This window comes from Peromyscus eremicus, chromosome 2 (assembly GCF_949786415.1).
Source record: "Peromyscus eremicus chromosome 2, PerEre_H2_v1, whole genome shotgun sequence".
NCBI classification, from domain to species: Eukaryota; Metazoa; Chordata; class Mammalia; order Rodentia; family Cricetidae; genus Peromyscus; species Peromyscus eremicus.
The window spans coordinates 89,901,229-90,045,407 of record NC_081417.1 but is presented as its reverse complement, the minus strand read 5'-3'; the positions used below and the strand labels follow the sequence as shown (position 1 = coordinate 90,045,407).

General features: G+C 38.3%; 2 protein-coding genes across 2 annotated transcripts in view; both read left to right on the top strand.

The window, feature by feature from the left end:
- LOC131904969 (FERM domain-containing protein 3-like) overlaps positions 1-4,056 on the top strand; it is a 13,061-nt gene extending 9,005 nt beyond the window's left edge. The window contains exon 2 of the mRNA XM_059255945.1: positions 3,448-4,056. Coding sequence (XP_059111928.1) covers positions 3,448-3,974 — 527 coding nt within the window. The 3' untranslated portion in view covers positions 3,975-4,056. The remainder of the gene's footprint in view (positions 1-3,447) is intronic.
- A 44,818-nt stretch (positions 4,057-48,874) lies between these two features.
- On the top strand, positions 48,875-116,933 carry Rasef (RAS and EF-hand domain containing). The gene is made up of 17 exons (XM_059254476.1): positions 48,875-49,215; positions 68,955-69,101; positions 70,040-70,130; positions 78,492-78,587; positions 82,518-82,595; positions 87,268-87,383; positions 88,865-88,933; positions 90,449-90,533; positions 91,395-91,483; positions 94,152-94,386; positions 94,687-94,824; positions 94,916-95,060; positions 100,956-101,037; positions 102,221-102,335; positions 105,637-105,756; positions 109,497-109,573; positions 116,300-116,933. Exons 1-17 carry the CDS (start codon positions 48,875-48,877, stop codon positions 116,403-116,405), a joined length of 2,130 nt encoding a protein of 709 aa, XP_059110459.1. The 3' UTR covers positions 116,406-116,933.
- The last annotated feature ends 27,246 nt before the right edge of the window (positions 116,934-144,179 follow it).

Below are 144,179 nucleotides of genomic sequence, written 5' to 3'. Positions count from 1 at the left end.
TGATAGATGATTCTATATTTGACTCATTGAGTTTATTATTTTTATTTAACAAAGTGTGAACTATTTTAAACCAACAATTCACTGGCATTTAGGACATAACCACTGGCAGGCAACTAATTCTTCTATCTAGTGCACACATTTTCATCACCTATAAGGAAAATTAAACTCTTAAGCAGTACTGTTACAGTTACTGTACATTTCTTTCCTCCCATAGTTTTTTGTGACACCATAATGTTTTCTGTTTCTGTGATTTTCCATACATTTGCTATTTCAATGAAAACACAGATTAGGTGAACTTTTGTGTCTGGCTTCCTTCACTGAGCATATAGTGCTGATGTGTTTCTATGCTGTATGGTTGATCAGCATGTTGCTGTTTTATATGGCGGATCTTTGTTGAATAGATAGACCACACTTTCTTTATACAGGCATCCACTGAAAAATATCAGGGGCATTTTTATTTTTTAACAATTTGCATTGAATTGCTATGAACATCTGTCAATAAAAATTTTCGAGTACTTATTTCAAGTTTTTTGTTTTTGTTTTGTTTTGTTTTTGAGAATGTACCTATGAGTGGAATTACTGGGTCATATGATAGATGATTCTAGATTTAACTCATTGAGAAACCACCAACATTTTGTTCATAGTGACTGAGCGTATTACATTCCTTCTTCCAATATATGAAGTTCAAATTTCTCCATATTCTCTCTAACACTTATTTTTTTAAGATTAATATACTAGTATCCCTGAAGTTCTGCATATTGTAGTTTTGATTTGTAGTTCCTTGGTGATTTATGATGCTGAACATATTTCCTGATGCTTAGTATATGAATTATTTTAATTTTTTGAGACTATATTTATGTCATTTCCCCTTTCCATTTCCTCCCTCCACAGACCTCCCACCTACCTCCTTGATCTCTTCAAAATTCATGATCACTTTTTCTTTATTTGTTGGTGTACGTGTGCGTGGTGTGTGTGTGTGTGTGTGTGTGTGTGTATACCTACTCAGTTTGTAATGTTATTTGAATGTTTTCAGGGATTATTTTTAATGGTCCTTTTCATTAAGACTGGGTGCTGCTCTTTCCTCAGATGTACCAAAAAAAAAAAAAAAACTGTTGATTTTTGAAAGGCAAAAGCAAAAAAAGCTCATTCCTACATATCTTGATGACAAAGAAATTGTGAAATATTTTCTGTTTCACATTTACCATTTTGTTTGGCTAGTTGGTGCTGGTTTATCCTAGAGAAAATACCTTTGATATTTTGTTTAGTTCTCATTAAGAACTTAAGGCTCAGTAAGGAGACCCAGCTTCTAAGGTTGAAGGGAGGTAGCTGCATTTTCCATGTGTTGAGAAACACATCTATCTTTCCCAATGAAAAATTTAAAGGATATACCCTTTGATCAAGCAGTTTGCCTTCTGGATATACATCTAAGGGAAATGGACTGAAACACGATGGAAATAAACTTTATGTGTAAAAGTAGCTCCTGGGACATTTTTTTTTCTCCTACAAACAGACTAAGAACTACTTATTTTCCATGTTAACAAAGCACAAGTTTCCAAATGAAAATGTCCAAACTTAAATGATAAATTAAAAGAGCAAATGGTGACTTTGTGAACACAGTGTGGCTACAATTACAGATTAAATATTCTTCACCCAAATATCTTGGTATACAAGTATTTCAGATTTCAGAGAGTTTCCCTAAATTTGGGAATATTTTTTAGAGTTTACTAATTGACTGTCTTTAAACTGGAAACTTGAGATTAAAAATTCTCCAAAATCCAAGACCTTCTACAGGACTCAAATTTCTGAACATTTTTATGGGAAACATTTTTGAATGTTAGAGCCTTTCAGATTTTGGGTTCATGCATCAGATGGTCAATTTGTATTTAGTATCTGTGTTTATGGCACTCATCCCAGATACAGACCCATGAAAAATTAATTTAAGGATGCTACCAAAATCTAACTTGGTTAACCAATGAGTTTAGTGCGGTTATTTACAGGAATAATGGTGAGGGGTTACTTATAGGAACAGAATTTACTCAAAGACAGCTGCATCATTAAAAATCCATCCCAGTATTGATGAAAGCTCACAAAAGCTGGAATGTGAGAGTCCACTGCATGTCTTTTAGGTAGCTTGACAGGGTTAGAGAATGTCTCTTCCAGGTATCTCAGTCAGTCTGAACCTTTCCCAGACAGTTTAACTGGTCCTTCTCTTCCAGTAAACTCAGTTGGTCTAAGACTTTTCTCAGCAATTCAACTTGTCGAGGAGCATCTTTTAGCCATCTTTACTGTTATATAAGCTTGGAGAAGGAGAGGTCTCACGTGTCTGGTCAGTTTCAGGGACTTTCTGAAGGTTTGGAGTTGTTTAGTTACTGAGTCTTACTGAATACCCCTTTGGACCAGCAGTTTTCAACTTACGGATTGTGACCCCCATAGGGGTCACATATCAGATATTTACAATACCATTCATGGCAGTAGCAAAATTACAGTTATGAAGTAGCAACAGAATAATTTTATGAATGGGGATCATCACAACAAGTGGAAATGTATTAAAGGATCAGAGCATTAGAAAGGTTGGGAACCACTGCCTTAGACCATCTTGGCAGTGGTCTAAGACCCTTAAAAAGCTTCTCTTCAAGGTGTAATGTTTTCACTTGGAGGAAATTTCATTCAATACAACAAACAGAAACTCCAAAATTGTGTCTAGGATGAAGACTAGAAAATATGTCTCAGAAGTATAATGTGATTATTCTTGGACAGTAGATTCTATAGTTTTACTCTAGTATTCTCTTAAAAATACTCTATTGGGCTATATAGTGTTGAATACTACAAGACTTCACTCAGAGTTATAATGTATGGCTGAATTATGTTCAGATTATTATTATTATTATTAGTATTTTACTTTATAAATTGATTTAATTTTACATATCAGCCACTGATTCCCCTGTTCTCCCTCCTCCCACCACCCCGCCCCTCCTCCAACCCCCACTCCCCCATCCCACCTTGCCCCCCCCCAGACCACCTTCCATTCCCATCTCCTCCAGGGCATGGACTCCCCTGGGGATTCAGCTCAACCTGGTAGATTCAGTCCAGGCAGGTCCAGTCTCCTCCTCCCAGGCTGAGCAGTGTCCCTGCCCAGGCCCCAGGTTCCAAACAGCCAGCTCATGCACTAAGGACAGATTATTTTTGAAAACCTGCCCATAGTCAGAGGTCTATAGACCAGAGTCACAAACCTAAATGTGTTTACAACCTTTGGTCACTGTTATTTTAGGTGTATCTTATTAAGCCAAAAACTTACAGTGTAAGGTCTATTACTAACCTGATTTTGTTTAAAGTCAACATTCCGCAGAACAGTTTCATGTATACCTTGAACTCCACATATTTCTACACCTAGATTTTTGTGAAACAAGAAAATATGAAATTTAAAATGTATAAAATGTTTTTTTCCAGGTACCCCACTGCCTAAAGCGAATGTTTCTGAGCCCCTGATTGCCAGTTCACCAGTGAAGGGAGCTCCGAGTGCAGATCCTCTGAGTGACAAGGAAGATAAAGTAAAAGAAGACTCCTTGAGCATCCCTGAACTACTATACAATCCCAGAGCCAGGCTGCTCCCTACCGCAGTGGATGAGGATGAAATTGACATGCTTTTTGATTGTCCATCTTGGCTCGAATTAGAAAGAGAAGACACAGATTCATTTGAGGAACTGGAAGCAGATGAAAATGCCTTTTTGATGGCTGAAGAGGAGGAGCCGAAGGAAGCTCGTCAAGCTTTGTCATGGAGCTATTCCATCCTGACCGGCCGTATCTGGGTCAACCCTATAGTCAAGCGTTGCTCCAGGCTCCTTGTGGTAGGCCTGGGACTGATGTTATTTGTATTTCCCCTGCTCCTCCTCCTTCTAGAGTCAGGTATTGATCTCTCCTTCTTATGCGAAAACCAGAATTTGAGCAGTTTCACTATGAATACTACTGTCCCGTGAAGAAGTGGGTATCTTAGAGGTCAACATTTTTGTGTAAATGTTGGGATTCCCTGATGAGAATAAAGGATGCATTCAATATTAATATTATTTGTTTTTCAGTAGTTACCATGTTCCAAATGGTCATGGGTTTGTATGCCAAATCCTTAAGTTGACTTTCTGTACTGCTATATACTTACTCTCAGTTTAAATCAGATAAGGTTATTTTATTTATATGTTAGAAAGGTAGCCTTTAAGAAACCAAAGTTATATTATTTTTATTGTTGTGTAGACATTTTCCTCTTCCTACATCAGAGTGAATTACCTTTTCCTGTTTCTTTGTCGTTGTCAGCATTATGAAATAGTTAATAGAGTTTTAGTCTAAGTCTAAGAGAATGATTTTTCAATATAATTCTTAGTGAAGACAGCATTCTCTAAGAAATGTTTATACAACTAAATTTACAGTGGGCTTTTCTTTCAGTTTTTAAAAAGTATTTTTATATTCAAAGAATTTTGGTAAACTTTTTTTTAATGAAAGAAGTCCTATTGAATCATTTAAAATATATATTATGAAACTAGTACACAAAGATATATCAGAAGTTTTTTTTTTTAATGAAATGGCATCAGTTTTATAAAACATATGTTTGGCTAAGCAATCCCATACTTTGTAACTGTCTATCTGCATATCATATAGAAAATTAGTAAAAACAAGTTGTAAGTTGTCCAAACAGATGCTTGAATTGGAGATGCAGACAGAGAACACTGAGTTGGTATGTGAAGAGCACCTTTCAACATTTAGACATGATAATCTAACAGTTTCATTTTTGTTATGCCCATGGATTTAGCCTGGATAAGCAACATGACATGTTCTGAAAAGAAAGTGAAATTTGAAATTTGAATTTTGAAAGGAAAGAAATACTACAAAGATTCACTAGTTAATTACATATTGTTTACTACTTGGAGTGAAGGAAGATGGGTTGGAAAGATGAAAGGCACCAAAGAAGAACTCTGATGACACTTGTGGACAGATGGTCTTTCGTGTGGAAGTGATAGTGGGGCAGGACATTCAACAATGTAAGGAGCTGCTCTCCTGCTCTCCAATTCCACAACAGCACATTTCAGTGATTCTAATGACAGCAGAAAAACTTCGAAGTAAAATACTTTTGATCCTTCACAACATTCATTGTGATTCTGTGAAAAAAAAAAAACAAAACCTCAAACTGTGTATGTATGTAAGTGTGTTGGTGGATATGTGCATGTGTGTGTGTGTGTGTGTGTGTGTGTGTGTGTGTGTATCCATGAATGTATATATTTGCATATATGTCAGTGTTTGTTTCTATGTGTATGTCTATTACTGCATGTGTTTGGATATATTTTAGTGTATATGTGTATGTGTATGTCTGTACATATGTGTATCTATGTGTGTCTGTGTGTCTGTGTATAATCTATGCATGCCTGTATGTTTATTTGTGTGTACACATAGGTATGTATATGGGTCTATACATATGTATATATGTGTGTCTGTGTATGTCTCTGGTGTATGTGTCTGTATATGTGTGTATGTAAGTCTCTGTATGGTTTTTTTTTTTGGTGATTATGTGTATATGTCTTTGAATGCCTCTGTGTACATGTGTGTTTGTGTATGTGTGTCTGTGCATATGAGTATGTGTTTATGTCTGTGTGGGTGGGGGAGGCAAAGACAGAAAAACAGAGGGGGAAAGAGACACAATAGGCGTCTTCTTGATTTTCATGATGGGCAATATATGCCTTTCTTTGCTGGGTTTACTTAAGATCTTATTTTATTCATAATTGGGTCATCCATTGAAAAGAGTGAAGGGACCATCAGATGACATACAAATTCAGCTTTGGTAAAGAAGATAAGTGAGGGGAGAAATCTTGCAGTACATTCCTTTGTGTCATTAAATTCGTGAAAGAAAGGGCCTTGTGTTTTCTGTTAAGAGTGCTTACCAACACTGATCAGAGAAAAGAAAGAAAATAGTCCTGAGTTTACAGCATAGCATGTAGGATTTCCAACTATATTAATACATTTAATTACCTTCAGTTATAAAAATACATCATTTCTCCCTAACTCTAATAAAATTTCAACACTATTACCAACTGACTTCAAAGTGGGCATTCCAATCTGCCTAGTTCAGTATAGCTCTGGATAATTTGTCAGCTTAGGAACCTTTGAGTTGTACCATGCACTTGCTACTCCATCTGCAGAGCTTTCTTCTTAAAGGCATTCAGTGATTTGTACTCATACAGAAATGCATTTACCTTTGGTAGAACCTGTGAAAATTTTACTTTGGAAGTTTGTAGCTAGAAAATTTTTCTAGTGAAGTTTTAATTTTTCCACTTTTCTCTCATATGCCTTTGGAGTTGTTTCACTGTTATTAACATAGGAGTTCTCAGTAGTTGACTCAAAATAGTCAAAATAGTCTTCCAATTACTTCCCACTTTCTTTAAAGTTTTATCCAAGGTAAATCATTTAGCCTTCATATTTCAAAAACATGTTAAAATTAATATTTTTAAATTCTAGAAGTAATATATTTCTCATTTTAAATAAAAACTGAATACTATTTTCAAAAATATCTGTTAATAGGTAAGGGAAGAATAGGTCCTGATGACTTTAAGCAACGGATATCAAAAGTGACATTGGTACCCTAAAATGTTATTTTATTTACATAGAATCAGAATCTTAAAAATATATTCATTATAGTGTTAGAAGGCTGTGATTGCTTGCCTGAATCAAATAAGGAGAAAACAATTGTTCCAGAAGATGGTCAATATATAATATAGTGAGGCTGGTGGTCAGTGTAGAACATAATAAAATTCTGATTCAGGTGAGAGTAGATTAGTATATTATGGATATATGGGTATTTAGGTAATAATACATGTATATGTGTCTTTAGATAAATCCTACACAACTTTCACATAAATTATTTATGCTTGTTTGTTGTTCCTTTCTCTCTTAAGTATTATGGTGGAAAAGCCTATAGCCTCAAAGATTTAAAATTTCTATGATGATACTATGTTTATATTTGTAGATTTGAACACACACACACACACACACACACACACACAACACTCATAATACACTGAAATAGTACATGTATACACAACCTGTATTTACTGATAGTATAAGCTATATAATTAGAAAGATGTAGGTAAAGTATTATATATTTCCATCTTAGCTTGAACCATAATGTGTAATGTTATATATTTGTAGTATATTTTGTAGTTTGTCTAATATTCTTACTTGGGGGAGGATTTGCAATGACTCAATGTCACTCAATTATAAAATATATGGAAGGCATATTACTGTGATGGTAATAACTTAGTACTTAATATGGTAGTATCTTAGTATAGTGAAATTTGCATTTCTATGTCAACATACAGTTGTTTAATATGTTAATATAACAGAATCCCTAATAATTATTCTGGGATAAAGAAAGTTTTTCAATACTTCAGTTATATTTAACATAAAGCTGTAGAGTCAATCTATTGGAAACTGAAGGAGGATGCATGTTAGGACCAGGAAATAAGTTCACTTCTAGTGATGAAAGTTTGAAAAGAATCACAGTTAATAAGGAGATTCACATTCTAATGAAGTTACTGAGGCCCAACCATTAGTATGAGCATTGAAAACGTATTTTGATATAAAAAGGTACGATCAAATTAATGATATCAAGAAATCTAGAGACCTAGAAAAACAGAATAAGCAGAAAAGTAGTATAATTTTTTCATAGTGCCAGAAATTGCCACCACACACACAAAAAAAACAAAAACAAAAATCCCCAAACAAACAAAAAACAAAACAAAACAAACAAACAAACAAAAAACACTGCTAGGCAAAATAAAGTCTTCCTATGTAAGAGCAGTCAAACTCTTAACTCTGTCATCCTTTCCATGATACTTCTCTTTCTATCTGCTGAGTCAAATCGAGAAAGGCTCTCCCACAATATTGCCAATAAAGAGCAAGTACTCAGAGATGCTTTCATGTCTGGAGTGATTCTTGGGATTGTTGTAGATAATGGGATTTGAGCATCTTTGGGCAAATTTTCTCTACTTTGGGAAGATAGTTGCTGAAGGTTGATGCTTACTTATCTTCCTGCTTCTTCTCTCTTTCCCTGTCTGTCTTGTACCTGCTTTTGGACTTCCAGTCTATATGCCATAAATGGAATCAGCAGTACCTGCACATGTTGGACCCATCCAAGATTTGTTTTCCACATTCCAGCCTCAGTCTCTGACTGGGTAGATAAGTTCATGAGTGAGCCCAGAGGAGCTCAGCAGTTATCACTTCAGAGAAGAAGAAAGAAACACCACTTGGGCCTCAGGCTTCAGCTGTGTGCATCCATCCTTTAGTAAAGCTGATTTGAACCCTCTTCTGGACTCTGTGTCTTTTATATATTAAAAAATAAAATGGCGGGTAATACTTAGGTCTTTTAACTTCCAATTTCATCACAAGGAAGTGATAGAGAAACTTATTTTTGCTGAGGCTTGTGCATCAAACGTTGTTTGTTACACGCAACGGTCCTCACAGCTTCCAGCAATGAGAGACGGAACTAGGAATCAGTTCATAACTAATAGAAGGTTGATTGGAATCATACAACCCTATTTGCACCATTGGTTACTGCAAATATCTCTTCGGAAAGGGCAGCGAGGCTATTGTCATGGTGACAAATGAATATTATTGATAGATTAAGAGGTATCTTCTGTGATTACTATGTATCAAAACATGTTTTAAGTTCAGCACATTCTGCAGCTAACATATATTACCTTGTTTCTTCTTAGCTACACAATGATTCTAACCATTGACTTTCTAAGAAATCTACCTTTCAGAGTAAAGAAATCAAGAAAAAAAAATCAAGAAAAACGCATAGTGTTTGACAACTACATTCTTCAACAAAAGTTAAAAATTCAGTGTCCTGGTACCAGTCTACTATAATTTTATTGACATGAATTAATTCTATCTTGTCTTGTCAGCTGGTTTTTCCTGTCATGGCTGTCCTTCTTCTGCAAATGGCAAATTGGATGAGACCAATGCTCACTGTCTAGCCATGCTTTGTTCCTTAGGCATAGGATTATCATATAATATTTCTATCTTGTTTAGGTTTCTACTGCTATGATAAAACACTAGGAAAAAAAACTTAGAGAGGAGAAAGTTTGTTTGACTTTTATTCCATAGTCACAAGAATCCAAGGCAGGAACTCAGGGCAGGTATTTGGAGACAGGAACTGGTGCTGAGGCCATAGAGGAGTACTTCTTATTGACTTGCTCTCCATGGCATTCTCAGTCTGCTTTTTTATACAACCCAGTACCACTTGCCTAGGCATAGCACCATTTATACTGGGATAGTCCCTCCATATCAATTATTAATCAAAAGAATGTCTGACAGCCTTATCAATGGGTCAGTTTAATGGACATATTTCCTTAAATGAAGCTTCATCTCAAATGGCTCTAGCTTACATCAAGTTGACAAAAAAAAAAAATCTAACCAGGGTAACTGGCCCTTGTCAGCTTGTTACATCAGCATGAAACATTCTCAGACCTTCTGGGATACAGCTCTGTGTGCTGACCCTGAGAAAACACTTCCCACCACAGTGATGGTAAATCACTATGACATCAACTGTCCCAGTTAAACAGAGATTCTGCTTTCACAGATTCTTAATCCAAAACATCACATAAATGATCTGATAAAGTCTTTGCCTTCTTCTGAAATGTTAGAAACCATGCCTCCATAATCTACAGTCCTCTAAGCATTATCTTCCAAGTTCCTCCAACATCTTATGAAGCTCTGAAAACTAGGTGACTTTTCAAGCCCCAAAATTCCAAACTTCTTTACAATCCTATAACAACATGATTAAGTATGTCACAGTAATATTCTGCTCTCTGGTACCAATTTCTGTCTTAGATAGGTTTCTATTGCTGTGATAAAACTTCATGGACAACAATCAACTTGGAGAGGAAAGGGTTTATTTTATCTTATAACTCTCGGGACACAGTATATTACTGAGAGTTGTAAGGGCAAGAATTGAAGGTATAAACCAGGATGCAAGAACTGAAGTTGAGGCCACGGCAGAATGCTATTTATTGACTTGCTCCTCGTGGTTTGCTCAACCTGCTTTCTTATACAGTACAGGATCCCCTTCCTAGTGGTTTCCCCATCCACAGTGAGCTGGGCTATCTTACAACAGTCATTAATCAAGACTTGACTATAAGCTCATATAAGGGAAACATTTCTTAAATGAAGTCCCTTCTTCTCAGATGGCACTAGCTTGTGTCAAGTTGACAATATATATACAGACCATACTCCAGTCCAATGGATCCATTGTCAATGATACAGGGAGTGTTTTGAATGACCATGTCATGGAAACAGAAAATGAGACTGTTTTAGGGACTCCATATCTTCTTTCAATAGCTCTTCTAAGGTCTTTCTCTGTTATAATGACAAGGTAAAATAGAGAAAAAACTATTTCCCACAGCTCTCTCTTTTGTAGTCAATAATCAGATTTATAGATCTGGGGTTTAATTCAATGGAAGAGGAGTTAATAGCATTATCAAGGCCTGATTCCTTAGTTTTATATTAAACACAATAACTTACATCATATGGTTTTTATCCAAGATTATAAATTACAGAGAAAACAATTTTAAATTAATTTTTGGACATTGAGTATTTAATGTTATACATTTGATTTTTTATTCTTGATTGTCTAATTTCTTGTTACTTTTTATAATTAATTTTACTTTGCTTATTTTTATGACTCATTAGCAAACACAGAAATCCAACAAAAAACACAAAATCAGGAACCTTAATATATAAGCAAAAGACCTATATGGTACCCAGACAGCAGAGCATTATGATATTACAAAAAACCTCCAAAAAATTACATTCTGTTCATTTTGTGCTGGTCATCTACTACTGAGCAAGAGGCATTCCAGGAAGAGTGTTTGTATACCCAGTGAGATTGTATTGGAGAAAAGTAATTTTTTGTTTGCAAGTGATTATAAATTAAAGATAGATTCTAGATAATGGATGGAGGCTTATGTCCATTTCCCTTTCAGCTTTAGGACCCCATCAGTCTTAAACTTGTGCAAACTCTGTGCATGCTACCACAGTCTTTGTTAATTTTATATTTGCATCAGTCCTGTTGTGTCTAGAAGGCCTTATTTTTCTTGGTGTCCTCAATCCCTGATGGCTCTTACACTCTTTCTGCCTCTTCTTCTATAAAGTTCCCTGAGCCATGAAGAGGGAGGCATCAACTTTAGAACGGAGTATTTCAAGGTTTCTCATTCTCTATTCATTGTCCTGCTGTGGGTCTCTGCATTTATTTCCATCAGCTGCAGGAAGAAGCATCTATTATGATCATGCAGCTAGGCAGAGAGAGGAGGTGAGATGCAGAACAGAAAGGCATACAGGTGTGGGTATACAGGAAGTAGGTTTCTTTGATTTCCCAGTGGTAAGAATGTGGCTGGATTCTTTCTGCTTTTCTGATCTCTCAGTTTTTACCCCAATATCTGGCTCCGGGTTTTTTATTAAGAAGATTGTTTAGCAATTTGTGTTACATTTGGCGACCCAATGTTTATGACAAGAATTCACTAAAAAGCCCCTTGTGTCCTTGCAGGCCTCTGGCTCAGGCTGGAGCTGCATGTGGCCAGATCTCTGCCCCACATGGGCCAGAGTCTCTTTGGCTTTTTCTCTCCTGGTGGGTGTTGGGCTCTCTCTGGATTCCCATCATGGACTGCTACCACACTAGGTAGCTGCTTTGAAATTCCCTTGGACTTCTATTGTTCTACACAGTCAGCACACTTGGTGAGTCAATTAAGATATCTGAAAAGGCCGGCGGTTGGTGGCGCATGCCTTTAATCCCAGCACTCGGGAGGCAGAGGCAGGTGGATCTCTGTGAGTTCCAGGCCAGCCTGGGCTACCGAGTGAGTTCCAGGAAAGGTGCAAAGCTACACAGAGAAACCCTGTTTCGAAAAACCAAAAAAAAAAAAAAAAAAAAAAAAAAAGATATCTTAAAGGGAGAAATTAGTTAAAAGAGAATTTTTGTCCCACATTAAAAAAATGAGAAACATTTTTACAATGTATGGAATTGGTCTCTGTTTGATAACACATTAGGCAGTCTGAAAATGGAACAATTAAATGAGAGGATAATTAATGTTGATGGGATTTATATAACATCAATTATGAATATTATTTGTTTGATCATTTGTATTAAAAAGGTTGGTCAATTTGAGTGCCAAAATTTGAGTGCCTTGTTGGGGATTACAAATTACTCCTGAAAACACACAAAGAAAAGATTCTATTAATTATTTAGGATATAAAATAGGTCTACAAAAATTAGACCCCAAAAGGTGTGAATTAGAAGAGATTGATTATGGATTTTTAATGACTTCCAAAAATTATTCAGAGATGTTTCCTATCTATGGACTGCTGTTGGGGTAAAAAAATGATGAACTGAGTAATTTGTTCAAAACCTTAGGAGGTGACAAGGACTTAAATAGTCCAAGAGAATTATCACCTGAAGCTGAGAGAGGATTGACTTTGGTGGAAAAGAAAATACAGGATGTACATGTGGATTGTGTGGATACAAAGCTTGATTGCATTTTGGTTATTTTAACCCTCTAGGCATTCTCCTACAGGAACTTTAATGCAGAGGGGAGATATTATACTGGAATGGATATTTCTATCAAATAAAATAAAAAATTAAAAACCTATGTGGAAAAATTCTCTGAGTTTATTTTAAAAGGAAAATTGAGACTTCACCAATTAACAGGAATAGACCCAGTAGAAATCGTAGTACTTTTAACTAAGGATGACATTGACAAATTATGGGTAGAAAGTGAACCTTGGCAAAGAGCTTGCAGTAATTTTTTGGGAGAAATTAAGAGCAAATATCTCAAAAGCAATAGAATTCAACTTACAATGAGAGCTGATTGGATCCTACCTCGCATTGTATGGGAAATACCAATATCTGGAGCCCCTATATTTTATACAGATGCAAGCAAACAAGAAAAGGCAGGTTACAAATCAGAAAACTTAAGTAAAGTGGTTCAAAGTTCTTATAATTCAGTTCAAAAATTGGAATTATATGCTATTCTGATGATATTAATGGATTTTTTGGAACCTCTTAACATAGTTACTGACTCTTAGCTCCTGGCAGTACCAATCTACTTCAGAGATGATGGGCATTGAAGAAACTCCATATGAAATTTACTTTCATTGTCATAAAAGTTAGCCACTGGGCAAGAAAATGCCCTGACATTGACTGCTGACAGTATGCTGTCCAAAATGGACAAGCAGGACACAAAACAAAGTACTACCAATCCTTGCCAAGACAAGGTAAGAAAGCTCTTTAGAAAATCCTGCTTCACAGAGGAGTCTGGCAGATGTGCTAAGCCTGTTGGCCGAAGATGATGCTCCAACATCAACCTCAGGTGATTGTCTATTTTCTAGGCAGCTGGCTGTTTCTGTCATAACTCACATTATTTGACTATTTTGGGCTTCTTTCTCAGAATTCAGGTGTTCATAGATGTGTGTAGACTTACATCTGAGTCTCCATTTCAATTCCATTGATCAATATGTCTATTTTTATGCCAATACCACTCTGTTTTTATTACCATGGCTCTGTAGTACAACAATAAAAGAGCAAAAGCCATTCTTTTATTACCCAGGATTGTTTTAGCAATCTTGTTTTTGTGTGTGTGTGTTTCCATATGAAGCTTAAAATTATGCTTCCAAGGTATGAGAAGGATTGTGATGGAATTTTGACGTGGATTGCATTGAATCTGTAAATTGCTTTTGGCAGTATGGGCATTTTCACTAAATTAGTTCTACCTACCATGAGCATGGGCGATCTTTCCATCTTCTGATATTTTCCTAAATTCCTTTTTTCAATATCCTAAAGTTTTTAATTATATAAGTCTTTCACTAGCTTGGTTAAGAGTTATCCCCAAATATTTTATCTTTTTTTTCAGACTATTGCAAAGATTACTGTTTCTCTGATTTCTTTCTCAGTCCATTTCTCACTTTCATTTCAGCTGTAGGAGATTTCCTGTGGAATTTTTAGAGTCACTTTGTATACTCTCACATCATCTGCAAATAAAGATACTTCTTTCTTTTCAATTTATATTCCCTTGATCTCCTTCAGTTGTCTAATTCACTAGCTAGAACTTCAAGCACTATATTGAATAAATATGGAGAGAATGAACAACCTTGTCTTAGTTCTGATTTTAGTGGAATTGCTTTGAATTTCTTCCCATTTAATTTGATGTTGGCTTTCAGCTTACTGTTTGTTGCTTTTATTATGTTTAGGTATGTCCCCAGTATCCCTAATCTCTCCAGGACTTTTATCATAAAGGGTGTTAGAATTTTTTCAAAGCCCTTTTCTGCATCTAATGAGATGGTCATGTGGGTTTATTTTTCCTTTGAGTTTGTTTATATGATGGATTACATTGACAGCTGAGCCATTCCTATGTGTCTAGGATGAAGCCTACTTGATCATGGTGGGTGATCCTTTTGATGATGTGTTCTTGTATTGGGTTTGCAAATATTTTATTGATAATTTTTGCCTTTATATTCATAGTAAATTGGTCTGTAATTCTTTTTGTTGAGTCTCTATGGGGCTCAGGTATCAGGTCTCATAAAAAGAATTAGGCAATGTTCCATCTCTTTCTATTGTGTGGAATAACTTGAGGAGTATTGGTGTAACTCTTTGCAAGTCTGGTAGAATTCTGCACTAAGACCAGCTGGCCCAGGGCTTTTTTGGTTGGGAGACTTTTCCTGGCTGCTTAAATTTCACTGTTGCTTATAGGTCTGTCTAAATTGCTTAACTGATCTTTTTAACTTTGGTAAGTGGTATATGAAGAAAAAATACAATTTTTTGTCAGATTTTCAAATTTGTTGAAATATACATGTAAAAACAATGTCCTTATGATTCTTTGTATTTTCTTGGTGTCTACTGACATGTCCCCCTTTTCATTTCTGATTTTGTTCTTTTCCTTCCACCTTTTATTTAACTTGACTAAGTGTTTGTCAGTCTTGTTGATTTTTTTTCAAAGAACTAACTGTTGTTTCATTGATTCTTTGTATTGTTTTTTGTTTGCTTGTTTCTATTTTATTGATTTTTGCCCTGCATTTGATTATTTTTTGCTATCTACTCCTTTTGGGTGTTACTTCTTGTTCTAGAGCTTTAGGGTGTACCATTAAGCTACTGATATGGGACTCCAATTTTTTTTTTAAATATAATCACTCAGTGCTATGAACATGTTTCTTAAAACCACCTTCATTGTGACCCATATGTTTGGACTCCTTGTGTTTTCATTTTCATTCAATTCTAAAAAGTTTTCATTTTGTTCTTAATTTCTTTCTTGACCTATTGTTCTTTCAATATTGATTTGCTCAGTCTCGATAAGTTTGTTAGCTTTCTGTTGTTGGAGACATACAGCTTTAATCTGTGGTGGTCAAAAAGAATGAAGAGTGTTATTTCAATTTTCTTGCGTCTGTTAACACTTGCTTTGTGTCCAAATACGTGTGGTCCATTTTGATGATAATTACTTGAGAAGTTGAAAGTAAAGCACGTTCATTTGTGTTTGGGTAAAATTTTCTGTAAATATCTGTTAGATCAATTTGGTTTATGATGTCACTTAGCTCCAGCTTTTTTGTTTAGTTATTGTTTGCATGACATGTCTATTGGCAAGCGTGGGGTATTGAAGTCATCCACTATTATTGTGTGATGGTCAGTATGTGATTTTATATGTAATACTGTTTCTTTTGTAAACTTGGGTACCCTTGTGTTTGGTGCATAAATGTTAAGAATTGCAATGTCCTCTTGGTGGCTTTTAAATTTAATGAGTATATAGTGTCTTTCCATATATCTTCTGATTAGTTTTGCTTTGAAGTCTGTTTTGTCAGATGTTAATATGGCTACACTGGCTATTTTCTTGGGTCCATTTGCTTGGAGTATTTTTTCCATATCTTTCCTCTCAGGCAATGTCTATCCTTGAAGTAAGGTGTGTTTATTGGATGCTACGAAGGGTGGATCTTGGTTTTGTACCCAATCTCTTAATCTGTGTCTTAGAATTTTACTGGGGAACTGAAATCACTGATCTTGAAAATTATCAATGAACAGTGTTTGCTACTTCCTATTTTTGTGAAGCTTGTTTTTTTTCCCTCTTTGGATTTGCTGGTTTGAAATGATTTATTACTTATCTTTTCTTGGGTGTGGTTAACCTCTTCATGTTGAAGTCTTTCTTCTAGTGCCTTTTGTAGAGATGAATTTGTAAATAGATACTGTTTAAATTCAGCTTAGGGTAGAATGTCTTTCTTTTTCTGTTGTTGTTTGTTTTTGCTCTTTTGAGGGGCCTGCCACCAAACTCCCAAATAAATACACATGGAGGCTTATTATTACTTATGAATGCCTGGCCTTAGCTTGGCATTTCCTTAACTTTAAATTAGCCTCATCTATCTTTTGCCTTGGGGCTTTTCCCGTTCTCTTACTTCTGTAAATCTTACTCTTACTCCATGTCTTGCTGTGTAGCTGGGTGGCTGGCTTCTAGAGTCCTCCTCCTTCTCTGGCTACTTATTCTTTCACTCCTCCATTTCTTTCTTCTTTTCTTCCCAGATTTCTCTTCTATATATTTTCTCTGTCTCCCAGCCCTGCCTTTCTCTCTCTCCTGCCTTGCTATTGGCCACTCAGTTCCTTATTAGACTAGTCAGATGTTTTAGATAGGCAAAGTAACACAGATTCACAGAGCAAAACAAATGCAACATAAACAAAAGTAACACATCTTAAAATAATAGTGTACAACATTTTTCCACCTTTTGTGATTCAAAGTTTTGCTGGATGTAATAGCCTTGGATGGCATCTGTGGCCTCTTAGAGTATATAGAACATCTGTTAAGACCCCTCTGTCTCTAACCGTCTCCATTGAAGTCAGGTGTTATTCTCTAAGGTCTGCCTTTACATGTTACTTGGTCTTTTTCCCTTGTAGCTTTTAATATTTCTTCTTTGTTCTGTATGTTTAGTGTTTTGATTATTATATATTATATGCTTTGGGGAATTTCATTTCTGGTCTAGTCTTTTGAGTGTTCTGTATCCTTTTGTGTCTTATTACACACTTCCTTATTTAGGTTAAGGAAATTTTCTGTTTTTCTTGAAAATATTCTCTGTGTCTTTCACCTGTTTTTTTTCTTCTTCCTCTATTCCTGTTTTTCTAAAATTTATTCTTTTCATAGTGTCCCAAATTACTTGGATTTTTTTGAGCCTGGTTCTTTTTTGGGGAGATGGCAATTAAAATTTTCTTTCCCCAAGGTATTCACTTATTTACTTTGTTTTCCATGCCTGAGATTCTCTTTTCCATGTCTTGTATTTGGTTGATGAAGCTTGTCTCTGAAGTTCCTGTTCAAGTTCTTATATTCTTCATTTACAGTTTAACACAGCTTGGGTTTTCTTTATTGATTCTTTTTCCATTTTCTTGTCTTGAACAATTTTCTTCATTTCCTTCCACTGTTTGTTTTTGTTTTTATAGACTTACTTTATACAGTCTGTCGGTGAAACTTTCATCTGAGTTTTGTATTCGACTTTCTGAAGTTTTTTTTTTTTTTTTTTGGTGGGGGGCACAGCATTTTGCTTTAGCGATTTTATCTTTCCATTAAATTCTATTTTTACATCTTGAATTGTTTTCATTATTTTGTTTAACTGTGTCTGCAGTTTTATTTTGTGATTCATTCAAATCCTCTTTGGGATTCTTGAACATGTTTACAATTACCATTTTGAAATCACCATCTTGTTTACTAGATAAGTTGCTTTTCTCAGGGAACATTACATTGTGGTTACTAATTTCGGGAGAAGATATGTTGTCTTGGTTATTCATGTTTGCTCTTTGCAATGGGACCTAGTATGGGTGTCTAACTTCACCTTTGTTGAATGCATGTTTAGATCATTGTTTATTGTTAGTCCAACTTGTCAGATTACAGACCATCAGAATGATGTGCTGGGTTTAGTCATAGGCTACTCTGTATTGATGCAAACATTGAGTATAAGTAATAGTCTCTGCTTAGTTAAGGGTAGGTGCAACTTCTGAACCTAGGAATAAAACTTTTGTAGGGATAGATGATTCTCACTACTGATGGTTCTGAGGTCTGTGAATGGCTCATTCCATTCTACAGATAGTCCTTCTGTGGCAGAGGAGTTGGCAATGCTCTGTGGCTATTGGACAAAGGAAGGAAGCCACGTAGCCCTCAGGCTAAGGTGGGTGAGGTGGATGCTAGGTTGGGAGTTCCTATCTGGTGTCAGGTCCCTAAAATGTAACACAAGTCTGGGCAGGGCAGTCTGTACAGTGTCATTATGGATGGGGTGGCTGGTAGTCTGGTAGGCATATGCAATGGCCCTGGTGGTTGCTTCCTTAGATGGTTATCACAGGATGTCCCATTGCCTTAGATGGTGTGTGGGGCATACATGGGCTGCAAAGAGGGTGCTGAGAGAAATTCAGATAAGCACAGCTTAAGCTTTAAGCTGTTTGTACAGAGAGTGGATACAAGTGGTACCAGAGGAAGTTAGTTTAAGCTGTTTGTGCAGAGAATAGATACAAAGGATGGCTAAAAGGAAGTTAGCTTGGGTTGTTTGTATGGAGATTAAAGACAAATGGTGAGAAAGGAAGTTAGCTCAAGTTATTTATGCTAAGATAAGATACTAAAAAACAGGAGATGATGTCAGGACATAAACAACTTGTAAATAGGGTAACATTTAAAATGATTGGTTGGTTCCTTTACCCCCTCCTAGGGTTCTGAGGTTTTCTGGTATAAAAGAGGCTTACTGCCTATCAGTAAATGAATTCTTGCTTGATTTGACTCTCCGCTGTGACTGATTGTCTCCGGGTAAGAGGGAGGCTGGGGAAGGGGCAGGTGTGTTAGGTGGGATGAATGGCAGGCCAGGGGGTGAGCGTACTGGTTCTGGGGGTCATTTTCTGGGGGTCACAGTCACAGGTTGCTACATGGTCCCAGGTAGCTTGGGTTCATGTGGTTGAATAATTGAGTTGCTAGTGGGTAGACTAGCTCTAGAGTCCTTATCTGGCATCATGTTTGCGAAGGGCCATGCAGTGTGTCTAGTGGCTGAGGTGCATGGCAGGTGAGTAGGGAAGACCTTCCATTCTGAAAGCATAGAGCCTAGCTCAATAATTGGTAAGGTTTTACCTGTTAATAAGCACTAAGAGAGTGGTTTTCAAATTCTTCCTGTTCCTTTAGTTATAGACAAGATGCCTCTCCACTAGATCATTGCCATCATGGCATGAGTCATGGGCAGCCCATGAAGCTAGCTAGGACAACTAATGTGCTGGGAAAGATCAGTTCTCAGGTACAATGCAAACAAGTGCTTGTGGAAATTATGGATGATACCACTTGCTCTATCATCTGAACATCAAAGGCCCAGTGTGAGAAGGTGATGTACTATTGGAGTCAGAAAGAGAATCTTGGAGGTTGTGTTGACCTTGTGGCTGGGTTGTGGATATCCACCACTTGGTCCATGGGATGACCTGTTAAAGTTAAATAAAGCATTTGGATTCTTAAAAATTAGACAAGGTAAGAACCCTAAAGCATATTTAAAGAAGAATCTATACAGGCTATAGGTTTTACTTCTTAATGTAATAGCTATAAGTTAAAATTTATCTTAGAAATGGGAGATGCTAGTTTGTATAATATTAAGACTTAATAATATAGCCATTTCTATTCTATAGAGAGTAAGCTTATGTAGATTTTGAGTAACTGTTGGTATTGTATTTTTGCATCAAAATGTTATATATAAGTGTACATGTTCCTGAATGCAAAATAGGAAAATATGATATAAGTATGTAATAAAAACATGCTAAAATTATTAAGTTGGAGAAAATGTTCAAAAGCTGTGAAATATATGTATCAAAAATTAATCCTGAAAAAAACATTGGTGGTTAACCTTACATTAAGATACAGGAAAGATCCTGTAGTAGTGGAGCATCATTTGCTAAACAGAAATCAGCGAACTGGAGAAAGTTGAGAAAAATATTAAGAATCAGAAGAAGCAAGGGAGTAGCAAATAGGTTCCTACTGGAAGTCAGCAAAGCCAAGTGATGGAGTTAGTTATTGGAAAGTGTGCTTATTGTCCTTAGAACCTGGATTAGCTTGGGCAGGGACTGGAAGTTGTTTTTGTCAGGATGTCATGAAAAGGTTGTTCAGGCACAGTGGGATGCCAGACACTTTGGAGGTTGGATAACAAGGAACAATCACACAGATTTTCACATATGAAATTAATGTAAATGAATATGTGGAAAGTAGTGAATTCTGAGCCAGGTGGCAAAGAGGAGGGTAGGAAGGAAGTGAGGGAAGGTTACAGGACAAACCCATAAATGCCAAGTTCATAACACTTCCTAGACATGTTCCTCTTTGACTTGTACCTATTGTGCAAATAATGCCAGCAATTTATCTTTCTTTATGTCTGCTTAAAATTTTTTTTTTGTGTGTGTGTGTGTGTGCATGCGCGCGTGCATGCACGTGCGCGCAACATATCCCCCTCTTCCCCCACACATGATGTGCATGTGGAGGTCAGAAGACAACCTATGGGAGTCAATCTTCTCTTTCTGTCGTATAGGTTCTGAGAATCAGACTCAGGTTCCCAGACTTTATATCAAGTGCCCCTGCCTCACAAACCTAGCCATTCTTTCTTTGATGTGAGATTTCAGTTTACTTTTTAGGTATTTCCAGCTAAATACTTTGTAACCCTAAGTTCAACATAACTTATAAACTGAAATTCTCAATAATGAAGACAATTTTGGAGGGTCAACATAATTGAGGTACTGGGCAAAGGTTAGAAAATAATTAGTATAAATAGGGATAATTGATGAAAAGCAGATGTATGAACTCTGATTAGATTTTGATCGTGTGGAAATGCTCAAATTAGCAATAAAAAACTACAAGGAAATCTCTTGCATTACTAATTCAGCCATTTCAGAATAGCGCCAATCTTTCATAAACAGGGTCATTCATTGTATTTTCCTGCTGTTCCAAGCACATACTTGACTATTTTTTAAAAATATTTTTTTATCTTTGAGATAATAATATAATTGAATCATCTCTCCCTTTCTCTTTCCTCTCTCAAAACCTTCCATCTATTCCTCCATGCTCTTTTTCAAATTCATGGCCTCTTTAGAATCATTTCTCACTTATTGTCCGTACACGGCTTGTGTTCTGAGACGAAAGTCTTACTGAAATGGATGAGAAGACACTTCTTTCCTCCCACCAGATCCCAAGCTTCTCAGCAGTTTCACTTCTTGTCTTCCTGAGGAGAAGAATTCATACCAGGACACAGGTAAAATAAGCAGGTTGCCAAGGTTCATTTTTTATTAGGAAGTAATCAAAAGCAAAGTACAGCCTCCAGAGTGGAGAGAGGATGGAACTGAGGAGCAGCAGCATGACTTGTATCTTCTAAGGCTGTCCAGAATGATCTACTTCCTGGAATAGAAATGGAGTTTCATGGTAAGTGTCCTTATTTACAGTATAGTCTGTTACAATTAAATACAAGCACATGTATAAATATGTAACTGTTCATAACAGTTGAGAAATTTACTACTGAAAAGGGCAATGATATATTATATACTGGTACCTACTAGAACCTGTTGAGAGCAGCTTTGGTTTTTTTTCCCCCACTGCTTTCTCTTTACCACTATCTGGTCAGGTTATTTATCTTGTACCCAGCTGGAAGCCTTCTTATTTATTTTCCCCAGTGTTCCTGATCTCCCTGTTTTGACCCTAACATTTGTTTTAACTGTGACATTATCATTATCTGTGGTTGCCACCTCCTTGCTCTAACAATACCCTCCTGGATAAAAAGACCATAAGTTTTTGAGTATGAAGTGACACTTAATTATTACCAGATGGGTCACCGTTTCTGTTTTGAGGGCAGAGCGCACAAAACACAAGGTTCTCAGTGAGCCTACCAACATCAGTGGTGTAACATGTTACCACTTTAAACACTTCCTGAATAGCAATCAAAATAAGAGCAAACTGAACTTCAACTTATCAAGCCAGCACACACCCTTCACACACATTCCTTCTAACAGCAGTGTCACCATCACTGGGGAACTTGTTAGAAATTCAGTACATGTATCTTAGAAAGCTCACTGGGATATCTGTTCATGTTTGAGAAGTGCTATATAAAAGCTATACACTCAAAATTGAGATCAGAGCTCTAGCACACACTCTTCCTGGGTATTTCTTTTTACACAAATCGGGGTAGAAAGTGGACTTTTCTGAAATTTATATGGAAACTATTGAGTCATTTCCACTCTCCCATTTTAAAGTCCTGAAGTGGTGGAGAAATCAAAACAGCAAGAGAAACTAAGACTAAACGTCAATTATATTAATGATTTTGATTCATTTTGCTTTAATATCTCTCTCTCTCTCTCTCTCTCTCTCTCTCTCTCTCTCGTGTGTGTGTGTGTGTGTGTGTGTGTGTGTGTGTGTGTGTGATGTATGTTGTGTAAGTGCAGTGTGCATGTGTATAGCATATGGAGTCAAGAAGACAACTTTTACAAGTTGGTTCTCTTCTTCTACCATTGTGTCCTAGGAATTGAATTGTGGTTAGCCGTCTTGAAGAGTGATTGCTTTAGCCCTCTTATTTTAGTCATTTGGAGGAATTTCTCTGACCACAATGTACTGTGTCATACTAAAAATAATTAGTAGTGACTAGGCTTGTAAGTGGAAGTCCCTCTCTCCCCCCAAAAGCTGCACTTTCTGCTGAAATTTTTTTCTTTTTTTACTTATAATGTTCAAATAATGTTACTATTTACTAAACATGTTCACAAATTTGCATTCACTTCTTATTTTTTCCTTTTTATTAAAAATAAATTATTTTCTTGTGATGATATTGTGTTTCCTAATATATTGTGCACCCTAATAAACTTATCTGGGATCAGAGAACAGAACAGCCACTAGACAGACATAGAGGCCAGAAAATGGTGGCACACACACCTTTAATCCTAGCACTGGAGGCAGAGATCCATCTGGATCCCTATGATTTCAAGGCCATACTGGAAACTGAGCCAGGCATAGTGGCACACATCTTTAATCTCAGGAAGTGATGGCAGGAAGCAGAAAGTTATATAAGGTGTGAAAACCAGCAACTAGAGGTCTGGTTAAGCTTTTAGGCTTTTAGCAGTAGTTCAGCTGAGATCCATTCGGACAGTGACTCAGAGGCTTCCTGTTTGAGGAAACAAGATCAGCTGAGAAGTTGGCAAGGTGAGGCTAGCCATGGCTTGTTCTGCTTCTTTGATCTTCCAGCATTCACCCCAATAATTGGCACTGGGTTTGTTTTTATTAATAAGACCCTTAAAGATTCATGCTACATTTTCTCATACAATACATCCTACTTATTAATTGATTAGAAAATTAATGATAGTGTAGAGGTTGGAATGTTGCAGATCTGGAACCTATTTTCAGTTTATCTTGGCATGTCTTCATCCCTCTTATTAACCATTCCTTGCCCACCTCTGTGTCTAACCTAACATTCATGTGACTGAAAGGTAAAACCCCTTGATATGTGTTAATTTTAACAGAACACCAGCTTCCATCATTCAAAAAGCTAAGAATATCATCTAAGTACAGCATCTGAGGCCTGTGGCAGAAGTTTCCCTTCTTTGCTTTAACCAATCTACCTAATGCTTCCACCAATGTATTTTAAAAATACATTAATTTATGAATTTTTTGTTCTGTCACTATAAAAACATCAAACTGTTACCATGTTGAAACATGGAATTTGGGTTGACCTGAATTTGTGTTTCTGGGCCATAATCATTCATATATGATGCCAGAAAAAACTCTCCTTTATCCCTCGTTTAGTAAGAGTTGTGTTTTTGCATCAACAGCTCATTTATAGGAGTCTAAGTGCCACACAACCACAAGAAGTTACCATGACATTAAACATTGCTCCTGGGGTAATCTTTTACCCCAAAAACTCTTCAGAGTTCACCAACACCTAATCTCTCATCTTGAGTGTGAGATCAAGGGCTCTACACTGCAATAGTGTCGGGTACCTGGTGATACCAAGTTACTATATGTGGAGAACAGGAACAGGAAACAATATACTTCAGAGTTTAAATACTCACATGCTCTATTTCTGTAGTTATATTGTTTTGATATTTTTCCAAATAATACATTAGCAAAATACTATCTCACCAGGCTAAGGCTCATCCCTGTCACACGTTTCACATCTCACATTGGGAGAGCTGTTTCCTGATTCAAAGCATGCACTCCTAAATACCGTAGCTCACAGTTAGAAAAGTAGTGTTTGTTTGTTTTTGTTGGTTTCATTTGATAAAGAAGTTTGAATTGGATAAATGTCTTTCAAATATTATAACCTAAATCTAGGAACTCACAATTTTTTTGTACTACTAGATTTTAGCTTGAACTCTGATACTGTCTTGGTGTACACTGAGAGAGTCCAACAAGAGTACATGGGTCCTAATAGTTAGCAAATGTCAGTTTTCCTTATTCAAAGTTAAAGATGCACAAATTTTATGTAAATGCAGTACTAGGAAGTCAAATGTTTACCATGCAAAGATGCAAACAAAATATAATTCTGAATACAATATTATCAGAAAAAAAAGCTGAGAGGCACTTCTATTTTCAAAAACTACAAGAACACCAAAAAATTAAGAAAAATATATTTTAAGTGCAGTTAATTGAAGTGCAAGGATATTAAAGGTAGCAATTTCCCAGGTCAAGTGAAAGGAATACCATAAAAATCAGTTGCATAAGCAATAAAAGGAGCCAGACTGAAGCCCTGTGACAGAGCACTAGCCTAGCATGTGGAGTTCGATGCATGATTTTCATTGCTTCCAAAACAAAAGGAAAAATTCAAAGAAGGGAGGCCTGTAGCAAAACTGAACAGAGTAAGTGAAATCTTAAGCCTTCTTGAAAACTTCTATGAAAATCATAGATGAGGACAATAAGACAAACAGAGAAAGTACAACGTTATAGGGCACAGAAGCCCGAGTAACTGGCCAAGGACATCCTTGGAAACATGCTGGAAGAATTAGAATTAAGGGAGAAAAATCCTAATATGTGTATATGTGAGACTTCTGACTATGCTGGAGAGGAAATCAGCAAAGCCTTTTTTTCGTGTGTGTGTGTGTGTGTGTGTGTGTGTGTGTATATTTGTATTGAAAATAATTTTCATACAGTATATTCAGATTATAGTTCCCTTCCCATTATTTTCCTTTAAATGGTGGTAGATTATATTCTGAAAACCATTTATGTTTTAAAACAACTGAATGCTAAAGAAGAAGAACAGGGGACCAAGACATCTCTGCCTGGACTGCTCCAACTGTCCAACACTTCCATTCTCTAGTTAATAGACACAAGGAGTTTTTAGAAGACAGGCTGTGAAAATGGGTTGCTACTGGATTTGACATGTTGACAACATCCACAGTCAGTGGCACTGTCTCAGGAATGATGACTATGGTTAACCTTAATGTTGCTCTTGATACCAGCTTCTGCCTCAGGAAAGCTGTAGCCAATGATGAAAACCACGGCAGATAAAGATTTCTAGAAGATAGACAATTTAAAGAAATGGAGCTTAAAATGGACACTTAATGTTTCTGTATTAAACAAAAATCATTCACTTCAAAATAAAGTGGTTTTTAATTCATAATTTGTGACTTATATTTTGTTTTATGCTGTAAAATTCTTAAAACTACATTTTTCATGGATCAAAAACTGTGAAAAAAAATCAAGATTATCTTTTAAATCCACCAGGGTTTGCTATGATTTCAATGGAATTTTGGATAAAGGTTGCAGAAAAAAATAATGGTTTATTATGCAGCCCATTGTTGTACTTAATTTTATGTCAGTGTAACTTACTAATTTATGCCAAACATTTATTACATGACCATTAAGAACCAGCTTTTGAGAATGAATCATTCATTCAATTATGTATTCTGAAATGGACATAGAGTTAGCCTGATACAGAATAAATGGAAAATCATAAGTATTAGATTACATAGAAGACATACACACATAGAGATTTTTACATAAATTTACTAGCATGGGTATGATTTTCATAAGCATTTCTTGTATTAATTCCTAACCTTCTAGGTTTAAAGCCTATTAAGTCATAAAAGCTCTTTAATCACCCAAAACAACTTTGAAACTACCTTTTAAAATAATCCTTGGTGTTATTACTCCAGCCTTCTTGAAAAAAAATCCTTAATTCTCACAAAGATTGGTTGGAACAAAGAATGGACTTTTGTTCATATCACAGACTGGATGGTACTGTGTTACACTATTCCAGCGAAGATATGGACAAAAATCTACTCCGTATCAAAAAGGGAACTGAGAAGAGACAAAAGTACAGATACCACCTTCGTCTTGGTAAACCAATGAGATTTACTGGGGTAACTAAAAGGAGCAGAAATGACTCAAAGACAACTGCATTACCAAAGCCAACCCAAAACATAGGCGATAGTTCACTAAAAATTTCTGCTAAATCAATGGGTTTGAGAGTGTCCTGCCCAGGCATTTCAGCTGTTTACTGCTTCTTCCAAGGTAGTTTGGTTGATTTCTTAGTTACTTTTCTATTGCTGTGAAGAGACACCATGGCCAAAGCAACTTATAAAAGAACTAGTTTATTGGGGCTTGCTTATTGTTTTAGAGTGGTAAGTCCATGACCATCATGGTGGGGATCATGGCAGTGGGCAGACAGACATGATGCTGGAGCAGTAGCTGAGAGCTTAAATGTTGAGACAAAACTATGAGACTGGAAAAGAAATAATTAGGAATGGCCTGGGCTTTTGAAGCCTCAAAACCCACCCTCAGTAACGTACCTCCTCCAACAAAGACACATCTCCTTATCCTTCCCTAACAGTTCCACACATTGTAGACTGAAGCATTAATCTAATTAATCTCATCAATAAAAAATCAGGAGTCAATTATTGAGGTATGAACCTGAAAGATCAGAGAACAAGGAGCATCTTTCAGTTACTTCCTACCTCTTCCATTCCTCCATCCAAAGTGGCTGAAATCCTCTTTCAGTCCCAACTTACCACTTCCTGTCTCTTCTCTGTCTACAGTCCTACAAACCTCTATGGTCAGCTAGTGGCTAGTTCTGTTCTCTCACTCCAAGTAAGCTTTTTTTTTTTTTTTTTTTTTTTTTTTTTGAGACAGGGTTTCTCTGTGTAGTTTTGGTGCCCATCCTGGATATCTCACTCTGTAGACCAGGCTGGCCTCAAACTCAAAGAGATCCGCCTGGCTATGCCTCCCAAGTGCTGAGATTAAAGGCATGCACCACCATCACCCGGCCCCAAGTAAGCTTTACTTGTCAGAACACAATCAAAATAGCATGCAACAGTGGACCAGGCATTCAAATATATGAGGCTATAAGGACCATTCTCATTCAAGCTACTACAGTTTTGATATCTGCTTGTTCCAAGCTGCTCAGCTTGTCTAAGAGGGTCTCTCACCAGTCCTTACCACTTATATATACTTCAGAAGGGATGGGACTAGTAAATCTGGTCAGTTTTAGGTAGTTCCTAAAAGAATTTTGTTTACCTCTTGGGATTAATGAGCAGGATGGGATACTGCACTTCCCCTTAGATCATCCTGTTGTTACATCTCACCTTTCACACACTGTATCCTTGTTTTTTTTTTTAAATTATTTTGAGACAGGGTTTTTCTGTATAGCCCTGGCTGTTCTGGAGCTCACTTTGTAGACCAGACAGGCACTGAACATAGAAATCCACCTGCTTCTGCCTCCCAAGTGCTGGGATTAAAGGCATGTACCACTACCACCAGGCTAAAATCCTGTACTTTAATGAGCTTACTTCCAAGGTAAACTGTTTTATTTCATAGTATATTGCTACACAAAAGCTATACCCAATGTCAGATCTGGCCCACTCCAAGTGTGTGTGTGTGTGTGTATTAGAGATTTTTTTTTAAAAAGTCAACTCATGTTTGATGTAGGGAACACCTAGAAGGCAAAATGAATGTATGTTTCTCCAGTAAAGGTTTGCTTTATTTTCTTGTCCTTTAAGCACTAGCAATAAATAACCATGTTCAAAGAAATTCCTGACTAAAGATTTTTTCAGACTAGATAGGTATTATATAAGACACAAAACCTAATGAGAACCAATATCTTTGTTAGTAATTGGTAAAGAGAAGACAAATAATACTGTGATGCTTTCCCATTGGGTTTTGAGCATACTTTATTGTTTTCCTGAAGGTGGATCATTGAACAAACCCTTCCCTTCTTTGAACAAACCCAAGGTTCTAGTCTCTGACACTCTCAAAATACAAAGTGAGAAATATTCCATCACTTTTAATCTAAATCAAGGTGCTAAACCATGCAAATAGGAATTTCAAAAGATTGTTGTGATAGTATGGGGCAGAATTGACAATCTCCTATTTTCAGCCTTATGTGATGGTAGATATTCAATAATTTGGACAGAGTATGATTTGAGATATGTTATTTGGTAGTCTGTTGGAGGAGTAAAATAAGTGCTTGACTTCAAATCAAGAGGCAAGGGGTGATAAGAACTATGAAAGGATGTTGTCCCACATTCCCTACTGATTATTAACCATGGGGAACTGTGTCTACTTTCAATTATTTTGATTGCTGTGAAATATAGTTTCTGTGATAGTCAATATCTTTCTACACTAGATGTCCTCTTTGCATAAGCTTATGTATGATGAGAATTTAATAATGTTAATTGCTAAAAACTAATGCCAACAGGAACTTGAATCATATAATCTTCTTTTAACATATAGTTATCCAAATAATGAAATTCTTCCAAGATGATTGGTGAGTTCAGTGTCAATAGGGATTTGTGGGTTCATAAAAAAATTGTTCATAATCCTACCATACAAAATGGGCAGGAATATGGTGCAGGGAATACCACAAGGCTGACTTTGGAAGTTGATTTCTTGGAACTAAAGAGATTTAGTCTATTGAAGAAGCACTAAACCTATTTTACCATGAAGCAGAAAAACATTAAATCTCATTTTATGGAGAATTTACAGTGTTCCATTTGGGAAGAAATGCCCAGAAATGTTATAAAGTGTTCTGAAGCCTTTATAGTGGGAGAAATGATCATTTTGGGTTAACAAATTACAGTCATGAGATATTTCCTTTAATTTTCAGAAATTTAAAATTTATCACTAATAAACTTTTTGTAGAATGCTATCTCTTGTGCATAACAATAAGTAAAGCAGAAATGAAGAATTGTACAATTAGTGTAAGTTAATTGTTTTTATTTTGTATGAAGTTTCATTTCTTAATTAAGAAAGTGATCAAAACTTTGAGTATCTTCATAAAATCTCTCCCACAGGTGCTTTCTTTCAGGACAATAAATGAAAAATCATAATCTGTCAGGAATACCACCAAACAGATCTGTAATATATCTCAAGTGTATGTAAGTTGGGGAGGAAAGACTTTGTTTGGTATATGCTTCCACATCACTGTTCATCATCCAAGGAAGTCAGAGCAGAAAGTCAAAAAGGACAGGAATCTGGAGGCAAGAGCTAAAGAAGAAGCCAATAAGGTGTTTTTATTACTATAGCTCTATAGTGGAGCTTGAGGTCAGGAATGGTGATGCCACCAGAAGTTGCTTTATTGTACGGGATTATTTTAGCTATCCTGGGTTTTTTGTTTTTCCATATGAAGTTGAATATTTTTCTTTCAAGGTATGTGAAGAATTGTGTTGGGATTTTGATGGGAATTGCATTGAATCTATAGATTGCTTTTGGTAAGATTGCCATTTTTATGCCATTTATCTACCATGAGCATGGGAGATCTTTCCATTTTCTGAAATCTTCTTCTTTTTCTTTCTTTAGATACTTAAAGTTCTTATCATACAGGTCTTTCGCTTGCTTAGTTAGAGTTACCTGGGCTACAGAGCTTAAACAGAGAATTCTCAACAGAAGAATCTCAAACGGCTGAAAGACATTCAAAGAATTCCTCAATATCTTTAGTCATCAGGGAAATATAAATCAAAAATGAGTCTGAGATACCATTTTACACTTGTCAGAATGGTTAAGATCAAAAACACTGATTACAGCTTATGTTGGAGAGGATGTGGAGCAAGGGGAACACTCCTCCACTGTTGGTGGGAGTGCAAACTTGTACAGCCACTTTGGAAATCAGTATGGTGGTTTCTCAGAAAACTGGGAATCAATCTACCTCAAGACTCAGTGATACCACTCTTGGGCATATACTCAAGGAATGCTCAATCATACCACAAGGAAACTTGACAACTATGTTCATAGCAGCATTATTTGTAACAGCCAGAACCTGGAAACAACCTAGATGCCCCTCAACTGAAGAATAGATAAAAAAAAATGTGGTACATATACACAATGGAGTACTACTCAGCAGTAAAAAACAATGACATCTTGAAATTTGCAGGCACATGGATAGAACTAGAAAAAAATCATCCAGAGTGAGGCAACTCAGACTCAGAAAGACAAGCATGGTTATGTATTCACTCATAAGTGGATACTAGATGTAAAGCAAAGAATAAGCAGACTACAACCCATGGCTCCAGAGAAGCTGGTTAACAAGGAGGACCCTAAGGGGGATGCATGGATTGCCTTGGGAAGGGGGAATAGATGAGATCTCCATGAGTAAACTGGGGATGTGGGGGGCAATAGAGAGTAGGGGATGGGGGATGAGAACATAAGGGAGTGGAATGGTCGAGCTGGAACAGGGACAGAGTGGGAGAGCAATGAAGGAGATACCTTGATAGCGGGAGACATCATGGGGATAGGGAGAAACCTGGTGCTAGCGAAGTTACCAGGAATCCAGAAGAATGACACCAGCCTCAACTACTAGCAATAGTGGGGAGGGTACCTTAGCTGGCTTACCCCGGTAATCATTTTGGTGACTACTCTAACTGTCATCATAGAGCCTTCATCCAGTAACTGACAGAAGCAGATTTAGAGATCCACAGCTACCTTTTCACTACCAGGCACAGTATCCCTCTTGTGGAGCAGGTCTTAAGTCCAATTATAGAGCAGCTGGCTACCATCAATGTATGTGTGCCACTACTGTACCCATAGGGTTATTGTGCTGTGCTTGTCATTGATGTAGTTCAAAGGCATCATAGCTGTGCAACACTGTTGGTGGCCTCCCTCCTTTGGAAGCTTGCACACCTCTGTCTTTTACTATAAAAGCCAGGTGGAGGTGGTGCATGTGTTTAATCCCAACACTCAGGAGGCAGAGCCAGGCAGATCTCTGTGAGTTTGAAGCCAGCCTAGGCTACAGAATGAGTTTCAGGAAAAGGCTCAAAGCTACACAGAGAAACCCTGCCTCAAAGGAAAAAAAAAAAAGCTAGCCCTCAGCTAAGAACTTTCAGCTGAAGGTCCTCTAGGTCCTTTTAGGTCCTTTTCTGAAGTGTATGGTGTGAAGCCAAATTTTTTTCTTTTTTCTTTTTCTTTTTCTTTCTTTCTTTTTTCTTTTCTTTTCTTTTCTTTCTTTCTTTTTTTTTTTTTGGTTTTTTGAGACAGGGTTTCTCTGTGAAGTTTTGTGCCTTTCCTGGAACTCACTTGGTAGCCCAGGCTGGCCTGGAATTCACAGAGCTTCGCCTGGCTCTGCCTCCAAAGTGCTGGGATTAAAGGCATGCACCACCACTGCCCGACGACAAGTTCTTCTTCTTCTTCTTCTTCTTCTTCTTCTTCTTCTTTAAATTGAAAATAGATTCTTCTCTCTCTCTCTCTCTTTTTTTTTGAGCTGAGGATTGAACCCAGGGCCTTGGGCTTGCTAGGCAAGCGCTCTACCACTGAGCTAAATCCCCAACCCAGATTCTTCTCTCATACAATACATCCTGATGAAAGTTTTCTCTCCCTCCACTCCTCCCATTCCCTCTACCTCCCCTCCCCTCTGGATCCACACTCTTCCATCTCCCTTCAGAAAACAGCAGGCCTCCAAGAGACAATAACCAAACAGGACAAAACAAAATACAAAAAGACAAGGCAAAAGCCCTCACACCAAGGCTAGACAAGGCAACTCAACAGGAGCAAAAGAGTCCCAAGAACAGGCTAATGAGTCAGACACACCTGTTCCCACAGTTAGGAGTCCCACAGAAAACACCAAGCTAACAGCCACAACACATATTCAGAGAACCTGGGGCAGACCCCTTCAGTCTCTGTGCTTGCTGCTTCAGTCTCTGTAAGCCAATATGTGCCCTGTTTAGTTGATTCTGCAGGCCATATTCTCTTGGTGTTCTCCATCCCCTCTGGTTCCTACAGACTTTCTTCCCACTCTCTCATGAGATTCCCTGAATATCTTATTTCTTAGGGATGTAGGAGTGTTCTTGGAGCTATTGCTGGGGTAAAAGGCAAAATTTATGTCAGTTTTGGAGAGAACATCCTTTCCTAGTAAGGGAATAGGACATAAGGGAAATAGCAGAAAGGAGTGGGAAAAGGAAAATCCTTGAAAGGAGCAGGTTAAGGGTGGAGTTTGGAGTGGTAGGGTCAAGGTTTGTGTAAGGCATCAGAGGAACTGAGAGGGATTTCTGGAGTAGTCTTTAATTGGTGTTTAGATTTACATACCTTAAATTACTTTCTTGGACCCACAAATTATTTTCTCTAACTCTTGTTACTTAATCTCTTATATTTTCAGATCTTTATATACTTTAAATTACTTTCTTAGAACTGCATAATTTGTATCATTTATTTTTCCTTGACCTATAGAACTTACTTATCTGTTTCTCATAACTTTTAGAAACTCAGATCTTTCTTAATGTGAAGCCTGCCATCGAGGTAAATGTTACATCTGAAATGGACTGACTGGGCAGCTGAGTGTTTGTTATTCTTAAAGCTACAGTTAGCCATCAACATCATCCTAGATCTGTGACGGATAAATTTGAGTAGGAAGTGCTGTGGGATGGTCTGTATGTCAAGTGTGTTGCTGATTGGTCAGTAAATAAATCACTGATTGGCCATTGGCTAGGCAGAAAGTATAGGCGGGACAAGGAGAAGAATTCTGGGAAGTGGAAGGCTGAGAGAGGGACACTGCCAGCCGCCATCAGGACAAGGAAGATGTAAGGTACCAGTAAGCCATGAGCCATGTGGCAAAGTAAAGATTAATAGAAATGGGCTAAATATAAGAGTAAGAGCTAGACAATAACAGGCCTGAGCTAATGGCCAAGCAGTTTAAATAATGTAAGAGTCTGTGTGTTTATTTTATAAGTGGGCTCTGAGACTGGCGGGACTTGGTGGTGGGAGCTGGAGAGAAATTCTCCAGCAACAAATGGCGTCCAACGTGGTGGCAAGAGTTTCCACCTAAAAACTTACAAAAAAGATTCTAAAACGGAACTAAAAACAGCTTCCTAATTGTCTCTCTCAAATAAGCGGCAGCTGCCGGTTTGAGCTACTGGCGGGTTCCTAGCGTGCGCTCTCGACCTGCAGTATGGCGGGAATCAGGCCTCTGCAAATAACACATTAAGCTATGTGGTGGATTTAGCCTTTGCTAGTACAAAACAAAAAAAAGAAGTTTCTGGGCTACATGCTACTTTGGTAAAAGTGTAGACCCACTATTTCTGAGAGTTACGGCTCCCAGAGCTGGCGGAAAGCGGACCGCCGCCATGTTGGGAAGCTGAGGTGGGTGGAGCCAGCAGCCACAGCTGCTGCAGTTTAAGGCAAGAGATTCACAATAAGACAGATTCAGATGTAATAGTTTACAATGTATGTAAAAGATACGTAGGCTTGAAAGAGACAAAAAAAGTGATATATAGAGTTATAGAAACAAATACATAGTTTTAAAAAATAAAGTCTTTAAAGAGACAGTAAAGGAAGTATAAAAAATAAGCCACGTAAAGATGACTACCACACAGAGAATCTGGATTATGTTCTCTTTGATATTCGTAACTGCAGAAAAACATTTGATTGTAAAAGCTGTTGAGTTATGCCAAAATGTATATTTTAAAGGTACCTTGACTTCAAAATTTGGATATAAGGATATGTTGCTTTGGAAAAGAGTCTCTGCTCTTGTTTCCACAGAAAGCCAGAGACCATGGATTTGTTCCAGATTAAGATACATCATGTTTGACCAGCCAAGACCCCCTGAAAGGTCTCCAATGACACCATGGCCCAGATGATTCAACATCCAGAATGGTTTCAAGTCAACTGGCTCAGATATACAGCCTCACGGACTACTCCATGATCCTAAAATTTTCTTTCTGTCTCCAGAAGATACAGCGCCCCCCTCCAGCAGGAAGTAGTAAGAGAAGCTACGCCCAAATTCCCAAATATACCAAGCTGGCTTTAGAGATGGAATTGGCTCACTCCCCCTCTAAACCCAGACATATTGCTCAAAAAAAAAAAAAAATGGTTAAGAGATTCTTGTGTCCCAAATCAGAAGAGCCCTCTGGTGTGGGACAGAGAAAAAACAATATTTTTATTTAAATCAGGTTGATTATAAATACAATCTCTTTCTAAAACAAAAAGGGGGATAGTTTAGATATGATAGGATAAAAGGGTAGATTAATGAACCTACTTTTAAAGAGTAACAACTTGTTTAAAATGTTTTACATTGCTATAGATTTTAGTTTATTGATACAAATTTAAACTTAATTTTGTTATACTGTATATATATTTCTATTCTTGTTTGAGCTATTATGTTTATGTAACTCATTTAAAATTGTAATGGATAATTAAAAAATAGATTAATAGTTAGTCATCTATGATAATATTTGTAGCCATGTTAGTTAAGTCTTCTAGGTATACATAGATATATTTCAGATAGATAGGTAGTCTTCAAACACTTCAAAGACCTACAGAATATGGCATTTAAAATGTTTTAAAAGTTTAGACTTTTTGGACAGTGAGACATGTCTGCTCCTGACAGCACCGATTTACTTCAGAGAGGAGGATGGGCATCGAAGACACTCCATATGGAGTTTATCTTCACCTTGACAAAAATAGCCATTTGGGCAAGAAACTGTTCTTGCCTGAACTGCTTGATCAACTGGACATGCAGGACCCATAGAAAGATGACCACTGAACTTTGCTTGACAAAACGGTCCTTCAGGTTCCTGCTTTGCAAAGAAAACTGCCAGACATTCTACAAGACACAGAAAAAAGTGAATAAAAGACTCTAGGCCTGTGGGCTGAAGACAGATGCCCCAACTTTACAAGAAAACTTTGCATGACTGTCCAGGCTCAGCTGTCTCTGTCTACCCTGCAAGACTCCCAAAAGTTGCTTGCATCCTTCTCCCATTTCTCAGGCAGTGTTATATCCTTCTGAGGTCTTTGATGTGGTTAAAGACTAGATACTTACAATTTTCCTTAGTTATAATAAAAGATAAGTTAGATATAAAACCTTAAACTTACAAATATAAGATAGATAGGATCTCTTCTTTAATATTGTAACTGTAATTCTTGCTTGATAATTGTTTTGTTATATGTAATTTTACTATGTTAAAGTTAAAACCTTCCTTTTTAAGAAAAGAAAAAGGGGAAGTGCTGTGGGATGGTCTGTATGTCAAGTGTGTTGCTGATTGGTCAGTAAATAAATCACTGATTGGCCATTGGCTAGGCAGAAAGTATAGGCGGGACAAGGAGAAGAATTCTGGGAAGTGGAAGGCTGAGAGAGGGACACTGCCAGCCGCCATCAGGACAAGGAAGATGTAAGGTACCAGTAAGCCATGAGCCATGTGGCAAAGTAAAGATTAATAGAAATGGGCTAAATATAAGAGTAAGAGCTAGACAATAACAGGCCTGAGCTAATGGCCAAGCAGTTTAAATAATGTAAGAGTCTGTGTGTTTATTTTATAAGTGGGCTCTGAGACTGGCGGGACTTGGTGGTGGGAGCTGGAGAGAAATTCTCCAGCAACAAGGAAGTATAATTTAAATGTTTTTTTTAATAACAATTAAAATAACAGAGACTTACTTCACACTTGCTTGTGGCTTACATGGTTCACTGGGTGCAGAACTTGTCAGTCTTTAGTTGTTAGATAAGAGCAGCATTTAATCTTCATTTGTCAGACAGAGCAGGGGGCCTTCACCTGTCAGAGCCAGTTTCAAGGAATTTTTCCTATGGAAGAAGAACTTGGGAAAATTGCCCTTTCTTTGATGAGGCAGAGCACTGCAGTCACCCCAAGAGTGTCCACAGTTTGTGCATGTTCCTGGCAGCAGGTGAGGCAAGGGGCAGTTCTGTCCAGTGGTTAGCATTACCACAGTCCAGCTGGAGTCCTCGGTGCAGAGTCCCATCTGTCTTCTTTGGAGACCTTAAAGTTTTATTGTTAGAAAGGGGTCTCTGTTTATTATGGGAAGTTTTTATTTAATATTTTAAATGCCATATTAAGCAGGTTTCTGAAGAGTTTGAGGATGGAGTATTTATTAAATATACCTGATTTTAGGTTTAACCTTGAAAACACATACAGAAGGCTAAGTAAAACTTATTTTGGTAATTAATTATGGTTATAAGCATACTTCTGAACATATTAAAGAACCTGATTATTTATTACATGGCTGAGTAACTTGTGTGCCTTAATGATCTTTAACAGTTTATAATAAGTTAGTGCAATTTTATCCTTGTTAAGTTTAAGCCTTAAAAAATTGATTGAGAGACAGCCTGAACTGACCTAGTCTGCTGATGGGATGGCCAAACACCCTAATTGTCATGCTAGAAACCCCATCCAACGACTGAGGGATCTGGATGCAGAGATCCACGGCTAGGCCCCGGTTGGAGCTCTGTGAGTCTAATTAGCAAGAAAGAGGAGGGTTTATATGAACGAGAATTGTTGAGACCAAGGTTGGATAAAGCACAGGGACAAATAGCCAAATGAATGGAAACACATGAACTATGAACCAATGGCTGAGGGGCCCCCAACTGGATCAGGCCCTCTGAATGGGTGAGACAGTTGATTGGCTTGATCTGTTTGGGAGGCATCCAGGCAGTGGGACCGGGTCCTGTGCTCATTGCATGAGTTGGCTGTTTGAAACCTTGGGCTTATGCAGGGTCGCTTGGCTCAGCCTGGGAGGAGGGTACTGGACCTGCCTGGACTGAGTCTACCAGGTTGATCTCAGTCCTCGGGGGAGGCTTTGCCCCGGAGGTGGTGGGAATGGGGGATGGGCTGGGGGGAAGGGGAGGGGGGCAGGAGGGGGGAGAGCAAGGGAATCTGTGGCTGATATGTAGAACCGAATTATATTGTAAAATAAAAAAAATAATAAAATAAAAAAAACTGTTTGGCCAAAAAAAAAATTGATTTGAATTGGAGATCCTTTAGCATCAAAATAAACCATAAATACACTAAAGTTTTACCATTACAGAATATACAGTTTTTTTTTTATATGATTCAAGCTGAATGAAGTTTCATGACAGGAAAGGGTTAAGTTGGGAAAGTGACTGTTGAGGAGGGAGAGAGCAGAGGGTGGTGTTAGATAACAAGGCCATAAAGCATACTGTAGCTCTCTTGGTAATCAAGACTGGAGAATTTGTCTTCAGGAAGCGGGAGGCAGAAGCTGCTGTTGACTGTGGCTATGATCGTGTAACCATGGAGGCTGGGCTGACAGGAGCAAGCACACAAATATGTAAGCCCATATGGGGGCCATTCCATGCAAACTGTCAGTGCAAAGGAGAAAGGATGATAAATAAAATAAAGGCACATAGACTGGAAACAGAAAGGTATCTATCTTATCTTTAGATGACATGACTGTACAAAGGAAAAATTTCTAATTTTACTGAATTTTTGTAAGGATATAAGTGTGTCATTATAAAACAAGCAACTGAATTTTTATCCACTAGCAGCAGAAAATAAAATTTATATTAAATGTTTAATGTCTCTTTATAGTGGCATTAAAATACCAGATATAATTAGAGCTACATTTAACAAAACACATAGAAGGTCTACATCATAACCTACAGAGAACTGCTAAAGGGAAATAAAAAAATATTTAATGAACAAAATGGATAATCCTTCTCACTGATTGGCAAACTTAATAGTAAGATATCAATCCCCAATCAATCTATAATATTCAGGATAATCGGCAATACCAAGATGTGTTTCATATGAATCAGCAAAAATTTACCTCAAAAATTAAAAATAAGTACCCAGGCCGGTGGTGGTGGTGGTGGTGGTGGCGGCGGCGGCGGCGGTGGCGCACACCTTTAATCCCAGCACTTGAGAGGCAGAGCCAGGTGGATCTCTGTGAGTTCAAGGCCAGCCTGGGCTACCAAGTGAGTTCCAGGAAAGGCGCAAAGCTGCACAGAGAAACCCTGTCTCGAAAAAAACAAAACAAAACAAAAACAAAAACAAAAACAAAAACAAAAACAAAACAAAAAATAAGTACCCAGGGCCAGGAATATTCAAAACCACATTGTTCTCAGTGTGCACTTCATTCTCCTACTGCATCTAGATCCTCTTCAAAACCCATTCAGTTTGCTGATGTACTGCAGTTGTAGGAGCAGTCACACTTGTGACTACCAGTCTTGGTCCTCTGTGTTGTATGTCTTTGTCCTAGCATGGTAGCTCCCTTCTCCTAAGGTTATAGGGAAAATGAATCTTCCATAATCTAGTGAAATCACAGAAGTGAAATGAGGTCCATGTACTTTCCACTGTATTTGGTTTCTCTTTTTTCTCGTCCATGATTCATAATGTAAGATACAAATTCCTGACTCAACTGTGAAGGACAATTCTTTTTGCTAACATGGAAAAAAAAATCACACATTAACTCTGCTTTATCATCACAAAATGGAATCAGAAGTTTGAATCTACCACTCCTCCTTCAATTCCTTTAGTTTAGTGATGAGTGTCATGCTTGTTGTGGTTGAGATGTGAAATGCTATTTAATACTATTTGGAACATTGTAAAACTATCCATCACTAATATTTTCTATTTAACTTACTATCATTGTGTATTTGTGTTGGTGGAGATAGACAAACCTATAGGCCACAGCATACATGTGGGGTCAAGAGACAACTTTCAGGACCTAGTTCAGTTTTTCCTTCCACTGTGGGATCTGGGGATCAAATATGGATTATCAGGTTTGCACAGCAAGAGCTTTTATCTGCTGAGCTATTTTACTACCCCAATACGTATGTTGTTATAATACTAAGAGGTTTACTAAAGTTTTGTAATTGCTAACACACTCACAAACAATGTTAATATATTAATTATAGAAACAGAATGCTACCAAATGGAAAGGTCTATAATGTTTTATTTGAAAACTAGAACAGGCCGGGCGGTGGTGGCGCATGCCTTTAATCCCAGCACTCGGGAGGCAGAGCCAGGCGGATCTCTGTGAGTTCGAGGCCAGCCTGGGCTACCAAGTGAGTTCCAGGAAAGGCACAAAGCTACGCAGAGAAACCCTGTCTCGAAAAACTAAAAAAAAAAAAAAAAGAAAGAAAGAAAACTAGAACAGAAGCAAATGTCATGTAATTTTCATATTTGGTAATTCTCAGTAGGGGTATAGTAAAACGGAGGTAAAAACAGCTCCCTAATTGTCTCTCTCAAGTGAGTGGCAGCCTGCTGGTTTGAGCTACTGGCAAGTTCCTAGCGTGCATGCTCAACCTACCGTATGGCGAGAATGAGGCCTCTGCAAGTGGCACATTAAGCTGCGTGGTGGATTTAGCCTTTGCTAGTACAAAACAAAAAAAGAGGTTTCTGGGCTACACGCTGCTTTGATAGAAGCATAGACCCACTATTTCTGAGAGTTGATGGCTCTCAGAGCTGGCAGAAAATGTAACACCGCCATGTTGGGAAGCTAAAGTGGGCGGAGCCACCAGCTACAGCGCTGTTTCAGTCTTAAAATGCTGCAGTTTAAAGCAATAGGCTCAAGGTAATATAAAAAATAAGCCATATAAAGATGGCTACCACACAGACAATCTGGATTATGTTCTCTTTGATATTCATAACTGAAAAAAAAAACATTTGATGGCAAAAGCTGTTGAGTTATGCCAAAATGTATATTTTAAAGGTACCTTGACTTCAAAATTTGGATCTAAGGATATGTTGCTTTGAAAAAGAGGCTCTGCTTTTGTTTCCACAGAAAGCCAGAGGCTATGGATTTGTTCCAGATTAAGATACATCAGGTTTGACCAGCCAAGACCCCCTGAAAGGTCTCCGATGACACCAAGGCCCAGATGATCTAACATCCAGAACCATATCAAGGCAACTGGCTCAGACAATACACCCTCATGGACTACTCCATAATCCTAAAATTTTCTTTGTGTCCCCATAAGATACAGCGCCCCCCTCCAGCAGGAAGTAGTAAGAGAAGCTATGCCCAAATTCCCAAAGTATATGTAATTTTACTTTGTTAAAATTAAAACCTTCCTTTTTGAAAAAAGAAAGAAAAGGGGAAGTGCTGTGGGATGGTCTGTATGTCAAATTGCTCTGATTGGTCAATAAATAAAACATTGATTGGTCAGTGGCCAGGCAGGAAGTATAGGCGGGACTAACTGAGAAGAGAATTGAGAGAACAGAAAGGCAGAGGGAGACACTGCCTGCCGCCGCCATGACAAGCAGCATGTAAAGATGCCGGTAAGCCACGAGCCACATGGCAAGGTATAGATTAATAAAAATGGATTAGTTTAAGATGTAAAAATTAGATAGCTAGAAGCCTGAGTCATTAGGCCAAACAGTTTAAATAATATAAGCATCTGTGTGTTTATTTTATAAGTGGGCTGTCGGACTGCCAGGCCTTGGTGGGACCCAGAGAAAAAACTCCAGCTACAAGTAGTATTAATTATTTTAATTATTTTTCATGCTTTTATATATATATATATATATATATATATATATATATATATATATTTAAGTATGCATTCGTCTTTGTACATCTTCAACATTTTTCCTTTCAGTTCCTGGGAATGTTAAGTCATGAGCATATATTCTTAAGAAGTAAAACCCATACAGTGATGCGATTATTTCTGAGCATTCCTGGACTTACTGAGTAGTCTCTCCATGGTAGATCATTTGTGGAATATTTAGTTTCATCTTAATTGGTGTATTGGATCTTTCTAGGGCAGAGCTAGTACAGAATTAAGTTCTTGTGTGAGAAAGGCTATTGTGACTAATGGAAACCCTACACTGTAGATTACAATGCATTTTCATTAAAAGCTTTTCCCACTTAGCAGGTAAAAAGCAGGTTTCCAGGGTGGTGTTCACTTTTGTTATGGGAAAGTGGGCTAATGTACCACAATGAATCATTTATTGTGACTCCCTACTTTTATTACATAAATCTTCACAAAATACATTTTTAAGAATTCTTATTCCATAGGAATTTATTTAAATAAAGACCAAGTCAAACCCCAAACTAAAGGTTTTGGTAATCAAATACAACTAGGAAATGTTAATAGTTTTATCTCATCCCAGAAAGGATTCAGTATAACTATTTTCCAAAATCTTTTGTATTTGCAGCATATTCCACCACAAAACTCTTTTTTACCCCAAGGAAATCTTTAAGAAACTTACTTTAAGTTTATTTCTGATTTGTTAATTCCTCCAACAGCCAGGGAGCAGGCTGTCCCTAGAAACCATGGAGGTGACTTTGGCTGTCAAGGGGTCCTGTGTTATCTCCAATTCTTGGCTCACTGTTTTTGTTTGTAATACAGTAATAGAAAAACTTCTGTATCTTACTTGGCTTTCCTCACAAAGCACTGGTAGTAAAGTTCCAAGAGTTCCTGAAGCCTGTTACATGATATGACAAAAGAGGTTGATAAACCTTGAACTTGTAAAAGACAGATTGCAATGAGACTGTGGGAACTGGATCGATCCTATTCCACTGACACTGATAAACAGTGTAATGTGGTGAGAGAGAGAAGAAGCCAGATTTAGGCTTGTATTTATCCTCCTAATAAAGGGCTAATAATTTAGTTACATGATAAATATGGCTAAGGGAGAAAGATTTGGGTTTATACAGTAGGATTAGATTGCTGAGGACTTGGAATGCCCATCTGAAGTGCTCCCTTGGTTCTCTCTAATTAGAATACAATGGGATAAGTTTTGAGGTAAGGTGCCTTTTAAACCTTTGTAGTATTGATATTTTCACCAGATGAGTTTATGATGGGCTCAAGTTAATCTGAGCATTACAAAATATTTTAGAGTATTTCTAGCCTATCTACTAGATTCTGGTATCATTTGTCTCTTCTCAAATTAAGACAAATGTCAAAACTGCTTCCAGGTAGTGCCAAATGTGCCAGGAAGAATAACACTGCCACATGATTGGGAACCCTTAGCTGATGAATAACAATAACAAGTGCTTAAAAATGACTGTTCAGCTGTGGTAGTATAATGACCTACAAGCCAAGATGTATAAGATGGGGAATATATGTTAGTGGTTGTCACAGTGTCCTTGATATAAGCTGTTGTACAGCAATGGGCTACTGAGTAACACGTATCTCAATATCCATGACTTTGTGTGGTTCCATTTCACATTGACTTAGGCATTTCTTACATGACTTGTTCTGGTTTATGGAACAGCACCAACTATGACACATGCTGAAATTTAAAAAGCACTTGTGCATAGGGACTTACTGTCTTGGAATACTGCCACCGTGTGAATCAGCCAGTGCCAGCCTTCCAAAGGCACGAGCCAGCCACCACCCAGTAACTCTCTCCACCTTACAGAAGTTCCGTAAATGACCAGAGACAACAAACACTAAAACCACCTTGCTAAACCCTGCCCACAAGGGTGACAAAGAATTTATGCACAAATAAATGGCTACTGTTTAAAATGACTGTGTATTGGCTATGTTACTAGGAAATGGTAAAAATCAAAACAAAACAAAACTCATCTAGTTGGTCTGGAGGAGTAGGTTAATATTAGTGGAAATAAGATATTTGCACATGACCTTTGTAATATATGTGTTTCTTGATGACTTTTTCATGAAAAGGCTGAGAGGGGGAGGGAAGAACAGGTCAAAGAAGACATGAAATACTGGGTGCTAATCATAAATGAAGTTCTCTGAACAATCTTTAAGAAAACACTTCAACCTAAGCAGTGCAAAAACAACTCATTGGCTTGAAAACACATCCATTGTTGAGTTTACAAAGAGTCAATTTACTCATCATAGGTGTAAAACTTAAAAAGCATTACCAAGATAGTCAATTTTTACATTACATGGAAAAAATCATTTTTTAGAATAAACAGGAAAGTTCCTGATATCAGTGCTTATGATAAAGCCCACTGCAATAATTATAAAGCTCATTGATATATTAGGCTTCTGATCACACGTCACTACATTCAGTTAGGAAGGAGGCTGCTGAGACCAAACTTCTGATAGAATGGCTATCGTCATTTACTAGCTACATTTGTGCATGACTGTATAATTCTTACACCTCAGGCAGTTCTGCGAGTGTGCACATAGCCAGTCTACCATTCAAGAAGGATCAATCCCTTTGAGTGTGGCCACACTCAGTGCACCAACAAAGGAAGAAGACTCTCTCAGAAGTCCAGCATTGAGCTTTATGTTTAATGGTCTTTGTCCAGAAGGAATGTGCCAGGCAGACCCCTCCACAATCTCCATGCTTTAAAAAACTCCAGTGATTAAATAATCAATTAATCCATCCTGAGCAAAAAACTTAAATATTGCGTATGATGTCTCACATTGACAACTTGACAGGATCTAGATTCCTGAAGAGGCAAGCCTCTGGCCGTATCTGTGAGGGATTATCTAGATCAGATCAATTGAGGTGGGAAAATCCATTTTAAATATGGATGGTACCATTCCATGGGCTGAAATCCTGCTTGTGGACTGAATGAAATGGAGAAACAAGCATGCATCTGTCTTTGATTTCTGACTGCAAATGTAGTCAGGAACAGCTGCCTCATGCTCTTAATGCCATGTCTTCTCTACCATGATTGTCTATGTCCCTTTGACCTATAAACCATGATAAATCCATCCTTCCTTAATTAGATTTTGTAAGGCATTCTGTTTGGCAATGCTGTGTAGCAGTTTCCACTGAGATAGAAAAACTGCATCCTGCAGGGAAGTGCCTTAAAACAGAAAGTGAACAACTCAAAATAACTCTGGGACATCCCTAAAACTGATCAGGTTTGCTAGGAACCTCCTAATGCAAGAAATCCATGGAATCTGTTTAAAGAGTTGTGGTGATATTGTGTTCCTTAAAACATTGTGCACCCTAATAAACTTATCTGGGGTCAGAGAACAGAACAGCCACTAGATAGACATAGAGGCCAGAAAATGGTGGCACTCACACCTTTAATCCTAGCATTCCAGAGGCAGAGGTCCATCTGGATCTCTGTGAGTTCAAAGCCACAGAGATGGTGGAAACAACCAGGCATGGTAACAAGAGCCTTTAATCCCAGGAAGTGATGGCAGGAAGCAGAAAGTTATTTAAGGCATGAGGACGAGGAACTAGGCCTGGTTAAGCTTTCAGGCTTTTAGCGGCAGTTCAGCTGAGATCCATTTGGATGAGGACACAGAGGTTTCCAGTCTTAGGAAACAGGATCATCTGAGGAATTGGCAAGGTGAGGTGGCTGTGGCTTGTTCTGCTTCTCTGATCTTCCAGTGTTTACCCCAATACCTGGCTTTTGGTTTGTTCTTATTAATAAGACCATTTAAGATTCGTGCTACAAAGGGTAATGGAATTTATTAGGGAAGAAAACTCACTGCAGCATGGGAGATTTATCCTAGGGTCCTCGAAAGCAGAGTTATAGTCCCATGCTATATTCTTCTGCCTGGTCTGTCTCAGCACCCAAACCCATGAGGGAGAGAAGACAGCAGCATATGTGCATCTCAGGCCTTAAGGATAGCCAAGAGGCCATGCCCAAGGGGCATGTACTTCAAGGTCATAGGCAGGTAGAGCAGTTACCTGCTATGTCTCTAGGGCTGTACTTCAGGATCATGGAACAGATATTCATTACAAGCACCCTCCCAAGAGTAAACAATAGAGATAACTGAGAGTCATTCTCACGCAAGTCAAGCTGTAAAGAAGAAGCAGGCACCAGCTAAGTCTCCAGGAAGAGGGGTAGATAGCTGAGCTACCTGGTAGGGACACTCACCAACCTAATGCCTGTAGGTATTGCAATGCGATCCACGTTTCCAATTTGGTGAGCTGTCACTATTGCTAGAGTGAGCTTTGTTGATACAACTGTCTTTGAGCTATTTCTGCTCTTGTAAGCAAGCCCTCATCCATGGTCTTAGTTAAGGTTTCTATTGCTGTGAAGAGACATCATGACCATGGCAAATCTTATAAAGGAAAATATTTAATTGGGGCTAGCTTACAGTTTAGAGGTTTAGTCCATTATCATCACAGAGGGTGACATACAGGCAGACATGATGCTGGCAAAGGAGATGAGAGGTCTACATCTTGACCCACAGGCAGCAGAAGCACCTATGTGGCACACTATGAGAAGCATAGATCTCAAAGCCCACCCCACAGTAACACACTTCATCCAACAAGGCCACACCTCCTAATAATGCCACTCCCTTTAGGGGCCATTTTCTTTCAAACCACCACATTCATATTCCTATAAATCACCCCAATAAAACTCACTTGTTCACCAAGTTGAACTTTGGTGGTGTCTATATTTTGGTCTGTTATGGGCTCCCTGTCTGGGAGTGAGTAAATGAGTGTGTTGTATTTCCCCAGGAAAAGTTATACAACTGGGAACATATCAAGTAACTAATCGAGAAAATTGGTACTGTTGCTGTGACCAAGTTCATAGGGCTTTGGAAATGGCTTGTGAGTTGAATGTGAAAGAATTTGGAAGTATGGACTAGAAAAGCCCTTGATGGATAGTGTAGTGAAAGGTCATAAGACTAGAATACCAAGAGAATCACAAACAGTGGAAGCCCACCTCAGGAGGTTTCACAGGAAACAGATTCTATCAGGAACTGAGCTAAGAGCCATTTATGTAATATTCTGGCAAAAAATCTGGCCGCCTTTTGCCTTTGCCTTGAGCAGTTGATTGGAGAAAAATTACAGGGAAAGGACTAATGGTTTGATAATGTCGTGGTTATTGCTCAACATTTTCAGCTAAATCTCCAGCAGGAGAGCAAAAAGATAAGAGAAATGTGAATTTTGGAGTGGAAAGTTGTATGAGCTGGTTTAAAAGAGAGTGCAGATGACAAAGCATCTGTAGTACTGAAGAGTTCAGCATCACCAAAGAGAAAGCCTGTGCTCTGCAATGGAGCCATAGGAAAGGTTCCCTGAGGGCCAGACCTTACTCAAGAAAGGTCCATATTATAAAGGAGAGAGAGAGCCTAAACTGAAACTATGACTTGAAGGAGTTCCCTGTTCATAAGCAACCACCTAAGGAAGTATTGTTGCTCAGGGTTGGTACACAGAAGCCCACACAGCTATGGCCTTAGGGATCCATGCTCCAACCAGAGCTGGTAGTAGCACTTAGCATTGTCATCCACATTGTATGGATTCTATGGGCATGAAAGACGTAGGATTGAGGTTGAGTCCAGTCCTGAATAGAAAAAAAGAAAGCAAGCTAAGTAGAAGCATTTACCTTTGTCTGCTTCCTAACAGTGGATGCAATATGACCAGACCCATCCTACTCCTGGTGCTACCTCTACTCTGTCATGATGGAATGTATACTCAGAAACTGTTAGCCAATAAACCCTTCTTTCCGTAACTTGCTTTTGTAAGTCATTTTGTCATGGTAACAGATAACTAATATACAGCATCACAATGAAAAGAGATGGCCATAAAATACAACCCTAACGGTAGAGGAAATTAATAACATGACTACTATGAAAGTAATCCAAATGTATTTTCATAGTCCAGGAGCTTGGGAAACCTTTCAATGAGCCTTATGACAGACTGAGGGTTTCCTGGAAGTGGAAACCCAAGGGAGTTTTTCTTTGTTGTTGTTGTTATTATTATTATGTGACTAGGTCTTGCTATGCAGCCAAAACTGGCCTTGAACTCATGGAAATCCTCCTTCTTCAGGGATTAGAGGCATGAGTGACTGCTTATCTGGGCAAGAATGAAATGGAACAGTTTTAAAGACACTATGCATAAAGGAGTCAGTGTCAAGGAAACAACATTGTCAGTACAGATGTTTAAAACCAAAGGAATATGTAATATTCATATGTTTTGTTTAGAGAAAAAAGGGACAAAACTAAAATTGTTCTGCTCTTTGTTTAAGTTTAACCCTGTGACCTATTACAGTTGGTATAGTCCTGGCTCAAACATTAGGGGAGTAACCAGCCACCATTTTATTGGATTTAAGGACCGCTCCATAAGATAGAACCCATACCTGACACTGCTAAAGTTGCCTAGAACCTACAACTACATAGAACATGGACTTAGGGAAACACCCACTACTCTTATTCTGCTAAAGGACATAACAATAAAATGATTCCTAATGATATATTGCTATACTCATAGATCAGTGCTTTGCTCAGTCATCAGAGCAGCTGCTTCTTGCAGTTGATAGTAATAACACAGGGACCCGCAACTGAACAATGCACAGAGGGTGACTCTGTGGAGCATTCAGCCCTAAATGGGATGCCATTATCAAACTGCTCTCTTCAAGGTTTCCAGGAATCTATGTGGAGGTGGTGGCACAAAGATTGTAAGGGGTAGTAGATGACTCCAAGGCAACAATGTGTTCCAGACACAATAGGACTGATGCGCAAATGAACTAACAAGACTGTGGCAGCCATGTTCATGTCCGACGAAATCGCAACACTGTAAAGCAGAAGTGGGTGCAAAGTCCCACCCCTAATCAAGAAACCGTATGCAATTGCTAGCTGGTGGCAGATGGAAACTCAGTTTGCTCCCACGGAGTGTCACTGGGTATATCAACCACACTGCAGTGCAGGCCACATGCCCAGGAGTACTTGGTCAGCACAAAACAAACTCCATGCCCCCTGCCCTGCCCCAGGCTTTTTGTTGTGTTTTAGTATTTTTTTTTCCTTACTATTTTTTGTTCCTTTGTTTGAATGTTTTGTTTGGTTGTTTTGTTTCTTGAGAGACACAGAGAGAAAGCATAAAGTTGGATGTGGAAGGGGGTGAGGAGGGGAGAGTAGGGGAGAAGTTGGGGTAGGGGAAAACATGATAAAAAATGTATTATATAACATTTTTTTTTTCAATAAAAACTTAAAAAGAAACCGGTCGTGGTGGCCCATGCCTTTAATCCCAGCACTTGGGAGGCAAAGGCAGGTGGCTATCTGTGAGTTCGAGGCCACCTGGTCTACAAGTCAAGTTCCAGGACATCTAGGACTGTTAACGGAGAGATTCTCGAAAAGCAAAAAAGAAAGTAAGAAAGTAAGGAAAAAAAAAGAATGCTAGTTCTAAGTGATTTTGGTATTAGTTTTCTCTAAAGCCGAGGAGTCACGGAGTGACAAAAATTGTTTCAATTTAGGCATATGGAAGATCAATGTGACAATTCCAATTTCCGTAAAATTAGAGAAAGGTCTTATGGTCCTTTCTTCTTTAATTTTTAAAAAGTAAAGTTGTGTATAGGCAAAGTTATCATGTGTCTGGAATTAAGAGAAAATAAATACAATGCCAATAACTTTGGCCTCTTTGGAACTTATCCCTACCCACCTTTTCCCCTTTTGTCAGGGAATTAGCACTCCACAGGCAGGCAAGCAGAATCCATATTCATGGTTCAGAAAAGGAGAAACTGAGTAACAGGCCTTTACGATCTGGGCAGAGTGCCCCTAGTTCCTGCTAAGTCTCCCAAAGCCGAACAGAAAGACCGTCCAGCTGCTGCAGATGAAAGCCTGGGAGCCAAGCTGTGTCTTTGCTCCACCATAGGTGGAGCCGACCGGTTGGGAGGTGCCAAGTGGCACTCGGTAGCTCGGGGCAGCAATCTGGCGGCTGCAGCTGGAGGCAAGCACCTCTTTCTGCCTGCGCCCCGCCTCACCCGGACATCCCCGCCCGCGGCAGGTGGGCAGGTGGCAGAACCGGCCCGACCTGCTCCTCTGGCCGAGCCCTGGAGCCCGGAGCCCGGCGGTGGCCAGCGGCGCCATGGAGGCGGACGCGGACCCCGAGGAGCTGGCGCGGCTGCGCTCGGTCTTCGCCGCCTACGACACGAGGGGCTCCGGGCGCCTGGAGCGTGCCGAGTTCGGCGCGCTGTGCGCCGAGCTGCACGTGGCTGAGGCCGAAGCGGAGGCAGTGTTCCTGGGGCTCGACACCGACCGCGATGGTGCCATCACCTTCCCGGAGTTCGCGCGCGGCTTCCGCGGAGCGTTTGGCCGGGACAGTGCGGAGTCCCAGGGCGCCTGGGACGCAGCAGAACCGGAGAGCCCGGGTCCAGCGTGGCGGGACTTCCACGAGCGCCTAGGAGACGAGGCCCGACTCATTCCCAGGTGCGTGGTCCTGCGAGCGCTGGAGGCGGGCTCTATGCAATCGGGATACGAAATCTGTGAGTTGCTTTTTCTGCTCAACAACTGGTGGTGACTTTTCCGAAAAGGAAAAGAGATCTGGTGTTACTGGTAGGGAAGAAGTTCCCTGAGTGAGGTTTGAGCACTTCCTGAAAGGACCCTGGTGACTGACACCTGTAGCCTCCCTCTGAAGCGGCCAAGGCGGGCGGGCACACTCTTGGTGGCTCACCTGGCCTGACGGGTCACCCTACTGCTGCTTCCCAGCTGCACTCAGAGGCTAGCCTAGGCAGTTTGCCAGCTTGGCATACTATATAAAAGTTGTGCATTTGTTGTTTGCTAAGGCCGAAAACGAAGCTGCAGTACCACTGGATACACATTCTCATTGATGTGCACTACCCCACTCGTTTTATTTTAAGGATGCCTTGGGAAGTAGGTTTATTTTTTTCTGACTGAACAAGAAAGAATCCTAGAAATTTAAATTCAGGAGCCTCAAGGGCCTTGCCCAGTTAATTAAAGTCAGAAAATTGATCCCAGGACTTCTATGCTGAAAATTGTTTTTATTCAGTAAGTAAAATGAGACAGTCACACCATATATTCTCTGACTTTACTTTAATAAGAATAACTGATTGTCAAGTTATTAACTTTATTCTCAATGAGGGGAGGACTACAGGGCGATTTCAGGATCAGACCTTCACTCTCCTCACACTACATTTCTGCTTTTCTCTGGAAGTTTTTCCAGCTTTGTGTTTATAATTTAGCTGCAGTCTCACTGAGCACTGGATGCTGTTATTAAGACCTGAAAGGCTGCATTTTAAGTGTCAATTTCTGTATCTAAGACTTAGGTCTCAGAGAAAGGAGGTGTCGTGCTCCTTCAGATTGCTCCACAACACATGCTTTGTCATCCCAGTTTCTCTGGTTGATAAAGGAATTTTGTGCAGGGAGGTTGAGTGACTCACTGTGACATTATTTGAGAAACTGGGTGTGAGGGCTAATCCCTTGCATACACGTGGGGGAAAAACAAACTCCACAGTGTCTCACCCGGGGAAGGAGAAAAAAAAATTAAACACTGTTGATGCAGACTATGGCTTTTCTTTAAGCCATCTTTCCAGCACATCTGGTTATTTTTGTTTTTAAATTAACGATTTAAGAACGAAGTAGGGAGAGATACTGTCTGTGTGTAGGTATGATCATGCTCCTTTTTTCCTGATTAGATTTCAGCAGCAGACATATGACACTTAATCTCTCAATGATTATATTGACTTTTCTACAATCAGTTGACAAACCAGGACTTACCCTAACTAGTGGATGATTATCATCATCCTTTCCAAAGGCTGTCAAAGGTCATTAAAGGTATCAGTGTCACCTGACAAACTTCTGACCTAAGCCCTTCTTATGGAAAGTTAACAAGTACAATGTTTGCCTTTCTGTGTTGTTCAAGGGGAAAAAGAACCAAATTGAGTTGAGCCACCTGATTGTTGCCATGGCAGCAATAAACTGTTTTGGTAAGTTGGAGTGCTGGCACTCTACTTCCTCATACAGTGGTTCACTTTTTTTGCTTTCTTCCATCTATTCTTGATTAAAAAGCACAACAAAACAAAAAACCCCACAGCTTTTTGTTATTGAAATTCTGCTGCATTAATATGGGCAAATTCATGCTACAAAAGCTTTTGAATGCCCCATAGATGCCAAATACTACCTTAGGCATTGTTTCACACCCCTGGAGAAAAAGAAAAGGAAGGATAACAAGTTCATATAAATATTTCTTTAAATATTTTATTCAATGTCTCAAATATTTCTTTAAATAGTATGTGAAGACCGCTGGGCTATTTGCAGGAAACCACAAATTGTTGACTGCTGTCTCTGAGAATTTTCTTTGTTGTCTTTAGGATTAAAAAAATGATTTATTTTATTTTTAGTTATTTGTATCTGTCTGTGGGTATGTGCAGGTCTCCTCAGAGACTTCAGGTGTGTTAGAGATAGTTGTGAGCTGCCTGATGTGGGTGCTGGGAACCAAACTCAGTTCCTGGAAGAGCAGCCAGTGCTCTTATCTGCTGAGCCATCTCTCCAGCCCCAAAGTCTTGAATTTTCTAATCTTTAAGTAAAATGGTACTTGTTCATTTTATTATGTGACATATTAGGGTTGATTTGATATAAAATACTGTTTTCTTCTGCATGAATAATGAACCTTCCAGGAAGATGAGGCATTCTAGCTTGTTCCCAAACTAATACTCTGTCTTATTTGATGGTGTACATCTCCATGCCTGTCTTAAAACAAAAATACACTAGATATAAGAATGTCCTTCCTGTAGAGGTAAAACATGGTAGTGCTGACTACTTTTACATTTCAGCAAATGCTTACTGATTTTACATTTACAAATGTTTTACATTTAAGCTAAATATTAAGTCATTTTTGGTTTAAACTCCACAATCCACAATAATTTTGAGATTAGAAAAGAAATTAAATTGTACTGTTAAGGAATGTAAATGGCCTTTGTGATGTGGGTTAATACATGCATGAGTTTGTTTCCTCTTAGGAAACTGAAGAACTGTTTTCCTTACATTCTGGAAGCTTGTGTCCTGTAACCTTGCATCTGGCAGATATAAAGCTAAAATATGGTCTCCTAGCAGTGAAACTAGAACAGGAAGCAGAGTGAAGCAAGCGCTTATGAAAGAGTTTAGTAAGGAGAGCGGTGCTAGGTCAAGGGAGGTTCTAGAGGTAGGGAGAGAAATGGCTAGGATGTGATGTCCAGGTATAGAGCAGACTTAGAATGCAGCCTAGAAAATTCCTGGAGCCTGGGTCATTATATTGGCGAAAAGGAGTTTTGTTGATTGAGTTCTTGGCTCTTGCATATGTAAACAGAAATGATCCCAGGCTAGTTTTCACCATTCTTTGGGTAGAGCCCACCACTGCTTTTTAAATTTCTTATGATATTGGTCCATACTGAATGAAGTAGACACCTCAGGAAGATTCTTGGTTCCTGTTTTGCAGAGAAAGAAATTGACCAGAGATAGGTAGGTAGTAGCAGAAACAGAAACAGTTTATTAGAAAAAGACATACTTCCAGGGGAGGAAGTAAGTCAAGAGCAGAAAGTTTAGAAGCTCAGTGACCGTTATGTAAAGAATTGAGGCTTTTATCTTAGATTTTTTCGGGCTTTGGGAGTCATTAGTACAGGTTAAGCTTTCTTGTTCAAGTTGTGTTACATGTCCTTTTTGTTTAAATTGACTGATTCTTTGACAAATTCATACATTTATATAATACACTCTAGTCACACTATTTCCTCTGACCTATCTTATCCTCCCCCACTCATTCTCTCCCCCTCCTATCATATCTCCATACCACTTTCAGGTATTTATTTTTGCTTTGTGATCCACTCGGTTTAACCAGGGATACTCATCTGGGAATGGATGTGAAGCTATGGCCTTTTCTGTTTGCTGGGATAAAAATCCAAAAGTAACTTGGGGAGGAAAGGTTCATTTCATCTTACACTTCTTAAGCTACAGTCCATCACTGAGGCAAGTCAGGGAAGGAGCTCAAGGCAGGAGCCTGGAGGCAGTAACTGGACCAGGAGCCATGGAAGAGTGCTGCTTACTGGCTCACTCTACTGGCTTGCTCAGCCTGCTTTCATATACACTTCAAACCCTAGGGGTGACACCCTCCACAGAGGGCTGGGCTCTCCCACATCAATTGCCAGTTAAGAAAATGTCCCACTGTCTTTCCTATAGGCTAGTCTATGGAAGCATTTTCTTCTGTGATTCCCTCTTCTCAGTTAGCTCTGGATTGTGTCAAGTTGACAAAAACAAAAACCAACCAACCTAACAAACAAACAAATAAAAACAAACAAAACTTAAGCCAAGACAAAGAAAATCACCTACCAGGACAGCTCTCCACCGGAGCATGAGTAACTTACCAGTGGCTATATCACCGAAGACGATGATGTCTTGTCTCCTCTTACTCCCCTGCCCCTCCCCCATAACCCTCAACTGTCATTGGTCCCCTAGTCAGAGTGAAGTCCTATAAACCCCTACGAGTCCCTTTGCACCTATGACTATATGTTTACTGGCCAGTATTGTGTAGGAACTATGCTGCTGTGAATTTGAGTGCCATAACCATGTCATGCTCATAAAACACTACTCTGTGACCCATTTTCCTATAGTTAAACTCTTATATTCTTTTGTCTTCTTTTAAGTGTTGTGTACTGAACTTTGGAAGGGGAAATGTTGGTGTCTCATTTAATGCTGAGTACTCAACATTTCGCTTTTCTTAGCACCTTGACCAAGTGTGAATCTACATTAACAACTAGTCACTGCATAGAGAAGCTTCTTTAATCAAGGCTGAGGACAGCACTAATCTATGAATATAAAGATAAATATTTGAGAGGCAGTTTGACAATACTCCATTTAGCAAAATGTATTTGTAACTTTGGTGGTTTGATTAAGATGTCCCATTATATTGGTCTCTGAATACTTAGTCCTCAGTTGGTGGTGCTGGTTGGGAGGTTTAGGAAGTGTGACCTTGTTGAAGAAGGTATGTCATTGGAGGCAAGCTTTGAGAGTTTGGAGACCCTTGCCATTTTGAGTTTATTCTTGAGGCTTCCTGCTTGGGATTCAAGATGTGAGTTTTCAGCAGGCTTTTCCAGCTGCCTTGCCTACCTCCTCTGCTCTGACATCATGAACTCTAACTCTCTGAAACCACATGCACAAATAAACTCTTCCATCTATAAAACGTCTTGGGCATGGTGCTCTAGTACAACAATAGAAAGGTAACAGGAATGATTCAAGACTTTATCTGGGGAAGGAGGAGGGCAGTACTTAGAAAGAGAGGGAGGAAGATAACTGTATTGGTTGCTTTTCTATTATAGTGATAAAGCATACCATGACTAAGGCGACTTATAGAAGAAAGTGTGACCTGGACCAGCAGGTTGTTCTTCAGGGACAAGTTCTTAAGGGAGAGGGCTGGGGATGAGAAAATAAAGAAGATAAGAAAGTTATGAACAGGAGATCTTGCATAAGTTGATGGCTTATATCAAGCAAGTTTATTAAGAAATATAGCAACGTCTATACAGTCTTCAGGGGAAAAAAGTGGGACAGACTCACAGGAAGCTAATCAAGCAATGCTGTACAAAAGGAACACAGGATCTCATGTGTATCACCAAATCAGGAACACAATGGCTTTGGAACTGGTAACTTCATTCTTATCAGGGAAAAAATTCAGGTTCCCAGGGACTGAAACCGTAACTTCTTTGAGGCCCTGGCCCCAGCCCTATTCTAGACATTGCTAAGTCTGCCCCTGGGCAAGAGCACAGAACTAGCGTTCTATTTGTTCTTTTATCAAGGCCTCTGAGAAAGACTTGAATCAGCCTGGCTCCCAAGAGAAGAGATTATTTGGTTCCAGAGTCTATCATGGCTGCAAAGCAAGCAGCAGAAATGGTAGCCAGGGTAAAAGCTGAGGCCTCTTGTCTTGAACCAACCAGAGAAAGGACAACTGGTAAGGGTGGGTAGTTTTGAAACGACAAAGTTGGTCCTGAGTGACCTACTTTCTCCGGCAAGACCACACCTCTTAAACCTACTCAAACAGTGCTACCAACTGGGGACCAATTATTCAAATAGCTGTTCCTGTAGGGAACTTATCATTCAAACTACTACACAGAACAACAGAAGTAGGTTTGCCCCTAGTGCCTGTCACGGCCCCAGCCATGGGCCTTTGGCCATGTACATAGCTGTTTGAACACTTGGTCTCCAGCTGGGTGTGCTGTTTGAGAAGGTTTAGGGCATTGATTCTTTTATTAGGGATGGGCTTCAGGTCTGATCAGAAATCAGTTGCTGATTCCCTTCAGATACTTGTGCCATTGTTTCACCAATAAGCATCTCTTGCAAGCAAGTTGGTGTTCTAGACCACAGGGGATAAATCTGGGGAAGACTATAGCTGACTTTTCTCCCCCAGAGGCCGGAATGAAATCTGTAGAAAGCTTTCAGGTCAGTTCTAGCATGGTTTCTTTGTATTCTGTGACCAAATGTGTGTTGTCTTCAGCAACAGGATCACCCAGTTATGGTGAGCAACCAGTAGCAATGGCCATAACCTCCAAAATTTGAGGGACCCTTGGAGTATCATCTCATTAGCATCATACATCTCCATGGAGACATGTTCATTTTACTGCTGTAATGAACGATGGTCACCTTCAGGCAGTTTGCAGTGCCTTGCTCTTGAATTGCTTGTATTATTTCCTTCAACTGTTTGTTTTCACAGGCCTTATTTAGGCATTTGTTCATATCCTCTTTCATAGTATTGGATATTGTTTTTACTATTTCTCTCTTTTTAATTACTTTATTGAAATTTTTTTCATGCAATATATTTTGATCATTTCCTCTTCCCTAATTCCTCCCAGATCTTTCCCACTTTCCTACCTACTCAACTTTCTCCCTCTCTCTAAAAAAACAGAAAAGAAACAAAACAGCAAGAAAAAAAATCAAGAAACATAAAAATACTCCATTAAAATAAATATCAAAATAAACAAAAGATCCATGAGATTAAAAAACAATGTAAAAACAAAGCAAAATAAAACAAAAAGTCCACAAAAATACCACTGGGTTCGTTTTGTTTTGGCCAACTACTCATGGACATGGGGCCTTTCCTTGAAGTGTGGCTAATATATTCCGTGAGACTCCATTGGAGAAAACTAATTTTCCTTTTGCCAGTGGGTATGGATTGTAGATAGCTTTTTGGTTAGGGGTTGGACCCTGTGCCCACATACCACTCTCAGTACTGGGACCCTGTCTAGCAGGTCTTGTCCATGCTGCCACAGTCTCTGAGTTTGTATGTCAGTCCTGTTGTGTCCAGAAGGCTTCGTTTGCTTGGCTCTTACTATATTTCTGCCTCCTCTTCTTCATGGCTCCCTAGACCTTGAAGGGAGGGATTTGATGAAACCATCCCATTTAGGACTGGATGTTTCAAAGTTGCTCACTCTGTACATTGGCTTGTTGTGGCTCTCTGTGTCAGTCCTCATCTATGTAAGAAGAAGCGTCTCTGATGTGGGTTGAGCGAGGCACTGATTTATGGGTCTAGCAGTGTGTCATTAAGAGTCATCTTTTCGCTATGCTCCTTTAAAGGAGTAATTGTAGTAGTAGGCTTTCCATTAGGCCCCAGTTACCTGCCAGAGTCTCAGATTCTCGGCCACTTCAGCAGTGTCAGGTAGGGGTACATCTTAAAGAGTGGGCCTTAAGTTTAATAAAAAGTGCTTGTGCCACTGTTGTGCCAGTATATCGCAGGCAGGTCACCACTGTAGGTCACAGGGCTTGTAGCTGGGTGATACTGATAATTACCTTTTTCCTTCGGTAACATGCAGTATATTGTACCATGAATGCTCATCTTTTGGGGTGATGCTTCTAGTTAGGCTCCAGTTTGAGTCTATGTCTTTGTACATATTTATAGTCACTGTCTTGTAATAATTGTCCTAGAAGTAATAATTATCTAGAAGTTGCTTTTTTCAGAGAATATTTTAATGAGGTTGCTAGTTTCTGGAGGAGACATGTTGTCTTGTTTATTCATGTTGTTTGACTTTTTGTGATGGGTCTTAGGCATCTAGAATTTGGTTATTGATAGTGTTTTCTGGTCTGGATGTCTAGTCTCACATTTGTTGAGTGCTTGTTTGGATTCTTGTTTACAGTTACTCCATATTTTCAGTTCGTGGTCCAACAAAATTGTGTTTGTTGTTCATTCTTCTGGCCACTGTGCATTGGTGTGGGAATGGGGTGTCAGAAGTCATCTCATCATGGTTAGGGATAGGTACGAAATCTTAACCCAGGATTAAACCTTCTGTGGGCTTAGAAGATTTCTGTAAATATCTTCAGAAGTTTGTATGGGGCTTATCAGATTTTGTGGGTGATTCTGGAGTTCATGATCCGGCTCCATGAAATGCTGATGCAGGGCAGGTAGAAGATAGAGTCATCTGCATTGGATTTTCTGATTCTCAGGTAATGAGAGACTTCAACCAGACTCCAAGATGAGGAGCTCCTTTTCGTTCCCATGTCTCAATGTTTTCTCCTGTTTTTCTATCCTACCTCTGCCTCAGGCTGTCTGTACACTTCTGTAACCAGAATACTCAAATACTGTTTAGTGACAATCTAAAAGAAAGACTACACGATAAAAAGTCATGTTAGTTGCTTAAAATTCAAAATTCAGTATTCTAAAAACCTATAGATGTTTGAATAAAAATGAAAATATAAGATTTTGCTGTCTATTTTCTTTTTCTTTTTTTTAAGGTGAAGAAAGATTGAAGGAAGGAAGTGTGGGATTGTGGCTGCTTAGTCATGGCAAGTAGAAAACTATGGCTCAAAAGGTGTCATCCAGTGTGGCCTTCATCCATACACTACTACTTATAGCTATATGTGGCTTGCTTTCTGTGGATACCACTCAAGGCATAAAAACATTAACAGCCAGAATCTTTCTTTCTCTCTCCTTCTCCTTCCACACCCCCTCTGTGTGTGTATGTGTGTTGCACACTTCAGCAAAGAGTTAACTGATGTCAAAGGACCATGCATGCATGCATGCATTACAGCAGAGTAGTCCTAAGATTGGATATAGACTCATATGAGGCTTGAAATTAGGCTTACAGACAGAGCGTTTGATTGATTCTGAGTGAAAATGTGAGGGTTTTGTGTTGATGTAAAAGATCAGTGCATCGCCTCTCTCTTGCAAGGTTACAGTGAGGTGACTTTAGGTTAAAGGTTGCAAACCTGTTATCCAGGTTGGTAGAGTAGCTAAAATTAAAATAGGAACTTTTGAAAACTGAGGTTTGATTCCAGTCCTGTGGTTAATATAACCATGCCCCGAGAAGCTGGTGAATTTGTTTCTGTGAAGTTAAGCCCCACACAGCATTCAGTGACGTATGCTACTTTAATATTAGAGTCTTTAGGGAGAAGTAGAACCTGTGTATGAGTAAATATACTCTTGTCTACATTTCCTGTTCTGGCCTAGTGAGGAGTCTGGATGATTTTCAAGAATTCACTTGTTATAGAAGCAGGTCCAAACTGCTTGAGTCTGGGTGGAAGGCTGGAGACCCGGAAGGAGACTCTGGGAGGAATGAAGGTCAACAGTGTGATTCTGTCTTATCTGGAGGTCAGCAGTGTGTGTTAAAGGCTTTGGCTGTTTGGTTGAGGTCTACCTCTCCACTATATGGGCAGAACCTGGTTTATTCAAAACCTGATCATGTGGTGCAGAAATTATGTTTGCTTGCTGTGACTGTGGCAAGATACTGAAAATGAGGTTAGCTAATATGCTTTATATAATATGATTTTATTGGAATACTGTTTTCTAATCTGACAAATTTTTCTTATTGTAGTCAGTTTTATAAAATGGTTCTATTCAAAGTGTTTCTTAAAAGAATGTTATTTCTGACATATATAAAGACATCCAGGGTAGTGCAGGTGTGTGTAATCCCAGGTGCTCAGGATGGAGGCATCTCAGCCATGTAAACTCTGGATGTCCTTCCCCATGTTTGAGTCTCATTCTCTGTGGAGGAGGGTTGTAGATGTAACCAACCGTCTTACTAAATAAGAAACACAGAACCAATGCAAAGAAGAAAGCCAAGAGATCAGAGCTAAGAGCCTTACCCGTCTGCTGCAGCTAGCCTCTTCAGCCAAGAGAGACCTACTACTTCCTGTGTGTTTGTCTTTATATAGACTTTCTGTTCTGCCTTCTCATTGGTTGTAAACCCAACCACATGACCGCCTTGTCACTGCCTGTCTGTACAGACCTCCAGGTCTTCTATGGTTGGTATTGAGATTAAAGGCATGTGTCTCCAATGCTGGTTGTATCCTTGAACACACAGAGATCTACCTAGCTCTGCCTACCAAGTGCTGGGATTAAAGGCATGCACCATGAAAGCCCAGCTCCGCTATGGCTTACTATTAGCTCTGACCCCCAGGCAACTTTATTTATTAACATACAAATAAAATCACATTTCAGTACAAATAAAATATCACCATAGAGGGTCTTCTTCAGTGTGATCCTGTTCTGCTGTGCTGTTTTCATAGTACTGCTTGCAGTGTTGATAGCTACATAATTATGATTATTACTGTTACTGTGATTATTAAATTAAAATTTGCAGACATTAGCAGTTGCCTGCTCTCTGCAGATGAGACTGTTTTTGACTAAAGAGCACTCCTGTTGAAGTGCAATTGCAGAAGAAATGAGCATGCTTTTAGCACTTTTTTTCTTTTGGTCTGAAAACCTGTGGTGACATGTACGTGCACGGGGACCCCTGGTTGCCACTGTGGCAGTTTTTGCTGTCCTTCAAAGTCCTTTTTTGATAAACATTTACTTATTTTAACTTCTGTAAGACAAGACTGGTTAAGGAAAGTGTCTTCACTTATTATTCTTAGGTTTAATCATACTTAGATTCTTCAAAATTGTTGATATCTTAGGTTTATTCTACTCTGTTATGGAATATAACTGAATATAAAACAAATCAGTGAAAAATAAGGAGACCCATCAAAACATCAGTTGAGATATGTTCAAATTTAAAGACTGAACTTCAGAATTAAATTTCATCAACAAGCTCCCCTCATTAGTATGTTTAGTTCTTTACTCTCCTTTTGTTTCCAGTTTGCTCAAGATTTTAAAATTGATTAATGCTTTTCAACTACTTTTGAAAAAAATATAATAAAGCTTAGGAGACTCTACAGAAATAGATGCTATCTAAGCTGGATTACTGGGTTATTCTTCAAAGATGCAAATAGGTCCCAAACAAAGGTCAGTCCACTGACTAAAAAAGGGTCACACTTTGATCCTATTATTGTGTGTGAAGAGTAAAAACTCTGAGTCTGTGTTCTCTTCAGGTAGAATATCCAGACTGCCTGGTTACAACTTGTACAGCATCACCTCCAGGTACATTTCTACTTCACAGAGATCTTGTCTTCATTAGTAATTTTGTTAATTGGATGCATTTGTGGGGTAAAGCTTGCTAACTTAGAACACATAAAACATATGTATAGTATATAATGATCAAATCAGGCAGTTAATAATTCAGTCTCCTTAAATATTAGAAGAGTTGGTCAACACTCAGGAGTGTGATAATTTTAACACCCGCATGCTCTGTGTGCTGATCAAATTAGAGGGAGCATTTCCATCTTCTTTCCATTACTTTGTGTTGGGAGCCTTCACGTTCCTCTTTTCAGGTTACTCATAAATTCCCTAACAGTTTGTCCTGAGCGATAACCTCCTGTTTTGCTATAGAACATTAGAAATATCCACTTTTATCTATGTGAGTACCAGTTTTTCAACCATCTTCTGGCACTCACTTTTTGCACCCTCCTCAACCTGTGTTTATTATAATACTATCCATAATATCAGGGGTTTTTAATGAACCTAGATGTCCATCAATCCCTAGCTAATGTAAAAATATGATATGTATATGTAGTGGAATACTATCAATTTATGAAAATGAATGCAGTCCTGTCTTTTGAAAAATAAGGATACAGATAAAGACTATATCTTTCCCCATTGATTTCTTAATTTACTAAAAATATTTTATTAATTATTATTATTATTATTATTATTATTATTTTGTGTGTGTGTGTGTGTGTGTGTGTGTGTGTGTGTGTGTGTAGGTGAGAGGACCACTGTGGGAGTAAGTTGTTTCCTTCAACTATGAGCCATCCATCACCACAGCAGCATTTTTCATGAGGTTGGATGTTTCCCTTTGACATAATGAACTTCTGAACACTTTGCTTTAATTCCATTCAGTGGATGGAAAAGATAAATCCATTTTGGAATTAGCACACATTTGGAATGAGTTTTTGAAACATTTTATGCCTCCAGAAAACAAGCTCATTGACTTCTGTGAAGTTTTGTCTCTTTCTGGAGAGCACATTAATAGTTTTCACCTCATTCTTTGCATCTGTACAAGAACATCTGAAACCAGAAATGTGTGGAATCAAGAGTGGCAGTCCCTTGATCTTGTGGAATAGTCATACTTTGTAGGGAATTTATCAGTGAACCTCTAAGACTTAGATAATATTGCTTCTTCAGATTTACATCTCTACTTTTCATGTCATTAAAGATACCACCACAGGACATTGTTGTGGAGAATAACTGAGGTTTTGACTCAGGTTTTGTTTTAAAATGCACATTTTTTTCCCCGGGAGTCTTCAGACATAGCAAAAACATGGAAAGAGTAGTTTCTATATAGCACACATCTGCTTTCCCTTCTATTCATCCTGCTTGGACATAATATGTTCCATTTGATGAGTGATATTCATCTGCCTGTTATTATTGACTAAGTCTATTGTTTTTCTAGCTGTCCTCAATGACCCTTTTTGGCACCAGCATTACCTCCATGATTTAGTTAATCACTCCATCCTCTTCTTTGTTGTGACAGTAAAGCTGATGAACAGTTAGGACTTTATCAATTTTTTGGAAAAAGGGAAGTTTGATGATGCTATTTATTTATTTATTTTTATTAAAAGATTGTCTTAGTTAGAGTTTCTATTCCTGCGACAAAACACCATGACCAAAAAGCAAGTTGGAGAGAAAAAGTTACTTGGACTTACACTTGAGCATTGCTGTTCATCATTGAAGGAAGTCAGGACAAGAACTCAAACAGGTCAGGATTCCGGAGGCAAAAGCTGATGTAGAGGCCATGCAGGGGTGTTGCTTACTGGCTTGCTTCCCAGGGTTTGCTGAACCCACCTTCTTTCTTATAGAATTCAGGACCAGCAGTCCAGGGATGGCACTACCCACCAGGGGCTGGATCCTCCCCCATTGATCACTAAATGAGAAAATGCCTTACAGCTGGATCTCAACGAGGCAGTTCCTCAGCTGAGACTAATTCCTCTGATGACTCTAACTCATGTCAAGTTGACACACAAAACCAGCCAGTAAAGAGATTAAACCTTTTGTTTGTTTTAGTTAGTTTTTTGGTGTTAGAAGGGTTTATTGCAGAATATAAATGCATTACCACTTAATTAAAACATAACTTGTAAATTTAAACAGTGTGAGTACTGTTTAAATTTACTGAATCACTGAAGGCAGAGGACTGAATACTCAGTTGCTCAGGGCCAGGACAGCCTCTTCCTGCCCTCTGTGCTTGATGCCTATAATGCCCTGAAGGAGCTGTCTGTCTCCTTCTGTTGTTTAAATCTAGTTATTTTATTAACCAGGAGCAGGAAACAGAATATTTACATTGTGAACTTCAGTAAAGGCTTGACTGTACAGCACACATAAGTGTCAGTTCTACTGTTAAACCCACTGTCCCACTGTGTGGTTGAGGGAGCTGAAGTAAGAGAGATTAGGTGTTGGCTCTTGCTTATAAAGCTATGGTGGTGGAGGATGAATTCAAGTCTCACTGGGCTCTATTGCACATGCTGCATACTGTTCATCATGACATCAGAAGATACCAGTGCCTCCTCTAAACCTGTAGCATATTGCCTTCTGTTTTTTCTATTTTACTGTTTTCATTGGCAAACTCCCAATACTAAAGTCAGTGGTTTTGAGTAGGAAGTCATTTACAATCTGAATTCTTCCTACTTGAGTGACTCTAGTTAATTTTCTTATCTTCCAGTAACTTTGCATATTAAATTTTTTTTGGAGAATGAGGCCCAGATAAGTACTTAGGTATTTAAAATGTGTCACAACACATCTGGAATTTTAACTGCCAGAGATATATCTGGGCAGGGGGCCCTGGATGAGACCTTGGTTTAATACAAAACAAAGCCAGGAAAGCCCAACTCCCTGGAGTGGCTCATCTTGGTGGGCCATGTAATTAATGATCTTTGTGTTTATATTAATTTCTGCTTCAAACAGAACTATGTGAAGGTAGGTATACTGATTGGTTTTGTGGTTCAACTTGAAACAGGCTAGTCATCAGAGAGGAAGGAGCTTCAACTGAAGAAATGCCTCCATGAGATAAAGCTGTAAGGCATTTTCTCATTTAGTGATCAGTGAGGGAGGTCCCAGCTGATTGTGGGTGGTACCATCCCTGGGCTGCTAGTCCTGGGTTCTATAAGAAGGTGGGTTGAGCAAGCCAGGGGAAGCAAGCCAGTAGGCAGCACCTCTCCACAACCTCTGCGTCAGCTCCTGCCTCCGGGATCTTGCCTTGTTTGAGTTCCTGTCTTGACATCCTTCAGTGATAAACAGCAATGTTGAAGTGTAAGCCAATTGAACCTTTTCCTCCCTGACTTGCTTTTTGGTCACTGTGTTTGGTTGCAGCAGTAGAAACCCTAAGACAATGGCAGTATTCAATAGACTATTCTGATTGTGCTGTCTCTCCCCTGCTTCTTTCAGTGGCTTCTGGTACTCTTAGAACTATATCCTCCATCTCCATCTTTGGGGTGCATTCTGGCCATGTGTGCTCTGGTTCCTGCTAACTCCTCCATTCCTTATTTGATGCTGAAGGATGGACATCTCTCTTGCCTCCACACTCTTTCCTTGAAGCACTGGACTCTTACTCTTCTCTAGAGGATTGAGGTACCTTTTTTCTTTCTGTGATGTAAAGACTGTGTTTCTGCTTGGAGAACAACACTCTGGAACCAAACAGACTGAGCTGGAAACGTTTTTTTCTTTATTTTTTGAGAATATATCATATAAAACCCAGTCTGGCTCCTAAGTAATTATATAGCCCAGGATGCTTTGACTTTCTGATCCTATTTTCACCTCCTGAGTGCTGGGATTATTGGTGTGTGTTACCACATCCAGTTTATGTGGTGCTGAGGATTGAACCCATAACTTTGTACACCTTCGACAAGTCCCTGACATAAAAAGTAGGATAGATGAGGATCCAGGCCACTCTTATATAATAGTTGATTGTGTAGCATACACATTTTCTATCAGTGGCGGATTTTTTTTATAATCTATGTGTATATCTCATTGTAAATTATTCCTAGAACTTTGTTTAAGGCATGAATCAGAAAATAATCCAACGGGATTCATGTCACTATAATTTGTTCCCACTTTAGACATTTACAGAAAGTGAAGGACCTGTTGAGACTTCTGCAATGGAATGTATCACTGTTATGCAGTTAGCTGGAAAATAAGGACTCCAGAGAATGCTTTCTCTGACAGATTACTACCACATAGTATATTTTTAGATTTTTGTACCCTACTAGTATAAATGATACAAGTAAAGACATGAATTGTCCTGTTCTGTAATGAAGTTACTTAGGATGATCTCATAGACGAAGAGATTTTTGTTGTTGATTTACTATTCTCAAATAGTGTGGATCATTCTTCCAACCAGTATTTGTCCTGAGCTCTAATGGGAGGAGTGATGACAGGTTTGAGTATCTTAAATCATCATATAAAGTGACTTACTATTATGAATTTATTAATAATGCTTGAACAGTTTTTTTTTTTTTTTGAGACAGGGTTTCTCTGTGTAGCTTTGTGCCTTTCCTGGAACTCACTCGGTAGCCCAGGCTGGCCTCGAACTCACAGAGATCAGCCTGGCTGGGATTAAAGGCATGCACCACCACTGCTTGGCACTTGAACAGTTTTTAAGAATCAAGATTAGCTTCTGAATGGATTGAGCAATGGATTTCTTTATTTAGAAGAAAAGGTCCTAAGAAATTTAAAGCAACAGGGGCATATATATATATTTGGCTATGCCTAATTAAGCAGCATAGTTAATTTGTAACTCATGTCATACAGTGTTTCAAAGTTCTATCGATTAATTTTGAATCCCATTTCTTCTGCCAAAGTTCAGGTATTTAGCAGAATTGAGAAGCAGTAGGAGGTTAGTGGTTAATTATGAGGTCTCTAGCACAAAACAGAATTTCAATTCTGTCATTTAATCTCTGTGTCCTTGGGTCTTATGGGATGCCCAGGCATTTGTAGCATCAAGCACCACACTTAGTTTAAACAACAGGACATTCTCATAATTATAGATTCTAAAATTTGACACCAGGGGACCAGTAGGGTCAGTTTGTCCTGGGCCTTTATTCTGGGCTTAGAACTGCCGTCTTCCCTTAAGTCTTCATGCAGTCTTCTCTTTATATATGTCTGTATCTAAATCTTCTCTTTCTCTAAGATCACTAGTAAGACTGGGTTAGAACTCATCATAATTATCTCATTTGAACTTAATTCCTTCCTTAAAGACTGTTAAGTATAATTATAACTAGAATCTGAATTCCTGGTAGTAGGGTTTCAATACATGAATTTGGGGCATTGGGACCATGATTTAATCTCATAACAGGCCCCTATCTCTGCCTGATTTGTAAAATGAGTTAATAGAAATACTTTTTGTGGGTGTTGTGAACATTCCAATAGATGATGTACTCAAGTTATGTGGCAATAAATTGGGGTCTGGTGAGTAGGCATAAAGAGACCCACTTCTGCACCATAGCCAGAGCTTCTCTGGATTGATGGGCTGCATCCTTTGACATTGACATCAGAGACCATGCAGTTTGGCTTCCCTTCTGGCACAAGTGGAGAGCCAGGCTTTCTGCTGTTATCACACTATGTGACTGGGTAGGACAGTAGCAGAGTCTTTTTTTTTTTTTTTTTTTTTTTTTTTTTTTTTTTTTTTTGCTCTGAAGAACATTTATTCTAATTCTTCCTGCTTGCTTTTCTACCTACATTGCTGCATTCCTGCCTGTTGTAGATAATGGTAGCTTTGTAAGAAAGAAGGCAGAGATTAATTACCCCTCAGATAAGCTTTATTAGAAGAATTTCAGCATCACAGCCTGTAGTGGAAGGACACGCATTCAGGTCCAGATAAGAGCTTCATTATGAGAGACAGCTGTCAAGGATAGTGTTGATCGGATCCTGAAGGGACAGAGCCTTCATTTCTCCTCAGGTCTAAAGAACAAAGAGAATTACAGCACAGTGGGATCTTGAAGGAAAAGGTAGACCTTCATTCAGGTCCAAAGAACAAAAGGGGATTTCTTGCTTTCACAAGATTTCAAGGGCAGGTGGGGAGATGGATAAGTTCCATACCATGTAACCCAGCCTAGATGTAAAAGTCACAAGATGCTGATAAAGTAAAGTAATAATGCAAGCTTGTCTTGGGTCTAGGAGCAGATGGTCTGCAGCTGCCCGAGGGAGAGAATGAACTCTGTGAGAACTGTAAGGTCACTGAACACCTTGTTCTCAGCCCTGTCTAGGGAGAGAGCCTGTAACCTGACCCACTGTTCCTGTCTCCCCCCCCCCCCCCCCACCAATCAACCTTCAGTCCTTGTCCTTCTTTTGTTTCCTTTTAACTAAAATAATAATAATTTACAATTTACCTAGAATGGCCTTGACTGAACTCATGATCCTCCTGCCTTAGCTTCCAAAGTTGTTCTTCTGACCTCTGTGAGCACCAGGCATGCATGGGTGAGAGCAAAACATTCATATACATAAAATAATAAATAAGAGCATCTAAAACAAACATGAAAACAGACTGCCCTTGAGAGACTCTAGCCAAAATGAGTGGAGAAGATGGTGTGAGTTCCTGTGTTCAGGGTATTTGAATGATCTGTGTCCCTCACACCATTGTCTATGCATGGGTACTGTGGATGGCTGTGAAAGGATTATGAGCTTCCTGGTTTCTTGTCCTGCCCAGTAGTGTTTCTAGTGTAAGACGTGCACATCAAGAGTAATCTCTCCATATTAGGGTCAGGAGACAGTAGATCTTTCACAATGTTGAGAGAGTGACTTTCAAATCACAGTGGAAGATCATCGAGTATAAGAAATAACCAAGTGTTGCTGCTGATTATTCAATAATACAGTGTATATGAAAGGATCTACCTTTTTTTTTGAGGACTACCTATTCCTAGCATTTTTAATCTTGATGAAAACTGATAATTCTTTCAGGTTGGTGTTGTGATAAGTTATTTCAGACCTAAGGAATTACCTATTTTTCCAAACCCCGGTGTATCTTTTAGCTGGTATATATGTTATTTTCTTAAAAAAGAATTCCTGTTATTGTCATGTGTTCTCACAGTCACAGTTCATGTAAAATTACAACACTCCTTGTTTTGTAGTGGAATAAGAAGTAGGATAGATTGCAGTGTCCCTGATGTACCATGTCAAAGGATACCAACACACAGCCTATCTGTTGAGAAAAATGTTGGTACTGGTAGAAAGTCGAATGATTATTAAATCCACCCAGAGTATGTGTCTTAGTTAGGGTTACTTTTGCTGTGATGAAGCATTGTGACTAAAGGCAAATTGGGCAAGAAAAGGTTTACTTCACTTACAGTACCACATAACAGTTTATCATCAAAAGCAGTGAGGTCAGGAACTTAAGCAGGGCTGGAACGTAGAGGCAGGAGCTTATGCAGAGACAGTGGAGAGGTGCTACTTACTGTCTTTCTCTGCATGGCTTGCTCATCCTGCTTTCTTATACAATCAGGACCACCTGCCCAGGAGTGGTCCCACCCACAATGGGCTGGACCCTCCCACATAAACCACTAAGGAAATGCTTTACAGGCTTTCCTACAGCCAGACCGTACTGAGTCATTTTGTCAGTTGAGGGCCCCTCCAGTGACTGTAGCTTGCGTCAACTTGACATAAAATTAGCCAGCATAATATGTATTTCTATAAAGACGTAAAAGGGTGATTTACATGAAAGCCACACTCACTTCCACTTAGGGAATTAGCTGATGATCTCTGAGGCTGGAATGCCACTAGTTGTCCAACCAACTCTTTTCTTCTACTAGGTAATGAAATAGATGATAGCTCTAGGCCATAGATTGCTTCAGAATGGAGGCTGACTGTCAAATAAATAGATAGATAGATAGATAGAAAGAAAGAAAGAAAGAAAGAAAGGAAGATAGATAGATAGATAGATAGATAGATAGATAGATATGAAGCATTATCGGAGGGCTGGAATTTGGAGCCTCATCCCTGACTCTGGGGAATAAAAAAGGGCTGAAAATTGAGTTTAACCTTTGGTTATAAGAGTGTGCTTAGGGAACTTCTGGGTCTGTGAATATATCAAAGTATTCACACTTTGGCAGCATGAGTGACATAGCCAAGGCATGAAAATTCTGTGGCCCCTCTATACCCTACCAATTTTGCTATTCTTTAAAATAAGCTGTTAAAAGAAAGTAAATATTTTCCTGAGTTCCATGAGCCATTTTAACATACTCATGGGAACTGCTGATTTGTAGCTGGTTAGTTCCAAATAGGCATCACTTGGACAGGTGACTGGTGCCTGAAGGGGGGCAAAATTGTAGATTAGAGCCCCAGCCAGGGAGCTTGTGCCAACTTTCAGTAGTTATTAATTCAATAAAAAAATTTTAACATCTAATTGGTGTCTGAAAAACAAAATTTACTGGTATGAGAAAGCTCCAAATTTTTAGTATTTGAAGAACCAGGAAGGAAAAAAAAATGTGTGAATGTATCCACAAATGTGAATTTGCCTACAGTAATTTTGACTGACCACAAAATAATAGGTATATCCATTCTAAGTTCAAAGATTAACACACATCTTGCTAGGGATTGGAGAAGCAGAATTTGGTAACCAATTCACTTTTCTTTAAAGTTCATTACTATCCAATTTTTAGCAAGTAAAATGAATAATTCTTCATTCTAAGTCCCTTTCCTGGCATTTGCCCTGGATTTCCCACTTGGCTCTTCTGACATGGAGAACACAATAGGCTCTCTGCCTTCTCTGTTGTCTTTATTCCAGATCCGTCTACGGATTCTAAAATCCTTCTTGTTTCTTTTTTTAGTTATCTATCTCATCCCTATACATTTTCTATTTTACTTTTAAACTGATACCATTTAATTTTAATATTTTTGGCAGAAAAGAACAAGTTAGTACCCTGTACCAGAACATCAATCTTGTGGAGCCAAGATTAATCCAGCCATATGAACATGTGATAAGAAACTTTCTCCGTGAGATCAAACTCCAGAGCACAGAAATGGAAAACCTGGCCATTGCAGTGAAGAGGTATCAATCTGCTTTTTTCTGAGGACACACAGAGTCCTTTTACTTGTTCTGTGACCAGGGTTGTAAAGGAACTGACTAGCAGTCATGTTATGATACAAGTGGTCTTTCTGAACTTTTGGAATCCAGAACATTCTAGAATATTCCACACAGGGTAAGTTGTGTTAGGCAGGGTCAAACAGGAATCTTTTGGTTGGTCATTGCCATCCTATGTTGTCAACTCCTAAAAATTGACAATTCCATCCTGAAAAATTCAGACTGTGTCTTCTTCCCAGCCATTTGACCCAAACAGAAAACTTCACTAAAGGAAACTTGACCAAAACAGAGGTAGGCAGACTCTGAAGCCAAGCTAGGTAAAGACCTTCCCAGCAGATTTCCTGTTCTTTCCAAGTCTCAGTCCTGAGTCTTCAAAAGAGTGATTAAGATGCACCCTTTGGGGTCATGAGTTCCAGTACACGACATCTTGGGTAAAGTACAAGATTTTTCCTAGCAGATAATTTTATCTCTGGAACTGTAAGAGACTGATTAGAAACAGTTTCTGAAATTGATCCTTCTGCCTTTAACTTTAGCCTATATGATTGTGAAGTTTAGAAAATAGAATTTTAAAATTATATCTAATAGTCTATTGCCATAAAGTTTCATTTGTCTACTTTTGTCACTCAGTTATGGCAATAAGATGTTAACATTTGCTGACAGTCTCCCAGAAATTTGCTGTCTTTAGCTATTTTTTCTCAGCCTAATATTTAATCTATTTCAGTTGTTTAATGTCATTTTACACCCAAATAGTCATGTTGGCAACCTTAGTTTATCACATAGAAGGACTGGGAAACATCTTGGAGAATACTAACCTCATCTATACAATGTGAAGCCTGAAGCTGATGAGTTTTGAATTTCTTTTTACGTTTTTCAATCTAAGTATACAATGAACTTTTGAATTTCAGAGCTCAAGACAAGGCAGCCATTCAACTGAGTGAGCTGGAAGAGGAAATGGATCAGAGGATTCATGCAGTAGAAAATGAGACCCGGAAAGATGTGAGTTTGTGGGTTGGTCATTTATTCATTTGGCAGATATTTAGGGACCACTGTAGCTGGAGTTTTCCTACCTGGCCCACAATGGGACAAATCTCTCTCACCTGCCAGTCCCACAGCCCCTCAGACCCGACCAAGTAAACACAGAGACTTGTATTGGTTACAAACTGTATGGCCATGGCAGGCTTCTTGCTAACTGTTCTTACAGCTTAGATTAATCCATTTCCATAAATCTATACCTTGCCACATGGCTCGTGGCTTACCGGCATCTTCACATGCTGTTTGTCATCTTGGCGGCTGGCAGTGTCTCTCTGACTCAGCCTTCCACTTCCCAGCTTTATTCTCCTCCTTGTCCTGCCTACACTTCCTGCCTAGCCAACGGCCAATCAGTGTTTTATTTATTGACCAATCAGCAGCACATTTGCCATACAGAACATCCCACAGCAGACCACCTTTTATTGTGGAGCTCTGGGTACGTCTCTTGGTGACAAAGCTTCGGGACAGTAGGCTTTACTACTTAGTACCCTGTATCAAAATAGCAACCTTCTAGATTTTGAGCAGAGAAAGGATTTTTATAACCAGAAGTGTTTTGTGGCCTCAAGTTAAAGAGATACAGAGATTGTAATCAAGTACACTGAGGACATGCCTCTCCAGTACTAATAATACTCATGTGAGTGGGAGAGGAGTCAGCTTACATGCAAGGGCAGAGGTCTCTTTGAAATGCATGGCATGGAGTGGAGGACTGGAGTCAGATTTGGTGAGAAGATGGCTGAACATCTACCCGTATGTTGTTCTCACTACCAGACTTTAAATCTTGATTGCAGTTAATTTAAAATCCTATCTCCTAACTGTGGTGTTTTCTGATGGAATCTTATTGTTACTGGGATTCTTAAGTGGAAAGTTACATGGTATCTTTAGTGATTTCCTCAGGAGAGGTGTGTTTTTCAGTATAAAATGTTTGGACAGTTGATGTTTGCTGAAAGCAGAAAATATACATATTTTCTTTGAGTAGGTAATATTGGGATGTAAAATTCTATTTTTGTGTTGAGAGGCAATGAAAGTGCAGTGCCCAGTGCTGGCATCAAGCAGACAGAAGTCTCTGTCCTGACTTGGCCCTTACCAAGGCCAGGTGGCACTCATAAAGTAATCTCTCCTGTGAGTCTTTGCCCTGCCACCTGCCAGCCTCAAGGAGGATTAGTCATGGTGACGTATGTAAAGTACTGAGAAGCGTTGTCTCTGATAGGCACAACCATGGCTGTTACTATCTTTTTCTGTGCCTTCTTTGTTTCCTTTCAGATAATTTATCTTACTTGTCTTTACCACACACATAGATCCCTTTGAGTATCTTTATTGTCCTATCTCTTTAAAAATATTTTTATTAATTCTTTGAGAATTTCATACAATGTGTTTTGATTATATTCACCACTCCTCAGCTTCTCCCAGATCTATTGGCCTTTCTCTACTGGCTCTACTGCATGTTATTCCCATTTTCTTTTAAGCTCATGTTTGCCCAGTTTGTGCTACCCAAATTCTTGCTGGGCCAATTGTTATTATAGCTCACAGAGTTCACATCTGAGTGAGACTAATGATTACTTTTTGACTCAGGTAGTGTTCATAGCATCGTCCACAGTCTGACCAGTGTTCATTTGTATGTTTTTAAATCTACTTATTCTAGTACTGTTGAAAGCAGCAATGGTTTGTTCATTTTGTGCTGAACACACTTGTGCTTTGCCAAAGCCAGCTAGTTGTGTTTGTGTAAGCTTCTTCTTTTGTCGTGGCTCTGCTCTGCCCCTGGGTCAGTGATGCACTGTGTCCACAGCTGTTGTTTCATAGTGAGTCTTGAAGTCCAGTGGTTTCAGTCCTTGATTTCATTCCTCTACAGAGTTGCTTTGCCTGTTTAATTTTTCCATAGAGTCAACATATTGATATTTAAAAGCAAATCTAAAACAACATTCTGCTGAGGGTTTGACTACCCAGTCATTTGTAGGTTAAGGTAGGATATTGACATTGTAACAGTACTGAGTACTCTAATCTATAAATGAACCATTCTCTAGTTCTCCCTTCTCAGAAGTGTTTAATAGTCTTCAGTGTGTAGATGCTACATATGATTTGCTTCTAATTGTTCTATTTTGATGGTATTGAAAATTATATATATATTGAATATTGTACTGGAGATATATTTATATATAGTATATTTAGTAACTTCTGATGTATTCTAGCAGTTTTTTTGGGGTTGATAATAGCAAAATCTATGAATAAAGACAATTTTTTTGTTTTGTTTTTTGAGGCAGAGTTTCTCTGTGTAGTTTTGGTGCCTGTCCTGGATCTCGCTCTGTAGACCAGGCTGGCCTCAAACTCACAGAGATCTACCTGGCTCTGCCTTGTAAGTGCTGGGATTAAAGGCATGCACCACTGCCACCTAGAATGAATAACAACAATTTTACTTCTCTTCTGGATAACGCTTTCTTGTTTTACTGTCTATGATATATTGTATTCCATCTGTAATGATGAATTCCATTTGCTAAATTTTTATTATATATGTGTCTGTGGATGCATAATTATAGCTCACTGAGAGATAATTATTTAGTTTTGTGGTGCTGGGAATGATCTGCTATATTTATCAGAGCAGAATTGACCCTTTTTATGGGTTCATGTTTGGGTACATAGGAGGTAAGCAGCTCAGTTCACTGTCCAGTTAGGCAGTATTTTATCATACCGTTTATCATTCCAGGGACTGATAGTTTATAGTAAGGCCCAGGAACCACTAGGAGTTAGGCATTATTTTTTTATAAAAAAAAAAAAAAATCACAAAGCTGTTGGGTTAGGTGCCTAGCAATTGGGGTCTGGTTACTGCAAGTGGGGGATTTTGCTTTTTATATTTTGGCCTTTGTTTTGGTCAATGACATCATTTTTATTAAGAAAATATGAAAAGATAGTGAACAGCAATTATTAATGTCTATCACTGATTAATTTTTTCCTTAATGTACTTCAGTGTTTTCTGAGATTTTCTGCATTAAACATCAATTTTATTACTTTTAAAAAAGTTTAAAATATAATTACATCATATACCCCTTTCTCTTTTTCTCTGTCAAACTCCTATCATGTCCCCAACCATCATTTCCTTTCAAATTCTTCTTTAATTGTTACTGTTACATGTATGTGCATTTATATATAAATACAACATGCTGAGTCTGCTTAGTGTTGCTCATGTGTATACAAGCTTGTATGTATACAGATTTCTGGGCTGACGGCTTGGTATTAGATAACATTTAAAGGTCTCATCCCCAAGGAAGACTAATTCTCTCCTTCATCATTCCTTAGTAGTTTTTTGTCTAGAGTTTTTTTTTTCTTTGTCTCCCTTCCATCTTAGCATGCTTATTGGTGTTGTCCTTGTTCCAGTTTTGTTCAGGTCACAATGGTGTTGCGATATCATGGGTGTAGCTTCTCTGTCTTTCTAGGAGATACAGTCTCTCAGCAGATTTTCCATTCTTCTGGCTTTTACAATATTTCTTTTCTCTCTTTTGTGATAATCCTTGAAGCTGGAAGTTTCTCCAGTCCTACCCAGACACTGGTTGGAAAGAATCTCTACCACCCATGTCTGCTTGGTCCCAAGTAAACACACAGAGGCTTATATTATTTACATACTGTATGGCCTATGGGTCAGGCTTCTTGCTAGCTAGCTCTGAAAACTTAACTCAGCTCCTTTCTATTAATTCATATATTGCCATGTGGCTTCATGGCTTACTGTTACTTTCACATCTTGCTTCTGGTGGCTTGCAGCATCTGCCTCACTCTCCTTTCTTTTTCTGTCTCTCCAGTTTGAATGTACTGCCTAACATTATTCTGCCTCGTCATTGGCCAAACAGCTTTATTTATCAACCGATCAGAGCAACATATTCACACTGTACAGAAAGAGATCCCACATCAGACATCCCACAGCAGATCCCTGAGCTGTACATTCATGAGTTGTGCTTTATGTGTATCCATTGTGACTGGGCACTTCACAATCGATTGTTCTCTGTATTTTGACCATTTGTGGTTTTCCACACTGGTCTTCAGTTGCAAAGAGATGCTTCTTTGATGTGGGGGAGTGGGGTTGGGGTGTGAGAGGAAGGAGTAGCTACACTTATTTTTGGCTGTTAGGATGAGTATTTAGAATGCAGTTAGGAATTATGCTGGTTTAGTAAAGTGGTAGTAAGTTTCTCTTCTAAGGTCCATGACCTCACTAGCCATGGGTAGTTGGATAAGTCTCCAGTATGAAACATGATTTTCCTGCTGTTGAGTGGCCTATAAGTACAATTAGACAGCTGTTGGTTACCACCAACATATTTGTGCCACAATTGTACCCTTAGAGATATCATGCCATGCTGGTCATGTTTGTGGTATATAAGCTCACAGTTGAGTAGGACTTTGGTTGCATCTCTTGCTTGGCAGCTTCTATAGCAATATCTGGTATTATGAAAGTTATTCTCTTCTATCAAGTTCAGTGTAACTGGATTTATGTTGAGGTCTTTGATCCACTTGGACTTAAGTTTTGTGCATGGTGACAAATATGGATCTATTTGCAGTCTTCTACATGTTGACATCGTTATGCCAGCACCATTTGTTGAAGATGCTTTCTTTTTCCCATGGTACAGTTTTGGCTTCTTTGTTGGAAATCAGATGTTCATAGGTATGTGGATTAATAATCAGGGTCTTCAATTCAATTCAGTTCCACCAAAAAAAATGTTATTCCCCAGGGAAAAGATTTTTGGATTATAGGCCCATACAAAGTGTATGACATCTTCAGTAATAAGGACTTACATAAAACTCTGAGAGGAAACCAAGGACAACACAATAGCCCATATTGTTTTTGGAGTCTCTTGGACTCCCCTAACTTGAAAGAGGGTTTTTCATTCCTGGTATTGAGGATTTTATTAATTCATGGCTCTTGTGGAGAGCATTGTAAGCCCAAGTGACATATTGAAGATTTAAGTTTTATATGTATACATATGCATCTATATGTATTATATGTCCTTTTTGATAAATAAAGGCTAATGATTCTTATGTTTTCCCCCCAAAAGTTGTAGTGTTATTTTGCCTCCCTCTTTCCTACTGTATTGACTTTCATTCTCTTCTTCAATTAAAGCCTCCACCATTTTCCCCATTTTCCCATTTATGTCACTTGTAGATTGCTATTCCCCTCTCTAGTGCCAACTCTTGACCTCTTGGTACATTTTTACTTTCCAAGTTTCTGTTATTATTTCAGGCTAAATACTCACATCTGAAGATTTGGATCTCGGAACAACAGATGAGAGAGAACATGCACTTTTCTTTTTGTGTGTCTGGGTTACCTCACTCAATATACTCTTTTCTACTTCCATCCACTTACCTGCAGATTTCATGATTTCACTTTTTATTACAGTTGAGTAGTATTCCATCATGTATATGAATCACATTTTCACTCCTTATCCATTCCTCAGTTGAAGGACATTTAGAGTGTTTCTTTTTCCTATCTATTGTGAATAGAGCATCAGTGCACATAGCTAAGCAAGTGTCTGTGGGGTCAAGTCCTTTGGGCATATGCTAAAGAATGGAATGGGCTATGTGTAGAATTATTTTAGTTTTTGTTAATTTTCTGTACTGATTTCCATAAAGGCTATACTAGTTTGCAATCCCAACAACAATGAATGAGGGCTTTGTTTTCTTTACATCCGATCCAGCATTTATTGTATGTTGGTAGTTGTGCTTATCTTAGCCATTATGACTTGGGTCTAATAAAATCTCAGAGTTGTTCTGAATTGCATTTTCCTAATTTCTAAGGATAGTGAACATTTTTTCCCTTAGGTATTATTATATATATAGTTTTTCAGTTTTTGAATGTGTCTTCTTCTGACTCTTTGTTTTTTGAGTCTATACCAATATCCTGGATGTCTGAAGCAACAAAGGGACGCTCATTGTCTCCTGAGCTGACTTTTGGTGGTACTGTATACAGGTGAACCTTTACTCATGTCACCACCTGACTTCTTTAGGATATGCATGTTGGTTCAGTAGTTCTTTACCTTTAACTTTGGTGTTCAATTCACCTTTGCTTAGTGAAGTCAATTCCAGTGCAAAGAGGTTTAAAAACATTTACTTATTTTTATTTTGTGTGTATAAATGTCTTGCTTGCATGTATTTCTTTGCACTGTGTGCATGCCTGGTGCCCATGGAGGCCAGAAAAGAGCATGAGATCCCTTGGAACTGGAGGTACAAATGGTTGTAATCTGCCATGTGAGTGGTAGGAACCAAATTCAGGTACTAGTTGCAAAAGCAACTAGTACCCTTAACTGCTCAGCCATTTCTCCAACCCCAATACCTAGATTATTTGATGTCTATGTTGACTCTATAGGAGTTACCAGGGGAGTTCCAAAGTAATACTAAAAACCAAATAGCTACAGGGTTTGAATTGGCTATATTCTAAGGGTCAACAGTAGACAAGAATGTTGACTGAAATGACCATTTGTTTTAATTAACAAGGATTTATTGAATATTCTAGGAATGATCTTAAAGGAATATCTTTAGCTGAATGGCTTGGGAGAATCGACTTAATGACACTACACTAACCGAGAAGGAGATGTTTGTGTTATACTTTGTGGAAGATGTTATGCCTTGATTAGCAAGAGCACAGCTCCTGATAAGACAATCACAAACACCCCTCAAGGATTAACTACCATTGCCATTGTGAATGAGTTAACAACAGCAACAAAAATAATTAAAACAATCTGAAAATAGGACCAATGAGAGTAAAAGAGAGAAAAGTGACTTGAAAGAAATAAATTGCCATTGTCCATTTTAAGTATGGGGAGCACTTAGAGTTCAACAGAGTTATAGATAAGTAGGAGGAGATGGGTCCTCTCACCCCTAGCTGTTCAGTGGCTCCTGTTTATATCAAAACTCTTTAAGAGCTGGGAAGTTACACATAATTTGATAAGTGACTGAGTCTAAGATCAGAAAAGGGCAGTCTCAAGCTCCGAATTGTTCATCAGAAAAGGCTTTGTGCATTAAACCAATTAAGATGGTGAATTTGATAAGGGGACAAGTCAGCCTATGTAAGAAGAGGACAGGAATTTCCCATCATCTGGGGACTTAAAAAAAAAAAAAAATCACCGTATTGAGCCAAATCAGCACACTAGCTATTTTTGCCTTTCCTTTATGTTAGTGTCTCTTTCTGCAGAATTGTATATTATTAAAAACTGCTTTGTTGTCACTAGAGTCTTGGATTTGTTCTTTTATTCCCAACAATCTGTGATCTAGCCTGACCTGGCCTGACCATAAACTTGTCTTGCAGCTTCAAGGGGGAGGGGCTGCATAGCTAGTCAGCTTTGTCTTGCAAGTCCACTCTGGGTGGGGAAATGAGTGACTTCGTTTGCTTTTCTCCTGTTCCTGCAGGTGCTTGCCTGTCTCTTTGTCATAAGGGATAAACTGCAAGGGGACTCAGTGGCTTTTGGGACAGAGAAAGACAGCTAATGGATCTGTAATATAAAAGTCCTGTTCCAAAAGACCGTGATGGGGTCATTGTTGTCTTTTTTAGATCCCTTATATGTTACTCAGCTTTTTCACAGACTCTGTTTTCCAGCATGTAGCCAGCAACTTGGAAAGTTTCCAGTCTTCTACCCAAGCCCATTCCTCCTACCTCAGTAGAGATGTCTGCATAGCAGTCCCTGCGCCCTCTGGTGTGCCTTTTTGTCACTGTCATCTACAGGGAAACTCAATGGGACACATCAGAGTGTGCAACATACAGTTATGGGCTATGTAACGGTGTCTCCACTCCCATCATTAATGCCTGGGGAGGTTGTAGCCACCTTTCTTGGTGTTAGTGCATTTCATCATGTTGACTCAAGAACAAAGCCACCTAATAACATTTCTCAGACTATACCCCTGTTAAGGAACTCTCCCAACCTATCACAGTTGCTGCATAGACATTTATGATGATGTAATTTGAATTCAGGTAAAATGAAAAGGATAGGATAACAGGAGTCTGAGCCATCATAGGATGTATGTGTTCACTGGATCCCATAGCTGTGCTATATCTTTTGAGAGCAATGATTAACTGATTCACTAGTATGCTGTGGTATTATCATGGTGCTACAGTCTTAGAGACTGTACATCAGGATGATGTGCGAATCTTGACTTCTGTAATTCTTCCATTTTTGTAGGTCTCAAGTCCAGCACTCCTGCACACCTAAAATATTCTGGTGTCCTTCTGCCATTTAGTTTCACCCTTCCTGTTTAAGAGCATTTTTGTCAGCTTAGCTTGATATGAAATACTTCATGCCTGTGAGAATTTGAAGGCCATTTAAGGGACAGAAATTACCTAAATGATGTCTTTCATTTTCCCTCTAGGAAAAACGCAAAGCAGAGGAAGCCCTCAGTGACCTCAGACGTCAGTATGAAACAGAAGTGGGAGACCTACAGGTGACCATTAAAAAGTTAAAAAAGGTATGTACATGGCATATAGACATTCTGGAAATAGCTTTAGTATCTCATTGTGTCTAAGACATTGAAAATGAAAAACATTTAGAATTATGTTGAAGCAGAAGAAAGAATGACATTACTGAGTCAGTTTAACTCCTTGAGAGACTGATTTTTAAAGCCCCTTCCCCACAGTTCTTCTAGCTCTTGGACCATCTGACTTATAACATGGGAATAATAAAATGTCTTATCCTTGAACAGTTCATCAAACCCACTTCTTTACTTTTCATTCACCAAGTGCTTTGAGGGAATCCCCTGCATGCAGAGGAAAGTGTGTTCCTTATTGAAACATTGTCTGTCTATTTTAGGTATCCCTGTGTTCTTAGCTTACTATAATGTGCATAGCATATACTTAGTAAATATTAAGTGAAATAAAAATTGTCTTTTAAGTAGAAAGTTCCAGGTCTAACAATCACCTGATCATTGAGAAGTAAGAAAACATTTGTGAAAACATAAGCAAAAGCATGTTTGATTACTGGTATTCTCCTTCTTGGTTCCAATGAACAGGTTCTTTGTACTCTCAGATAGGCTTATACATGTTAATGAGTGACTCTGGAGTGGGGCAGTGGGACAGGGGAGTTTTGTAGCCCTTACCAGCTTCCGTGGTGCAGATGCTTGTAGTGTTATTGACATCATTCTATCAAATTCACATCCCCATATGCAGAAGTAAACTCTCACCTGTCACTATAAGATGGATCTATCTCAGAATTAAGCTCACATCTTATATGTGGTTGTTTCCACAAGTAGTGGGAATAGCTTAAGTAAACAGAACTAAAAATTAAATACTTCAGTATCATTAGAGGGCCATTAAGGGAAGGCCATTTCCTTCCGGTCAAGAGCATACAATCTATTTAACTTAACTTGTATAGAAACCTACCATTCTATGTTACTCAAAATATTAAGAGTTAATCCAGTTGGGCCAGGGAGTCTCCTGGTTTAAGGGATCATCCTTCAGGAAGGTGGATTCACCTAATGCCATGCTAAAGAGATGGGAGGGATGATTAACCGTTTAATATAAGATAATGGAGTTATCCTTCCCAGAAACTGCCTTCTGTGCAGTGCTTACTGAGTGGCATTCATGGAGCTTCCTTTCCTCTGCCAGCTTTTCTTAATTACCCAGGAAAGCCTAACTTTTGTTTTCTTCCATGTCTGTTCTAGGCATGCTTTTCCCAATGCAGTCTAAGGCATTCTTATTCTTTCTCTCAACTCCTCCCCACCACATTTTTTTTTTGCCATGTGGCTGACCTCCATTGCTGAATATACCAGTCTTACCCAAAGGGCATGCCTTCCTTTTAAACATCTTTCTCCCCTGAGCAGTTGCAAAAATTAAGGCTTACCTGTCTAAGATTTTTCCTTTAAATTATAGTAAAATTATCCTTTTGATTTCTTTTGAGTCTCTTATTTAATTTGTTTGTTATGGAGACTAAGACCCTCAACAGGGGAACCATATTTCCCCAGTAAAATGTGGCACCCCAGGTGAGACTGCCCTTAACATAAGCATCACTAGCAGTTAAGAAAAGTTAAGTTACAGTTAACTTGCCATTGTAACCCATGATCATCTCAGTCTCTGCAGTGACTGAGAATCATCTAGGAGTTCTCTATAAAGCAATTAAACCATGATTATCTTATATGTAGTTATTTTAAATAATAACTAGACCATCATACTATGAATAGATTCCAGAATTATGAATCAGCTTATCCATGGACTCTTCTAGTCATTGTCTTCATTTATTTCTATGAGTTCCCAGCTCTGTACATTGCAAGAATAGATGTGGAAATTGTTACCTGATATAACATATGATGAGGTCCTAACAGTGAGAGCTCATAAGGGAGGATGATGAGGCCTGACCTGAGCCCTCATTGAAATTATACCATTTTTTCCGTATAACACATAGAAGTATTTTCTTAATATTTTCAATCCTTAACTTCTCATTTAAAACATAGTTTTAATAATGAATTATCCTGACTAACTGTAGTAATTGGTATTTTATTGACTATAATTTATTAAGATCATTCACTGAATTTGAAATGCTAAATATGAACTCACTTTTGAGGATTGTATTAAATGAGGACTAAGCTCCAGATAGGATGAATGGCCTGCTCAAAATTATCCAGCTGGTAGAATCTGTATTACTTTCCTTTTAGACTTCTTGCCCACTTGGTAGTATGTTTGCTGTATAGAACAGTAAAAATATTTATCGGAGAGAATGTTAAGTGCTCTCAAAAATTATAAAGAAAATACTTTAAAGAATATTGTGACTGCCATTATTCTGAGAGTCTTAGGTTTTTTTCTTTCATAATTTTCTTCTGCGAAGTTATAATGCATCTCTCTTTTTATTAGATATGTTGTGATAACCAATTTTAAGTTCAAATTATACTACAGGCATAGTAATAGAAAACAACACAGAAGTGGCATATTGAAAGACACAGATCAATGGACATAATTGGAGAATCAACAGGCTTTCTTAGCAAGTGGTGCTAAGTAAACTAGATAAACACATGTAGAAGGCTGGATCCAGATCTGCCTCCTGCTCTGGAGGAGAGTCAATACAAAGGGTATATGAAAAGAAGGCAATCTAGTAGAAGGCAATGCCTAGAAAATGAGACAGTCTTCACCAACAACAAACCCAGTTACTATGCATCTGTCAGTCACAATTAGTCACATGGAAGTCTTGTCACATGATAGCTTCTGGCAAGATGGGTAATGCTCATAGGTAAAGCACATGAGCATGATGAAATCTGGTAAACCTTTTGGCTAGTGCAAAAGCCCTCTGTTTGAGGACACCTGCAAACAAAACCTCACAGATCTGGGAAGTTACTTCTTCGGAGTCAAGTCTTTTTGTTTTTGTTTGCAGTGCTAAGAAAATGTGGTACTTTGGGCCTCCCCTTTTTTTGACATTTCCTTTTGAGACATAGTCTTAATCTATTTCTCAGGTTGGCCTTGAATTCATTGTGTATCCTAGGCTGGCTCTAAACTTATGCTCTTCTTACTTGTTCCTTCCAATTCTGGGTTCACAGTTGTATACCACCACAGCTGACTCATGGGAAAGTTATTTTTGTTTTAGATATTCTTGAATTCTGGTATGAATGTATCAGCCAGCAAGCAGACCTCATGTATGCACATTTATAATTTATTCTCTCTCTGTGCATGTCTAGCTTCACATCATGCTTATGTGCTTAGATATTAGTGATTTCATTTATTATTGTAAGCATTTTTAAAGTTCACTATGAAGAAAACAGGAGAGTCTGATATTAACATTCATTTTTTTTAAAAAAAAATTTCTAGCTGATTGTTGTAGCAGGAATCTTAGCAGGTCTTATTAAATGAGAAACACAGAGCCAAATGCAGAGTTAAAAGCCCAAGATTGTGGTAATGAACACCTTTGTTTCTAGTACTTATCTATATGTCCAGCACTTGAGAGGTAGGATTGTCAGGAGTTCAAAGCCAGCCTCAGCAAAGTAAGCAAAATTAAGGCCAGCCTGTATGATATGAGACTATCTCAATCAACAATAAAAAAAAATTCCCACACAGGAGGTAAGAATATTACAAAGTAAAACAAAGTGTTAATCATACAGGATGAAAGGGAATGCCCATATTCTTTTAGCAAATGAGGAAAGCAAGGATTAGGTTGTTTTATTATGGAGTGGTTTCCAAAATGACTTTTTCAGTGCTTAAAGAAAATACATTTAATAATAAAAGTCCCTCTCCAATTGTTTGTATTATTTAAAAAATCTTGAATATTATAGATTTTGTCATTTAGTGATTTGTAAATCCATAAGATGTTAAAAATTGAAAACTGCTAGAATTCCCACATTAATATTCAAGCATATCTTTAATCTTCACCAAAATGCTTCTAAATGAGTTTCCAAATACCTATCTTTTGTTTGCTCTTTCAGCTTGAAGAACAGTCAAGACACATAAGTCAAAAGCAAGATGTGACAGCATTAAAGAAACAAATTTATGATTTAACAATGGTAAGAATCACCCTTCACTGGAAGAAATTTAGTTCCTTTTAGATAGTGTCTTTGTTATTTTTCTCTAAGTATGATAAAGCACCGTGACCAAATGCAACTTGGGGAGGAAAGTGTATTCCATCTGACAGCTCTCAAGTAATAGTCCATCACCAGGGAAGCCAGGGTAGGAAGAGAAGCCAAAACCAAGGCAGACCACTGCTTACTGCTTTATGCCCATGGCTTGCTTTCTTACATCCCTAGGACCACCTGCCCAGGAATGTCACCATGCACAGTGGGCCCATCCACATCTATCATTAATCAAGAAAATGCCCAACAGATTTGCCTCTACTCCAGTCTGATGGAGGTGTTTTCTAAGTTGAGATTACCTGTCACCAAATGACTCTAACTTGTATCAAGTTGACAGAAAATGAACCAACACAGACAACATGTACATATGCATGCTATTTGTTGTTTCTGTGATTCTGGAATAAAAGTTTTAAGAGAAACTGATAGTATAATTACAGAAAATCTATTTGAGTAACTATATTAAAAGAGGGCTTTTCTCTCAATTATCACTTATGAGTAGATTTTTTTTAAAGTTAATTTACTTAAAGTAATGTGCACACAGTATTGAATGCTGTCTTACTTTGGTTAACCTCATGCCTTTAGAAGCATCTCTGCTTTTGTACGTGTGATTTTCCCTGCCTTCAGCTTTTCTTTAGGTCTTTTCTGTATGTTCCTGTTTCTGTTTGTTTTCTCTGTTGCAAAAATCAGTAACATTTACCTCTGCTTTTGTTTTATTTTATATTACTCTCGAATATTAAAAGTGTTTTGCTTACTCTGACTCTTGAGCTGAGATTGCATAGCTTTCTATCTAGTCAGTTGTCATTATCCCACTTAGGAGAGAATTTTCCTAGCCTCACAGTCTCAGCCATTCCTGACGCTGCATCGTAGTTGCCTTTATTTGGTGTAGCATGAATCTTAAAAGGTCTTATTAATAAGAACAAACCCGGAGCCAGGTATTGGGGTGAATGCTGGAAGATCAGAGAAAAGAACCAGCCACAGCTAACCTCACCTCGCCAATTCCTCAGCTGATCTCGTTTCCTCAAACTGGAAGCCTCTGTGTCCTCACCTGAATGGATCTCAGCTGAACTGCTGCTAAAAGCCTAAAAGCTTAACCAGGCTCTATTTCCTGGTCCTCATGCCTAGTATACCTTTCTGCTTCCTACCATCACTTCCTGGGATTAAAGGCATATGTCACCATGCCTGGCTGTTTTCAGTGTGGCTTTGAACTCACAGAGATCCAGATGGATTTCTGCTTCCAGAATGCTAGGATTAAAGATGTGTGTGCCACCATTTTCTGGCCTCTATGTCTATCTAGTGGCTGTTCTGTACTCTGACCCCGGATAAGTTTATTAGGATGCACAATATATTGGGGGAACACAATATATTACCACAATTTTGATCATGGCTTTCATGAAGAGTTGCTTGCTTTCTTGGATTCTCTGACTCTGTTCCTGGTTTCTTGTTTTAAAGGATTCTTAGTTAGGGTTATTATTACTATGATGAAATACCATGACCAAAAGTGACTTGGGAAGGGTTTATTTCACATATTGTTCTGTATAACAGTTTATCAAAAGCAGTGAGGGCAAGAACTCAAGCAGGGTAGGAATGTGGAGTCAGGATCTGATGTAGAGGGCATGGGGGAGTGCTGCTAATGGCTTTGCTTCTTCTGTGTTCCTCAGCCTGCTTTCTTTCTTTCTTTCTTCCTTCCTTCCTTCCTTTCTTTCTTTCTTTCTTTTTTTTATAGAGCCCAGGACTACAGCCCAGGAGTAAGCCCACCCACAATGGGCTGTGCTCTCCGACATCAATCACCAATTAAGAAAATGTCTGCCAGGCTTGCCTATAGCCAGATCCAATAACTGCAACTTGTATCAAGTTCTTATAGAACTAGGTGGTACAAAAATACTCAACCATCTTTGTTATGTCACCATTACTGTAAAGTTATTTATTTTCCCTTGAAAATATTGATTTTGGAGGTCATGAAATGACAATTTTTGTTGGATTGTTTTAATCTTGATATACATATATGTACTCTCTCTCTCTCTCTCTCTCTCTCTCTCTCTCTCTCTCTCTCTATATATATATATATATATATATATATATATATATATATATATATAGGCAAGCCTGTCAGACATTTTCCTAATTGGTGATTGATATGGGAAGGCAGAGTCCATTGTGGGTTGGCTTACTCCTAGGCTGTGGTCCTGAATTTTTTTACTTCATTATAACATAATATTTCCTTAAATGAATTACACTCAGTGTTTCTTGTTTCTGGGAAAAATGAAGCAGTACATAACTCTCACACTCTTAACTTTCCCTGTTCTTCAAATCTTCTTGTTCAAAGAACCAATTATTGATTCAAATATTGTACATTGTTAAAGTTTAAAAAATTTAAATTCTTAATATCATTCTTGATTTTTGTATGTGGCATTTATTACTAAACTATGATAGACCAGTGCTGGTCACTATACCTTTGATATGTTATTGGAGACAGACAGACAGACAGACAGACAGACACACACCCACACACACACACACACACACACACACACACACACACATTTCCTTGAAAGTTTGTCTAAATGACTAAGTGAGTAGAAACACTATGTAGATCAAATTGGCCTCAAACTCACAGAGATCCACCTGTCTCCACCTCCTCAGTGTTGGAATTAAAGACAAGTGCTGCCATGCACAGTTCATTTTAATTTCTTTTCCCTGCCCTCTCCTTTTAAAGTATGTATTTATTTTTACTTTCTGTATATGGGTATTTTTCCTGAATGTATGTCTCTGCACCATATGTGTTCCTGGTGTTCATAAAGGCCAAGAGAGGGCATTGGATCCCCTGGAAGTGTAGTTACTGATGATTGTGAGTCACCATGTGGGTTCTGGGAATAGAACACAGATCCTCTGGAAGAGCAACAAGAATCCTTTACTCCTGAGCCACCTCTCTAGCCCCCTAGCTCCACTTTTCATTCTACCTTGATATGGCCACTTAGCCTCTCTTGTTTTCTTCTGCAGGACCTCCTAAACATTTGTTTTTAGAGTGCTGCCTTGGTGTATTTTATTAGCATGATTACATACTGGAGGCAGGCTTACTTTATAAGGAAAAGGTTTTATTTATTTCAGAGTTGTAGGGATTCAAGATCATGGGACAGTGTCAGCTTAGCTTCACTGTGGACCTCCTAGTAGACAGCTGAAGCATGGAGCCAGAAGGGTAAACAGGGAGCAGCAACTGACCTCCAAAAATCACTTCCATGGACAGCACCCCAACTAACCTAAGGACCACCTACTTGGCTTTTCTTCTTAAAAGGTTCTGTGCCACTTCTATACCTGGAAACTGGGGGAAAAGCTTTGTGGTGGGGGGTACACTCTTCTTTTTAATTAAGGAATTTTTTAGTTCATTTTACATACCAATCACAGATCCCCTTCTTCTCCCTCCTCCTGCCCCTCCCACCTTCCCCCCAACCTACCCCCCATTCCCTCCTCCAACAAGGAAAGGTCTCCCATGGGGAGTCCACAGAGCCTGGTACATTCAATTGAGGCAGGTACAAGCCCCTCCCCTGCATCAGGGCTGTGCAAAGTGTCCCACCATAGGCATTGGGCTCCAGAAAAGCCAGCTCATGCACCAGGGATGGATCCTGATGCCACTGCCAGGGGGCCCCTTAAGCAGATCAAGCTACACAACTGTCTCCCTTATACAGAGGGCCTAGTCCAGTCCCATGGAGGCTCCACAGCTGTTTGTCTAAAGTTATTATATCCCCACATTCCCCATTGTCTTTCCCAACTCTTCTTTAGGGTGGCACCCATCATCTAGTCTCCAATTTCTAGAAATGTGTTTAAGTAATTTGGCAATTCATGATCCCTTCTTCCATTCCTTTAACTGTAAATGGTTTGTTTCCAATGTAATTTCATATTCATGAGGTTTTCTGGGAAGGGGAAATAGACCATCTCTGTGCACAGTCAACTATTTGAACCACAAGTGTCCAGTGATTTCTCTTTTAAAGAAAAATGTAGCTGTGTGATGGTGGTGCACGCCTTTAATCCCAGCACTCGGGAGGCAGAGCCAGGAGGATCTTTTTGTTCGAGGCTAGCCTGGGCTACCAAGTGAGTTCCAGGAAAAGGCACAAAGCTACACAGAGAAACCCTGTCTCGAAAAACCAAAAAATAAATAAATAAATAAATAGATAAATAAATAAATAAATAAATAAAAAGAAAATGAAAAAGGAAAAAGAAAAATGTAAAATTTGATAACTATACCTGTCTATTATTAATTACATTTTTAAACAAATTAGATGATAGTATTTATTATTAAAAGAAACCAGTATAACTAATTTTGGGAAGGTGTTTGTATGTTTCATCTTGATTAATTTTCTAATAATATGAGTGCATTATTACCAGACCTCATTTATTATAATTTGGAACTGATGTCAGGTACTAAATGAAAAACCATTTTAAACTTTCATAATGTACAATATTTGAGTACATAATTGGTTCTTTGAATAGGAAGATGTGAAAAACTGAAGAAAGGCAGGAGCTTTATTTGTATGGGGTTCTACTACATACTGCTTCATTTTTCTAGAAGCAAGAAACCCTGAGTCTAATGTCCCTCGTGGTTCATTTTCTTTAGGAAAATCAAAAACTCAAGAAAGATCTTTTGGAAGCCCAGACAAATGTAGCCTTCCTTCAGAGTGAACTAGATGCTTTGAAAAGTGATTTTGCTGACCAGAGTCTGAATTCTGAACGGTAGGAAACTATTCATAATAGAGAGTCATTCATTAACTTTGGGGAAATTATATATATGTATATATACATATATATTTCTAATTATGGTACATTTAATGACAAATTTCCATCTCTCTCTGTGTGTGTGTGTGTGTGTGTGTGTATGCACGCTTAATCTTTTTAAAAGAGTAACTATTTGATATTTGATTATTTGCCTCTTAGGATAGTGCAGGACTTAAAAAATGTTTGGTTTAGGGGGCTGGGGGAAGAAAATACTGTGTAAATACAATCTTCTGTTAAAAGTGCTTTTCAAATTGGAATGCTGGTGTAAAACATAAGAATAAGAGTTATTAATTATTCAGTGCATTTGTTTTGAGGTATTGGTGTTAATAACTTAGAACCTCTCATAATCAGAGTCAGGCATTCTATGTGAGAGATAAAGATGTATGCATATACAGAGAGTAAATTTGGGCATTTGGGGGAAATGGTTTTATTTATTTTCAAACTTCAATCAGAATTAAGGCTTTGTAGTATTAAACTGTACAACTTTTACTGGATATGTTCTTTCTGGATTGTGAGTTCAGCATATATAAAATAAAAGAAACATACTGTTGCCCTTCAAAAATTTCAAGTTCAGTTGGGAAAGCCAAGACAAAAAGTTAAGCAGTATACACTGAGGGTCAACAGTAATACCATTAGCAACATCAGGGCTGGGTAACTGTCTTGTTTCAGCCCGTGTTAAGGAAATGCAGGAGGTGAATACTGGAGCAAAGGTCAGCTTATGTTGGACCAAGGACAAGAGGACCTAGTGGCAGTAATATCTACGGACACAACTAACATTGCCATCCACCAGGAGCATCCTTAGCACATTATTAGTATTTATGCCTTCATCCATAGACTATCCTATCTTGTAGGAACCTTTATTATCGCCACATCACAGATGGAAAAAAAAAGTCTTACAGATGTTGTAGGTAAGAGGAAAGTCAGAGAAACAATGAAATAGAGAAGAAAGACTGGCTTGGGAAGAAATGATCAGACTGTTGGACAAAAAAATGGTTTGAATAGGAAACACCTTTAAAAACACACTAAAGCCGGGCGGTGGTGGCGCACGCCTTTAATCCCAGCACTCGGGAGGCAGAGCCAGGCGGATCTCTGTGAGTTCGAGGCCAGCCTGGGCTACCAAGTGAGTTCCAGGAGAGGCGCAAAGCTACACAGAGAAACCCTGTCTCGAAAAACCAAAAAAAAAAAAAAAAAAAAAAAAACCCACACTAAAAACTGGTAAGCTAGTTTACAGACATTCTGAAAGGGATCAGAATTTTTGACTGAGGAACTTAGATTCCTATATGCAATTGGATTTTTACCTCAGCAGCAAAAGACAGGTTTTTACAGATGAGGCATGGTAGCTTGTAAGGATTAGAAGCTAGTGCTGAGATCTGCTGTGCCTCATGCTCATACCTGCTGTCTCATCTCTCCTCACTGAAACCTTACGTATAATTTTGCAGGGATCTGGAAATAATCCGAGAGTACACAGAAGATCGCAGTAGTCTTGAGAGGCAAATTGAAATCCTCCAGTAAGTTCTCATATGAAATGCTCATTGCATTTTAGCTAATGTTTGTGTTACATGTGGCACATGTTTTATTAACAATTTGCCATGTCCAGAGTTCAGGTCAGTGTTTGTTCTCACTGCAGTATATTTGGCATGTCCACTTCACTTCCTGACTCATCTGCCTCTAACTAAATTACTCCAACACAGTCTAGTTCTCAAGGTCCCTCCATGTCAGAAAAGCATATGTCAAACACCTATCTGTATTATGCCTCTGAAAGGAATTCACTCTTCACCTTCTTTGCTCTCTACTGCATATCTGGAGAGCTCCTCACATCCTCACATGAATGGGATCATCGGATAGTATTTAGTCATTCTTTCTCACTTTATTATGCTGACTACAGATATACATTTTTTTTTTTAGTTTTCTTTTCTTTGTTTTTTAAAAAAAGATTTTCTAAGAAATTCTATCCTAATCTATCAACTTCACAACTAAGTTGTAGTAATTCCATCTTCTGAGGATCTTTCTCAAGAAATCTTGACATTCCCTCATTTGTTTCACTTATACAGTATATTCTTTGGTTTCCAGTCCACTAAATGGCCTGGGCAAATGTTTCCAGTTTTTAATGTTCATTAACTCTCTATGGTGGAAAGTGCAGAAGTCACTTTTTATATAGTATTATTAATTCATTTACTTGTTAACTCATACAGTAGATTTCTCAGTTAGCAGCCTTCATGGGTGAGGAACCCCTGGAACTGAGGATAGAATAGTGAGAAGCAGAGAAAAAAAAACCTCTCTGCTTATGCATCTAGTAGAGAAGAGGAAGACAGAAACTGGTTACTCATAGAAATAAATGACAGATATCACCAAAGGAGAGAGGTATGACAGAGGAAAAGTGCATTTCCCCCATGGAAAGCTATGGAAGGTCAATAAAGTGCTCGTGGTGGGAGTGATAACAGGGCTGTGATATGAAGGATGAAGTGGCTATAAACAGGAAAATTAGATAGTCTATGAGACAGGGACTCTGTGATCCTCATTTTTTAGCCAAGAGAAGCAGATATTAAGTGACTTTCATGATATCCCATGAAGTAATTACTTAAGTTCGTATTTACACCCCAATCAGTCTGAGATCAGTAACTAAGTGTATGCTTGATACTGAAATACCATCAGGGTGTAAAGAGAATGAGATGTAGGAATAGCCAGCATGCTATAGCATGATGCATCAGTGCTTGGGGCTGAGTTGTGTGAACTGGGAGAACAGAGACTTGCATTAAGCCTATTGGCACAGGAATTATTTAAGGTAAGAGCAAGTGCCATAGCCCAGCAAATTTGTTCTTATAATTCTCCCAGGCCTTCAGGAAAGAGAGTTAATCAATTCAGTCATTGCACTTTGTATCTGTTTCTGGGGTTCAAAGGGAAATAGAAGTTTACAAAATGTGTGACATATCTGTACATTGTGAATGTCACTGCCTGAAAATAGAGTGGGAGCATTGATCCCCCAGTACTTCCTGTATCTGTTTGTCAACTTATTTCCTATACAGAACAGCTAACCGGAAGCTGCATGACAGTAATGATGGCCTTAGGAGTGCACTGGAAAACACTTACAGCAAGCTCAACAGATCCTTGGTATGTGATGTCATCTTTCAAGATAGTCTGTTCTTTCTCATGATCAAATGTTTTGGCATAGGAAAACCATGTGATATTTTATAATAACTTCACATTGATTTTATGATGAGACACTCTTAACATAAAGTAAAAATTTTCTAAATTAAAAATATGTTTCGCCCATTTGTAGAAATAAATGCAACGATGTTAACCAAATTCTTAAATTATATATTCTAAGAGACTAGAGAAAGTTGCTGAACATGTGATTTTAGCCTTGGAGGATTTAATAATATTAGAGCTAGTTAGAAGGAAAGCAAAATATAAGAAACAGTGGGAACTCTTGTGATCATAAAAATAAAAAAATGTTTCCAGTCAAGAAGAGGCAGCTAATTTATCTTCTCTATAGCAGATTCTTGCAAGAATGAAGGCCTTGGGTTTTGGATTTTAAACCCTCCAGTAGGAAACAAGTTTCCTCAGATTGCATTTGCAATGAAGCCTCTTATGGCACGTTAGTGACTCAGCTTTAGGCAGGAGAGTCTAGGACCATATTAGGATGCAGAATAGTTACTCAACTAGATTATGCTTCCAGAAGAGACAAATCTGATGTTGTGGGGTCCTGGCAAATCTGAGGAGCTAGCAGACTCTTGTGGAATGTTCACTAGCGCCGTGTAAGAGCTAAGACTGATCAGGAAGAGAAACTATGTCTGTTATCTTTGCTGAAACTTTCCAAATGATGTTTTCATGTTTATATTTGCTCATGTGGGAGTCATAGACTTTATATTTGGAGTTATTTTGGGAGTTAAATTGCATAGGTTTACATAAACACATATATCTGTGGTAAAGAAAATGTCTGCATACTAAACAAATATTTGTGTATTACAGCGTATAAATAACATATCACCAGGAAATACAATTTCTAGAAGCAGTCCTAAATTTAATCACCATTCTGCTCAACCATTGGCCTATGACAGGTATGTAGCACCTGCTTCTATTATTATCTGAGTTGTACATTGAGGTTGAAAGACAAATTATCTTCGAGCTGAATTAAAATAAGGAAATATATTTAAGTAATAATTTATATTTATTATGATCTAACATTAATGTTCATAAGTTCAAAAAAGAAGAAACAGTAAACATATTTCATAGAGGGCAGTTATTTTCTCAATATGCTTTGATTTATTGTGTACACATCCACCATTCTTACCTCTAATCATGTCCTAGTTTGTTGCATTATGTTTTTTTGTTTTGTTTTTGGTTTTTCGAGACAGGGTTTCTCTGTGTAGCTTTGCGCCTTTCCTGGAACTCACTTGGTAGCCCAGGCTGGCCTCGAACTCACAGAGATCCGCCTTTCTCTGCCTCCCGAGTGCTGGGATTAAAGGCGTGCGCCACCACCGCCCGGCCCAGTTTGTTGCATTATGGATGGTGATTGTTTTGAGCCTTTTGTCATAATCTGTCAGTGTTTAATATTAAAAAAAGTAAAAAAGTAGAAAATGTGACTAGGTTTATCAGTTACGAAATATTAAAACATCCAGCAAGATATACCAAAAATTAGAATTAAAGTTGCAAAAATTAGAATTTAACTTGACTCTTAAGAGACCAAATAATAAACAGTGGTTATTTGTGTGTGTGTGTGTGTGTGTGTGTGTGTGTGTGTGTGTGTGTCTGTGTGTGTGTGCACGCGCACATGGATGTTCATGTCCAACATTGGTAGCTAAAAGTTAAGTTTGTGTTATGTCAAAGTGTTCAAAAAAAGGAAAAAGAATACATTAAAGTTTCCTGTGAGTTTGAAGCTTTCTAACTCAGGTTTGTCCCCTTTTGTATGTGGGGAGAGTACTTTCAGTATAAATAAGTATGTTCTTAGTATCCAGATATTGCCTGAGTTTTTCTTGGGGATATGTGAACATCAAAGAAAGGCTAAAGCTACAGTTCCATACTAGTCCAGTTTGATAAACCAGTGAGTTTATAGGGCTTACTTACAGGAACAGGAGGGACCCCAAACAACAGTGTCACTGGAGAGTCCCATTCAAGCATGGATGATGATCTGATCCCCCTCCTGATGATGCTCTTCATTCTTTCCCCCTTGGGGATTGTCATCAGGCTCAATATTGGGAAAGGTATGCAATAGCTGCTCAGATTTCAAATTGGTCATGATCAATAGTGCTCCACCAAACTTTGTGTGATGCTTTTGCTGCCACTGGGACAGTCTCTCACTACAGAACAGAACAGGTGCTCTACCACACCTGGTGATAGCTGATGCTCTTGCTTCCATTGGGAAAGTCCCTCACTACAGACTGCCTGTGTAAAAACATGGTTCTGATTTTTGTTTGTTGATTTATTAATTTTATAAAATGTGGCTTATTTATTTATAAGTAGCTGAAATATGCTATTACTAAAATACATATTTTTAAAATGTAGCAGATTCGATGCTACTTTTCTGGACTAATAGTTAAGAGCAGTTCTCAGCAAGATGTAGAGGAAAGCATAAAAAACAAAATTACTTCAGAAATCTCATGATTTATTCTTGAAAGAACGATGCCACAGATGAGGCTCTGGTACTGGAATAAGAGTTCCTCTATAGTATGTTTTAAGAGACAGTGTCTTCATCACATCATCAGGACCACAGAGTGGCAAAGACAGCTTCATCTGTTCCTCATTCTGAACACAACTAGAAACCACCGAGGCCTGTATAGATCTTCTTTTCTGATGGTTAATGATATATGAAGTTAACAGGGTGCTTTTCTTTTGTATGGTAATATAAAAACTCTGCTTGCAAAAAAATCTTGAAGTTTGGGCTATTGACTATTGACTTTTCCTCATAGAAGGAGGGGATAGAGAGGGTCATTGGACCTTCACCTTTGTATTCAGTCATTGTCCTGTAACCAGTTATACGTGTTTTACCCTAATTGCACATGGCCTTGAAGTCTTGTGGAGAGGCTGGAGTACATATGTATTGGGAAGACTAAGAGAGGGAGCTCTATTTGTGCAACTGTGGGGAAGCCATCCTCCACACTGGGTGAGACTTTCCTGTGCACCTGTTTGGGCTCATTCACATTCTGGTCAGTAAACCCTCACCCATGCTCTGTATGTATACACAATAAACTCATTGGTTTTCCAGGGCAGACTTTGGTAAAATTGAACTTAGTTTTGTCATTGGGACTTTGAATGAGGGTAGTCTTTGCCTAATAGCCCCTCCTCTTTCCCAAGGGAAAATTTTCCCAACACCCTGTCTTGAAAACAAACAAACAAACAAACAAATGGAATAACAAATAGAAAAGAGTTACAATCTAGAAATAGACAAACTATTCCAAATATGGTCAAACTGTACAATAGTAAAAAAGATCTTGTATTCTAGGGATATTTTATTAGTGTAAGATTGTATTTGTATCTAGGGTACTCATTCTTTGTATCAGGAAATAGATCAGCCAATTTAAAAGAATTATATGTATAAGGTTTCGCATTTGAGGGCTTTTGGATTCATAGATTATTGCACGGAATGAACTGATTGCACTTTACACTTCCTCTCCTATGCCAAGGGAACATCATGTATCTCCTGGCAAGTGACAATGTTGTCAGCCTGTCCCTTTGTGCTCTCGTACATTGTGAACTCCTTGGTAAAGTTGTCTCCTCTTTTATCACAAGGTCATTCCATTCTTCATATGCAGATGAGGATTGTGACTCTTTGGCTCTCTGTGATCCTCTGCAGAAGATGAATTATGAAGTTGACAGCTTGCCTGAGAGTTGTTTTGACAGTGGCTTGTCTACTCTGAGAGACTCCAATGAGTGTGACTCTGAGATGGACTACAAGCATCAGAGAGGATTTCAGAGTTCACATGGAACACAGGAGGGCCTTGGGGGAGATGCATCAGATACAGATGTAAGTTAGAAACCATGGTACTCTGATGCCTTCCTTTGACTAAAATCTTGACCATATTTTATGGGAATCTGTCTTAACAGCACATAACCTGTGCTGTTAAGGTCATAAATAGGAAGCTTAGTCATTAGAATGTATTTTTTCCCCTACCAACCTAAGGAGGAATTCTCAAAGATTTGTCTTAAGAGGAGGTTTGTTCAATAATCACACTGATAGTAGACTCAGTAGCATAGTTTTATTTTTCTTTGGTGTGTGATGTATGTGTGAGAGACTTGATTTTTAATTGTTGATTTTTTTGGATAGGTTCCTGATATAAGGGATGAAGAAGCATTTGATTCTGAAAGTGTGGCCTCTGTCTTACACTGGAAGCCACGGGGGTCTGTTGGTGAAGGCAGCACTGGTAGTTCCTCCAGAAAACCCATCTCAGCTCTTTCACTTCAAGTAGGTGTCATCTGAGACTCTTTTCTTCATGGCATGTTACTTAGGATGAAAAATGGCTCCCATCATCACCTGTGTGGCTATTTCCTTCTAGACAGACATGGTGGATAATAACTCCAAACCCACATCTCAGAAGGCTTATAAGATTGTGCTTGCCGGAGATGCTGCAGTGGGGAAGTCCAGCTTCCTCATGAGACTCTGCAAGAATGAATTCCAAGGGAACACAAGTGCAACCCTAGGTATGGCTCTTACCTCCACTGACAGCAGAAGAATTACCAACTCTAGCTTGATTTCTTTTCTTTCAGGATTATATACACAGATTTACAGATTAAAAAAAAACCTACATATTCATTCAGGTATACAGACGCTGTGTGCGTTTGTGTGTGTGCCCTTATGGTAGAATAATCCTTTATTTTCACCAAAATCAAATAAAGAAATTGACTGACAGTGGGAATCTTTGTAGATAGTGGAATCAAACAAACCCTGCTAAGACATAGTAGATTCTTTAATTCCACCCTTATTTTTCAAGCCTTTGTTGAGCACCTGGCACTGTAGAAGCGCTGAGGTGCACAGTGAAGAAAGATGAGTGAATCTCAACTTTCAAGGAACTTTCACCCCAATGGATACAAGTAGACCAAAATGAATTTTAAAAATGATATGTGGAAAGAAGTGCATATTTCCATTGGTGGCTAGGGTAGAGAGCCTTCTGACCCTTAATTTTATGTTAAGAACTTTTCAATAACCATGGAAAATTTGAGATTAAGTCAAATTCAAATTTGTATTTGTGTTCCTTTCCATATGTCCACAAGAAAATGAGTTTATGTAGCAATACTTTTTTTCTTTTATTTCTTTTGGCTTTCTTAGTCTTTTTAATCTTATTGTATTAGTTAAGGTTTTTTATTGCTGTGAAGAGACACCATAATCACAGCAACTCTTATAAGGAAAACATTTAATTGAGGGGACTAGAGGTTCAGTCCATTATCATCATGTAGAACATGGTGGTGTGCAGATGTCATGCTGGCTCCATCTTGGCTTGCAGGCAACAGGAAGTCAACTGACCGTAACACTGAGGGAAGCTTGATCAAAAGCTTGCTCCAACAATGACATACTCCCTCCACCAAGGCCAAACCTCCTAATAGTGCCACTTCCTTTGGGGGATTTTTTTTTTTCAAACCAAAAAAATATTTTTTGGTTAAATTTTTTTTATCATATTTTCCCCTCCCTCAACTACTTCCAGATACTCTTATTGTCCTACTCACCCAATTTCATCTTCTCCCCACCCCCTCTCTGCCTGTGTGTGTGTGTGTGCGTGTGTGTGTGTGTGTGTGTGTGTGTGTGTGTGTGTGTGTGTGTATGTGTCTTTCAAAAACAAAATCCACATTAAAAAAAAAAAAAAGCCATGGAGTTCTATTGTGTTGAGTTACTACTCCTGGGCAGAGGCCAGCCCTGGAGTGTGGGTCATATATGTAATAACACTTCATTGTAGAAAACTGATTTTCCCTTCACCAATAGATACCAATTACAAGTGTCTTCATTGTTAAGGGTAGGAACCCTTGTCCAGTTCTCTCACTGCTGCGACCCCATCTGGCTTGAAACTATGTAGGTCCCATGCCTGCTAATGTAGTCTCTGTCAGTTCATAATCAGTCCTTTTGTCTCTGGAAGACACTATTTCCTTGGAGTCATCCACCCAATCTGGCTCCTAAAATCTTTTTTTTTTTGCCCCCTCTTCCACATAGATTAATGAACCTGGATCTCTTTTAGGACTGAGTGCTCCAAAATCTCTCACTCTCTGTGTCTGGTCCAATTGTGGGTCTTTGTGTTAATTCCCATTTACTGTAACAAGAAGCTTCTCTGGTGTAGGTTGAGCAAGACACTTATATGTATATATAGCACTATGTCCTCAGGAGTCATTTTATTGTTATGTTACTTTAGCATATTGAAAGTGTAAAAGCAAACAATCACATAGAAGGGAAAACATGGAATATTTGTTTTTGGGGGCCTGGGTTATCTCATTCAGGATTATATATTTCTAGAACCAACCATTTGCCTATGAATTTAATAAGTTCAATTTTCATAATAGCTAGATAATATTCCATTGTGTAAATATATGTCATTTTAATTACCTATCCCTCAGTTGAAAGACATCTGGCCTGTTTCTAAATTCTACTTGTTATGAATAGAACAGCAAAGAACATGAATGAGCAAGTATCTCTGTAGTAGGATATAGAGTTCTTTGGTTATACGCCTAATAATGGCGTAGCTCTGTCTTGAGGAAGATCTGTTCCCAGCTTCCTGAACAACCACTACATTGATTTCCATAATAATGGCTGTACCAGTATGCACTCCAAACAACAATGAATAAGTATTTCCCTTTCCCTGTATCCTTATCAGTATCAGCTGACATTTGTTCTATTGGTCTTAACCATTCTGACTGGGTAAGAGAAATCTCAAAGTAGTTCTCATTTACTGTCTTCTGATGGCCTAGGATATTGAACATGTCCTTAAATAATTCTCAGCCATTTGTGTTTCATCTTTTGAGAACTTTCTGCTTTATTCTGTATCCCATGTTTTAATTGAGTTGTTTTCTTGATATTCAGTTATTTTTAATTCTTTATGTATTCTAGATATTAATCTCCTATCAGATATATAATTGGTAAGGATTTTTTTCTCATTATGTGGGCAAAAATGGCAGTGTTCTTACAGTACAGAAGCTTTTCATGAGGTCTGATTGTTAATTGTTGTAGAGGACAGTGTTGTTGATACCATGTTCGGAAATCCTTTCCTGTGCCACTGAAGTCATCCTTATTCCCCATCTACGCTTCTATCAATGTGGGGTATCTGGTCTTATGCTAAGCTTCTTAGACCATTTGGAGTGCATTTTGTACAGGGTAATAGTATGGATCTATTTGCATTCTTCTACATGTGGCTATCCAGATTGACCAGCACCATTTGTTGAAGATGCTGTCTTTCCCCCAGTGTGTATTTTTGGTTTCTTTATCAAACATCAGATTTCATAGGTGTGTGGACATATGTCTTGATATTCAGTTCAATTTCATTCATCAATGTATTTATTTTTATGCCAATAACATCCTGTTTTTCTTTGTTGTTGCTGTTTGTTTTTTTCCTCTGTGTAGACATGATGTTTTTTAATACTGTAGCTCTAGCACAATTTGAGCTTGGAGATAGTGTTACTTCCAGCAGTTCTTTTATTATTCATAATTATTTTAGAGATCTTGTGTTTTTGTGTTTGTATATGAAGTTGAAGACTGTATTTTCATTTTCAATTTCTGTGAAGAATTGTGTTGGAATATTGGTAGGCATTGCATTTAATCTGTAGATTGTTTTTGGTAGAATGGCCTTTGTCACAATATTCCCATCCATATAAGAATGTCAGAGGTATTTACATTTTCTAATATCTTCTTCAATTTCTTTCTTCAATGCCTTAAAGATTTTATTGTGCAAGTATTTGCTTACTTAAAGTTATCCCAAGATTTTTTTTTTTTTGAGGCTGTGGTGAAAGGTACTGTTTCCTTGATTTCTTTCTCAGTCTGTTTTTCATTTGGATATAAGATATAGGGTACTGTGTGTGTGTGTGTGTGTGTGTGTGTGTGTGTGTGTGTGAATTTTGTGTCTTGCTTCTTTGCTCCTTAGCTGTATTAGTTTCCTGGTGGAATTTTAGGGTTACTTACATACACTATCATAACAGCTGCAAATAAAGATACTTTGACTTCTTTTCTTATTTGAATCCCCTTGATGTCCTTAAGTTGTCTTACTGCTCTAGGTAAGATTTCAAGCCCTATACTAAATAGGTATAAAGAGAGTAGACATCCTTGTCTTGTTTCTGATTTTAGTGGAAATGCTTTGTGTTTTTCACTGTTGAGGATGTAGATTTGATGCAAATTTCTTTTATTATGTTGAGAAATGTACCTTGTATTCCTAATCTCTCCAAGACTTTTTATCACAGGTAGGTATATTATTTCAAAGTCTTTTTCTGCATCAAATGTGATGATCATGTAGTAGATTATGTTCTTTGATTTATATATTTTGAACCATCTTGAATCTTTGGGATGAAGCCAACTTGATCATGATGGATAGCTAATCTCTTTGATGTGTTCTTGAATTCAGTTTGCAAGTCTTTTCTTGAGAAATTTTGCATTTAGATTCATAATAGATAATGCAGTATTTCAGTCTGAAAAGATTAACTATACCCAAGAGGCCAAAATGAATAAATCATCCCTGAACATTATAATATATCAGAGTGGGGGTGGGACACAAAGCAATTCTCAACAGATATTAGAAAGTTGAAATAACATCTTGCATCTTCTCTGATTGTCATGGCTTAAGGATCCTGACAACAATAACAACAGCAAAACAGGAAGTATAAAAACTGATGGAAACTGAACAAGTCAGTACTGAATGAAAATAAGATGAAGGCATAAATCAAAGAAACACCTTTTAGAATAGAATGAAAATAAAAACACAACATACCTAAATCTCTGGGACACAGTAAAGGCAGTTCTAGGAGGCAAGTTCATAGCACTAAGTGTCTACATCATATACTAGGAGAGATCTCATAATAGTAACTTAACTACATACCTGAAAGCTATAGAAAACAACAATAGAGAATATCCAAAATAGAAGAGGAGAAGAAATAATTGAGGGCTGAAATCAGTGAAATAGAAACAACAGTATCAAAAATACAAATTCAGTGAATCAAGCATTGGTTCTTTGAGATAATCAACGAGATTGACAAATCCATAGCCAAATTAACCAAAGATGAAAAGAGAGATGATCCAAATTTAAAAAGAGAGTAAAGGAAGAGATTACAGTAGACACCAAGATAACTTAGAGAATAATAAATTTAAAAATCTGTATTCTAGGGCTAGGAAGACATCTGGATGTCTTCCTAGACATTGAGAAGCATGTACTGCTCTTGCAGAGGGCCTAAGTTCTGTTCCTAGCACCCATATCAGTCAGCTCATACTTCCCTGTTAACTCCAGCTCCAAGGTATCCTACACTCCTTCCTGACTTTTATAGGCACTCACACACATGGCATAATAAATACAAATGAAATAATAAGATATAAATATCATAAAATTAAAAAAAACCTTTATTCCACCAAACTGGAAAACATAAAAGAAATGGATTAACAATTTCATATGTACAATCTATCAAAGTTAAATCAAGATGAAATAAACAATTTAAAGACGCCTAGAACCCCTAGTGAAATAGTAGCAGTAATTACAATCTCCCAACCACAAACAGTCCAGAGCCAAGTTGATTCAGTAAAGAATTCTACCAGATCTTCAAAGAACTAACGCCAATACTCCTTAAATTATCCCACAAAATAGAAACTGAGGGAGAATTTCCTAATTCTTCTTACCACTATTACTCTGCTAACAAAACTACATAAAGAACAACAAAAAGAAAATTTTAATGTCATTTTTTTCAAATTTACATAATAAACGGTAGAAGGTGTCTGAAATATACTAATTATCACTTACTTTTCTTCATCTAAGGAATTATTTAGACAATCAGAAATGATAAACCAAATTGATTGCCTTCACCACATTGGACATATCTGTAAATTTATAGTTCTCTGATAAACACTTTAAGAAAACAAAAGTGAAATTTCACTTCAATTTAATTCATAAAATAACCAAAGTATTGTTGTGGTTGCGAGAGACCATGACATACATGTGTATGTGTGTTTGTGTGTCTCTGTGTGTGATAAACACATATTTACACACACATAAATATACACGTGTATGTGGATACAATAGTCATATGTGAACATCCATGTACATACATATAATGTTATATGCATACATATACTTGTATAAATAGCATGCACATAACATACATGCATGTGCATACACATGCATTCTGATAGTTTTGCATGTACACATATAGGACTTAGTTCAGTCATCTAGGAGAAAAGAGCTGAGATTGCTCTATTCCATAGAGTCAGTTGTACCTTAGGTCAGCAAGACTGCAGATAGTACATCCATATCTACATATGTAAATTGACTTATTTGAAGCTTGTTCCTTGAAGTCTAAGTGCATTTCTTTTTACTTTGGCTTTGGCTTTAGCCAAAACTTACAGAATTACCTGTGCTGTTTCTATTTCAGGAGTTGATTTCCAGATGAAAACTCTGATTGTAGATGGTGAACGAACAGTTCTTCAGCTCTGGGATACAGCTGGTCAAGAAAGGCAAGTGCTTTTCATAGTGTTTTGAATGAAAGAATACAAATAAAAGCCTCATAGGGTTGACTATACTATTTATAGTCATAATATATTACTGTGTTTGAAGATTCTGCATTTGTAAGGTATATGTAATACCAATAAAGCTCATCTTTCCAACATCTCCTCCCATATGTTTGTATCATTTGTAAGAGAAGAGGGTCTTTGATCTTCTTTTGAGCTGATGTTTGGTTGTGACTGCATGCTTTGCTGTGGAAAGGAGGCAATATTTCTGAATACAGTGTCACTGTGAGGGATACTTAGTTTTGAGCACTACATGATAGTCAAACAGACCCTACCAAATATCCTTGATTGAAGGGCAACGGTTACACAAGATAAGAGGCAGATAAACTTCTGGTTATGCCATATCTTAGATTTATTGCCAATGACTAGCAGTATGAAACATAAATTTTAATTTTATCTTAATCCCTGTGGGTCAAAATTTTCTCAGTTGTGCAGTGAGTATGTTTTAGGGCCTGAGTCTGTACTATTCATTGCACTAAGATTCAGCGATGACCATGGAGACACAATCTGCCCTTGGTCACTGCAAATCTTACCTCATTGTTTTCCCCATTTTTGGCCTCTTAGAGATTAGGCCACAGGCAAAAAACAGCATATATCCAGATTCCTCTGGTCCCACTCCTTAATATATTATCTCCTTTCATTTAAAAAACAAAACAAACACTAAAACCTCCTCCTGCCCTTTCAGAACACAATTCTCCAGCAGACTGGGCATTCCACCATTTTGCATATTTGTGCCTTTGCACATATGTATGTGGGAAGGTACACAGGTGCATGCAAAGGACATAGGTCAATATCAGATTTTTTTTCAGTCACTCACTGCCTCGTTTTTGAGACAAATATTTGGTTTCCCATCTGTCTGTTTGCTGGTTTCTGGGGTTGAACTTTTTTTCATTATGCTTTCACCATTGTTGGGGCTAAAGTTTGGGGTTAGGAGACATTCTTGGAGTTTCCAGGTGGAGAAAAGGATGGGCTTTCTCAATGATCACTAGACCTCTCTTAGAGAAGCTTTTCGGTAGTTTTTGTTGGAATTGGATATAGAAAGTAAAAGCTAAAGGCCATATGAGGGATGAAGTGCAAGGCAAGGACCAGATGACAGGTTGATACTGAGCTTTTGCTCTGTCTTTTCCAGATTCAGAAGTATTGCCAAATCTTACTTCAGAAAAGCAGATGGTGTCCTACTGCTGTATGATGTTACTTGTGAAAAAAGTTTTCTGAACGTACGAGAATGGGTGGATATGGTTGAGGTAAGGATTATAATGAAGAAACAGAAGATGCAAGGGAGTCATGGACTGTCTTAAGAAATGCAATTGTTTTTTGTTTGTTTGTTTTTGCTGGTGTGTACGTGATTAGGAGCTACTGATCTGTGCTCTCAGGAAGATTGACAATTTCCAGTGTCAATTGGCAACCTTTCCAAGATGGATTCTCAAGTTGAAGACACTTCTGCAAGTAGCTTCTGGAAACAACTTTTGGATTCTTTGATAGATAAAACATAGGAATCCTGTGTAATGAAGTAGAAACACGGATACCCAGAAAAGCAACTTTGACAAACATGGAAGTATTGGATTGGATGTACAGTGTGGCAGGAGTTTTAGAAACAGCTGAGACAATACTGGGATGTTAACAGGGATAAGATCCAAAGTTAAGATTATTCTAGCTGTCATGTGGAAATATTTAGAAATCACAAGATGTCTTGGAAACATGAATTGGCATTTTTAACATGTGGGATGGGTGCCTTTTATGTCAAGATGACTATGTCTCCACTTAAGGACCTTTCATATCATTTGGTTTCACAATCAGAATTTGTAAAAGTACTGTTTACTGCCATTTGTTACTAACAAGCATAAAAACAACAGGGTACTCTTTAGAAAATATAAACTACTGGTAAATATTACTTCCCAAGTAAGTAATACCATCTGTATTTTAAACATATTAAGTTACAGGCTGAAGACTAGTGTTGTCTGCTCTCAAGTGTGCCTGTGAATTAATGTTTGCTTCCTGACTACAGAATTTATGGAAAAGATGTTGTGTGATTGGAATAATTCTTTGATGGTGAAACATAAATATGTTGTGTTTTACCAAAGCACCGTATCTTAAAGTCACTATGAATGTAATTAAAATTATTCACATTTATGTAATATTTTACTTGATAAAATTATCAATATATTACATTTATTTCTCTAACATCTGAAAAAAATAAGAAATAAACAAGCAATTTTTACATATGTGAGAACTCTGAGGCATAGAAAGTATATGATACTTGCTTGTTTTCATAATACTAGTATGTAGGGATGGAATGGAGTCATAACCTCTTGACTCAACATTGGCCAGTACTTTGATAAAGTACAGTAGTGAGTTACAAATGAATAGCAGTTGCCTTGAAACTAAAGGAACCCTAAGGAGCTTGTCTCTGCAAGAGAGCCTTCTACTATGGAATAGAACTCAGTGGTCTAGAGCACTGAGTCCTGTGCCAAACATCTTATCATTAATATTTGGGGCTTAGTCTCCATTTTCAGGCTTTATGTATGCTGAAGAAAATGCTCAGAAAATGGTAATTCAAAAGGCAAGGTCAGCCAATGAGGAAATGTCCTACATTAAGTGAGACACTGCAGATGCATATTACAAATGAGCTTTTCAAACACCCATATCACTTTCTCATGGCACCAGAAAAGGAAGAAAACTGTGTTCAAGACAAATCATATTGCATTTGAATTTCACTATAGAAAAAGAATGGCCAGAAAGAGACTTCCCCATGGCTCTTCCTAAGATGAGGGACTGAAATTACACAGTCCCTATTAATTGGCTTAAAGAGAGTGTCACCATTGCTAGTTGTAGACATGGATAAGACAGCAAGCTAAAGGAATTGTACAGCAAGTAAATGGTGTGCAGGAAGTGGCAGGTATTGCAGAAGAATAAAGAAGGTGGAGCCCAGGCCTGTGATGAGGCAACAGGACCAAGGGGACCTCACAGAGAAAGTAGTGTTTACATCTGTACTTGAAAGGATGCTACATTCTATTTATATGACTTTAGGAAGTTATTTAGTCAGTGTGGGGGCCCAGAGAGGCTCCCTAGTAAGGCCTTACTCAAGATTAGAAAGTCTGAGCTTCCTTTACCCAGCAGGGCTGCATAATAGGAATATTTGGCCAAAGGTGTGGTTAATGGTGTTACATTGACCTTGAGAGGGGAAGGTCTTTTGTTCCTCCCCTTGCTGATGTATAAAAAGCCCATCATGAATAAACTCAGGACTGCTGGGTGTTGACCCAGGGCCCCTCAAAGCTATCCTGTGTCTCCATCTTTCTCTCCATCTACTTCTGTATTTCCTATCTAGCATCTCTCAGTTCCTCACTCCCCTCTTCAAGGGACCTTTTAATAGGTCACAGCTTGACCTCAACACTGGGCCCCAACAGACACTCAGCTCCTTGGCTAGTGTGACTAATTATTTGTTTGTCTTCACCATGAATCCTGAAGAGATCACCAGAGAAGATAGTTCATGAGCATCTGAATGTGTGAAACAACAATTATGGAGGAGGGCCATGTGCTCCTTGCTCTCCTTCACATTAAATACACTTTTATGCCTTAAGTCAAAGATGAATGTCAAATATAGTCTCATGTTTGTCCTTATGTCTTGACCCTATATGAGAAACATACCAAACTGAATGAGCATGTCGTTTAAGCACTTCAAAGTTTAATTTCCAAGTGTTTGTTGTGGGATGGCTGCTTATTGTAGCTAGGAACCAGAAACGTGTGTTTCTGTTCTGTCATGCATGTCACATCTTTTATTTACATCACAGCCTTACAAGGTGAAATATGCTCTATGAGACCCTTGCCTCCAGACATGAGCTCCTGGCCTCACTAGTGGTTCTGATAACCTATAGAAGTCTGCACACACTGATTGGGTGGCTTTGGAATTTATGACATGACTATTTTGCTTTGTTGTAAACTAGAGAAGTGAACTTTACATTCTAGTCTTCTACTAGGATAAATGAAGAATGATCTATAATTTGCACCTGGGATAAAGCAGTTGCTGTAGAATGAACACTGTTTTAAGGAGAAGGTGTTACCCTATATCCTGTGGACATTTCAACTGAAGAGAATTCTGTGGTCATGCCACTGGGTTGTATAGTGATTGTAATATACTGTGCACTGTGCATATGACTAGTCTCATACCCTTTACCTTTTTTACTATCCAAGAGTGGAACATTGCATAAGTGGGGCAATACAGCCATGTTGGGACCTAACTTTCAGCTTTTCGTTTCTCTGAATTGCAGACTTCTCATTTGCAAATGAGGAGGAAGGGTAATTGTACTTCAAGGCATGTTGAATTTTAAAAATATTATTTTTAATGTAAGCAATTTGATTGTTGCAATTAGCAGTAAGACATAGATAATCAAAATAGCTATGTATTCTGTTCTACAACTATAAATGATTATGGATAATAAATTTGGCTCCTTTAGACAAATGGACAATGGTACCTACTGGTACCATTGTTATAGCACTATAGTTGGTTTCAGTGTTTGATGTATGTCTACTTCTTTTCCTTCCTGGTAGGATGGAGCCCACAGTCCTGTTCCTATCATGTTAGTAGGAAACAAGGCTGATCTTCGTGATACTGCTAGTGCAGAGAAACAAATGTGTATCTCAGCATATCTTGGAGAAAAACTGGCCATGGTAAGAGTGGGGGGCGTCCAAAATGAGATAATATCATGGTAGATCATTGTTTTCAGAATTGAAAGCAGTCCTTCCCTGTGTAGTTCACTGCGCCGAGACTGTCCTCACCCCGTGTTGTACCTCACCTTATATTGTACACTGTGTTAGAGACAGTCCTCATGCTTATATAGTTCATTGTTTTGGACACCACCCTTACTCCTGTGTACTTTATTGTGCTGTACACAATCTTCACCTCTATGTCTCACACACTGTTAGAGATAATTATTATCTTTAGTAGTTCACTGTTATACACTGTCCTCACGCTGTGTAGTTGGCTATTTTAGGGACAGTTCATATCTGTCTACTTCACTGAGAGTGTGAGTTGAGAAAGTCATCTTCTCTTCTCTAGTTCCTTGTGTTTGAGAAAGTACTTTCCCCCTGTGTAGTTCATTGTGTTGGAGATGTTTTTTATCCTGTGTTGTTACCAATTTTGGACACAGATCTTATCACTGTGTAGTTCACTATACTGGAGACATTTCTTTCCCTATATATTGCACTTGTTGGAAACAGCTCTCACTCATGTATAGTTCACAATGGTAGACACAGTTTGTGGTGGTACTGTGTCCCCCAATATATTGTGCACTCTAATAAACTTATCTGGGGTCAGAGAACAGAACAGCCACTAGATAGACATAGAGGCCAGAAAATGGTGGCACACACATTTTCCTAGCATTCTGGAAGCAGAGATCCATCTGAATCTCTGTGAGTTCGAAGCCACACTGAAAACAGCCAGGCATGGTAACACATGCCTTTAATCCCAGGAACTGATGGCAGGAAGCAGAAAGGTATATAAGGCATGAGGACCAGGAACTAAAGCCTTGTTAAGCTTTTAAGCTTCTAGCAGCAGTTCAGCTGAGAACCATTCTGATGAGGGCCCAGAGGCTTCCAGTTTGAGGAAACAAGATCAGCTGAGAAGTTATGGAGGTGAGGTTAGCTGTGGCTTGTTGTGCTTCTCTGATCTTTCAGAATTCACCCCAATACCTGGCTCTCAAGTTTTTTATTAATAAGGCCATTTAAGATTCGTGTTACAAAAGTTCACATCTCTGTGTAGCTGACAGACTTTTGTAGTTCCTGTGTTGAAGACAGTCTTCACCCCTATTTATTTCAGTGTGTTGGAGGCAGTCCTTATCCTGTATAATTGACTGTGTTATGAAGTATTCTCACCTTGTTTTGAACCAGCCCTTACTTTGTATAATTGACTGTGTTAGATACAATCCTCATCCTGTGTATTAATACACAGTAGTGGAAGACTGTGTCCAACACATTGTGTTGGACCCAATCTCCTACTCCTTGTCCTACACTTTATTGGAAATAGTTTTCACCTTGAGTATTTGCACACAGACCTCACCTTGCATGGTTTTAGGGACAGTTCATACCTGTCTTTTTCATACCTTACCCCTTGTAGTTCACTATGCTTTATTCCTCACCACTGTATATTACACTGTGTTAAGAGTCTGAGCCTGTATTTGTTGGTGTTGGACATTGACCTCATCCTGTGTAGTTGACTATTTCTGATATAGTCCTCACTGTGTAGCTCTTTGTGTTGGAAACAGTCCTCATGCCTACATAGTTCACTGTAGTGGATTAAGTCATCACTCCTGTGTCTGACTGTGTTAGGGAGAGTCTTCACCCTGTGTAATTGACTCTGTTGAGAACAATCCTCACTCCTGTGTAGTTTTATTCTTCAGGAGACAGGGTCATTCCTTCCTCTTTGTACCATTCACTTTGTTAGTACAGTGGTTACCCATATTGTTCTCTGACTTGGGGACAATGTACTTCACTTTGTTGGAGACAGTCCTTTGCCTGCATATTTTACTCTCAGCAGCACAATCTTTTCTTCTACATATTTACTCATTTTGATCTCCAACATGACGCTTATCTCTTTCGTTCATATGCCAGGAGTTTTCCCTGTAGCCTCTTTAGACCTAGGATCTTGGCCTGGCATCTGTTAGTGCCAATCTGAGTTCTCAAGTTGCTTCCTCGTGCATCTTTTGACTTACTCTTGAAATCCTCAAGATTTACTTTACTTCTTCCTGTCATATATAACCATCAACAGTACTGTTTCTACTACACATGTGTATTTGTGATTTGTATAGATTTCTTTTTGTCAGTTTGCTTATGTAAACCCAGTAGAATCTTTTCTCTGTCAGTGCTACAGAGTAGCTACCAAATCCTTCCTTTACACTATAGGGTAATATTTAATCCTCACCCAAGGATGTTGCATCCATAATTGTCCTTTATTGAAAGAATCTGTCTCCATCTTGCTTTACCATTGCATATATACATAACTGTTAGAATTGTGGCAAGTGCAAAAAAATAAAAATAAAAAAAAAAACCTGTGGGGTTTTATGACAGGGAGACCTAATAGATACTTTTCAGAATTAGAAACAACTTAATGATTATCAAAGAATCCAATACAAAAATAGGAATTGAAGTGAGGTAGGCAACCCAGCTATTAAGAAGTGCAAGTATGAATATCCTGAGATCAATTGGAATTTAGGCCACTGGAGAAATACAGGAAAAGGCCAGGTACCTAGAGATTTATGGGGTAAAGATATGATATAAGGTAAAGCTGGAAAATTACCTCAACTTGAGATTAAGCAGTGTATGGTTGGCTGGGGAAAAGCATTTGAATATTGCCTCAAAAAGGATAAGAGTCATTTAAAGGTTAGAAGCAGAGGAGCAACTAACTATGCAAGGGCAACTAATGGGAGTTGTCTGTGGACTGGAATATTCCACTTGTGCAATACAGGAGCTCTGTACTCTGATGGAAGAAGCTGAGAGAATGATGGAAGAAGCCTTAGCCACTGGACCAAGCAAACACACCCTTTTCCCCTCACCAAGACAGGGTCTTGCTATGTAATCAAGGACTTCCAACTGACCTGATACTGCAAACATTCTTTTGGTAGATATGTAATTCCTAAATGACTACCTTAAACTGTCATTTTCATCTGTCTCAAATTTTTGAAGAGAATATGTGGTATTATGTGCTTAATTATTGTAAATGAAATTTTGCATTTTTTAAATATAAAATAAAAATCTTCAGATTAGCAACTATTCCTAGCATTATTGTGCTTAGACTGGCTTGTTTTGTTTGTTTGCGTAGAGTCACGTGTAACAGGCAGGATTTGAAAGTCTGCTTCCACCTGCCTAGTGCTGGTATTCCAGGCACACTCCACTCCACTCCTTAAATATATGTTGTTTTTCTAGGCAGGGTTTCTCTTTGTAGCACTGGTTGCCTGGAACTCACTCTGTATACCAGGCTGACCTCAAACTCTGAGATCAAGCTGCCTTTGCCTCCAAAGTGTGCCACTGTAACACAAATTGCTAAACGGTTTTATTAATAAAAAACCCAGAGCCAGATATTGGGGTAAAAGCTGAAAGATCATCAAGGCAGAGCAGCAAGTTCTTACTCCTACGAAACTCTCTGCAGAAAGAGAGCAAGCTCCTATCTCCACCCCATTTCCTCTCTCTACCCTGCTCTAACACTTCCTGTCTGTCTGTACAGACCTCCAAACCCCTATGGTTAACTAGTGGCTAGCTCCTCCTTCTAATGTTCAGGCAAACTTTATTTGTTAGAGCACAAATACAAGTATCACCACATGCTACCATACTTGGCTAGGAAAAAATGTTTTTAATAACTCAAGTATCAGGAAATCTAACCAAAGCCTTCACTGAACTTGTATATTTCTTTTCTACAGACCTATGGGGCATTGTTCTGTGAAACCAGTGCCAAAGATGGCTCCAATGTGGTTGAAGCTGTTCTCCATCTTGCTCGGTAAAGTTTGCCTTGTCTTTAGAAAATTCAATTTTTCACTGACCTAATGGATATGTCAGATTTCTTCCGAATAGCATGTAGTTAAAATATCTCCTGTAGAACATAGTTCTGTCTTTAATAGTAAGGAAAACAGTATATGTATCTATTATAAAATCTAGTAATTCTGCTTGTTCATTGTCAACATTGGCTAAATATTTTTATTACTGAACAAAAGAGATATAGCTGCAGTATTTTTTGAACATTTTGTAAAATATCACCATGAAAGGTGATACTTGACTTATAGAATCATCTACTGAAACCAAAATTTAAACACAACAGGCTGTTATTAGCTTATCTATTAGGAAATTTTGCTGATCAACTAGGGTAAAAATAGCAAATTACATATCATACCATTTGGAATCACTGTCTGAATTGCTCACTTTGTAATTATTAAAAGAAGGCAGTGGTGTGGAGAATACATAACATTTCACATGTGGATTAGAATAAAACTCATCATTAGAAGACTTACATAAAAACATGTATGTCAGTTCTTCAAGTATTATTAGATATGCCTGTACTATCTCCCTGATTTACATTTTCTGCTTGGTGTGTTCCTTGGTTAGGTTTCTGTCAATTTGACACAGATACTGCCATTTGAAAAAGGGAACCTCAACTGAGACAGTACTCCTACCAGACTGATCTGTGGGCAAACCTCTGGGATATTTTCTTTATTAGTGATTGATTTGGTACAACTCCGCATACTACCACCCCTGGCCATTTGGTCCCCCTGGCCATGTGGTCCTGGGTTATATAAGAAAGTAAGCTGAGCAAGCCATGAGGGGGAAACCAGCAAGCAACATTTCTCCATGGTATCTGCTTCAGTTTCTGCTTCCAGGTCACTGTCCTGTCTCCCATGATGGTCTGTGGCATGGAATTGTAAGCTCAAAAAAAATATTTCCTCCCCAGGTTCCTTTTGGTCATGCTGTTTTATCACAGTAATAATAACCCTAAGATAGAAATTTGTACCAAAGAGTGGACTACTGCCAGGACAGACCTAACCATATTGTTTTGGGCAGATTGTGAAAGGATTATGGAACTGAACTTTAGGCTAGAAAAATCTTTGATGTTCATAACTTAATGAGTTATTCTGTGGGAGTTTTGAAGAGAAAATTGAAAGATACAAAAAATACAGATGATAGGGGCTTGGATTCTGAAGTGTCAGAGGGAAGTTTTGGACTTCTTCAAAGACTTTATTGGGACTCTTCATGTGATATTTTGAATGGAGAATATATAATTCTTGTCAGCTGGGGCTGAATCAGCTGTGTTTGAGAAGAGACCAGAAGCACTAAAATGGAATCTTTGCTTTTCTGGGACTATCAACACTGGTCAGCTGGGGCTGATAAATTAGTGATGACTACTAAGAGACAAGTACTACTAAGGTAAAATCTTCTGTGTTTCCTTAGGGTCAGCATACAAAAGCCCTGGTCCATAGGTGGGCTGAGGCTGTATTTCACACTGACAGCCAAACTTGTTGATGTCTCCCAGGTGGTACTGGGTTTTTACGGGATAAAAGGGTAATGGAGAGCAGATGAGACTCGGTATTGTGAGAGGCCATGTGAGGACATTGGTGAAGGTACAGCCTCCCCTGCAGTTGAATCCCCAGGATTGAAGGGATTGGAGAGAAATTTAAGCTTGGTTCTATGTGGCAGGGCAAGGTCCCTAAAGTAAGCTCAGGAGAATCTGTTGGTCAAAATGGAGCTCAGTTGCACAGAGACTCAGCATTTTGGAGATGCCAGTAACATGGGGTGACCATCAAAGACGAAAACACCTTCAGCTTGTAGCTGGTCTCAGCCTATGAGCCACACTGTGTGTGTGTGTGTGATAGAGCTTAGACTGGGCACGTACCTTTGAAGCCCATATGAGTGGGTCTCATAAATCAAACATTGAACTTTTCCTGTGGCTTTGCTTTGATCTAATTGTGACTGCCCTGGTTCTTCCATGTTGGAGTAGAAAAGTATGCAAATTTTTTTTTGTTTATTTGGATTCTACAGTTAAGAGACTTGGAATTTTAAAGAGACTTTGATTATATCATAGAAACTTTGAATTTTGAAATTTGTGTTTGAATTTAAACACTTTGGTATTTTAAAAGTTGAAATGTTTTATATTGTAATACTAATAATATTGAGATCTTGGAGATGAACAAGAAAGGAAAGATTATGATTTAACAGTAGTGTGTTTGTGTTTCAAGTTGACAATGGGTCAATTTTCCTTATTAGTTTTTTTGTCCACTTGACACAAGGTAGACTTGCCTGGTAAGAGAAAAGCACAGTCGAGAAAATGACTCCATGGACTACGTGGTAAGCAAGCATGTGGAGTGTTGTCTTTATAAGTGACTGAGAGGGCACAACCCACTGTGTGTGGTGCCACCCCTGGGCAAGTGGTCCTGTGGTGGATAAGAGAGCAGGTTGAGAAAACCATGGGGTGCAAGCCAGTAAGCAGTGTTTCTCTGTGGCTCCTGCTTCAGTGTCTGCCTCCAATTTCCTTCCCTGACTTCTTTGGCTGGTGGACTGTGGTGTGGAATTGTTGGCTAAAATAAGCCCTTTGCTCCCCAAGTAACATGGCCATGGTTTTTTATAAGAGCAACAGAAACCTTAACTAAGGCAGTCTGTCACTACTAGTGGAAGCATGATTTCTTGCTGTGATAAAGGAATTATGTATCTACCAAAAGGGAAAAAAATCCACAAAATTTAAATAAGGACAGTGTTCTCTAATTATAGACAAACAACTACATAGTTTTCTGCATGCAGTTCTTTTTCTGATGATTTTTGAATTTGTGTAAGAATAATTAGTGTGAAAACTGACCTGTGGTTTTCCTTGCTACATTTTAATTGGTGACACAGATTTATAGCACCTGGTAAGTTAGACTCTGATCAGAATGCTTGGAGTGTGGTCTAGGAAGAGATGACTACCCTGACTTGAAAAAATGAGGAAACAGGCCTCAGGTCTTTCATAGGTCCAAGAAACATCTGTTTGTGGCAAGGAACAGCAGGTGTCCTGGGCTCAGACTTAGTGTCATTGAACAGTTTGGACATTAACAATGGTGTAAGGACTCCCACCTCAGCCAAGGAAATCATCTGCTTAAAGCAAAAAACAGCATTGACTTTATATGTAACCTAGAATAGGCAGAAACTTGGATGTTTAAACACAGAGTCTTCTGAACATGTGAGTTTTTGCTTTGTTTTAGCCTGAGCTAATGTTACTGTTGGCAGAAAGCAGCCATTGCCACACTTTTATCGGCTAAGTCAAATGATGACTCTGTGCTTTTGGGACCATTGGGAGCATTAGTTTCTATGTCTGAACAAGTTACATATAGTGAAGGAAAGAACCCATAGGCCTTAGAGTGTTGCTGGGCCAAGGCTTAGTAAAAGCTGGCATTATACTCGGTCTCAGTTTGTACACTTGTGACATGTTGTCATGATGACCAAAAAATGTTTAATCGTGGAACATTTCAATTATTTTTTTAACTTATGGATGCCTATCTGGTAAAATCTATACAATATTCCCAAACCTGTAAAATTCTAAAATCTGAAACATTTCTGGGTACAAGCATTCAGCGAAGAAATCTCATACCCTGTAAGTGGCAACAAGCTGCTGCCTACATATTGGAAGGGAGTGACAAAGTGAGACTCAAAGTTCATTCTTCACAAAAAAGCTTTATTTATTTATTATTATTATATTTAGTAGTAGTAGTAGTAATTATATGTGTCATACATGTGTGCTTATATATGTGTGTGTGCATATGATGTGTGTTTGTGAGTGTGGACATGCACATGCCATCGTATACATGTATAGAGTTGGATCTCTTCTTCCACCTTCACATGGGCCCTGGGGATCAACCTTAAGTTCTCAGGCCTGTATGGAAGGTGCTGTAACTTCTGAGATTTCTTATGGGCTCTCAAAGTCCACTCCTAAATGGAAGCCCTGGAGTCATCCACACATCCCTGCTTTATTGCAGACATCTCTAATCTGTACAATTAGAAAGAGGACTGAATAAAATGGCCTCAAATGTCCTTTCCAATATTAGAAGTCTATATTTCTGTGAAATAGCCTCCATTCTATTAAATAAAGTCACAATTTAGTGCTCAGTTGTCTTGTGGGGCCATAGTAAAGTTACAAGGATAGAGTATCTTAGTCACATCCCAACTATAGGTTCAAGTCTTTTTATGTAAAATGAAGGAAAGACCATTGCTGTTTGTCTGGTCCTATGTGAGCTGCTGTTTACAGTGTAGCATGGACACTAGCTTTACTTAAACAACTGGTGTGCAAGGCTGGAGAGATGGTTCATTGGTTAGCAGCACTTTCTGCTCTTTCGTAGGACCTGGGCTCAGTTATTCATGTGCTGGTATACAGCTGTCTGTAACTCCAGTTCCAGGGGATCTGATGCCCTCTTCTGGCCTCCACCGGCACTAGGCACATGTGTGCACCAGCATATGCTGATAAAATACTCATAAATAAACAAAAAATAAAATAGATCTTTTTTTTTTTTTTTCTCAAGACAGGGTTTCTCTGTGCAGCTTTGGAGTCTGTCCTAGAACTCACTTTGCAGACTAGGCTGGCCACGAACTCAGAGAAATCTGGCTGCCTCTGCCTCCCAAGTCCTGGAATTAAAGGCGTGTGCCACCACCGCCCAGCAAGTCTTTAAAAACCAACAATTGGTGAGCAAAGACATTTTGACGGAATGATCATCTCAGTCCTGTGACAGTCAGGCCATAGCTCTTTAGTAGACTTTTAGGCTATTAAATCAGACAGACTTCTTATGAGTCATTTACTGCTGTGCTATTGTTGTTATAACTTTATTTGACCAGGCTTGGACCTCTAGTTTTATTATCAATATGTCCTTAACATAGGACACACCTGCATTTTTAGTATATTCAAGAAACTGAAGGCCAGATGAAAGCTGTAGGTGCATATGTTCCCCTTAATATTTATTTGCAGGATTAATAATATGTGCATTATTATGAAGACTTGATGTGTGTACAGCCCTGTACTAGATTCAGTAAGATATTAAGTGAATAAGGGACTAGCCTTGAATTTAGCATTATAGCTAATAAAATGAAAGTGTAAAAGTTGGAGCCATAATACACAGATTCAATTAAAGCCTAGTCACATAAGTCAGTCTTGATTCAATTCCACTGCCAGTGGCTTCTGAGAATTTTTGATTCATTAGTGTTTGTATGTCTCTTGAATCTATACTTCACTTTCTCCTTCTCTTGAATCTAGTTGAGTACTACAATTTCCTACTTAGGTGCAAATGTTTGTGCCTCAGATTTCCTCCATCATCACTTCTATATATATATGTATTTGTTTGATTGCCTGATTTTGCTCTTTCATTCCCCCCCGCCCCCAGTGCTGGAATGGGCCTTGTGTGGACAACCTCTCCACCACTGTGATACACTCTAGTTCTAGTATAATATTTATAACTAAAACTGCAGTTTCTCGTTTTGCTCATAGTCTATACCTTGCACTTTACGTAGAGTGTAAGGCCCAGGCTCCTTCCCATGTGGCTAATAAGCCTCATGGCCTCATTTTACTTACATCTCTACTTGAATCCACTTTTTTTTTTTTGCAAATATATAATCTATAGACAGAGCAGACTTTCTGTTTAGTACTACCCAAGTTCTTTTAGGCCTTAGCTATTGTGCATGCTATTTCTGAACCTAGAATTCCCCTGCTGAAGTGACACCAGGTGAATGTCACTTCTTTTTTTTAAATTAATTTAATATTTTTTAGAGAATTTCTTACTTGAGTACTATCTTTGCCTTATTTATAATATTCCTTCTTCCTGCTCCAACTCCTCCCATGTCCTCCTGACTCCCCTCTCAAATCCATGTCTTCTTTAGTTGTTTTACACACACACACACACCTACTGAGCCCTTTTCATGTTGTTTATATATAAATATATTTAGGATCGACCACGTGGGGTTGAATAACCTATCATGGAGTTCATCCCACCTCAAGATGAAGAGCTATAGGCATTCAATGGCTTCTGAGAAAAGGGATCCCTTATTTTTTAAAGAGGCTGTCTTAGTTAATTTTCTATTGCTGTGATAAAACACCATGACAAAGGCAACTTGTAGAAGGAAGAGTTTTAGGAAGCTTATTGTTCCAGAGGCTTCAGAGTCCATTATCATCATGGCAGGGATGTGTGGCAGCAGGTAGGCATGGTGACTGGAGATGAAAACAGAGCTGAGTGCTCTCATGTCAAATCTTAAACAGGAAGCAGAGAGCAAACATGCAATGGTACCCAGATTTTGAAACCTCAAATTCTGTTTAGAGTGACATCCTCCAGTAAGGTCACACCTCCTGAACTTACATAAGCAGCACTACCATCTAGGGACTAAGTATTCACTTGCTTGAGAATTTGGGACACATTTAATTCAAACAACCACAGGGGTTCTTCAGTATCAGCATCTCCTAGAAGGATCTTGGTTCCTAGAAGACACTATTCAGGTGTATTAAGTACAAACCTGTGACCCTGTAATTGTTTATCTAGATATCAATCTCTCCCTATGAGTTTTTGTAGCAGACAGCCTGTAATTTAGATATAGATGAGACTTTTTTTAATGGTAAAATTATCAAGGCTTTGTATTTGGAAACTGATAATTTTCCATTGTCCTGTAGTTAATCTCCATAGGTAAGTAAACAAATAGCTTACTTCAGTTGTAATCTTTTTCTCTCATCTCCCAGGGAAGTGAAGAAAAGGACAGAGGATGATGACAGCAGATCCATTACCAGTCTAGCTGGGTCCACATCCAGAAAGTCACTACAGATGAAGAGCTGTTGCAATGGTTAACCCCGGTTGTCTTCAGTTCATAGAGTCCTTGTTTCTAGAATACTGACTGTGGGACACTGGTTCTCAATGGAGTGGTGCATCACACAACACCAGCCTATGAAGGATCACGGCCTGGCAAATTAAGCTGTGCTTGCCTCTTCTCAGGAACCTCGGGCTTTCTTTGTTCTATCTCAGTGAGCTATTTGGGATGTCTGGCCCTTATAGATCACAAAGAGAAAATGTGTTAATGTTTTTAATATGATACGGAAAAATAAAATTACATTCTCAGAACAAAACTATTGAGAACCCACTTATAAAATTGCTTCATAAGAAAACTGACTTTGTAGTTAACCTGTGACAATGTTTACTTAAAAATTTCAACACAAACACGTAATACTTTGTTTTATGGAATTCAGTGTTTTAATACAAAGAACAATGGGATGGGTAGTATATTATGTATTATATCTTTAAACCATGGGTGGTATAAGATAGCATGAGTATTTTCATTTGGCAAATTGGCTTTGCTATTCCCTAGCCTAATAATGTTGGGTATGTTTTAAGAAGCAGGAAGAGCACAGTTGTTCACAGTTACTAAGAACCCTGTTAAGCATACCTTTTGATATTGAGGTATTGGTTTTTTAAATTTCTGAAGTAAGAATATAATTTATTTGAGAAATTAGAAATATTTTAGACTCCAATGTAAATAAAAATACTTCTTATGAATAAATGAAGGTATGTTTGAAAAAATGTGTATAACAAGAAAATACAATTTCAAGACTACTTGTAAAGTCTGTGGTTTAAATTGTATGTGAAAATTTTAGTGAAGTTATGTATAATACATACTACTGAAAGAACAATGCCACAAAAATATATTCTACTTAATAGCTGCCAGAGGCTGAAGGTAGTTGGCACTAATGACCAATGTGCATATGCCTTCTTAGGAGTATGGCCACAGTCTTCTGAAATTAGGCGGGCAGTAGTAGTGGCATAATTTTAAATCTGGAAATTTTGTTTTTGGAAAGGATTTTATGAATGTGAAATATGTTTCATAGAAAATACAGTGGTACCTAAAGTAACAATATTTTACCAAATGAATATATTGATGCTTTTTTCACATTGCCTTGTGATTTAGAGCATTACCTACAGCATAGTGCCAGTTCCTCAGCCCCTAACTCTAATCATTAATTTCCTTCTTCATGAACAATGGGAGATTGTTATTAGGCATGACTTTGGAAAGTGCTATATTTAAAGGAGAATTGGCTTTAAAAAAGTGAGGCTGACCTTTAGATAATGTGACTTGTGACTACTCATCACCCAGGACACGATTAGTCTTGCTTTTCTCCTGGAACTTGCAGTGCTTCCCACTCCTTCTGACCAAAACGTCTTTAAGAGGCAAAGGCCTCACTATCTGAGCCAGGATGAGCCAGCAAAAGAGGTTTCCAGTAGCCTGAACCGATTAGATTATTCTTAGCAAGAGACTTGAATATTTTGGTTCATCCAGGTCTATGTTTTGAATAGCTTATCCAGAACATAAATAATACTGGTTACTTATGTAAATTGTATTATGTATGTTCAAACATTTCTTTCTTTTTTCTTTTTTTGAATTAAAACAATTCCCTGGACTGGCAACTTGTCTCAGGAAGTAAAAGTACTTGTTGCCCAAGCTTGCCAACCCCAAATTCATGCCTGAACTTGCAATGGTAGGAGAAACTGAACTCCTGAAAGTGATTCTCTGACCTTCACACATGTGTGCCATAATGACCAAATGATATATGTACGTGTATACACAGAGCAATAAATATTTCTTTTTAAATAACATTTCTTTTTAACAACCTTTTGTGCCTTTGATTTTTGTTATCAAACTTTAACTTTTTTGAGCTTCATTTTTTTTTCCTAACTGGGAATTGACTAGGTACAGTTATCCACAAAAGCCACATACCTTATCCCAAATAAGAAAATTCAATCTCCAGCAACTACAAACGAATGGCTATTTTATGTTTAGTGGTTTGCAGCCCCAGTTAATAGGTTACATTTCTGATCAAGAAGAATGCTTTGTGAGAAATAGACACAGATGGCAAGTGAGAGTAGTGATTATTTTTATAACTCGTGACACAGTTAAGTTTGCCATTAGTGTGTACCTTACAGAGTGAGGATCCTAGACAAGGTTGAATCTTACATATTACTAGATGATATGTGTGTGGCACTCACTGAATAGACTCTGTTAGCCTGTATGTTACCATGTTCTCTTTATTTCCCTCATACATATATTTTTTTTGTCTTCTACACTCATTAAAAAACACAAAAAGGTGTATTGTTAATATAGTAGTTCTGTCTGGGGTTTTGCCTCTAGTTGTAGGGCCAGAACAGCTGTGTTAACCAGAATGTTGTCTAGGTAACTTGAACAACAAGTCAACATCTTCAGTGATCTGAATATAAAATATTAAAATTAGAGGTTTCCATCTCTGCTTAACAAACTTGTTTAAGGAAAAGCAATTCAAAACTATTTTTTAGCTGACTTGCTGGGAAACTATATTTTGATTTCTCAAAAGTGTTCCCAAATTTAAAGTATATTTTAAGTAAGGACAAAATATTTTCAGTTTAAGCTTACTTTGAAATATTCACACATTTCTCTCAAGTAATTTATATTGCATCCCTTTTTCCTTAGACAACTTTTAAAATCACAGTGATGATATATATACCTTTTAAGTGCACTTTAACATATTAGATAATATTTTAATTTCATTATGGAAAATAATGTTGGGAAAGTAGGCATTTTTTCACTGTTACCTTCGAGGCCTGTTCATTCTCATAATTTATTTTTCTACTTGCTGCTTTATATGGTATTTTACAACATTTGATTTTTAATACTATGTGTAATTTGAATAAATACAGACTGTCCTCCCTCCTCTAAAGATAAAGTTGAGGTTAAGGGTAAAGATTTATTTTCATATTTATATAGTGATTAGCCTCAGAATATTTTTTTAGGCTTTTGTATATATGTATAAGAAATTATGTATATGGCAGGTAAGCAACTGAGAAGTGAATGACTGTTATATGGTTTTGATGTTTATGGTTTACATTTTTCATAGTTTGAGCTGTGTTTCATTTATGCTGTTTGTATCTTTTCAGACCATCAATAATGATACCGCAAAGTATAATTGCATAGCCATGCAAATATCTAAGGAGCTACAAAATTTGTGCCTTGTACATGCAATAAAGTGTTCTTATTTTGGCCCCTGAGCAGTTTCCTGAGCTTTCCTGTGAGGATTCTGAAGTGTCTGCAGGAGACAGTGTTTCTGCAGCCCTTGTCTTTTTTGGGCATGGCATTCCAGCAATGGGAGAAAAAACATGGGTGAATGTGTGGCAGTTGGTGCCTCAGTAAAGGGCAACAGGGAGGTTATTGAGGACACTAGAAGACCAGTAGTGGGGCTTTTGTAATAGCATTACTGGATGTGCTATATCCATTCTTTCTAAAACCGTTTCTGGAGAATTTCATATATTTGCACTGTATTTACATTTTTACTCCCTATCTTCCCTTTGACTCCCCCCATGTCCTCTCCACTTCACGGCAACTTTCATGGACTCTTTTTGCTTCAATTATTTTTACACACATACACTCCTGTTGAGTTTGTGGAGTGTTGCTTGTCTGTGGACACACTTTTATTTGTATTGGATAACCTATCAGGTTACTCATCCCTTGAGAAGACTGAATCTCCCTCTTTCAGCAGTTACTAATCGTCTATAGCTTTTATCTATGGGTGGGGCCTTGTGAGATTTCATCCACCCATATTGAGATGTCAACTGGTGGTGTCATTGTGACAATCTTGTTCAGATGATTATGATATTAAGAGTTAATGGGAAGAATTTCCTGTCATATCTAGAAAACACAATCTTGCAGCAGACAAGTTGGACCTCTAGCATTTGGAATTCTTCCATTCCTCTTCTGAAATGTTCTCCGAGCCTTAGGTGTAAGGCTTGTGTTATATATGTATCAATTGGGAATCAGTTGTTCTCTATATTTTGCCTTATTGTGGATTTTTGTCATGGTTTCTATCTGCTGTGAAAAGATGCTTCTTTGATGAATGGTGAGATGTATACTCTGTGAATATAAGGATAGGTGTTTAGAATGTAGTTGGGAATTATACTGGTTTAGGAACATGGAATTAGGTTTTTCTCTAGGGTCTATGACCTTACCAATCACAGGTAGTTGTCTAGATTTGTAGTATCAGGCATGAATGGGACTTAAGTCCAATTAGTCAGATGTTGGTTACCCTAAGATATAAATGCCACTGTTACATCCTTGAATATACTTGTCGTGCTGGTCATTGTGGGTTTTAGACTGGGTAGGATTTTCATTGCTTTTCTCCCTTGGCAGCTTCATAGCAACTTTGGATACTCTGAGGGCTAGTCCCCAGGAAAGAGGCTTCAACATCAGTTCCTGCTGAATTCCTCCAAATCCTGTGTTTGAGGTGGTCAGAAAAAAAAAAAAAAGCATCGATTTCCTGGAGTCACATATGGTTGTAAGCTGTCATTTGGCTGCTGGGAACCAAACCAATGCTCTGCAAAGCAACAAGTGCTCTTAATGATTGTACTGAGCCATCCCTCCAGCCCCTGATGGCTTGTATAGCTTGTTTTATTTTTTTGTTTGTTTATTTGTTTGAAGTTCTGGAAAGCAACCAAAGGCAATATATGAAGTCCTTTAGACTGCCCTGACCAGCAATTTGAAGAGAAGTTTCCCATGTTTGGAACAGGGGATTTTATTACATAGTCTATGGCTTTGGGTGGAGCATTGTTACCCCACATGATGTAATTTTATTAAAAAATATATATGCACATGTACATATCTATGTAATTTTAAATAAACTGTCTATGGCCTTTTCAATCATCATCTGTCTTCTTTATTCTTCCTGTCTCTTCCTGAGTTAATAAAGCTGCGTTAGCTTTGGTGTTTAAATGACACAATTTTGGGATATTATACCCTATAGAATATGGTATAGGGAGTAATCAAAGAGGAGGAAATGATTAGGGAGAAATGAATATATAAAAGTCAGAATGGAAAGATATGAATGGAATCACTACTAGGGTCAGATCTCCACTGACAAGTGACTGATAGATCAAGCAGTGAAGGGATGAAAAAAAATGATAACACTTTGACTGAAACCTCAAGTGTGTAAGACATTCAAAGTCCTGGTACATAATGGGATTTACTAAGTGGAAAGTAACCTTTATGTTTATACTACATCAAGTAGTCAAAAATTTACAAAGGAGTAAGTCCCCAAAGAAGCATGTCATTTGCAAGCTTTGAAATAATAATGTTCTTTTCAGATTTTGAATTTAAGCTATATTTTCATATCTGAAAATAAAAGAGGAGTTACAAAATACTTGTAATTAAAGAGTAAAAATCTATCATGTGCAAAATTCTAGGACTAACATTTTTCTTTATTTTCTGCATTTTTAAAATTTGTGTGTCAAGTTTTTTTTATGAATTTATCTCATTATTTTTCTATAGTAAGAGAACTTAGTTAAAAATCTTTTAACTTGTGACTTCTATGACAGTCTATCAGCCACATTGGTAGGGAACAAGAAGGACAGATAAGGGGCACCTTTCTGATTTATAATACCACATTTGCACTTCATATTATAGAAAGGAATCTAGATGTTGCTAATGATGGTCCTGTTCTGAGTTAACTTTTCACAAGTGGAGAAGAACGCAATGTTATGGGATGTCTTTCTGTATGCTGTGAATATGTGTTGTTCTGATTGGTTGATAAATAAAGCTGCATTGGCCTGTGGCAGGCCAGGATGGAGCCAGGTGGGAAAATCCAAGAGAGACAGTGGGAGGAGAAAGGAGAGGAAGGAGATGCCAACTGCTGCCAAGAGAAGCAAGCCACAGCCATGTGGCAACTTATAGATTAATAAAAATGGGTTAAGTTGTAAGAGCTAGCTAGCAAGAAGCCTGTCTTAGGCCATGCAATTGATAATTAATATTAAGCCTCTGAATGATTATTTTATAAGCTGCCATGGGAATGCGGGACCATGGGGCCTGGGCAGGACCATAGAAACCTTCTGATTACAATGCAAGGCTAAGCAGTCATGGCCTTGGTATATGTGAACCTTCCTCTATACAGAGAGAAACAATAATGAGGAAAAGTACAAGAGGTGTGCCAGAACACAGTCAAAAATATGATGCATGGTGAACAATGCCTTGGAGAATTGTGAGAAGCTCCAGTGAAAAGGCAGAGGGCCTTTTACCTTAGGTGCATATTGTTGCCTGGATCATTCTTGGATGTGATTACATGCTTCCAGTGACATTTACATTTAATTTATAGGATATGTTTATTTATTTATTTTTAGATTTCAGAACATAGCTATAGAACTCAATCTGGTCAGTGTACCCTGAATCTGGATATGGCCTTCTGCTTTGCTTTCATGCTTTCCCAGATATAATCTATAGTATGTGCCAGGCAATTGTGTCTAAATTGGTCTGTACTGAGAAAGTTCTGGGAAAGGGCTGTTTATTAATATTTAATACATGGTTATTGGCATTCATTTACATTTTTTCTGATCATATTTTCTGAACTCAAGCAACCTTCCTTAGATCATTGTATTCTTTGTTTCATTCTTGTATAAAAATACATTGAAACTGAAGTAAGTTTGTCTACAGCATTAGACTGTAGTCCATTTTATTCTTTCAGGTCCTCAAATCCAAGGTCCAGCAGACAAGATCCTCACAGGTCAGCTGAAAAGTCGACAGAAGTGTAAGAGAGAAGCATCATCACCTTGGATCTAAGACCAGACTGGCTACATGAATAGAGGAAAGAGAATCATACTTTGGAGTGATTGGCTGCCTTTCTTTCTGTTCCCAAGATTATTCTCCAAATGAAGATGAGATGGAAGACAGATCTTTAGAATGTTAATCTTCTGCCTTCTCAAATTCCTAGTTCTTTGAATAAAGAAAATTTAAGGACTGAATTTCTCTCTCTGATTACTGGGTCCATAATGATAGACAACATGATTTCCAGTTTTCCAGTTACAATACTGTGTTGTTTGACTTAAGTTTTTTTAAAAATTATTTTTACTTTTAGGGTTATAATATAACAACATTTTCCCTTCCATCTTCCTCCAAGCAATCTCTTATACTCCTCCTGGCTCCTTTTCTAATTCTTGGCCTCTTTTCTTTCATTAATTATTGGTACATGTATATGTACTGTATTATTCAAGGTTCTCCAAAGGAACAGAACTGATAGAATAAATATATGTACATATATGTGTATATATTTATAAATATATAAAGGGGATTTATTATAGTGCCTCACAGCCTGTTATCTAACTTGCGCAACAATGGCTGTCTATCAACAGAAATTCTAAGAATTCAGTACTTGTTCATTCCATGAAGCTGTACATCACAGCTGATCTTCAATTTATGGCTGAGGAGATAGGCTTTAATGCCAGTAAGTAAATGAACTTGCCAACAAGTGAGAGAACAAGCAGTCAAAGAGTGAAACTTCCTTTTTCCATGTCCCTTATACAGGCTGCCACAAGAAGGTGTAGCTCAAATTAAAGGTAAATATTCCCACTTCAAAACATATGGATTAAAGGTGTGTTTTCTCACCTCAGAAGACACAGATTAAAAGTGAATCTTTCCACTTCAAATGATTTAATTAAGAAAATATCTCTCACAGGTATACCTAGCCACTTGGATTTTAGTTTATTATAGATGTAGTCAAGTTAGCAACCAAGAATAGAAACCACATGAGTATATATTTCTAAATACAACCTATTCAACCTTTATAATGTTAGATATTACCTGACTATTTGGTATTAGATAATAAATTGCTGTGTTCTTTCCTGAGAAAGACTATTCCTCCTATTCTCAGCATTTCTTAGTTGCCTGTAGTTAGTTGTGTAGGGTTAAGGCTTTGTGGAATTTTTCCTGTCTACTTTGGCATGTCTATTGGTGATGTTCTTGTTCAGCTTATTTTTAGGCAGTCATGTCAATGAGATTTTTTTGATGTAGCTTTTGATATTACTAGGAGACACAGTCTCACAGCAAATACCCTGATCCTCTGGCTCTTAAGATTTTTACTCCTGCTTTTCTGTAGTGTTCCCTGAGCCTTAGGTATGGGAGTGTTTTATAGATCTATCCACTGGGACTAGACTCCCAAACTCTGCACTTTATTGTTTGGGCTTTTCTGTAGCGGTCTTCATCTGTGGCAAAGAGAAGTTTCCTTGATGAAGTGTGAGTACATTTATCAGTGGATATAAGGACAAATATTTAGAGTACAGTTAGGAATTATGCTGGTTTAGTAAATTAGTACTTGTAGGTTTTCCAAAATCTATAACTTTACTAGCACTGAGTAGTTAACTAGGTTTCCAGTACCAGGCATGTTTTCCCCATTGTGGAACATGTCCAATTAGAGATATGTTGGTTATCACCAAAGTATGTATCAGTTATTGTTCTATTACTATGAAGAGACACCATGACCACAGAAGTTCTTATAAAAGAAAGTGCTTAATCAGTAGTTTGATACAGTTCAGAGGCTTACTTCCTTATCATCTTGGTGAAAAATATGGTGGCATGCAGTCAGACATGGTACTGGAGAAGTAGCTAAGAGTTCTGTATCATGATCATAGGCAGCAGGAAGGGACTCTGGGCATGGCATGGGTTTTTGAAACCTCAAAGCCCACTCCCAGTGACACACTTTCTCCAACCAAACTACACCTTCTAATACTTTCAAGTAATACCACTCCCTGGTGAAGGCAGATTTTTTTTCTGTCCCACCTGCCAGCTCTCAAACAACCACACAGAGAATTATTAACTATGAAAGCTCAGACAATAGCCTAGGCTTGTTTCTAACTAGCTCTTATGACTTAAATTAACCTATTTATATTAATTTACTTTCTGTCTCATGGCTTTGTTACCTTTACTCTCTACTGTCCATGCTGCTTTTCTGCTTCTTCTGTGCCTGGCTGCTGACTCTGCCTTCTTCCCAGCATTCTCTCTGCCCTGAAAATCCTGCCTAGCTATTGGCCATTTAGATTTTTATTAAACCAATCACAGTGACAAATCTTCACTGTGTAAAGGAATTTTCCACAACACCCTGGTAACTAACCATTCAAATATATGAACCTATGAGGACCATTCTTACCCTTAGGGTTTTCATTCAGTGTTCATTATTAATGTGGTTCATAGGCATCATAGCTGGGTAGGACTGTTGGTTGCTTACCCTTTTTTTTTGAATCTTGCATGGCTCTTTTGGCACTGTGCAAACTTTTCCTCCTAGGGGACTATTCAGGTCCACTCCAACTCAGGGGCCTCTGGGCCTTATTTTGAATTGTGTGCTTTCTTCTGCAATATGAACTTCCATTCTATTGTCTTTGTCTTCTCCCAGTTCATTGTTTCTTTAGCTGAGCAGAAGCATGTTAGTTTTATGTAGTCCCACTTGTCATTTGTTGGCCTTAGTTCTTGGGCAATAGGAGTCTCATTCCAAATATCCTTTCTTACACCTGTATCATGTAGAGTACTGCTACTATGTTTTCCTTTAGCAATTTCAGTGTTTCAGGTTTCATGTTTAGGTCTTTGATCCATATGGAGTTATTTTTTTGTACAAGTGATAAAGACCTAATTTCATTCTCCTTCATGTGGGCATCCAGTTTTCTCAGCACCATTTGTTTCTTGAAGACGTTTGTTTGTTTGTTTTGTTTTATTTTGTTTTGTTGTTGTTTCTCTCATGTTTTTGGTGTCTTTGTCAAATATTAAGTGGCTCAAACTATGTATAGTCATGTTTAGATCTTCAACTTTGTTTCATTGGTCTACATGTTTTTGTGCCAGGATCATATTGTTTTAATTTCTATGTCCCTGTAATATATCTTAACATCTGGAACGGTAATCCCTCCAGCATTTTTTTTTTGCTCATAATTGTTTTGAGTATCTGTGGCCTTTTATTACTCAATGTAAATTTTAGAATAGTTATTATTTCTTTGAAGAATATGATGGGGATTTTGATTGGGATTACATTGAATCTATAATTAACTTTTGTTAAAATGGTCATTTTTTAAAATGTTAATTTTACCAACCTATGAGCATGGGATGTTTTCCATTTTCTAGTGTTTTTTTTGTCTCTTTCTTCAAAGGTTTAAAGTTATTATTATAGAGGTCCTTTCCTTCCTTGATTAAGTTTATTCCTAGATATTTCATTTTTTTTGAGGCTTTTTTTTTTTTTTGCTTTTGTTTTTGTTTTTGTTTTTGATTCCCGCCCTGAGGCTGTTTTGAAAGGGAATGTGTCCATGTTGTCTTTCTTTGTATTTTTATTGTTGCTATATAGACAAGCTATTGATTTGTGCAAGTTGATTCTGCATCCTAACACATTGCTGAATTTATTTATCATTTCTAGAATTTTTTGATAGAATTTTTGAGATCTCTAACATATAGACTCATGTCATATGCATATAGGGATAATTTGACTTCTTCTTTCCCTATTTGTATCCCTTTAATTTCCTTTTTGCATTATTGCTACAACTTGAATTTGAACACAATATTAAAAAGGAGTGGAGATAGTGGATATCGGTTCCTCTCTTCTCTTTCCTCCATCCATCCCCTCTTTTGTCCTCTCACTTGAATTCTTCCCATCCCTTCATCTCCCTTGAACTTGACAGTCTTTTTTTATTTATTATGATTACATATAGATAGATGATGGATAGATAGATAAATAGATATTCACAAATATATAAACACAAGTACTTAGTTTTTTTGCTTGTGTGTGTGTGATTTCAGGGCTGACCAATTTGCATTCAACAATAGGCTTGTCCTTGAGAGAGGCTGACTCTCCCTTTCTTGGCAGTCATTATTTACCTGTAGTTCTTTGCCTAAGGGTGGGATTCTGTGAAATTTTCCCCTTCTACATTAGCATGCCTATGGATATTGTCATTGCTCAGTTATATAGGCAGCCATTTCTAGAAGACTTTATCTTACAGAATATCTTACAGAAAACTTCGTCCTCCTCTGGCTCTCAAAATCTTTCTGCCCCCTCTTCTGTGGTGTTTGTTGAACTTTAGGTGCAGGAGTTGTGGGCTGGGCTCCCCAGAACCTGTGGCCAGTTGTGGTTTTAGTTCATAGAGTTCTTTATCAACTCAGGTGTTAGATTCTTTTTTTATTTTTTATTTTTTTTTATTATTTTTTGTATCTTCCTATCAATGTTTTTCTGAACATTTCCTAGCTTTGTGCCACATCCATGATAGGGATGAGGATCCTTCTGGGGAAAGTCTTGCAGACATTTTCAGTGTGATTTTAGGGGCAAAATAATTATCTTTAAATTTGCACAGGTATGTTTTTGTGAATTATGTAAGAAACAGATAACTCTTTAGGTAAAATCCAGAAAACAATGTAGTGTCTAGTTTGTGACACAGCTCTTGCCTGTCCGTGGACTGATCACTGAATCAGTTAACATTCATTGAGCTCCAATATTTCCTGAGTAATGTTATAAACAGTGGCAGTATCGCTTGGATCCAAAAAATCCTGCCACTTCAGTTTCCTGACATTCCAAAGAAATCAGGAAAAAAAATGGCAGAGAAAATGGAACTCTTTACAAGTTATTTAGAGCAGAGGAAGAAAGACATCTAACTGCATTCCCAGCAGGCCTATGTCCATCATGCAATTTACTAAAAATTGTGAGACCAAGTCTATAACATCTGTAAATTTAGCAGTGAAGTAATGTAACCAGTCCTTTCCCTTGGATTAGGGCATGGGCCTTGTTTTCAGCTTTCCTTAATTTGTAAGTCTTACTTTATAATCTGCTTTTGCTTAATAATGTTGTCTCCTCATTGACAGTTACAGATGAGTAAGAGCAGGATGAAGCCTGGCATCTCTGCCTTCACTCTGTGCCTCTTTTGCTTTGGCTCAGACTTCCACTTGATTCCACATAGTCCTGTTAATCTCAAGGGATGTCTGTCTACCTAACTTATTCTGTATCCCTTCAGGCCTAAAGGAACAATAAATACATTTGTCAGAGTTTCTACAGTTAAAGTCTGGCCTGGCACAGCCATAATAAGCTAGTACTAGATACATGTCTTCAATGAAATAATTTAAATACAAGTAATAGTGACAATCTGAGAAAGGAGACTTTTTTTTCTCAGTGTGGTAATATTGGGATGAGGAATGAATAAATTGGTCCAGTGACCCCTCCTCCTATTCCACACATATACATCTTGGAGTCATGACATATAGGTTTAAGTGGAGTATAAGTAGTATATATAACTAATCAGTTCTGTAAAGATGGGGCTTTGACCATCATCTGACAAAGAAACCCATGATTGTCTCCAGTTTGCTCTGCCAAGTGGTCTGACAAATTGTAAGTATTTTGTCAATCCTCTTTTAGAGACAAGTTTTTCTTCTGGCACCTGACTGCAGCCTTGTTCATCTTAGAGAATGAGACTAGCTAAACTTAAGGTTAAGCAGGTCCATTGATGCAGTAATCTGACAGCCAGGGAAGAAAACAAATGTCTCTGTAGAATGCCTACCAGGAAAGTTGCATTGCCATTGCCATATACCTGCATTCACCTTGCATTTCAGAGAAAGCCAAAACTCCCAGAATTAGCCATTGCTTAGATGGAGTACCTACTTATAAGGGAGAGTCTGGACTTTGCAGCAATAATAATCATTTTATAAGAACCAGCATATTCTCCCCAGCAGTAACAACAGGAAACACTTCTTCAGTATCTTTCACAAGTAGACCTGAGAAAATGATGTCATATTGCCTGGTCATAAGTTACTCCATATTTTGTAAAACAGTAGTTTTTCAAATTGTACCTTGCCCTGAGAGACACCATTTTACAAGCAATATTTGACTCAATTTTGAAGATGGAGAATGAAGTTGCACCTTGATGGGTATTTAAACACCAGCATCTGCCCAGCACCACCCATAGGGTGTAGACTGGTAAATAACCTACTTCTCATGCTGACTATTTGTATGCTGACATAAACTAGAGTCATTTGTGAAGCAGGAACTTAAACTGAGAAAATACTCTATCAGACTGACCTATGGGCAAGCCTGTGGATCATTGCCTTCATGACTGAAGATTGATGTGGGAGGGCCAAGTCTATTGTTGGTGGTGATATCCCTAGGCTGGTGGTTCTGGCTGCTATAATAAAGCAGAGTAAGCAAGCCATGAAGAGCAAGCCAGTTAGCAGCATTCCTCCATGACCTCTGCATCAGTTCCTGCCTCCAAGTTCAGTCATGATGTTTTATCACAGCCTTGGAAACTCTAAGACAGAAGTTGGTACCAGGGTCATGAAGTATAAACCCTGAAAGCCTGCCTCCAGTAATGTACTTTCTCCTACAAGGTTCCACTTTCTGAAAGTTTCATAATCTCACTAACCAGACTACCAATGGGAAAGCAAGTATTCAAATTTATGAGCATTGTAGACATTTCTCATTCAAACAACCAAAATGTACATAGGTATAGTCCTATAGTCCTTTGAGAACAGCAAGTAAGGACAGGTAACATCTATAATGACATGTATTTTACACTCTCAAAACAGGGATTGATTTCAAGAAAGACAATGAAGAAAAGAGAGATAAAGTCATCTTTCTTGATATTTTATTTATTTATTTATCTATCTAGTTATTTATTTATGGATTGATTGATTTTTAACTTAATTCTATTGAAAAATTTGTTATATAATATATTTTAAACATATTTTCCTTCCCACAATTGTGGTTGATATACTGTGCATCCAAATAAACTTATCTGGGGGTCAGAGAACAGAACAACCACTATAATAAACATAGAGGTTAGGCAGGGTAACATATGCCTTTAATCCTAGTATTCAGGAGACAGAGATCTGTCTGGATCTCTGTGAATTCAAAGCCACACTGGGAACAGAGCCAGGCCTGGTGGCACATACATTTAATCCCAGCACTTGAGATGTCATGTCTTTGCTTGGGAAGGACACATGCCTTTAATCCCAGGAAGTAATATGGCAGGATGTAGAAAGGTATATAAGGTGTGAGGATACAGGAACTCACACTCTGAAGGCATGAAGATCAGGAACTAGAGGCTTTTAAGCAGTTCAGTTGAGACCCTCAGGGGTAAGGACTCAGAGGCTTTCAGTCTAAGGATTCATGGAAACAGTATTGGCTGAGGAGTTGGCGAGACCTTTTAGTAATTCGTTTTACACACAGTTCCTCCCAGGTCTTCCCCACCTCCCTACACAGCCAAATTTATGTTCTTTCTTTCCTCTGTCTCCCTTTTGAAAGATAGAAAAAATGAAAGAAGGAAAGAAATAAAGAAAAGCATGCAAAAAAAGCCCTCACAAAAACAGACATTAAAATAAGCATAAGATTAAAAAAAAATTAAAAAATTAAATTAAAAAAAAAGTCCAAGAAAAGCAAAATGAGACAAAAAAATACAAAAACACCACTGAGTTATTTTTATGTTAACAAACTACTCCTGGACACAAGGCTTTTCCTGAAGTGTGGTTAATATACCCAATGAGACTCCATCGGAGGAAACTGACTTTTCCTTTGCCAGTAGGTATCAGTTTCAGATAACTCCTAAGTAGGGGTGGGAGCCCATGCTCCCCTTCTCAGGGTTGTGACCCCATCTGAATTGAACCTGTACAGACCTTGTGCATGCTGCCAGAATCTCCATGAGTTCTTATGTGCACCAGTCCTGTTGGGACTGAAAGGCAGGCATTTGATTCCATGGAGCCATTCATTACCTTGGGATTTTACCTTTCCATATCCTCTTCTGTCCAGTTCACTGAGCTCTGAGGAGAGATGTAGTGGGTAGCCATTCCAACCTTGATCTGGAAGTTCCAGCCCCCAGTGAGGCTTCGGTAACTGTCACGCCTACAAGGCAGGGCCAAGAGAGGACCCTGAAGACCTGAGATCCGGATCAATCTCTGTTGATTCCTGGACCCTGGATGCTGGAGGTAGACTGAGCAGAGTTCTCCAGAGAACACTGCTGGACTGTGCTGCGTCTTTCCCAGACCCTGCAACCTACCTATCCCTTCATTTGTAAGTTACGCCACTAAATAAATCTCCCTTTTAACTACGTGGAGTGGCCTTAATAATTTCACCAATAGAGAGAGGTTTGATAAAGAAATTCTATTTAAGACTGAGTGTTCCAAAGTCTTTCTTTCTCTCTCCCCCACCTCTCTATTGTCCAGTTGTGGGTCTGTGTGTTAGTTCTCATCTACTGAAAGAAGATTTCTGATCAGGACTGAGCAAGCCACTGATCTACTGGTGGAGACAACACAAATGCTATAGAACATGGAGAAGTCAAGCCAGTGCCTAGCTAGAAGCTTCATCCCTACTGAGTAGTGCACATTGTTTTGAGAGGTACTGCACCTTACTGGAGGATAAAGGTAAGTATTAATATCCCCCAGCTATAAACCCTGTGTACTATAATAGTAACCAGCCTGCAAGATATACAGCTGCAAAAATGTTACAGGTGTAATCAACCACTTTCTGAATAGATTTAAGGCTCATTCCATGAGATGAAACCCAGGCTTGACATTGGTGAAGAGTCCAACATCCTGAGACTAGATAGTTCATTGACCTAGGTGAAAAATAATGCTATTATTATGTTAAAGGAACAGAGCGATCAAATGCCTCCTAATGATTTTTATAGCCATAGACATTAACAGTCTTTAGATTCAAATAGTAATTGAGCTTTCTCTCAGAGAACTGAAGGTCAACATTTCAATTACCAAAGGAATGATAGTGTTTTTTAGGTTTTTGTTTTGACTTTTATTGGAATATTTGTCCAAAATGATTAGGCCTGAAGAAATCAGAGAGAACAAGAAAGTTTTATCTGAATTCATTGCTATGGGAATAATTTTTCCATTTCCTTTGTAGCTGCTTTGAAAGATTAAATAAAAGGTGTGAAATCAGTTAAGAGAAACACGGAGAGGATAGGGAGATGGATTGTCCATAATCAAATAGGGACAGTTACCTTGCTTTAGTCTAAGGGATGCTTGGAGTTAGGCTCATACCTCAATAGACCCTTAATTGAATGTTTTCCAACTAGAACTTCACAAAGCTCTTAGTGGGGTGATCCAATTTTAAAAATTACCAGCCTGTTAACAGACAATTTAATATTTATCAACTGTGAATTTTGAAGACATTTCTATGTCAGAAAAAAGTGAATAGGAAGAAGTAGAGGGAACACAGCAGAAGCCATCCCTGTCAGGGGTATCTGCATCAGTGTGTCTGGAGCTTCCCCCCACCTTGCCACACACTGTTCCACTAGGGATACTTTTTAGACATATTTTCTTAATCATTCTACTCCCTTCAAATTTAAATGCCACAGATATATTTCACATCTTTTACATAATAGGCATATCTGTGCTTTATACACTAAAGAAGACTCCCTGTCCTCTTCCACTTCCCACAAGACTATTTTTCCCTTGGAGCCAATTGAGCCCCGATTGATAATTTATAATCTAGATAAGAAGTGAACTCAGGAATCTTGGAGTTACGACAGATTATTGGTATAGCACAGCCTTTCTATGAACTTCATTTTTGCCATTTTCAGATTTTGTGATATTTAGATATTCTCTGAAACCTTAAATATTTTCTCTAGGAATTGGTATTAAGTAAACAATCAAGACCAAGACAAAATAAAGCCCAGCCAAGTAAAGCATGTTGGTCTCTAAAACTGACTTCACTCTTGCCTGTTTAATCCAGTTTACTTGACTTATCTGTAGCCCATAAGAATTCTTGTTGGTCCTGACCTTGGATTTCTCCCTCTATTCATCCCCACTAGTCTCCTTTGTCCTGAGAACTCTTTTGAAATTTGCTTTTCCAGCATCCATTGCTTGAGGTAGCAGTATGACTGCCCTGTCCCTTAGCATCTTTACCAGCTAGAGTTTACCATCTTATGGACAGGCCTGTCATGTTAACAGAATCAAGTACCTCACAGTTTCAGAAAGTACCTGGGCGCAGGAGGAATGTTCTACCTAAATGGTCATGGTATAGATACATAAGCAGGAATGTCAGTAACTACTTTTTACTTTTATTAGTCCTAGAGAACTTGTTTTCTTATTCCATTTTTTTTCATTCAGTGATTTGTTGATTCTTCTGCTCATTTATTCATTCAATTCATCTGAACAAAAGAAACATATCTGTAGGTCAATAGACTTTAGTATTAAGAATGGACCTGGAAGCTTCATATACCTCAATTTTTTCCCACATTTCTGGATAGTTTAGCTTATTATTATATCTGACTAACCTGAAGTTTAATAATTATTTTTTCCAGGTGAGTATGTAGCATAAACAATGGCAACTTGGGGAGCTGGGTGTTTTCAGTGATCTCTTGTTCACATTCACCTTCCAGAATGTTTGCCAGGTACAACAGACACTTAGTTTAACAACCATTGTAGATGAAATTTGTTTCCCCTGGCTGAGAGGTCTTCCTATTTTAACAGTAGGATTCTTATTATTAAAGTATTTCAGAGTTCTTATCTTGTCCGAAGATGTCTTACGGAAAAGAAAAAGGCCTGTACACCATTAACTCCCACTAGATATCTTGGGTAAGATAATAAATCCTTCCCAGAACTTCATCAATATAAAAAAGACTTTGGTTTTAGATTATGTCTCAGAAATGCCTTCAATTATCCTATTCAAATATTTACTGAATATATACCTCAGACGTGAGATACTAATTGACTTCAGAAAACTCATTTTTGTCTAATGTATAGTACTGAGAGGCACATTTAACAGTGGTGAGAGAAGGGAATATTTTTTGAAGTGTCTGAGATATGACTGATGGTTCCAGTTCCAATCAGAGAGCAATCTAGGAGAAAAACCTTCTGAGTTCCAGAACAGTAATTACAGTTTATGACTATCACCAAAAGCTATGCAATCTCATTTGACTGGTCATCCAAGAAGTCAAGAAAGGGCAGGCGGTGGCGACAGACAGTGATGCCCTATTGAACATGGCACTAAACAAAAGATTTGTTACTTGGACTGTTCCATGGAAAGTGATTTTGGAGTTTATAAGAGACAGACAATCTAGATTTGGACCCAGGCTGTTTCCCTCTGTGCCTCACAATCCCATCTGTAAAGTGGTGACATACAGTATCCATCACATGAGCTGGGTTGAAACTGAGTCAAGTCCTAAAATATCCTAGAAGTATAGTAAATATTATAAAACAGGAGCAGTTATCTTGGTGGTGGTTAAGTCACTCATCCTCAAAGGTCTATATTTCCCGGGAGTAGGAATGTTAACTTAATTAATTTTTGAGTTCTGCACTTGTGTGGGTAATAAAATTTTCATTTTACAGAATACTTAGTAACTTTGTAGCTTTTTCTGTTATTATTTTCACACACTTTTAAAAATCTCTAATAAATTATTCAAACAAAGGGAACTACATGTTTGTAATACACTTAGTGTATATGTGCTCCCAGATTCAAACAGGAGCCCATCATCATTTGGCTTATAATGTGATAATATTTCTCTACTGTAGTCATATTAAAATTTTTTTCTCACAATTTTGTCCTTTTTTTTTCTCAGATACAGTTAGTAATTGTCTTCCCAAAGGCTACCCAAATGATCTTTCCCAGACCAGTGTTTATTGCATTAATAGTTTTGAAAAGAATACTTCATCATGAAATCCATGTTCCTAGTGTTTCCTAAAATGTCCCATGTTTACTAACATCCTTTGTTTTCATGTGAAAGTAACACTGAGTGAATAATTTCCATTGTAGATAGAAGGTCCTGCTTTCATTTCATGTAACTCAAGGCTGCATCGCCTATGAAAGCACCGCGCAAGTTCTTCACTACCATCGCTAGGTGGCAGTACAGCATAAAGATGATGTTCCTTGGGCCTTCGTGGGTTCCCCTTTCCTCTCATTGTTGGCAGCAGAGGCTAGATTGGCATGGGGAAGATAATCATTAAAAATAAACGCAATAAAAAGAAGCAGGTTATTATAGTGGAGCACTGGAATTGCTTTAGTTAGAAGTATATCAATTTCTCATTAAATGTTGATTGAGCAGAGTTTGCTATTAGGCTGCAAACATTTGTTAGAGGTTAAAAACTCAGTCTTATACCCTGTTTTTTTTTTTTTTTTTCTTGCTAAGTTTGATTTTAGATTTTGGGTTTTTTTTTTTTTTGATGTAGTATGTAAAGGCAGATGGATTTGTTTTGCTCCAGGTGATTCATAACCGTTTTTGTCACACTGAAGTGCACTGTGACCCAGTGACATACTGCAACTTCATTGGCCACATCAGAGAGTATGTCCTTATTAGGACTTCCAATTTAAGTTCTGAAAAAGTCACTTGTGGAAGCAGAAGAAAAATGTTTAATAACTATTGCTTAGTTACAAAAAAATCCAGTTATTGTTAGCATCAACCTCTGCCTCAACTCTACCTGAGGTCAATGTCTTCCCTACATCTTCATCTTTTTTTTTAATTGAGAATATATTATTCTCTCATACAGTATATCCTGATTATAGTTTTCCCTCACTCTACTCCTCCCAGTTCCTTCCTTCCTCCCCTCTCCTCTGGATCTAATCCCTTTCTGTCTTTCATAAGAAAAGAACAGGCTTCTAAATAAGAGATAACAGCCATGCCCTCTGCATAATCGAGACAGTTGTGTAGCTTGGTCTGTTTAAGGGGCCGCTGGCAGTGGGATCAGGATCTATCCTTGGTGCATAAGTTGGCTTTTTGGAGCCCATTACTTGTGGTTGATATATTGTGTATCCTAATAAACTTATCTGAGGGTCAGAGAACAGAACAGCCACTAGATTAGACACAGAGGTCAGAAAATGGTGGCACACATGCCTTTAATCCTATCACGTGGGAGGCAGAGATCCGTCTGGATCTCAGTGAGTTCAAGGCCACACTAGGAACAGAGCCAGGTGTGGTGATACATGCCTTTAATCACAGCACTTGAGATCTCATGTCTTTTCTTGGGAAAGACACATGCCTTTAATTCCCAGGAAGTGATGGCAGGAGACAGAAAGGTATATAAGGTATGAGGATCAGGAACTAGAGGCTTTTAGGCTTTTAAGCTTTTAAGCTTTTAGCAGCAGTTCAGCTGAGATCCATTCGGATGAGGACTCAGAGGCTTCCAGTTTGAGGAAACAGTATCAGCTGAGAAGTTGGTGAGGTGAGGTTAGCTGTTGCTTGTTCTGCTTCTCTGACCTTTCAGAATTCACCCCAATACCTGGCTCCCCAGGTTTGTTTTTATTAATAAGACCTTTTAAGATTCGTGTTACAATTATCTATGATGGGATGTCTTGCACTGCCTTGATGCAGGGGGGAGGGGCTTGGAACTGCCGCAACTGAATGTAACAAGCTTTGCTGACTCCCCATGGGGGGGGGTCTTACCTTTTTGGAGGAGGGGATGGAGGGAGGGGTGGTGGGGAAGGCTGAGGGGGAGTGGGAGGAGGGGTGAGATATAAAATGAATAATGAAAATTTCTTAATAAGGAAAAAAAGAGATAACAGCCAAACTTGACAAAAATATATAATAAGATGAAGCAAAGGCTTTCATATTGAAATGGGACATGGCAACTCAACAGGAAGAAAACAGTCCCAGGAGCTAACAGTAGTGTCAGAGATCCACTTGTTCTCATAGTCAGGAGTCCCATAAAAATACTAAACTAATAGCTATATTATATATGCAGAGGACCTGCTGGAGAACCATGTAAGACCTATGCTTGTTGCTTCAGTCTTTGTGAACTCATATGTGCCTTGCTTAGTTGATTCAGAGGGTGTGTTCTCCTTGTGTCCTCCATCTTCTCTGATACTTAACGATCCTTCTGACTCTGCTTCTATGGGATTCCATGAGCTCTGAGGAGAGAGATTTGATGGAGACCTCCAATTTAGACTATCTCTCCTCATATTATCTGGCTGTGGGTCACTGCATCTGTTCCTATCTGCTGCTAGAGGAAGCCTCTCTGATAATGACTGGATAAGTCATTGATATACTAGCATAGCAGAATAGCATTAGGAATCTATTTATTTATTTATGCATTTATTTATTTATTTATGCATTTATTTATTTAGACCAGTCATATTTGGTTTTACCCTACATACATCTCTGGGCTATCTAGTCTCTGGCTCTTGGTTCCCCAAGCAGTGTCAGTAATGGATTCCTTCTGGTGCAGTGAGCCTCAAGTCAGATCAGACAGTGGTTGGCTACCCACACCAGTTCTGTGCCACCATTGCTCTCTCATATTTTGCAGGCTGGACAGATTGCAGCTGTAGGCCCAAGGTTTTGTGGTTGGGTGCTGTCCACATTTCATTTTCAGTAGCCTGCCCAGTCAGTACCTTCAAGTGCCAAACAGTCTAGAGTGTTGGGATGAAAGCTTCATGAATGCACTAGCTCAGCTTCTCTGTGTCCAATGAGTTGTTTGGATATTGTCCTTGGCAATGGGGCCTCCGCTGTCAGTTTTTGAAGAGCATCCCTTTTTCTTAGCATCAGTCTCGGTTGTTTGGGGATTTCCGTGGGATCTGCTCGGTCAACAACTCAACTGAATACAACCCTGTTTCTCCACTGGAAGTCTTGCCTGGCAACAAGAGATGACCAGTTGAGACTCCGTATCCCCCCATTAATAGGAGTCCTCCTTAGGATCACTTTCATAGATTCAAGGAAGTTTCCACTGCACTAGATTTCCACACCCTCTCAGAAAAATAGAGACAGCAAAAAATAATCAAACCGAGGGCTGAAATCAGCAAAATAGAAACAGAGAATACAAAGAACAAGAAACAAAACAAGAGTTGGTTCTTTGAGAAAATAAAAAAGATAGACAAACTTTTATCCAAACCAACTAAAGTATAGAGAAAGCATATTCAAATTATCAAAATCAGAAACTAAAAGGGGGACATAACAACAGGTATGAAAAAAATCCAGAGATCAAAAGGGCTTACTTTAAAATCTTATACTTAACAAAATTGGAAATGCTAGAAGAAGTGAATGATTTTCTTGATAGATACCACTTATCGAAGTTAAAACAAGACCAAAGAAGTAATTTAAATAGACTTATACCCTCTAGTGAAATAGAAACAGTCATTAATATTATCCCAATAACAACAATGAAAAAAGGCCCGGTCAGATGATTTTCTTGAAAAATTCTACCAGAATTTCAAAGAAGAGTTAACACCAATACTTCTCAAATTATTCCACAAGATAGAAACAGATGGAACATTGTCCAATTCATTTTATGAGGCCACAGTTACCCTGATTCCCTGCATCTCCTGTGAGTGCATTTTCTTCCACTGTCAGTGAGAAGTCATTTTCTGAGGACATGAATATCCATGTATCAAGGCAGACAGTCTGAGTTTGATGTGAAAACAACTGATTCACCTTACCAGGATGTAGTTCCCACGTAACACCTGTGATTGGGCTCTCAAGGGCAGTGCTTTGTGATATTACTGAAAACTTAGTAAGTAAAACTATGCCTATAGTCTGTGTTCTTTGGTCTTCTGTCATATGCTATGTCTAGAACAAAATCACTGAGTTGCTCCCTTCCTCACCTCACACAACCCCCACCCACTGACTCTGCCAATAACTCCGTTGTTCAGAGCTAACTACATAGCCCTACGTCTTTGCAAAGAAGTGGGAAGATTACAGGCAGACATCACAACCTCTCTCTTAAGTCGTCTTAGCTCTGCATTATAAGATTCTGTGGTTGGAGATGGTTATAGTCTTTTTTCCTTTTGAATGACATCATCAATAACATCAAATGCATGTTAAACCCTCAGAAACTAAATTGAGGAGGCAGTTTTATGACTCCCAGACCCCCATCAAAACAGAACCTTGTGAATCATTTCTCTTTTATTATGGATAAAATCAGTTTCCCCTCATCTCTGCTTTAGATGTGCTCTGCTCACACTGATGGTTTTGTGTGGATCATAGAAAGATGTGTTGCTTCTTTACTTCCTCTGATAAAGAACATCTTCCTTGATAACAAGCTTATTTTTATCCATCTTTGTGTTTTTTGATGAAGTCCAAACCAGTATGTGAGGCAGGATGAAAAGACAGAAAACTGAGGGAGCATGGGAGAATTTGGCTTGGCTTTCCTGCTGACTGTCACAGAACCAGTAAACCTCAAAGATGACTGACAGATAAAGTTGCCTACAGAGACTATATGCTGCCTCCTAAAGCCATCTGTGTCCACTTGAGGCCAGAATAACAAGACATATTGAGTTCTAACACTCTACTCAGATTCCTAAGGCCATCTTTACTGACCTAGACCCAGAGTGACTTGAAACCACCCATTTTGACACTTCTCTTCCCTTACATCAATTTCGACAATCTCTTCAGAACACTTTACCCTTGTAAAGTACACTGTTTGAACATTGTGAAAAAGCACAAGGATCTCTTATCAACCATTAGAGATGTAGCTAGAGACTCAAGAAAATCCTGTATATGCCTATTGTAAAGGTAACTAAGGGCAACTCTCTCTTAAGAAGTCACACCTGGATATGTCTTATTCTCTTCCTGAGCATCTCTTTGTATTAAGCCCTATGCTTAACATCTGTGCTTAAAATGTCTTTTAATAAAGTTGAACTCTGCTTCATCTCAACTGATAATGACACTCTTTTCTGTGGCAACAAAAATTCTGGTTTTGCCTGAGTGGAGCTTCCTAAGAAGAGAGAAAATTATCTAGGTTATGATGGTGACACCATGAAAATGTGTCTCTGACCCTGCTGCCATTGACAGTACATATAGGGTAAAATAATAAATGGATAGAAAAAGTTAATCTATAAAAACACTGATAGAAATAATATTGAGAATAGATCTGGGTTCTATGCTCAGCTCTAAATATAAAAATAAAGCAAATTTCTTTAGAGTACATAAATGCTCAGCAACTTGTGACTTTCAATTACTGTAGTAATTCTGTGAAGCACGTAGATGAGGGTGGTTTTGAACAGGAACCAAATAACTTTCTTTTTCTGTTGCCATTGTTTTTATTTTATTTTTAAACAGTGTCTCCTTATATAGCCCGGGCTGGTCATGAACTCATAGTCCTCATTCATTAGCATCCACAGAACTATGATCACAAGATGTACCATTGGTCTATATTAGCTACCCAAATAATTGAGGTTTCCTTCCAGTCCTATTTGAAGAGTTGTACATGTGCACTTATATCCTGCAGTGCCATAAATCCTGGCAAATTTTTATAAGGAAAACATAATTTAAAATAAAATTTGGGAGCTAGGCATGGTGATGCATGCCTTTAATCCTAGCACTCCAGAGGCAGAGGCATGTGAATCTCTGGGTTTGGGGTCAGCCCAGTCCACAAAATGGATTCCAGGACAGCCAGGGCTATTACACAGAAAAACCCTGTCTTGAAAAATAAAACAAAAATAGCTAGCTAGATGCAAATGTGGAGCTGGAGAGATGGCTTTGATTGTAAGAGTACTGGCTGCTCTTCAAAAAGACCCAGATTTGAGTCCTAACACCCACATGGCAGCTTATGACTCTGTCAGTCTACTTCTAAGGGATATGATGCCTTCTTCTGGCCTCTGAATGCACTGCATACAAGTGGCATACAGACATATTCAGTCAACAAACCCATACACACAATACAAAATAAAAATATGATCGAAAGAAACATTTACTCTGTAACGTACTGCCAACTTGGAGTGAAGGTATCTGTGGATGGTGGGAGATCTGGATCCTATTTCTGCAAATTGCACAATTTTGAACAAGTCTTGTCATGTGTATGAACCCAAATCTAAGATCTGTAAGTAAAGAGCAAGCCTGATCATTGCTTTTTGGCTTTATATTGTATACGGGACACCTTGTTGAAATAAAGCTAGCCCATTAGGTCCAGAGAATCCCAGATACTTCAATCCAGTGATTTTTCCTGCTGTTTTGGGGGCTGGTCCATGAAGCACATTTTGTTGCCAGAAGTTACATGACTACTGAGGCTTTCTACTATCTTATTTTGTATTTTAAAAGTCTTGAAGTGTTTAATTTCAATGATCAAAAGAAAATATAAAATAATTGATCCTGTTATCTGAATATAGTACTACATGATCATTTGCCCCAACACCTATTCTCCCATTATCCATCACTCTCTCTGAGCTTCTCTGGATAGTCTTTAGAACTGTCAATCCTAGTGGAACTAGAAGTATCAATGCTTGAAATATTTGACTACGATTGGTTCAAGGACTGTTTAAAGGGTTCAAATCAGGAAATATGCAACCAAATGTATTCCTGGAATTTAGAGACAAAGTAACTTGTTCTTGGTAGACTTGAACTCAAAATGGTTAGAGTTGCATTGCCCAGAAAAAGATTTTCGGAACCAAATGGCAATAGCACGTGCACTAAGAACAACAATTAATAAATGGGGCCTCAAGAAACTATAAAGCTTCTGTATGGCAAAGGACATCATTGTTTAGAAAAACCAATAGGCTACAGAACATGATAATATTTTTATTAACTATACACCTCATATCTAATGAGGCTAATATCTGAAATATGTAAGGAACTAAAAAATCTGGAAATCAATAAAACAAAAACCCAATTTAAAAATGAGGCAGAGATTTGAACAAAAAGTTCTCAAAAGAATAAATGCAAAATAAATGTAAGAAACACTTGAAGAAATGGTAACATTCCCTTAGTCATCAGGGAAATGCAAATAAAGTTACTCTGAGATTTCATCTTACACCTGTCAGAACAGCCACTATCTATAAAACAAATGATAGCTCATGCTGACAAGAATGTAAAGTAAGTCAGTATGCTCACCCACTGATGGTGGGAGTGCAAGCTTGTATAGCCACTACAGAAATCAGTGTGGTTGTTCCTCGGGAAGCTGGGGTAACCCAACTGATGGGTGACCCAGTCCCCAAAGTACAAATGTGGTATATATTCACTTATATGTAAGTGTTAGCCTTTAAGTCCTGAATTAGCAGGGTACAATCTATATAACCAGAGGATCGGTACAAAGTAAGGGAGTAAGCATGAGTCATAAATCTTCCTAGGAAGGGGAAATAGAAGAGGTAGTTAGAGATTGATGAGGGGAGTACAGGAACAGGAGGATAAAGTTGAGAGAAGAGTGGACGAGGGAGTAAATGAGGAAATATGAGGAGGGACTTCTATAACTAAGGACCAGTTACAGGGGTGAATGAACACCTAATACAGTAGAAGCTTCCTAAAATATGTACATATATGAAGGCAATATAAATGAAATCACCAAATAACAGGGGAGACAGAGCCCTAAGTGGGCATCTTCTGTCACCAACTGTAACTTCCCGTTCCAGGAATGGGTTGCAGCTAATCAAGCTTTGTCCAAAGGGGCCCCATAGATACCCACAAACAACACAGGCTGCTGCCAGGACTATTGGTTGCTCTCCCACAAACTGCTAGTAAGGCCTTTTTGCTAAAGACAACACCTATACAACTCACTGAACATGGAAAAGTTGAGGTGGTGCCTACTTCGAGCCTTCACTCCTGCTGACTAGTGTTCATAGTACTGGAAGACACTCTGAAATAATGGAACAATCCTTGTGGGGAAAGTAACCAACCACCATCTGATTTAAGGCCCACTCCATGAGATGGAACCAATCCTCGACACTGCTTGGGTGGCCAAGAACCTGAGACTAGGTAGGATAGGGACCTAGGGGCAAACCAAATACTATTGTAATGCTGAAAGAATGTAGCAATAAAATGACTCCCAGTGACAGTCTGCTATACTCTATTCGTTTAAATATTAAGTCAACTCCATGTAGTTAAAAGGGAGGTTTATTTTGTGGGGTAACTTACAAGTGAAGGGATAGGTAACAGGATCTGAGAAAGGTGAAGTGCAGTCCAACACTGTTCTCTGGAGAACTCTGCTCAGTCTACCTCCAGCGTCCAGGATCCAGGAACCAAGAGAGCCGGCCCATCTGGATCTCAGGTCTTCAGGGGTCTTCTCTCGGCTCCGCCTTGTAGGTGTGACAGTTACTAAAACCTCAATGGGGGTACTTCCAGGTCAAAGCTGGACTGGCTACCCACTATAATACTCATAGATCAGTGTCTTGCTCTGCCATCATCAGAGAAACTTCCTTCTTTAGTGGAGGGAAACAAATACAGAGACCTGCAGCTGCACAATGTCAAGAGTGTGAGAGATCTCAGAACACTCAGTCCTGATTTGGACATCTGCATCTAATCCCTCCTCTCAGGACTCAGGGAACCCTGAGGCAGAGGAGGTGGAAAGATTGTAAGAGACAGATGGGATGGAGGACACAAAGGAAACATGGCAATCTAAACACAGCAGGACTGCTACATATATGAACTCAGAGACTGTGGCAGCATGCACAGGGCCTGCATAGATCTGGGACAGATGGGGTCTCAGCACTCAGGGTGGACAGGAAGGGGCTACAAGCCCACATCCCTAATCTAGAAGCTATCATCAATTGTTACCATTCACAAATGAAAATTAGTTTTCTCCAACGGTGTCTCACTGGGTATATAAACCACACTTAAAGGCAGGCCCCATGCCTAACCATGGATGCCCAACACAGAATGCTCTTAATGGCATCTTTGGAGTTTCTTTGTCTCATAATGCTTTGTCAGGGCTTTATTTTTATTTATTTGTTTGTTTATTTTTGCCTTAGAATTCTTTTGTGTATGTGTTATGTGTCCTGGCTAGTTTGTGTCAACTTGACATGTGCTAAAGTCATCTGAAATGAGAGTTTCAATTGGGAAAATATTTCTCTATAAGATAAGGCTGCAGGAAAGCCAGTGGGCATTTTCTTAATTAGTGATTGATGTGGGAGGGCCCAGCCCATTGTGGGTGCTGCTATCTCTGGGCAGGTGGTTCTGGGTTCTATAAGAAAGCAGGCTGAGCAA

Bases quoted from the DNA above. Each gene is read 5' to 3' on its own strand.
- Rasef (XM_059254476.1), top strand. From the start codon at position 48,875: ATGGAGGCGGACGCGGACCCCGAGGAGCTGGCGCGGCTGCGCTCGGTC. The intron at 78,588-82,517 runs GTATGTACATGG...TTGCTCTTTCAG, and splicing joins CCATTAAAAAGTTAAAAAAG to CTTGAAGAACAGTCAAGACA. The intron at 94,387-94,686 runs GTAAGTTAGAAA...TTTTTTGGATAG, and splicing joins GAGATGCATCAGATACAGAT to GTTCCTGATATAAGGGATGA.